General features: G+C 47.3%; 10 protein-coding genes across 16 annotated transcripts in view; 3 read left to right on the top strand and 7 right to left on the bottom strand.

The window, feature by feature from the left end:
• Window positions 1–2,345, top strand: part of map3k3 (mitogen-activated protein kinase kinase kinase 3) — a 37,208-nt gene extending 34,863 nt beyond the window's left edge. The window contains exon 17 of the mRNA XM_041231541.1: window positions 1–2,345. This exon is cut by the window's left edge and continues 904 nt beyond it. The gene's annotated coding sequence lies outside the window, so the exon portion shown is untranslated.
• A 3,798-nt stretch (window positions 2,346–6,143) lies between these two features.
• LOC121301952 (LIM domain-containing protein 2-like) lies at window positions 6,144–19,313 on the bottom strand. Its single transcript, XM_041231689.1, has 3 exons — window positions 19,142–19,313; window positions 10,673–10,812; window positions 6,144–9,287 (listed from the first exon to the last, which is right to left on the bottom strand). Exons 1-3 carry the CDS (start codon window positions 19,142–19,144, stop codon window positions 9,128–9,130), a joined length of 303 nt encoding a protein of 100 aa, XP_041087623.1. The 5' UTR covers window positions 19,145–19,313; the 3' UTR covers window positions 6,144–9,127.
• An 11,697-nt stretch (window positions 19,314–31,010) lies between these two features.
• Window positions 31,011–33,698, bottom strand: LOC121301769 (repetin-like). The gene is made up of 3 exons (XM_041231367.1): window positions 33,573–33,698; window positions 32,331–32,434; window positions 31,011–32,219 (listed from the first exon to the last, which is right to left on the bottom strand). The coding sequence occupies exons 1-3, from the start codon at window positions 33,696–33,698 to the stop codon at window positions 31,100–31,102; spliced, it is 1,350 nt and encodes a 449-aa protein (XP_041087301.1). The 3' UTR covers window positions 31,011–31,099.
• A 694-nt stretch (window positions 33,699–34,392) lies between these two features.
• LOC121301801 (parathyroid hormone/parathyroid hormone-related peptide receptor-like) lies at window positions 34,393–60,101 on the top strand. Its single transcript, XM_041231408.1, has 13 exons — window positions 34,393–35,100; window positions 42,807–42,912; window positions 46,555–46,665; window positions 48,092–48,216; window positions 51,548–51,642; window positions 54,000–54,186; window positions 54,697–54,850; window positions 55,476–55,536; window positions 56,142–56,208; window positions 56,703–56,797; window positions 56,899–57,040; window positions 58,118–58,159; window positions 58,319–60,101. The coding sequence occupies exons 1-13, from the start codon at window positions 35,026–35,028 to the stop codon at window positions 58,724–58,726; spliced, it is 1,668 nt and encodes a 555-aa protein (XP_041087342.1). The 5' UTR covers window positions 34,393–35,025; the 3' UTR covers window positions 58,727–60,101.
• Window positions 60,102–60,181: 80 nt separating this feature from the next.
• Window positions 60,182–86,162, bottom strand: ddx42 (DEAD (Asp-Glu-Ala-Asp) box helicase 42). The gene is made up of 20 exons (XM_041231366.1): window positions 86,074–86,162; window positions 83,765–83,999; window positions 83,425–83,575; window positions 82,871–82,932; window positions 81,491–81,527; window positions 79,118–79,267; window positions 78,860–78,964; window positions 78,343–78,462; window positions 77,620–77,796; window positions 77,239–77,367; window positions 75,613–75,712; window positions 74,768–74,815; window positions 73,938–74,035; window positions 72,732–73,008; window positions 68,856–69,082; window positions 68,196–68,306; window positions 67,609–67,707; window positions 65,827–66,536; window positions 60,556–60,640; window positions 60,182–60,346 (listed from the first exon to the last, which is right to left on the bottom strand). The coding sequence occupies exons 1-20, from the start codon at window positions 86,075–86,077 to the stop codon at window positions 60,182–60,184; spliced, it is 3,090 nt and encodes a 1,029-aa protein (XP_041087300.1). The 5' UTR covers window positions 86,078–86,162.
• Window positions 86,105–101,441, top strand: strada (STE20 related adaptor alpha). Of its 6 annotated transcripts, none has more exons than XM_041231578.1 (14): window positions 86,105–86,190; window positions 88,831–88,879; window positions 89,461–89,517; window positions 90,352–90,409; window positions 92,948–93,024; window positions 96,393–96,495; window positions 96,629–96,750; window positions 97,007–97,115; window positions 97,912–98,035; window positions 98,876–99,047; window positions 99,209–99,313; window positions 99,468–99,658; window positions 100,100–100,142; window positions 100,342–101,441. In XM_041231578.1, the coding sequence occupies exons 3-14, from the start codon at window positions 89,506–89,508 to the stop codon at window positions 100,495–100,497; spliced, it is 1,272 nt and encodes a 423-aa protein (XP_041087512.1). In that variant the 5' UTR covers window positions 86,105–86,190; window positions 88,831–88,879; window positions 89,461–89,505; the 3' UTR covers window positions 100,498–101,441. The 6 variants fall into 6 exon arrangements, with proteins under 6 accessions (XP_041087512.1, XP_041087511.1, XP_041087515.1 ...); XM_041231577.1 differs by lacking the exon at window positions 86,105–86,190 and adding an exon at window positions 86,252–86,338; XM_041231581.1 differs by lacking the exons at window positions 86,105–86,190; window positions 92,948–93,024 and adding exons at window positions 86,252–86,338; window positions 91,912–91,981.
• A 740-nt stretch (window positions 101,442–102,181) lies between these two features.
• Window positions 102,182–108,797, bottom strand: rnf113a (ring finger protein 113A). Its single transcript, XM_041231584.1, has 10 exons — window positions 108,656–108,797; window positions 107,174–107,253; window positions 106,032–106,139; window positions 105,577–105,684; window positions 104,675–104,784; window positions 103,730–103,836; window positions 103,295–103,384; window positions 102,811–102,904; window positions 102,627–102,733; window positions 102,182–102,348 (listed from the first exon to the last, which is right to left on the bottom strand). Exons 1-10 carry the CDS (start codon window positions 108,756–108,758, stop codon window positions 102,260–102,262), a joined length of 996 nt encoding a protein of 331 aa, XP_041087518.1. The 5' UTR covers window positions 108,759–108,797; the 3' UTR covers window positions 102,182–102,259.
• Window positions 108,798–111,165: 2,368 nt separating this feature from the next.
• Window positions 111,166–119,571, bottom strand: LOC121301970 (uncharacterized protein C2orf16-like). Its single transcript, XM_041231717.1, has 2 exons — window positions 119,445–119,571; window positions 111,166–111,906 (listed from the first exon to the last, which is right to left on the bottom strand). Exons 1-2 carry the CDS (start codon window positions 119,445–119,447, stop codon window positions 111,382–111,384), a joined length of 528 nt encoding a protein of 175 aa, XP_041087651.1. The 5' UTR covers window positions 119,448–119,571; the 3' UTR covers window positions 111,166–111,381.
• Window positions 119,572–119,660: 89 nt separating this feature from the next.
• On the bottom strand, window positions 119,661–121,983 carry LOC121301968 (protein HEXIM1-like). The gene has a single exon (XM_041231716.1). It carries the CDS (start codon window positions 121,498–121,500, stop codon window positions 120,415–120,417), a length of 1,086 nt encoding a protein of 361 aa, XP_041087650.1. The 5' UTR covers window positions 121,501–121,983; the 3' UTR covers window positions 119,661–120,414.
• A 3,246-nt stretch (window positions 121,984–125,229) lies between these two features.
• acbd4 (acyl-CoA binding domain containing 4) lies at window positions 125,230–138,393 on the bottom strand. 2 transcript variants are annotated; one of them, XM_041231328.1, is made up of 9 exons: window positions 138,179–138,393; window positions 136,826–136,920; window positions 135,682–135,803; window positions 134,782–134,865; window positions 134,321–134,441; window positions 132,563–132,660; window positions 131,868–132,048; window positions 131,375–131,565; window positions 125,230–125,447 (listed from the first exon to the last, which is right to left on the bottom strand). In XM_041231328.1, exons 2-9 carry the CDS (start codon window positions 136,899–136,901, stop codon window positions 125,319–125,321), a joined length of 1,002 nt encoding a protein of 333 aa, XP_041087262.1. In that variant the 5' UTR covers window positions 136,902–136,920; window positions 138,179–138,393; the 3' UTR covers window positions 125,230–125,318. The 2 variants fall into 2 exon arrangements, with proteins under 2 accessions (XP_041087262.1, XP_041087263.1); XM_041231329.1 differs by having other exon boundaries at window positions 134,782–134,868; window positions 135,685–135,803.
• Window positions 138,394–140,676: the final 2,283 nt, after the last annotated feature.

Here is a 140,676-nt window from a genome sequence, read left to right as displayed (position 1 = left end):
CTTTTAGCTCTTCTCATATAATGTGATGCCTCTCTCACTTTATTTATATCCTCAAGTTCATTAATTGATGTTTTTTTTATATATACCGACTCTAGACTGTTTGAAATCTAATGATGCCTTTAAAAAGAGAAAAAGCAGCTGGTTTTGCAGAGATTATGCGGCAGGTTTATTTGTAGTGAAGAGCTGGGAGAATTGATCAGTCGCCTCGTTTCCTGTCAGATCTCATCAATCTGCAGAAGAACTATAGAACTGTAGTGTAGAATCGGAGGATTCATTTAGTTTGACATGTTTTCTAGCTAAACTTACCAATGTGTAAGCCCATCAATGTGCAGTGTTACCTGTCTATCTCCAAATGAATGGGCTATTCCTGCGGTTATGTAGTCTTGCTGAATGCTCCCTCATTAAGACTAATCTGTCAGGGCATCGTTCCTCTCACTAGCTCTCTCTTTAGACCTTTATCTAGGACTCAAGTAACTGCAGGCAGAGCTGCTTTACAAGAGCACCTGCTTCTTATTATTGAAGGGCTGCTGCCAGGATCTTCCAACCAACAAAACACGCTAAACGAACCCTGTGGTTCTCACAATGAGGGATTTAGTAAATAACTATGCCGAGCTGCACAAGAGCTTGAAAAGAACAATGATTTAAAACCATCGGTGGCACCTTCATCAGAAAAGATGCTAATTCATCTCCACAAGAGCAAGCCCTCATTGTCATGGCAGCCTCTCGTTGTGAACCATTCCCTTCAGGGGGTGAGTATAGTGGCGAGGGTGCAGGAGTGCTGCAGGCAGTGATTCTGCAGTGCGTGTCTCAGCTCTACAGTGCCACCTGACAGGGTGTGAGTACAGTGGAGAGGAGCTCTCCAGACAGTGATTCTGCAGTGCTTGTCTCAGCTCTACAGTGCCATCTGACAGGGTGCGAGTACAGTGGAGAGGAGCTCTCCAGACAGTGACTCTGCAGTGCGTGTCTCAGCTCTACAGTGCAGTCTGACAGGGTGCGAGTACAGTGGAGAGGAGCTCTCCAGACAGTGATTCTGCAGTGCGTGTCTCAGCTCTACAGTGCAGTCTGACAGGGTGCGAGTACAGTGGAGAGGAGCTCTCCAGACAGTGATTCTGCAGTGCGTGTCTCAGCTCTACAGTGCAGTCTGACAGGGTGCGAGTACAGTGGAGAGGAGCTCTCCAGACAGTGATTCTGCAGTGCGTGTCTCAGCTCTACAGTGCAGTCTGACAGGGTGTGAGTACAGTGGAGAGGAGCTCTCCAGACAGTGATTCTGCAGTGCGTGTCTCAGCTCTACAGTGCAATCTGACAGGGTGCGAGTACAGTGGAGAGGAGCTCTCCAGACAGTGATTCTGCAGTGCGTGTCTCAGCTCTACAGTGCAATCTGACAGGGTGCGAGTACAGTGGAGAGGAGCTCTCCAGACAGTGATTCTGCAGTGCGTGTCTCAGCTCTACAGTGCCATCTGACAGGGTGCGAGTACAGTGGAGAGGAGCTCTCCAGACAGTGAGTCTGCAGTGCGTGTCTCAGCTCTACAGTGCAATCTGACAGGGTGCGATAGCCTGGCATTTCTCCCAGCCTGACGATTCTGTTTAGCCCAGGGTACATTTGCCTCAATGCCCAGTCTTTTAAAGATGTTTTATATACTGCAATGTAGTGACCTTTCCAAAAAGGACAGGTCATGAACACCCTTCATCTACATGAGAAATGATCTTTTTGGGGGGGGGGGGGGGAGCAGGTAGCAATCTATGCTGTAGCTTTATACAGGTTCTTACAGCTGGAACATGTTTGTATTAGCTCTCCTGACAGTGCATCTATCTCATGTATACAGTAATTCCACACAAGGATATTAACTGCATTATTTAAGATTGCACCATAATAATGAGCTATTTTAACAAAGCTGTACAGACGAGGTAGAACAGCTCCAGTGCAACACAGTAACCTCGACACTGCGGATTCTTTGTTGCCACAGTAGAAGCTTTTCGACAGTTTTGTGTTGCCATGTTTGGTCTGCCTGAATATGTCAATAAAAGGAGAGAAAAAGCAGGTATTGTCCTGTATTGTGTACTATACAGTGCAAATACCAATATGCCTGTCTTTACACCCCATGTAGAATACAAACTTTTCAGTTTGCTATTGCAGGTAAATGTTACTCTCATACAAGCAGCTCCACAATATGCAGCACCAAGGCAGGCTGCTGTTAAGAGGACTATAAATGGCTCAGGCTGCTGTTTCATCTGTAACTGCGTAGAGTCACGGGGTGTCCTCTGCTCTATCAAGCATTGGGATGCATTTCTTGCTGTGGGTTCATGGTCACTCATGAGCACTGGGTGGGTGGGACCCTGGGGTAAACAGAAGATCCTGGGGTAAACATATAAATATATATATATATATATATATATATATATATATATGATTTTTATTTTTATTTATTAGCTGTCCCCCGAAAATATAAAAGTGTATCAAAATGTATTTACAATAACATGATCGTCAACGGGGCTTGCAGTGCAAACCAGCCCAGTGTATCAAATGTATTTACAATAAAATGATCAATATACCTATTGATACTGGGAGGTGTTTGTGGTTATTGCAGTTCAAATTATGTTGATATGATTGAAACAGTCCTGTTTGACTTTATTCCTTTCTCTTTTACCCCCCCAACTTTACCTCAGTCACATACCAGCTCTATCCTAATGAGCCCCTCTGCTTCACCTTGCCGGAGCTGCAGAGGTAAGCCCAGAGCCCCTCTGCTTCACCTTGCCGGAGCTGCAGAGGTAAGCCCAGAGCCCCTCTGCTTTTTGTAACTGTTCATCACTTTGAGAGGTCTTTCCCTTTACAGGCATGTCCTGTGTTCTTGTGAACTGGAGAAGCGAAGAAGAGGCCAGGGTTCGCTTCCAAACAACCTGGCCCTTAAACCAGACTTCGGCCGTCAGATATCCACGCCACACCCGTACCAGCGCCCAGTCAAACTAGTTCACAGAAGCCAGGACTCGTTCGGACTTTGTGCAAATTAATCCCATACTGAGTTTCAAATAGAAAAAGTGTTTAGAAAATAACTAAACTGTCGAGTTGCACCCTGGGCCGCTGTTACTGAACATTGTGTTCATGCTGGTCAGTCCACTGAAGAGAGGCTTGTTAGTCCTTGAATGCAGGCGTGATCCTGTGCAGTATGTGGCTGGAGATTGTGTCTGAGGTTTAAGTTAAAGTTTTAAGTTAGTAAATTTCATGAGGGCACAGACAGAGAGACAGACGCATACACACACACTGTATGTAAAAAGAACCGAGAACATAATGTAAAATCGTGTTTATTTTACATTGTGAATAACACTAACAAAAAATTTATTTTTTTTTGTTCCTGGGTAGTAAGTGTTATTTCCTAATTGCTTATGCCTCAAAAATATAGAACATGGCTATTATTCCCCACAAACTTTGCTTTTGTGACCAGGACAGTGATATTTCAAAATATCACTATTTCCAATGGGAAAATGGGCAAATGTGTGTCTTTTCGTTCACATAAAGTCAGAAAAAAACAACATATGAATCCAAATGAACATGTATTTATACTAAAGTAATACAAAGATGACTACAAAAGATTTAGAAGTGAGTAGTTTTTTGAGATTTACAATTATACTGTAAATACAGTATAATTGTAAATTATTAGCTATCAGGTGACACAGGCAGTACCCTGGGGCTACACTCATACAGCTGTGAGCATTGCATTGCCAGGTGCAGGGTCAGTGGTGTGCATTCACAGAAATACGATTCCTCACTTCGATAACAGATATCTCCAAACACAGCTGTAATGCATACTTTGCATATACCTTTAGAAAGATCAACCATTCAGAAACCCTTAAATTAGCTCTGTCGCTGTAGACAGTACAGTATAGATATTTGTATTTCCATCGCATAGTATTCTCTGTACGAGCCAGGCTACAGTCACTGCACAAGGAAACACTTGCTTTCCTTTGCAGTGCGAAAGCAGCAAGTATCAAAATGGTATTATAATAAAGTATTGTAAAGAACAAACCGTGAGAGAATGTGAATTCTCAACTGGGAACCGACGATCGCGCTGGAGCTGTGCATCAGGGGACTCTGTCAATCACAGTAGTACTAAAAAAGAAACTTGGAAGAATGAAATGAGGTCAACATCCCAAGAAGACGATGCGTTCCTTGTGCGTTTCATTGAATGCGCAGCTCTGTGCTGAACCAATTGCATCTGCAGTAAGGCACACATATGTACTGAATCAAAATGCAGAGCTCTAAAGTGGAGATTACAGAACCTGATTGTGAGGGGCTGGCAGAGGGAGGGAACAGTATACAAGCTCAGGGCTCTATCAAACAACACTTCCACTTAGGAATTAAAAACAGGCAAAATATTGATTCTCATTAATAATGCCTCTGGCAGCTAGACTCAATTGCACAGTGTGTTCAATTCCCACCTGCTGGCAAGAGAATGCTTCAACGCTAAATCAGCCAGGTCTCCACGCACTCCCCACTGACACTGAAGTGATACCAACACCTTTCTAAATGATCTGGTGCACGACGGTCTGCGGCAGGACTCTCAGCCTTCAGGAACAGAACAATTAACAAGAGCCTGCCCTTCCATTCAGTAATAAATGGCCTTTAAGCTGTTGCAACACCCCTGAAACCCCACAGCCCAGCAGCAACCCCTGCTGGTGGGGAGAGCAGCAACAGAGGCTCATCTATTGACACCATCGGACACTGGGGCAGAGATAAAAAGCGATTTGAAATCAACGCTGTTGACACAATTTCACCCGACAGCATGAGTTTAAAATACTATCAGTAGTAGGTTAATTCATTTATTTAATGACAACTCTACGAGACGTGACAGAATCTTTTCAGACTGCAGCTGAAGCCAGAGGCAGGCAGCCCCAGTTTGACACTGGGAACGAGAACAGAGCAAGTTTCAGACTGGTTTTATAGTGCAGGTGGAAATGTGATCTGCCTTCTCTCCGTGTGCTGAATTAAAATAACCGATGTAGGAGATCTCAAGGTCTGGTTCTCCTGCTGTCGTGCGCCAGAGATATCAAACACGTGACACAGATAGAAAACAAATGGGTTCTTGTGGTGATAACAGGAGGGGTGCAGACCGTCCCTCTCACAGTTCAGACTGCCTTCAGTGTCTCAAATGAGGACCAGCACGGCTTTGCCAGCTTTCTCCAGAAACCCACTCCAGTGCAACAAAACACATTTCAGGAAAATAAAGAACCTCCAGTTCACCCAATCGATCACACCCTGTGCATTGCTTTCCCACCGCCTCAACATAATCTAAATCTGAATGCGATTGTAGCAAAATAAAAACACACAGTAAATCAAGCAGCCCCATGACGCAGTCCTGTCCCCTTCGCTTGTTTAGAGAAAGTGGGATTTTGTGAATGGAAACTGGGAGCTGCTCCACTGGAAACGTATTTAATTAAAGCCAGACAAAGAATCTGTTTTTCGATGCAGACGAACCCCCTGGTCGAGTAATCAAGGGAGCTTAGCAAACCTGATCCAGAGCACAGTCCAGACCGAGAGGGTTCAAACAGGGACACACTGGAAAGAAATTCTACAGACCCACAAACGGGAAGCTCCTTGCGACTTCTCCTCTTCTCGCAGTTATAGCAGCGAATGTGTCTCTCTATCTCTGCTCAACTGGCCATCGTTCTTCTATCCAGCAGCACAGCACACACGGAGAAACATCTGCAGTCCATGGGCCTGCACAGGCAGTGTCTTACTGCACTGAAACTGCATTGTACCTGCAGTTTAACAGACAGCTAGAGTACACCAAAAAAACCAGCTGCAGTGGCAGAGACCACCTCTAGGGGTCACTGTGCACCACACACACACCCCCCTCTCTACTGCTGAATTCCATTCCTAACCACATGCTGCTATGAAACAGGCATTCATTACAAGGAAACAGAGCACAGCCCAAGAGCTATTCACAGCAGCTGTGCTACAGCAGTGAAACCTCTTCTAGGCCTGCAGTGAATAACTGAGTCGGCACATCCCCAAAATATCCTGGCGTTACTGGGGTGGATTCTATTCAACTCCCTGGTAATGTTGTTGAAGCCGACACCCTGGGATCCTTCAAGAAACCGCTTGATGAGATTCTGGGATCAATAAGCTATTAACAAACCAAACGAGCAAGATGGGCCGAATGGCCTCCTCTCGTTTGTAAACTTTCTTATGTTCTTAATTACAATGGGGGGGGAGGACTCCAGATCCACTAAACATCCTCTATACCACATTGATTCAGATACAGGGGTTAAGGAGAGCCCCCCAGCTAAGGGAGCTGAAACAATATTATAGGACCACTGAGAGTTTGTGGAGGAACTATGAGGAGCATTCGAGCATACAAGAAACTGCAGTTACAATATCGGTGTGGGATAATCTTACTGTTATTTAAATAAAACAGGGCGCAAATAACAGACCGAATCTTCCTTCTCCAGATCCTCAATTAAATCCGAATCGTTCAGAAAAAGGACCGTCTACTTGAGGAAAGAGACACTAAACACATCGGGAAGATTCACAGGATTCTCCAAACAAACACGCTACAATACAAAATATAATGCAATATAGGCTCTTGGGCTACACACTGATCCAATTCAAGGAACTGACATTTTAACTGCGTCTTCGGCAGATCAAAGAGAGCACTCAGCCTAACAGAGGGGTCGTCTTGTATGAAAGAAACCTCATACTTCACGCTTCTCTGATCTACATGCAGATTTTCTAGGCATTTAAAATGACCCACATTCGAGGGATTTGAAAGACTGACCCAAACCAGAGCCTGTGGGTTCGGCTCCAGATCTCCACTGCTGTGATATCAATCACGTTTATACAAAATCAAACAGCGAACAGTTCAGAGAACGCGTCCCACCCTCCTTATCTTTACATTTCTTAGTAAACCAACCAGCAAAACAAAAAAGTTACATTTGTTCTCTGTGACCGCGTTTCCAACAGTTCATTTTTTACTTTGGTGCTGAAAACCCTGTTATGGAGAACAATTTCACTTCTGGGTTTATCGCACCCAAAACATGAACATCCTCTTTCGGCTTTGTTCTTTTTTTGCTTTAGGTTTGCTGCACCTGATACAGTTTTTGATACACCTTTGCAGTACAACAGATCTTCCTGCCTCAATGCCACTAAAACAGCTGCTGCATTCCCCCATACTAATGCTCACAATGATAGAAAGCCACACACACCTAACATTGCCTATACCCCCCTCTCCACAGCACCTGCCTCTCAATTACTTCACAATTAAGAAGCATCCGATGACCCAATCAACAATAGAGAAACTTACTCCAAATACTACTACAAAAAATAAACAAACAAACAAACAAATATATAAAAAAACTGAAACAGCAAAGTTAATCTCTGCGGGGCCCCTTCATCTCGGAGGATGCACAGTCCAGTTAGACACACAGCCATTACACAATCAACCCGCAGGTCTAATGAATGCATCCTCCTCTGTATTGAAACATCTAGATATACTGTGCCTTCAGACTCGCCAATGAAAGACAGGCCGTGCATTCGTTCTTTACAGGCTATCTGTGGTTCTTTACAGGTTCATTTGTGTCTACTGGTTACACGGTAAGAAACCAAGGGAAGAACACAAATACTGTAGCTGACACTCTCACCAGCGCTGTGCAACGGCACAGATCAGCAGCTCTGACCAGCGCATTGGCTTGGCTTCTTGGTTTCATAACGCAGTGGCTGGAAGTGTACGGACAGTTTAACCCCTTCAGTGCCCGATGACACACACGCACTTCACTTGTGTGGCTAAAGGAAGGGAATACATTTTTTTTTTTTTTTTTTTTTTTTTTTTTTTTTTAATGGAAACCAAAGCACCAAGTAAAACAATAGAATTTTATTTTACTAATAAAGAGACAAGGCATTAAAAAGGTTCAAAATGTTTTCTAATATGCTTCAGCAGTAAAAGGGTTCATTCGATTTGTTTTCTTTCGGAAACTAGGAAGCAACCCAGCATTGGAAACCCAGTTTAATACCTCTCTGGAGACGAGTGCCACAGACCTGCCCCCGACTCGTTCCTAGAGATGCTGAAATAAAAACGTACCTGAAGTGACAAGCATTCTCTCACCTATTGCAGCCAGTTATAAAAGCAAGCAAAGGTATCTGCAGATACCTCAACATTTCAATTAACATTAAAAACAATTCTCTAAAATTCAAATTGATAGATCATATAAAAAACAAATGCATTCTCCTTTACAAAGATTGAGATTCAGTGACTTAAGGCAGGAGCCCTGCTGAAGAGATCTGAGTCTCAAACATGATACCCTGGGTTGGTCCACATGAGGTAGGGGAGAGGAGGAGAAAGAAAGAAAGAAAGACAGGACCCAGCAGTGAAGCATCCGTTCTCCCAGAATCACGACTCCTGAGATTCCACAAACTCAGCCACGCTGGGATCGTGCGCAACACCTTGGAGAGATTCTGGTGTGTGTTCCGGTTCTGTTAGACAGATTGGTACCAAGAAGACTGTGGTGCTTAACTATGAAAACTAGGTTCTGCCCAGATTTTAACCCATTACAGCCTAGTGACCAATGAGCAGCTAGGCTTGCAGTTCTTGCCAGTCCCAGGTGGCAGGCTTGTTCTCGGAGGGGCTCGGGTGACGAGGACAACGTGGCCCAGAGCAGTCGTGGAGCCTGGAGATCGCCAAGCATTGAGCCGGGTCTGAATCCAGCCCCTCCCCCCCCGGCTGGAGAGAGGGACTGTGCCTTCTAGACCAGACCAATCAGCAGCCAGGAGCACCATCCAATCACAAGGGCACGGCATCTCTGAAAAAGAACACCATGCAAACAAGGGAAAACCTGCACACAATTAAATTAACAAGATCCTGTCAATGCAATGCAGACTTGTTCTGGTGACTCTGTGGAAGGGCTTCCAGAGACAGCCTCCTCCGAGTGCTTTTCTGGGTCACATATTCCTTCTTTGAAGATGCAGGGAATGCTCGTTTGTGGCAGCACTTTCCTGAGAGCATGCTGTTAAGATACAAGGTTTTTAAAAAGAGTTTGCTTTAAAAGAAGAAGAAGAAGAAGAAGAAGGAGGAGGAGGAGGAGCTCTGGCAGGACGCTAAGCGCAAGGCTATAGGGGCAGGTCTCGGAGCCGCGGGGCTGGTCAGGCGCTCTTGGTGCCGCTCTCTGCCTCCTTCACGCTCCACAGCTCCTTGTGCTGCTTGCGGCCAAAGCCCTCGTCGTAGTTGCCTTTGCTCTTGAAGAGCTGCTGGAAGTGCGGTTTGCAGTAGAACTGCCCGTGGAGCGCCGCATAGCTGCCCAGGCTGCAGGGAGACAGAACAGGAGGGGTGAGCCGCCGAGCAGCAGGGACAGCGAGGGCTGTGTACTGGGATTGAACACCGTGAGGACTGTATACTGGGAGTGAACGGTGGAACTGGGAAAGGAGGGATTGACACGCCAGCTTGGTCTGCAGTGTGGAGGAGTGGAGAGGGGGAGGAGGGATGCAGTGGACTAGCCTCAGCTTGGTGTTGCAGTGTGGAGGAGCAGAGAGAGGGAGAGGGGATGCAGTTTGGAGGAGTGGAGAGGGGGAGAGGGTGTGGAGGGCTGCAACTTGAAGGGCTGCAGTATGGAGGAGTGGCGAGGGGGTAGAGGGATGCAGGACTCACCTCAGCTTGGTGTTGCAGTGTGGAGAGGGGGAGAGGGTTGCAGTGTGGAGGAGTGGAGAGGGGGAGAGGGATGCAGGACTCACCCCAGCTTGGTGTTGCAGTGTGGAGAGGGGGAGAGGGGTTGCAGTGTGGAGGAGTGGAGAGGGGGAGAGGGATGCAGGACTCACCTCAGCTTGGTGTTGCAGTGTGGAGAGGGGGAAAGGGTTGCAGTGTGGAGGAGTGGAGAGGGAGAGAGGGATGCAGAACTCACCTCAGCTTGGTGCTGCAGTGTGGAGAGGGGGAGAGGGTTGCAGTGTGGAGGAGTGGCGAGGGGGGAGAGGGGATGCAGTGTGGAGGAGTGGAGAGGGGGAGAGGGGATGCAGTGTGGAGGAGTGGAGAGGGGGAGAGGGGATGCAGTGTGGAGGAGTGGCGAGGGGGGAGAGGGGATGCAGTGTGGAGGAGTGGCGAGGGGGGAGAGGGATGCAGTGTAGAGGAGTGGCGAGGGGGAGAGGGATGCAGGACTCACCTCAGCTTGGTGCTGCAGTGTGGAGAGGGGGAGAGGGTTGCAGTGTGGAGGAGTGGAGGGGATGCAGTGTGGAAGAGTGGAGAGGGGGAGAGGGGATGCAGTGTGGAAGAGTGGCGAGGGGGAGAGGGGACGCAGTGTGGAGGAGTGGCGAGGGGGAGAGGGGACGCAGTGTGGAGGAGTGGAGAGGGGGAGAGGGGATGCATTGTGGAAGAGTGGAGAGGGTTGCAGTGTGGAGGAGTGGCGAGGGGGAGAAGGTTGCAGTGTGGAGGAGTGGAGAGGGGGAGAGGGGACGCAGTGTGGAGGAGTGGAGAGGGGGAGAGGGGATGCATTGTGGAAGAGTGGAGAGGGGGAGAGGGTTGCAGTGTGGAGGAGTGGTGAGGGGGAGAAGGTTGCAGTGTGGAGGAGTGGAGAGGGGGAGAGGGAATGCAGTGTGGAGGAGTGGAGAGGGGGAGAGGGAATGCAGTGTGGAGGAGTGGAGAGGGGGAGAGGGGATGCATTGTGGAGGAGTGGTGAGGGGGGAGAGGGTTGCAGGACTCACCTCAGCTTGGTGTTGCAGTGCTTGCAGCAGAAGCAGGACGAGTGGAAGACGTTCTTGTCAGCGACGAGGCGCTCCATGGGGTACACCGTCTTCTCACAGGAGGCACACAGCTCCTTTGCCTGGGGCTTCAGGCTGAATGACTGCAAACACACACACGAGTCAATACTCACACCACCACTGAGAGCCATTACTCTAACTCAGTCACACATCCTCACTCCCTTCAATGTAACTTTTACATTTCTGAAATATTTTGCAGCAGTCCCAACACTGCCGAGCAGTCCCCCTCAGTCCTGACTCCCCTCACACACCCATAATATATGCTGAAGTGCAAATACATATTACACTAGATTAGCTTAGAAGTCCATTCACCAAATATTAAAGGATTAATGAGAGAGAGAGAGTTCTTGGAGAGCTGCACTGATGTCTCACTGGAGGTTGTACTCTTGTCCTGCAAGGAGAGACAAGGTTAACAGAAGCGTTCGCTGAACAGAGTCTCACTCACAGCCAGCATCACAATCACTGGACAGCCAGCGAGAAAGGTGTGAGAGATCCAGAGTCCTATGCTGAATTTAACAGGACAGCTGACAGGTCTGGGACCAGAATCCCCGGGAACTGGAGAGGATGAAACCCGAGCGATCAGCCCATGACAACGAACAGCAGGGCGGTGACAGATCTGCATGTGGGTCAGGCTTCTGCCCTGGTAACCGGAGTGGAAAAGCTTCGACAGGGCGGATGTCAGGTTATGACGTGCAACGAAGGTTCGGCAACGCCCTGTTATGGCTCACTGCTAAATCCTGGGGAGGAAGTGGTTAAAGACAGCACTTCCTCACAGATCAAATGTCAAACTGCGTTTCAGCACTGTGTACAGGGGATGAAGAGCTTTGAAATGAAACAGCGCCTCCCCAGGGAGTATAAACTCGTGGAGCCCGTCTGATCACTCTGGCTTTCAATTCATCATCTCAAGTGATCTATTCAGTTCTACCGAGTCTGTCAAGTGTACGAGATCAAGCGTGACCCCGACTCCACGCAAATATCCTGCCCTCTGGGCTCCTGCACACCGACTGCTCCAGCTCACTTAGTGCTGAATTTACTGGTTCCTGTAAATGCTGGTTTCTGCTGATCAGCTGCCTAGAAGTGTGACCACCATGAAGCTTGCAGTTCTTGAGCACACCACAAGTTCCTGTACAGAGATAGCTGTGTGTGTGTATTGAAGGTTCAGTAAACCACACCAGCACTGCTCTGAGCTCTGACCTCTGACCTGCACGCCGTTACCTGAAAGCTCTCGCTACAGACTGAAAATGAGGCAGAGGTCTCGAGAGGTCAAAATCCAAAACAGTAACCAACACCCTCAACTCCAATGGAAACAGAATGTTTGTGTTGATGTGTTGACTGCCCCCTGCTGGTGAAGCAGTGCACAGCATTCCTCTCCAGTCACCAGACTCAGGCTCTGCCCCCACAGTTCCACATTCTGTTTGTGAATGTAGCCAACGTGCTCCTGTTTGTTTTTACTGGTAGTGTCAAGTTATTAACATTCAAATCACTTCAGTGGTTTCCTGAAGCCCCGTGGTTTCGGGCAATGAGAGTGTGGCAAGATTAATAATAGAAGTGTTTTTGAAGTTTAGAAGTGAGCCCGTCTCAATGCAGGGTTAGACGCAGAAACCCATCCCTCACCGCAATGAACACCCCTGGTCTGCAGAAATGAGTCGATTGTCCACACGACAGTTCAGCTGTGGTGGCTTTCCAGCGAGCAGAAGACATTCAAAACAATCTGATGCAATTCAAATAAAAATCAAATAAACTTGCAAAGGGGCTGGTTTATGTAAACAGGGAGAGCCGTGTTAGTGTGGTGCTGTACACCGTGATTCAAGAACACAACACGCCCGTGCGTTTCAAACAGGGGTATCATTACCAGCACAGTACAGCCTGGATTCTGCAAAGGTATTACCGACTCCCACTCTGCTACAGAACCTTTCACTTTGCAACTGAAAACAAGTGTGGCAGGAAAACAAACACACACACACAGACTTATTACAATTGCACAGAATGGTTTGCAATCTCTACTGTGAGGCAATGTAAAGAGTTACAAAAAGAAATAAGAAAGACGCAGCACGCAACATTTCAGTTTACACAAACAAAACCTCAACGACGCTCCTTGCCTTATAAGTACATCCCTCAGCAAAGTCTACTCTGGGCTGACAGTTGAGATTACAGATCAGACTTCCTCTGCGGTTCCCACAACCCCACAGGAAGAGCAACTTTATCTTGCTCAATCCGCTGCAACTTTACAGGGACACCAAGCAAGACCCTACACACCGCCATCGTGCAGTTACACACAGCCAGGGAACAGCACAGAGCTGCCGTCATGCAGTTACACACAGCCAGGGAACAGCACAGAGCTGCCGTCATGCAGTTACACACAGCCAGGGAACAGCACAGAGCTGCCGTCGTGCAGTTACACACAGCCAGGGATCAGCACAGAGCTGCCGTCGTGCAGTTACACACAGCCAGGGATCAGCACAGAGCTGCCGTCGTGCAGTTACACACAGCCAGGGATCAGCACAGAGCTGCCGTCGTGCAGTTACACACAGCCAGGGATCAGCACAGAGCTGCCGTCGTGCAGTTACACACAGCCAGGGAACAGCACAGAGCTGCCGTCGTGCAGTTACACACAGCCAGGGATCAGCACAGAGCTGCCGTCGTGCAGTTACACACAGCCAGGGAACAGCACAGAGCTGCCGTCGTGCAGTTACACACAGCCAAGGAACAGCACAGAGCTGCCGTCATGCAGTTACACACAGCCAGGGAACAGCACAGAGCTGCCGTCATGCAGTTACACACAGCCAGGGAACAGCACAGAGCTGCCGTCGTGCAGTTACACACAGCCAGGGAACAGCACAGAGCTGCCGTCGTGCAGTTACACACAGCCAGGGATCAGCACAGAGCTGCCGTCGTGCAGTTACACACAGCCAGGGAACAGCACAGAGCTGCCGTCGTGCAGTTACACACAGCCAGGGATCAGCACAGAGCTGCCGTCGTGCAGTTACACACAGCCAGGGATCAGCACAGAGCTGCCGTCGTGCAGTTACACACAGCCAGGGAACAGCACAGAGCTGCCGTCATGCAGTTACACACAGCCAGGGAACAGCACAGAGCTGCCGTCATGCAGTTACACACAGCCAGGGATCAGCACAGAGCTGCCGTCGTGCAGTTACACACAGCCAAGGAACAGCACAGAGCTGCCGTCATGCAGTTACACACAGCCAGGGAACAGCACAGAGCTGCCGTCATGCAGTTACACACAGCCAGGGATCAGCACAGAGCTGCCGTCGTGCAGTTACACACAGCCAGGGATCAGCACAGAGCTGCCGTCGTGCAGTTACACACAGCCAGGGATCAGCACAGAGCTGCCGTCGTGCAGTTACACACAGCCTGGAGACACGCTGATTAGTTTCACAACTAAAGGTATCATTGATTATCCTGAATCAAACAAATCAGTAATAAAATAACATTCAAAATAAATTTAAAAGTAACTAAATGAAAGCCCTGATCCATCCGCAGTGAACCCTGACATGTTCTCTACCAAAAGAAAGGATGCCAACTGCACATGGGAAAAGCACGCCAGAGTTAACACTTATTAAGAGTTACCGAACAGGATAGGAGAATCAGCATACAGAGTTGAAATCTCTGCATTTATAGATAACAAATATCTTACCGGATAAACATTTAAAAAGCTGTTCTGAAATAATTCAGGTGCTTTTTTTTTTTTTTTAACCCGGCTGTATTCGGAGTCCAATTTGATTGGTCCTTGGGGAAACTACGAAAGAGTTCCCATTGTAACGTATTGCAACAGCCAGTATTCACTGCAATCTTTTTCAGAGAATGTCTTCGATGAAATACCCTAGCAGTTGCTTTATCACATACTAGTGTACATACATACTAGTGGAAAATATCTTCGATACAAAACCGTGTATTTCAGGAAGGACGTGCAGGAAGGAAGACTTTTAAGACCCACAACTTGATGTTTGTTTCTTTATGGGGAACTTGCAGTTTTATTGCCAAGTGATTGAGAGAATCTCTTCTGTTGGATACTTGAGAATTGTTTTGATCAATTACTTGAATGCTATTATTGGTTTGTCATGTTGTACAAATAAATCATTACTGTTGCACACATTATATATACAAATAGTAAACCTCAGGCTGAGAACTTGAATCAAGGGGGAATTAAATGCCTTGTGTTGTTACAGCGTGTAAATCTGATGTTATTTTCAGAGGATGACACCACGAAGGAGTTATAAACCATAATGAATACTAATTGTTAAGTCCCTTAACGATTGGAATCCAGATGTAGCCACTGCGCCCGGGCTCAGGCTGGTTTGCAGGTTTAAAACCAGCAGAAGCAGAACTGCACATTCAGCGCTGCCGTGCACTTTTACAAAACAAAACCTAACTAGAGAGCCGGCCGGCTGATCCTTTCACTGGTTTCAAAACACACCCTACTGCTCTTTCGAACACACTGGTCTCAGCCTTCACACAGAATGTTTGGCTGATCTTTTACACCTGCCTGCTTAATCACAGGCAGGTGTCCCTCATTTCATTAGAGCCAGCTGTAGCCCCGAGGCATTCTGGGGGATGTAGTTTTTTAGGCCTACGGCCATGACACAGTGAACTACAAAATGGATCACACACACCGGGAATACCGAGCTCTCATCCTGCTACGCTATATACCCCCAACATGGCACAGTCCTGCCTGCCTGCCTGCCTGCCCCCCCCCCGCATTCAGTAATAAGACCACATCAGCAGTCAAGCCTCTGTTCAATTACCTCTCTAATGAGACCAAACATGCTGGAAAACTACCAGACCCTTGGGAAACATGGATGCACAGAAGAAACTAACATGCAGCCAGTTAAAAAAAACTGGCAAATATTCCCCGAGCAGCAATGCCTTATTAAGGCAATACTTTGTTGGTCCCTTTTTAGCCAATAGCGAGGTTTCATTGTAGCACATTCTGATTTTTATGTGATTTCACTGAAGCCCCAACAGCGGAGAAGTAGACGCTGAAAAAAGCTCGGATAGTAAACTGTACAGAGGGGCCTCCTCGCAGGTCCTCTAACAGGCAGCTCTGTGTGTGTGTGTGCGTGTGTGTGGGGGGGGGGGGAGTGGGGTTGAGATAATGACAAGTTCTGTTTTAGCATCTTGTAAAGGCAGTCCTATTCACCAATTCAGACGCGTCAGACCTACAAGAGTCAGACACTGGTATAAGCACGGCTTCCCGCAGCAAGAAACAAAGCTTCAGGTTTCTTTGTTGTTGTTCAGAAGTTCCTAACGAAGGGGGTGCAGTACACCAAAACAGAAAAGCAGCTGGTGTGCCAAGCCTCCCACCCACCACGACACCATCTCAGAAACACACTGTAGCACTGGAGGGAACTAAGAGAGTGGGAGACAAGGCACACCCTTTAACCCCGGATATAGATTCAGAGACGCCTAGCCAGTGTGCGGCACCCTGCCCTGGGTGTGTCTCTAAAAGGGACAGACAGGACAGGAGGGTCATGCAGAAGGTGTAGCAGCACTGAAACGGCCTCCCCTGTGCTGTAGCTCCTGTGAATTCGTTCCAGTCATGCTAAATGAATCTGCACTGGGCTGAGTAGATATCAGCGAGGTCAGAGGATACTGGGAGTATTAGTCTCATGAAAGGTAGCCAGCTTGATGCTCACAGCTGCCAGCTGTGCTCTCCACTGAGCTGAACATCGTCATCACCCCCCAGCCTGTTCTAAAATCAGGCACATTTTAGGATTACAAGCTCTGTTCAGATTCATGGAGGCTAATTGTTCCACAAGCTCAAAGATGATGAGATTCGGAGCTCCATGGAATCTTGTGTTCCACATCAGAGTCCCCGTCATGGGTCTGTCCAATCCGCTGCCTGCCTGATCCCGAGTTACAGGCGAACAGACCAGACAGCTCCCAATCCAACACACCACTATCCTGTCCTCTGCTCCCGGGGCTTTCCTGTCAGATCATCAGCGGTAGAGCTGGCAGGAACATCCAGACAAGGAACCACCGTGCGTCAGGTCAAAAAAATAAACAAAACTCCCTTGGACTCGGCAGGCAGTCACATGATTAGAGACACTTGGAATCCCCCTCTGCGACGGTCACATGGGTGCGAGCCGCAAAGCAATGTAATATACAATAGAACAATGAATCTGCCAAACCTGTCCTCTTTAAAACAGTCAAGAACCAACTCAACTACTGTGGGCATCACGAGCAAGCAATCTCACTAAACCAGCCAACATCACGACAGCCAACAGCCACACAACACAAAGCTCAGTGTGCAGCCTTTCAGAAGTGACTTAGTTAACCATTAGCGTCCTCTATTACACAGCAGTGCACAGACTGGCGTTTAATTCTACAAACTTGCAGCAGTAAACAAGATCGTTGATGCAGCGCCACACCTCACCCACTTGACTTTGCTCAACAAAAAACAACCAGAGTATTTGCCTTCCAGCAGTATTATTCATCCAGGAAACACACATCAAATCTCGCTACTGCAAACATGGGAGTGCTGGCAATCAAGCCTCAATCTATGGGAGCCAAAGAAGAGATGTGATTTCACAGTTCTGCAACTTTCTGCAGCTCTGCATACCGTTCCTGCAATTCTAATTGATCATGTCAGTTTATGAATTCTATGCAATTGTAACGTTATATTTTATTTGTGATGCCCAGCCCTGCAGCGTGAGAATATATGCCTGGTGCCCCTGGAGAAAGTCCCTGGAAAACATGGTGCTAGTGTGCAATGAAGCTATCCTGCTTGGGAAACGTAAATATGTATCCCAGCCTTCATTATCCTCAACAAGCACAAGAACAGGCTGCAAGATTGCTGCCGGTGCAACACTTATGAAAAGTTACGTCACTTAAGAAGCTGCTCTGTGCAGGAAGGGGGGGGGGGGGTTGGGGGGGAAGCTAGCAAACCCACAGACCCTGGGCTCCAAAAACAAGAACTGTACCATCAAACTAAAAAGCGAAACTGCACTAACTGTCAACAGAGTCTGCTGGACTCAAGAATACGATTCAGATACATAATGGAGTGCTTTCTGGAGTCACACCACCTTATTCTGCACACCGCCTGGGTGAAAGAGGCGAAACACACACTGCATTGCTTAGCCTCTGCTGCTCACAAAGATCCAGACAGCCCAGCACTTTAATCCGACTCCTTCAGGAGTCTCTGAACCTGCAGCTTGAAGGGGGATCCGCCAGCCAGACGCCCAGGGTGTGCGTTTCAGAGAGAGGCAGGTAGGTTTTAAACAGCCAGTCAAATCCAAATCAGTGAATTGATTCTCCACATATGGCGTTCGAACGCAAGTTTATAAACCAGCAGAAACCCTCCACAGCTTAAAGGAAATCCTGTCCACCCTCACCCACTGTCTCCTATTCAGTGCCACCCCAGCCAGCCACCCGCCCACCTCAAACCTCACTCTACCTGATGAGAACCACGGACACTAGTGGGGTCAAACAGGGGGGTCACCATGGCTCTACTCTGTTAAAAATGACCTTCCACTCTGAAGCTATCCCGACCCACTGGACCCACACAAATCATTTCAGATGAAGGTGTTCCCTAAACACACAGCACAACACAGACCTGAGCTCTGATATCACTGCCTGAATCATTGTGGTCAGCCATAGGGCTTATGCAAGGTGTTTTTCAGCCAATGGCAACTGATTTGATTAACTCGTACAACAGGCTTTGGGGCGGGGTGGTAATGTTATCTGTTATACCAATAATAATAACTAAGAAGAAACAAAGCATTCTCTGAGGAAGTCAGTTCCCTTTGTTGCTGCATCTATTACAGCACAGCGCTGTGGATGACCCCCCCCCCCCCCTTTAAATGGTAAATGTGAAGCGTTTACGTCAGGCGGTTCCAGGTCATGTTGCTGATGATGGGCCCGCAGCACTTCGGTCCACCTCATCACGCTGACTGATAACGCAGCAGCACCGGCTCCGTCCTAGCCCTCTGTGGGGTTTGAATTACTGATCAACCCAGAACCTAATTGCACGCTTTTGCAGGAATATTACAGCCCTCCTCCTGAGTTCGGTGGCGTAAGATCGTTTACACACGTGTTTCATGGTACGCACTGCCTAGTGGGTGGGGGCAATCTAATATATAATATATTATCCTATATATATATATATATATATATATATATAAGATATATATATATATATTTAGCGGCATTACAAATTTTAAAATGAAAAAAATTTTAATTACCAGCACGTAAAAAAATTTTGTTAATAAAACTTTTTTGAAAAGGCTTAAAACAAACAGAACCCCCCCCCCCCCCCCGTTTCTTTTTGAAAAGCCCCATGCAATACAATGCTCCCTAGCTGATGAACCACCCCACCCGTCCCCTCAAAACAAAGGACACACGGGTTCTTGCACGACTTTGTGTTGTCCACCGCGAGCATGAAAAGCCACTCACCATGCTTCTTATCGCTGAGAAATAAACACCGAGAATAGCGCTTCTTGACGCGGTGTGGGCTTAGGGTTTTTTTTTTTTGTCTTCTTTTTCTCTGCAGCAGTGCTCTGACAGCGCGTACCGGCTTCCTGTGCGTGAGCTATCTGCCTCTTATTCTTTCTCTCATGAGCTGGAAGCCGCTTTTTGATTAGCAGGATGTTGCCTGTGATTGGCTCGCTAGAACACCCCCCTCCTCGACTTTACCGCAGACTTCTGCTTTTGTGCGCCTCTTGGAGCGGGCGATTGAGTGAAACCGCGCAGCTGACACGTCCTGATTGCCGAGCGAACCCTGTTTCAGTCACAATGCGGTGTCCCGCTGCACAGCGCAAATTAACACTTGCATTTCAATTTCAGCGCCAGTGAGCGATCACGGTATCAAGTCGGAACCCCATTTAGAATCCAACAGAGTTTTGAACTGGTTTCAAATTGTTTCACCTGTTTGCAGGCAAGTATGATGGTGAATGGTACCCAGTAACTGGTACAAGTTTACCTCACTGGTAAATGTGCTTGGGGCTGTTGCTTATACTGGTGCACCTGTGCCATGCTGCTTTACCACCTGCATTAATCTATAGAAGTCCACTCAACATGCAGCATATTGACACATCATGTTTAATGAGCAGAAAAGTCCTATTTCTATAAGAACTTCCTGTATGGTTATTTTATCCCAAAAATGCCAGACTGCTCTGTTTTACCACATAGTGCACAGTGTGTGATATTTATCCAGCTTGCTGGTGCTGTATCCTTCTCTCACTACCCTGTTAGCCCCTGTGATGGACAGAGTCATTTTGAAAATCTGCAACAAAATGACACTTTTTCTAGTCCTTTCTAGTTCTCATTCTGCAAGAAACAACTGAGCATAGTGCGATGACCTAACCCAGAGTTTTAATTGCAGTGATACACAAGCACTGCGTGTACTGGGCAGAGAGATCTTTAACAAACGTATTTCCGATTCTCCATGCAGATGGTGTCCTTTTCATGCAGCTCTGTGTTCAATCATTTATCGGGAGCAAACTAAACAGGCAGTCAGGTTTCTAAATGCAGAGAACCAGCTAGTGCGTCAATAAGGCTTTGCTGAATTTATTTTTAAATGATAAAACAATATGCATATTTACACTATTCTTTCAGAAATGTGATGTTTCACAGGAAACTACATATTAGACGGCAATGGGTACATTTCACGAAAAAATGCAGCCCTAAATATGATCGTTCAATTGACAGGAAAATCTTTACAACCATCCCCAAAACACGTGTAAGGATTGAAACCACATTCTCCATTGGTACTGACTGAGCCCTGCGTCCCAGCCTTCATTGCAAACAGATGTGAGCGGGCTTCCATTACAGAGCCTGTCTGGGATGTCGGAAAGCTGCTCTGCACAGTCCAGCCCAGATTCTTGGGAATCCTGAGCACTGGGAAAACAGGCTCCTGGGAATCCTGAGCACTGGGAAAACAGGCTCCTGGGAATCCTGAGCACTGGGAAAACATTCCTGCCACCCAGACATTGTAACATTGTATCCAGTAACCAGCAGAAGAAAGAGCCATCTTTAAACAGCTTCACTCTTCAGCATTATGAGATTGGAGGAACATTACGAGATAATGTGCTTTAGAGATAGCAGTCGCATAACAACATGAATGCAAAGTAGGAAACATGATCTTAAACTGAAACAGAGAATGTGGCATACAGGTACACACAATGATAGCTTTTATAATATTTCATTAACCTAACCCTAACCCTAACGCTATCCCTGGTCCTATAGGGCTAAAGGGGGTCTGATTAAATTAGAAATTATCTTAATTAACAACATTTATACAAAGATCTGGTTTAACGTGGCTAGATAGAGACAAGGATTCTAAACATTGAGATACAAATCTGTAAGCAAAAACATCTTTATGAATCAGATACAGATGTGATCAAAGTCTATAAAAACACAGTAACAGCACACAATAGGCCAGACTGGGAATGCTTTTCCTTTAACCCAGTGAGAAATAGCTGGCAGATTTTTACCAGATCTTCAAAGCTCTCAGATTTGGGCTAACAGTGTCCTCCCAGTAATTACAGCTGTTGCCGTGGCAGCTGAATGCTGTTCAGAGTCTGGGGGATGAGATACAGCTTCCCTAATATCTGACAATAATGAAACTGACAGCAAAGATGTTTCTCTTCAGTTTCCTACACGTAAAGGAGCAAACTCTCCCTGCTTCAGTCCCTTACATTGGCTCTAGCCATGATCAAACCTCTAGCGCTGGTCCCCCTGAGGGTGCTGTTCATGTATTTACTTACTTCAGCAACAGAGCCCTTATCAAAGGGAAGGTAGACCATCCAGACAGTCAGCTACCAACTGCTAATCATCGCCTCGAATCAGGGTTTCTCTATAATTACAAACAGTGCCTTTATTATCAGTATTTTAAACTTCCTTCATTCACAGATTAATTTACCTTTTCAATGTTTTGCTTTTCCTTCCATTTTGTTTTTTTAAAAGCTGGATGTCTGACAGTTCTGTGGACATCTACCATGTGGCAGTGCCCTGCGATGTAGTGTCCTGATTGAAGCGGTGGGCAAGGGGCTGTGGTGCAGTGGAGGAGTGTCCTGATTGAACAACATTGGAAAAGACAGACCAAAATCCCTGCAAAACAAATTCAGAGAGCTAGGAAGGAAATTAAAAGAGAAAACCAAAACTGTGGTATTTTCTGGTATACTACCGGCACCTTGCAAAGGACGATATGGACAGCTGGAAATAATTAATCAAAACGCATGGCTGAAGATGTGATGCACACGGGAAGGCTTCACCTATCTTGATCATTGGACCACATTCTACAACGAGGACTATCTGTATAGACGGGATGGACTGCACTTAAATAACAAGGGAACAAGTCTACTTGGAGAAAAGATCCTCGAGCAGGTTCAGAAGCATTTAAACTAGAAAGGAAGGGGGGAGAAATCAACAAAAAAACAGAAGGGAGACCGCATCAATACAAGAACAACAACTCAGGTAAGACAACCATTAAATGTATTTATCTAAATGCTAGAAGTATCAGAAACAAAATTCGACAGCTTGAAGCTACTGCACTAACAGGTAACTATGATGTGATAGGTGTTACTGAAACTTGGTTGTCTGAGAGTGATGGGGACGAATATAATATTTGTGGGTATACACTGTATAGGAAAGACAGGCAGGACAGAAGAGGAGGAGGGGTAGCGCTATACATAAGAAACAACCTTGAAGCCCAGGTGTTAAACCTGGACAAAGAAAATAAAGCCGAATCAATATGGGTCAGAATAACGGACAAAAATTCAAAGGGCATAATAATAGGAGCATGCTATAGACCGCCAGATTCAGACGGTGAGCACAATAATCTGTTATACAATGACATTAGAAATACGTGTAGCAAAGGAGAAGCCATACTAATGGGGGATTTCAACTTCCCCCAAATAAAATGGGAAAACCCGGTGGGTAGCACGAAGGATGAAATAGAAATGGTGGAAATGACAAATGACTGCTTCCTAACACAATTTGTGAAGGCACCCACTAGAGGGGAGGCATGCCTTGATTTAGTCTTTTCAAATAACGAAGATAGAATAACTAAAACAGAGGTCAGAGAACCACTGGCAAACTCAGACCACAACATGGTCTCATTTGAAGTGTTTTTTAAAACCCCAAAAGTAATGACTAAGGCTAAGGTTTACAATTTTAGAAAAGCAAACTATGAAGGTATGAAACAGAGACTAACAGAAGTAGATTGGAGTAAAATAGAGAAAACACCCACAGAGAAGGATGGTTGTTCTTCAAAAATGTAGTACTAGAGGCGCAAAACAATTATATCCCTAAAGTAGACAAATCTAAATGTAAAACTAAATTGCCAAAATGGTTTAATAGATCAATTAAAAAAAATATTCTGCGAAAAAAGGCACTTTACAGAGCATTAAAAAAGGACCAAAAAGAAAGTACGCAGAAAGAGTACACAGAACTGCAAACGCAAGTCAAAAAGGAAGTTAGAAAGGCCAAGAGAGAAATAGAAATGAACATTGCTAAGGGAGCTAAAACCAATTCCAAAATGTTTTTCCAATATTACAACAGCAAGAGAACATTCAAAGAGGAGATTAAATGTTTAAGAGATACAAATGGCAAAATCGTAGATGAAGAAAAAAAAATAGCAAATATATTAAATGATTACTTTTCACAAGTTTTTACAAAGGAAGATACTGACAACATGCCCCACATGTCATCCAGTTCCTATCCAGTTTTAAATAACTTTAGCATAACTGAGGCAGAAGTGTTAAAGGGACTAGGAGCTCTTAAAATAAACAAATCCCCTGGGCCGGATGAGATCCTCCCAGTAGTACTCAAAGAAATGAAAGAAGTAATTTACAAACCGCTAACCAAGATCATGCAGCAGTCTCTTGACACAGGGGTGGTACCGACAGACTGGAAAATTGCAAACGTAATACCGATCCACAAAAAGGGAAACAAAACTGAACCAGGTAACTACAGACCAGTAAGCCTGACTTCTATTATATGCAAACTTATGGAAACTATAATAAGATCCAAAATGGAAAATTACCTATATGGTAACAGGGTCCTGGGAGACAGTCAACATGGTTTTAGGAAAGGGAGATCGTGTCTAACTAACTTGCTTGATTTTTTTGAGGATGCAACATCGATAATGGATAATTGCAAAGCATATGACATGGTTTATTTAGATTTCCAGAAAGCTTTTGACAAAGTCCCGCACAAAAGATTAATTCTCAAACTGAACGCAGTTGGGATTCAAGGAAACACATGTACATGGATTAGGGAGTGGTTAACATGTAGAAAACAGAAAGTACTGATTAGAGGAAAAACCTCAGAATGGAGTGTGGTAACCAGTGGTGTACCACAGGGATCAGTATTAGGTCCTCTGCTATTCCTAATCTACATTAATGATTTAGATTCTGGTAAAGTAAGCAAACTTGTTAAATTTGCAGACGACACAAAAGTAGAAGGAGTGGCAAACACTGTTGTAGCAGCAAAGGTCATTCAAAATGATCTAGACAAGATTCAGAACTGGGCAGACACATGGCAAATGACATTTAATAGAGAAAAGTGTAAGGTACTGCACGCAGGAAATAAAAATGTACATTATAAATATCATATGGGAGATACTGAAATTGGAGAAGGAATCTATGAAAAAGACCTAGGAGTTTTTGTTGACTCAGAAATGTCTTCATCTAGACAATGTGGGGAAGCTATAAAAAAGGCTAACAAGATGCTCGGATACATTGTGAAAAGTGTTGAATTTAAATCAAGGGAAGTAATGTTAAAAATGTACAATGCACTAGTAAGACCTCATCTTGAATATTGTGTTCAGTTCTGGTCACCTCGCTATAAAAAAGATATTGCTGCTCTAGAAAGAGTGCAAAGAAGAGCGACCAGAATTATTCCGGGCTTAAAAGGCATGTCATATGCAGACAGGCTAAAATAATTGAATCTGTTCAGTCTTGAACAAAGAAGATTATGTGGCGACCTAATTCAAGCATTCAAAATTCTAAAAGGTATTGACAGTGTCGACCCAAGGGACTTTTTCAGCCTGAAAAAAGAAAAAAGAACCAGGGGTCACAAATGGAGTTTAGACAAAGGGGCATTCAGAACAGAAAATAGGAGGCACTTTTTTACACAGAGAATTGTGAGGGTCTGGAATCAACTCCCCAGTAATGTTGTTGAAGCTGACACCCTGGGATCCTTGATGAGATTTTGGGATCAATGATTGAAGCTACTAACAACCTGATTGAAGCGGTGGACAAGGCTGTTGTGAGCAAGATGGGCAGAATGGCCTCCTCTCAGTGGAGGAGTTTGTAAACTTTCTTATGTTCTTATGTTCTTGAATGAAGTGGTGGACAGCGGGCTATGGTGCAGTGGAGGAGTGTCCTGATTGAAACGGTGGACAGGAGGCTGTGGTGCAGTGGAGGAGTGGAGGAGTGTCGTGATTGAAGCGGTGGACGGGGGCGGTGGACAGGGGGCTGTGGTGCAGTGGAGGAGTGTCGTGATTGAAGCGGTGGACAGGGGGCTGTGGTGCAGTGGAGGAGTGTCCTGATTGAAGCGGTGGACAGGGGGCTGTGGTGCGGGCTGTGGTGCAGGGCTGTGGTGCAGTGGAGGAGTGTCCTGATTGAAACGGTGGACAGGGGGCTGTGGTGCAGTGGAGGAGTGTCGTGATTGAAGCGGTGGACAGCGGGCTGTGGTGCAGTGGAGGAGTGTCGTGATTGAAGCGGTGGACAGCGGGCTGTGGTGCAGTGGAGGAGTGTCGTGATTGAAGCGGTGGACAGCGGGCTGTGGTGCAGTGGAGGAGTGTCGTGATTGAAGCGGTGGACAGCGGGCTGTGGTGCAGTGGAGGAGTGTCCTGATTGAAGCGGTGGACAGCGGGCTGTGGTGCAGTGGAGGAGTGTCCTGATTGAAGCGGTGGACAGGAGGCTGTGGTGCAGTGGAGGAGTGTCCTGATTGAAGCGGTGGACAGGGGGCTGTGGTGCAGTGGAGGAGTGTCCTGATTGAAGCGGTGGACAGGGGGCTGTGGTGCAGTGGAGGAGTGTCCTGATTGAAGCGGTGGACAGGGGGCTGTGGTGCAGTGGAGGAGTGTCGTGATTGAAACGGTGGACAGGGGGCTGTGGTGCAGTGGAGGAGTGTCCTGATTGAAGCGGTGGACAGGGGGCTGTGGTGCAGTGGAGGAGTGTCCTGATTGAAGCGGTGGACAGGGGGCTGTGGTGCAGTGGAGGAGTGTCCTGATTGAAGCGGTGGACAGGGGGCTGTGGTGCAGTGGAGGAGTGTCCTGATTGAAGCGGTGGACAGGGGGCTGTGGTGCAGTGGAGGAGTGTCCTGATTGAAGCGGTGGACAGGGGGCTGTGGTGCAGTGGAGGAGTGTCGTGATTGAAGCGGTGGACAGGGGGCTGTGGTGCAGTGGAGGAGTGTCCTGATTGAAGCGGTGGACAGGAGGCTGTGGTGCAGTGGAGGAGTGTCCTGATTGAAGCGGTGGACAGCGGGCTGTGGTGCAGTGGAGGAGTGTCCTGATTGAAGCGGTGGACAGGGGGCTGTGGTGCAGTGGAGGAGTGTCATGATTGAAGCGGTGGACAGGGGGCTGTGGTGCAGTGGAGGAGTGTCCTGATTGAAGCGGTGGACAGGGGGCTGTGGTGCAGTGGAGGAGTGTCCTGATTGAAGCGGTGGACAGGGGGCTGTGGTGCAGTGGAGGAGTGTCGTGATTGAAGCGGTGGACAGGGGGCTGTGGTGCAGTGGAGGAGTGTCCTGATTGAAGCGGTGGACAGGAGGCTGTGTGCTGCAGTGGAGGAGTGGAGGAGTGTCCTGATTGAAGCGGTGGACAGGGGGCTGTGGTGCAGTGGAGGAGTGTCCTGATTGAAGCGGTGGACAGGGGGCTGTGGTGCAGTGGAGGAGTGGAGGAGTGTCCTGATTGAAGCGGTGGACAGGGGGCTGTGGTGCAGTGGAGGAGTGTCCTGATTGAAGCGGTGGACAGGGGGCTGTGGTGCAGTGGAGGAGTGTCCTGATTGAAGCGGTGGACAGGGGGCTGTGGTGCAGTGGAGGAGTGTCGTGATTGAAGCGGTGGACAGCGGGCTGTGGTGCAGTGGAGGAGTGTCCTGATTGAAGCGGTGGACAGGGGGCTGTGGTGCAGTGGAGGAGTGTCCTGATTGAAGCGGTGGACAGGGGGCTGTGGTGCAGTGGAGGAGTGTCCTGATTGAAGCGGTGGACAGCGGGCTGTGGTGCAGTGGAGGAGTGTCGTGATTGAAGCGGTGGACAGGGGGCTGTGGTGCAGTGGAGGAGTGTCCTGATTGAAGCGGTGGACAGGAGGCTGTGCTGCAGTGGAGGAGTGGAGGAGTGTCCTGATTGAAGCGGTGGACAGGGGGCTGTGGTGCAGTGGAGGAGTGTCCTGATTGAAGCGGTGGACAGGGGGCTGTGGTGCAGTGGAGGAGTGTCCTGATTGAAGCGGTGGACAGGGGGCTGTGGTGCAGTGGAGGAGTGGTCGTGATTGAAACGGTGGACAGGAGGCTGTGCAGTGCAGTGGAGGAGTGTCCTGATTGAAGCGGTGGACAGGGGGCTGTGGTGCAGTGGAGGAGTGTCCTGATTGAAGCGGTGGACAGGGGGCTGTGGTGCAGTGGAGGAGTGTCCTGATTGAAGCGGTGGACAGGAGGCTGTGGTGCAGTGGAGGAGTGTCCTGATTGAAGCGGTGGACAGGGGGCTGTGGTGCAGTGGAGGAGTGTCGTGATTGAAGCGGTGGACAGGGGGCTGTGGTGCAGTGGAGGAGTGTCCTGATTGAAGCGGTGGACAGGGGGCTGTGGTGCAGTGGAGGAGTGTCGTGATTGAAGCGGTGGACAGCGGGCTGTGGTGCAGTGGAGGAGTGGAGGAGTGTCCTGATTGAAGCGGTGGACAGGAGGCTGTGGTGCAGTGGAGGAGTGTCCTGATTGAAGCGGTGGACAGGAGGCTGTGGTGCAGTGGAGGAGTGTCCTGATTGAAGCGGTGGACAGGAGGCTGTGGTGCAGTGGAGGAGTGTCCTGATTGAAGCGGTGGAGGCTGTGGTGCAGTGGAGGAGTGTCCTGATTGAAGCGGTGGACAGGAGGCTGTGGTGCAGTGGAGGAGTGTCCTGATTGAAGCGGTGGACAGGAGGCTGTGGTGCAGTGGAGGAGTGTCCTGATTGAAGCGGTGGTCAGCGGGCTGTGGTGCAGTGGAGGAGTGTCCTGATTGAAGCGGTGGACAGGAGGCTGTGGTGCAGTGGAGGAGTGTCCTGATTGAAGCGGTGGACAGGAGGCTGTGGTGCAGTGGAGGAGTGTCCTGATTGAAGCGGTGGACAGGAGGCTGTGGTGCAGTGGAGGAGTGTCCTGATTGAAGCGGTGGACAGGAGGCTGTGGTGCAGTGGAGGAGTGTCCTGATTGAAGCGGTGGACAGGAGGCTGTGGTGCAGTGGAGGAGTGTCCTGATTGAAGCGGTGGACAGGAGGCTGTGGTGCAGTGGAGGAGTGTCCTGATTGAAGCGGTGGACAGGAGGCTGTGGTGCAGGCTGTGGTGGAGGAGTGTCCTGATTGAAGCGGTGGACAGGAGGCTGTGGTGCAGTGGAGGAGTGTCCTGATTGAAGCGGTGGACAGGAGGCTGTTGTGCAGTGGAGGAGTGTCCTGATTGAAGCGGTGGACAGGAGGTTGTGGTGCAGTGGAGGAGTGTCCTGATTGAAGCGGTGGACAGGAGGCTGTGGTGCAGTGGACTCATTCACTTGCTTTGAAACCTATCACCTCTGTTGTCCTGCAGCCTGGCCAGCACAAAGCCTGCACCCAATTCAGCACTGCAAGACATTCTCTAGAGAAAGGAACACAACTGTGCCACCAGCATGTTGGATGTCTGCTCAAAGAGTACATTACTGCTGTACTGAAACAGAGTAATATTATTCAGCAGGTTTCCTTCCACTGTATGAAGCAGAATGTGGTAATTATACGGGAGGATGTTACATTTTTTGGCCATCACTGTAGTTCTGGGAGAAAACAAAAGTGTTTGTGCATGTCTTTGTAACACTGCACCCCCTAGTGGCTGAAGAGACCCACTGTAAAGGGAGACTGCTCCGTCTTGATTCAGGGGTACGGTCATGTGACTCCACATTGCACAAGCTCAGTTCATAGAGATTCCTCTGCTTTAAAACACCTCCAGTCAGGTACATCTGGGACCTGTTTACACTTCACAGCATGTGATCTGCTGGCTTTATTTTTACACACACACTGCGTCACTCTATAGCATTCAGACACAAGCCCTTGACAGTATCACAATCCTCAGGTTGTGTGGAGTCACTGGCCAAACCTGCCTTTAGGGGCGGAAGTGACAGTGATGGGCTTCGTGTCACTGCCAGGCTGGAGCAATGGTGCAGTGTTGTGTGATGCACTGCTAGTCCTGTTGGTGAGGTTCCCTGAGATGAGAGGAGGTTAAAAGCTCTAAAACCACTAATGCAGATGAGCCCGGCTCTTTTGTATAGTGGTTGATATGCTCGCACCCAGCCTCCTGTACATTCAACTACAATTAGCAGCCTGCAATACAGAATTTGCAATATTATACTGGGCTCCCTCTATATTTCACGTTTGATAATTAATGCCAAGGTGACAGTGCACAAGAACTAGATTCTGTTATATACGGGCCCTGGACTAATTTACTGTTTTCAACATCTCAACTTGATTGACAGAAATAGACACACACTATAATATTACTCAGGAAACCAAAAACTTTTCTGCACATAATACTTGAGAATCTGACCATATGAAATAAATTGAACCCGCACATTTCATTATATTTCCAGTGCTTATTTCCAGTAAATATAACAAAATGTAATACATTGATATCCTTAACCCTATAAGGTACAAGAGAACCCATGTGGTCCACAAATACAAATTGTGAGGTGTTGCATGAAACAGGGTTAAAATGTACGGACAGGTCAGATCTGGTCAGCTGCCTTGTGATCCTCGAGTTGCTTGCAAATGTATTTTAAGAAAAACAGGTTTGTACAGGCACCCACCTCCTTGTGTTGCTTCAGGGGTGAATGAGCGCTCTCCTGATGTGTTCAGAGCTGAGATACTGGCACAGCGCTCTCCTGATGTGTTCAGAGCTGAGATACTGGCACAGCGCTCTCCTGATGTGTTCAGAGCTGAGATACTGGCACAGCGCTCTCCTGATGTGTTCAGAGCTGAGATACTGGCACAGCGCTCTCCTGATGTGTTCAGAGCTGAGATACTGGCACAGCGCTCTCCTGATGTGTTCAGAGCTGAGATACTGGCACAGCGCTCTCCTGATGTGTTCAGAGCTGAGATACTGGCACAGCGCTCTCCTGATGTGTTCAGAGCTGAGATACTGGCACAGCACTCTCCTGATGGGTTTAGACTCCTCCTCCTCCCCCTGATCTCGAGGATACAAGAGCTGAGGGAAGCCACCCGCCTTTTATCTCTCCAGCCAGTCCTGGAAGAAGAGGTCCTCGCTGGCCTCGCAGATGTTGTGCAGAACGCAGCAGGCTGGACAGGATGTGGAGCTGGCAGTCGTTCCCTCAGGAGACACTTTCACCTCCCCTTCAGCCTCCTGAAAGCCCCTTTCCGCCATCGCGTGCGTCCTGCCCAGCTTGGTCTGTCAGGGCTTGAGAGAGTACCCAGAGTCTCCAGCAATCACGTAGCTCAACATGCACCCACACAGCTCCTCGATGGACATGCACAGAACCTGCCCATGCTCCTATGAAAGGAGCTATATACAATAATAATTTGATTGATCGCTTTTCTGAATGGGTACAAACATATTCAGTAAAATGGTAAATCATGTTTAATCCTTAAGTGTAATCATTTAGGAAATTAAACAAAGCCACAGCTCCAGTAGAGACATGGATAACGATTGCTGTAAGGGCTCCCTACTGAGTCCTGTTCTGGTAGCTGGCATGGAGTGCTGAGGCTCAATGTGTTGCTCTTCCTCATCGATTCCACTGGGGGGCAGTAAGGCACCATATAAATAAAAGTCATCACTTAAAAGTCCTTCTATTCTTGTCATGCAACTGCGAGGTTCAAACCTTGAATTAATTTATATACAAATCCGCCACTTTGTAACTGAGAGGAAGGTTCCAGTGTACAGCTCTGGCCAAAAGTTTTTCATCACCTAGAATTTTAGGATTGAGACAGAATTAAAATATATTTGAATATAAAATAATAATAATAATAATAATAATAATAATAATAATAGTAATAATAAACAATATAAACATAGTTTAAATATTTTATTTAACATCATGTAATCAAAGAAACTACAAAATGGCATCGCAAAAGTTTACTGGAAGCCACGATAGTATTTCATGTTAGATTTCGAAATGTCACATTTTTTCGTTTTGTCAGCTTTTTGGTAAACATATGGAAAACTACAAAGCGGTATGTGATTCAATATGTTAGCACTACACTAAATTAGCAACGGACCCTCTCGCCCTCCTCCGCGCTGTGTGAGCTCCGGTCCCTCTCGCCCTCCTCCGCGCTGTGTGAGCTCCGGACCCTCTCGCCCTCCTCCGCGCTGTGTGAGCTCCGGACCCTCTCGCCCTCCTCCGCGCTGTGTGAGCTCCGGTCCCTCTCGCCCTCCTCCGCGCTGTGTGAGCTCCGGACCCTCTCGCCCTCCTCCGCGCTGTGTGAGCTCCGGACCCTCTCGCCCTCCTCCGCGCTGTGTGAGCTCCGGACCCTCTCGCCCTCCTCCGCGCTGTGTGAGCTCCGGACCCTCTCGCCCTCCTCCGCGCTGTGTGAGCTCCGGACCCTCTCGCCCTCCTCCGCGCTGTGTGAGCTCCGGACCCTCTCGTCCTCCTCCGCGCTGTGTGAGCTCCGGACCCTCTCGCCCTCCTCCGCGCTGTGTGAGCTCCGGTCCCTCTCGCCCTCCTCCGCGCTGTGTGAGCTCCGGACCCTCTCGTCCTCCTCCGCGCTGTGTGAGCTCCGGACCCTCTCGCCCTCCTCCGCGCTGTGTGAGCTCCGGACCCTCTCGCCCTCCTCCGCGCTGTGTGAGCTCCGGACCCTCTCGCCCTCCTCCGCGCTGTGTGAGCTCCGGACCCTCTCGTCCTCCTCCGCGCTGTGTGAGCTCCGGACCCTCTCGCCCTCCTCCGCGCTGTGTGAGCTCCGGACCCTCTCGCCCTCCTCCGCGCTGTGTGAGCTCCGGACCCTCTCGCCCTCCTCCGCGCTGTGTGAGCTCCGGACCCTCTCGCCCTCCTCCGCGCTGTGTGAGCTCCGGACCCTCTCGCCCTCCTCCGCGCTGTGTGAGCTCCGGACCCTCTCGCCCTCCTCCGCGCTGTGTGAGCTCCGGACCCTCTCGCCCTCCTCCGCGCTGTGTGAGCTCCGGACCCTCTCGCCCTCCTCCGCGCTGTGTGAGCTCCGGACCCTCTCGCCCTCCTCCGCGCTGTGTGAGCTCCGGACCCTCTCGCCCTCCTCCGCGCTGTGTGAGCTCCGGACCCTCTCGCCCTCCTCCGCGCTGTGTGAGCTCTGGACCCTCTCGCCCTCCTCCGTGCTGTGTGAGCTCCGGACCCTCTCGTCCTCCTCTGCGCATTGAGCTCTGTAGAGAAACTTTGACGTTGTTTTCCGTTTCCAAGTTGTGGTTAATTACATTTAATAACTTGTGGTACTGTTTTCTATAATAATGTAGGTAATCAAGGACGGGGGATACCCAGAAGCACCCTCCTCTCCAGGGATGTTGCCATGTGGTGTTGTGGGTGTGCAATCCTGCTGATTTACCCATGTCTGTACATCATGGGAGGCAGAGTTGGAGTGCTGGAATAGAAACGGAAGTGAAAAAGAGTCAAATAGGGTTTATTTTTTATGTAGTTCATTTGATAATTATGAAAAGAAGGGGGGGGGGGGGGGGGGGGGGGGGGGCAGGGTTGGAGGGTTTGATCTGTAAATCTATGTTTTGCAGCTGAGCAGTCCTGTCTCCCATGCTGTGATATTGAAGAGAGCAGTCCTGTCCCCCTGTGATATTGAAGAGAGCAGTCCTGTCCCCCTGTGATATTGAAGAGAGCAGTCCTGTCCCCCTGTGATATTGAAGAGAGCAGTCCTGTCCCCCTGTGATATTGAAGAGAGCAGTCCTGTCCCCCTGTGATATTGAAGAGAGCAGTCCTGTATCCCTGTGATATTGAAGAGAGCAGTCCTGTCCCCCTGTGATATTGAAGAGAGCAGTCCTGTCTCTCATGCTGTAATATTGAAGAAAGCAGACGCTGGACGCTGGCTGGTCAATCCATAGAAAGTGGAAGACAGAAAGGGTTAGCACAGGGGGTCCCAAACTTTCAAGACCCCCCCCATGGCTGAGGCATACTAACAGGGAGAGGTTGTCTGTTTCCAGTGCAGTTGTGCCTCTATAAAGATGTTGTCCTCTCTATTTGCTCCCCCTCACAGCTCTGCTAGCCAGACCTCCACACCCATTACCGATGATGTTTTACACAAACCATTCTCAAAGTGGAGACTTCCACCCCAGTTACTTAAAGGAATTATTGAGTTGTGCCTCCATACCCCTCTGCCCATGTTACAGCAGGTACTTCTATCACAGAGCTTGCCAGGACCCTTGATGCTGCGCGCAGTGTAACACACCCACCCAAAGGCAGCAAGTGCAACATGTCCAGACAGCATTTACGTAAAACTGCAATCTGAGGCACGACGTCTGACAACTGAGGAAAAGAATGCTGCTTTTTTAAAAAAAATACAGAATATGGCAAGACCCACATAGTCATCTTTTAAATGCATTTCAATGAATGTTCATTTTAGAAATACTTAAGAACAATACTGCTGACCTCAATACAAACACTGGTCCTCCCGCAGGCAGTCCGTTACTGCTCTTGGGAAAAGGCTTTCAGGTCCACCCCCTAGATGGGGAGCTGTTTACCCTGAAAGAAACAACCCCAGCTGGGATACTTACAATGGGTGGGAGCTGGTGAGGGCAGGGCAAAGGGAGACCAGCAGAGCGAGGCACAGGGCAGCCACCCTCATGATGCACGACCCCTTGCAAGTGCAGGGCACAGAGCCACTGCAAATACAGTCTCATTGTGTGCATAGCTCCTCCCAGAATCCAGCAGCCTGTGCCAATGTCATCAGATTCTGAGATTCAAAAATAAACACCGGACTTTGATCAACACATAAAACAAGCTCCAGTTGATTGATGACTAGAAACTCAATAACGCAAAATCTAGAAATGCTAAAAGATGTTTATTTCATTGACAAAGTCTTTATCAGTGTTTTCTAGAATATTTTTCGTTCAATGCATTTGATTCTAAACTGAAGGTACTTTTGCAACACTTTCTCAGATTGAAAAACCGAGGTCCTATTGTAAGTGACTCTGCAGCAGCAACTGTGATGCATAGTTCACCCCCTAGTCTCTGTAAGTCGCTTTGGCTAAATGACTAAGTAATAATATTAATAATCCCAGCCTAGTCACGGTTTCCCGCATCTATGTAGAAACGTCAGTCTGACATACCTCTTACTGTGTCTGTATCTGGAACGCCCCTGAGCAACCCCACCTGCCCCACTTTGCTCAGGGCACCATGTCTACACACACAGCACGGACATCATGGGGAGTCATCAGCTGGTGAAAAGGGGAAAACAAAGCCCACTAACGCTTCGCTCACATGAGTGTATAAATCTGTAGACAAAGATCAACCAGAATCTAGAGTAACCAGCCTTGATAAGTGACGATAACAAGAATCAGCCGACAGGAAAGGGTTAAGTTAGCAAGTGCCTGAGAGCACATCCCTCCGCAAACAGGCAGAGCAGAGCAGCGTCTGAAAGCAGCTCTGCAGAGTTCTGTACAAGAGGAGACCGCTCTCTCAGCACAGGCACAGAAGACGGGAGAGTTGAGCTGCTGCAAGGACTGGCAAGCCACAGGAGACACGAGGAGACACTCCTGCAACACAAAAGAGAGAATCTGCTGAACCACCTCGAGGGAGCATCACAGAAACTAGAATTCACAGCAAACTGCAGCAGCTCCTCGTTCCTTTACAGAGACACACTTCAACGTGCGTTATGTTCAAAACATACTCTGGATTCTACACCCAGTCAGAAGGGAGAAGAGCTTTACAAGTCAGGAATGGGGAAAACTTTTAACACGAGCCGAGGTCACTGTTAAGCAACTGGCTTTCTTCCGATACTCTTTGCACAGGTCTTTCAACGCGTTTCCATTTCTTTCATCACTAGAAATGTTTCTCTTTGACGGTAAGCGCTGCCGAAGATTTCTTTAGTGGCACCGGATCAGACGATGCTGAGTCTTCAACTGGAAGGAATAAGACGCCTGTCTCAGGAGAGAGTGGTTCAGTGACAGCAGCAGCAGGCAGAAAAGAGCGTAGGTTGGAGGAGTTAGAGCTGGAGCTGGGGAGACGATGGAGGACTGGCTCAGTGTGTGCACCGCTGTGCTCATGTTCTGGAGCTCAGCTCTCAGCACGGTCTATGCACTGGTAAGTCTTGACTTTCTCTAAGGGAGAATTGCACTGCTGTGTTTGTAATCAAGAAAGCTGTTGGGAATGCCTGCATCAAAACTGTCTGTTAACTGGAGCCACAACACAGATAGCTCTTGTAAATAAGATAAATAAATAAGAACTGAATTTCCCTTTGTGAAAGACTAGGGTACCTGCCAGAGATGTTAAACAATTGTATGACCCCACATGTTGTTTAAGTAATGTACCTGTAGTTTTTCTTTTCTGTTAACATCCTGACAATATTTTATTTTTATAACTTTAAAGTCTGTTTCAGAGCTCTTTTCAAAATGTCCACTCTAGTGCACCGCTAGCGTCAGGATTATCGCCCACGTTCTCAAACAGGTAACACAGTGGTAACGATCCGTGATGTGGTAATCGCTCTTCCTGTAGTGATTTAGAGGACAGATCTCAAACCCCAGAGCACTAGAGCGGACATTTTGAAAAGAGCTTTGAAACAGACTTAAAGGTCTAAGTGTAAAGATTTGTCAGGATGTTAACAATGAAAAGAAAAATGACAGGTCCGTTATTTAAACAGTTGTAACAACACATAGGGATGTGGAACGCTAAATTTTTCAAACCCCACTATATGCTGTTTAAGCTTGTAACTTATACACTTAATCAGAGTGTACACTGAAGCGGGTTGGGATAAGAGATCCCAGTTCTTATTATAAAATATTACTGCCATGCTACAGTCCTAAGCATTTACTGTTTTTTGAGGCTTCACTTAATTCAACAGTTAATTATTTGACTTAAATAAGGAAACACAGAACCATCAGTTTATGATTTATTGTATTTAAATGTATAGTAAATGCACAGCCACACCCATTTCCAATAAAAAAAAAACCTTTTCACTGTTCAATAATGAAATGGAAATAACTGTTACTTGCTGTATGTACATCAGAGACAGTTTACCAGATTCATTCTGAAAACGATTCCTTCACAGCCTCTTCACACACATCTACGTGTCATTCTAGCCTAGCTGAAAACTGCACAGAAATCATTATCGATGTACCGCTAACAAAAGCTGTGTTCATTTCAGCACAGCACAGTCCTTTCGAGTCGAACGAAAAGTCTTTCTGTTGGCTTTTTTGCAGCCATTTTAGGGGGGAGTGTATTGAATTGATTTCAGTGAACTATAGAGAAAGTATCATTGCTACACAGTAAAACAGGAGGCTCAATTGAACGATGCAGCACTGCCATTGGTAATGGTGCAGCAGCTTTTACAAAATAACAACAAAACTAATCTTGTGACAAAGAGAGCTGGAGCTCCCAGGAGTTGAGTTTAATCACGGCACACAATTGTGTTATTTCATACTTTTTAAAAGCCGCTGAAAGGATAACTGCGCCAGTTCTAACCCTAGGGCTAGAAGACACTGAGCTGAAATGATGTACAGTACATAGTTTACTGTCTAGTTTAGTTTCAGAAGTGTCCATGCTGGTGAAGTCTCTAAGTGCAATATGTATCACATAAGCTAGAAATGCTGTGGCAGACAACAGACAAAAGGGTTGAGCACATGGCCAGAGTCCTGGTGAAACGTCGGAGATTGTGGGGGGCAGCAGGGTCTTTGAAACAAAGCAGTGATTTCATTTTTTAAGAATACAGTTCAGTGTTTGGTATTTAGTGGAGTATTGTATCATGATGTGACTAATTTACCTATGTTTTACAGTCATATGCATGTTTATTAGAACACCTTGAGATTGGTAATTTATATCATTTATATACCTACCTGCAGAAAAACCTCAGGGCGTGAGAATTTCAATTTTTGATCAGTAATCAGTGATATAGAAACAATAGGCACTCGTGTGTGAAAGTATTAGACCACTTTATGCTTTAATTAGGCATCTTAAACAACTTCTAAAATGTCTCACTCTTACTATTTGTGGCTCTGTGTTCCTTTTCTCTTATTATTTATTAATTACACATGTGGTTTATTAAAGTCATCAATTAAATTAGACCATCACTAATTTGCCTGTTTTGATAATTTTCCAAGATTTTCAGTTACAGTGGGTTGATTGCATACGCACAACAAATCAACGCTACAGAAGCAATGGGGTGTTCTGATACAGAAGCAATGGGGTGTTTTGATACAGAAGCAATGGGGTGTTCAAATACAGAAGCAATGGGGTGTTCTGATACAGAAGCAATGGGGTGTTCTGATACAGAAGCAATGGGGTGTTCTGATACAGAAGCAATGGGGTGTTCAAATACAGAAGCAATGGGGTGTTCTGATACAGAAGCAATGGGGTGTTCTGATACAGAAGCAATGGGGTGTTCTGATACAGAAGCAATGGGGTGTTCTGATACAGAAGCAATGGGGTGTTCTGATACAGAAGCAATGGGGTGTTCTGATACAGAAGCAATGGGGTGTTCTGATACAGAAGCAATGGGGTGTTCTAATCCACCACAGCTAAAAATACAACAACAAAAAAAAAACATTTTAAAATATGCACGTAAAAATGTGAGCTTGACATTTAGACATGCAGGGCATCTCCTCACACATCCGGTCCTGATCCTGTCTGTAGCGTGCATTTCAGAATACCCCGTCCACGTTTCAGCATGACTGGACAAGCATTTCTCTTGACATGTGTAAACATGCAGGTGTGACGTACAGACCGCTCTTCCACTGAATTCACAGCTTCCTCACACTTATCAGGCACAGTTATTGGATTGGTCTCCAGTTTTGAAATACCCCGCTAGTTACTTTAGACAGCCCTGCTTTTAAACAAGTGGCAGCTCATGAACTATTAATGGAGACTTAGGGTCTTGATTTGAAGAAGTGTGGCATGGTGCATTTCAACCAGGGTTACTGTTCCAATACTGTGACAGTGCTCCCTGATTAGGATTTGCAGGATTTGCAGCCCTGTGCTTAAATAATATAGTATCGTTATTTTTATATAGCGCCTTTCATAATGGACCACCATCCCAAAGCACTTTACAGAAGTAGGCTGTGAACTGTGCATTATATGCAGAGTCACTTACAATAGGACATTGATTTAACATCTCATCCGCACTATGGAGCACAAGGAGGTGAAGTGACTTGCTCAGGGTCACATGATGGCAGAGGTGGGATTTGAACCGGTGCCCTGGACTTTAACCACTGGACCACACTGCCTCCAGAGAGCTCTAAATCTGCCAATTCGGGACACAATTCCAGATGTCCGTTCATGCCTGCAGAGTAGCCTCCAGGTAAAACTGCAAGAACACTCGAATGGGAATACATGAGGACATCATGATGAAAGAAACATTGGTCTACTTTGAGTTGTGCAAAAGATGGAGGCAGAGCTATTGAGGTAGACATTTTAGACACAGAGAGGTTGTCTCGATGAATTTGTACAGCTGGATTTTACTAGCGGAGTCCCCAGCACTGGAATCATCGTGGATTGCATTGAATCTGTCGCCGTGGTTTAGGTCTTAACTCTGAAAACAACAGAGCAGGGGGATTCCCCAGTGCTGGTAAACGCTTTTATAAAACCCAGCTGTGATCTGTCCTGGAGGGGTTTTGCTGATCAAATCAACTCCTTAGCTTCATTTAGTTTGACCATCTTATTACATCACACTTCCTTACACAGTTCTGTACTTACTGTTCATTATGTCATGGTCATCAAGTTCTTATTGGTTGTAATTTCGGATTTGCAGTCCCTGCAGTGGAGGGGTGGGTATGTTACTTGTTTAGATATGTGTTGCTGAAGTTATACATTAACTACTGGACACACCGTGCATCTTTTGCACAAACTGCAATCTACAGCAGGCTCACAGGAAAGAAAGAAAGAAAGAAAGAAAGAAAGAAAGAAAGAAAGAAAGAAAGAAAGAAAGAAAGAAAGAGAGCTGGACTCTGTTCTGTAACTGGAGTCTGTAACTCTGGCCTTGCAGCCTGAGCTTATGAAATGCTTCAGGGCTGTCTCTCTGTGAGGAGGGTGTGTTGCAGGGCTGTGTCTCTGTAGGGAGGGTGTGTTGCAGGGCTGTGTCTCTGTGGGAAGGGTATGTTGCAGGGCTGTGTCTCTGTGGGGAGGGTGTGTTGCAGGGCTGTGTCTCTGTGGGGAGGGTGTGTTGCAGGGCTGTGTCTCTGTGGGGAGGGTGTGTTGCAGGGCTGTGTCTCTGTGGGGAGGGTGTGTTGCAGGGCTGTGTCTCTGTGGGGAGGGTATGTTGCAGGGCTGTGTCTCTGTGGGGAGGGTGTGTTGCAGGGCTGTGTCTCTGTGGGGAGGGTGTGTTGCAGGGCTGTGTCTCTGTGGGGAGGGTGTGTTGCAGGGCTGTGTCTCTGTGGGGAGGGTGTGTTGCAGGGCTGTGTCTCTGTGGGGAGGGTGTGTTGCAGGGCTGTGTCTCTGTGGGGAGGGTGTGTTGCAGGGCTGTGTCTCTGTGGGGAGGGTGTGTTGCAGGGCTGTGTCTCTGTGGGGAGGGTGTGTTGCAGGGCTGTGTCTCTGTGGGGAGGGTGTGTTGCAGGGCTGTGTCTCTGTGGGGAGGGTGTGTTGCAGGGCTGTGTCTCTGTGGGGAGGTTGTGTTGCAGGGCTGTGTCTCTGTGGGGAGGTTGTGTTGCAGGGCTGTGTCTCTGTGGGGAGGGTGTGTTGCAGGGCTGTGTCTCTGTGGGGAGGGTGTGTTGCAGGGCTGTGTCTCTGTGGGGAGGGTGTGTTGCAGGGCTGTGTCTCTGTGGGGAGGGTGTGTTGCAGGGCTGTGTCTCTGTGGGGAGGGTGTGTTGCAGGGCTGTGTCTCTGTGGGGAGGTTGTGTTGCAGGGCTGTGTCTCTGTGGGGAGGTTGTGTTGCAGGGCTGTGTCTCTGTGGGGAGGGTGTGTTGCAGGGCTGTGTCTCTGTGGGGAGGGTGTGTTGCAGGGCTGTGTCTCTGTGGGGAGGGTGTGTTGCAGGGCTGTGTCTCTGTGGGGAGGGTGTGTTGCAGGGCTGTGTCTCTGTGGGGAGGGTGTGTTGCAGGGCTGTGTCTCTGTGGGGAGGGTGTGTTGCAGGGCTGTGTCTCTGTGGGGAGGGTGTGTTGCAGGGCTGTGTCTCTGTGGGGAGGGTGTGTTGCAGGGCTGTGTCTCTGTGGGGAGGGTGTGTTGCAGGGCTGTGTCTCTGTGGGGAGGGTGTGTTGCAGGGCTGTGTCTCTGTGGGGAGGTTGTGTTGCAGGGCTGTGTCTCTGTGGGGAGGGTGTGTTGCAGGGCTGTGTCTCTGTGGGGAGGGTGTGTTGCAGGGCTGTGTCTCTGTGGGGAGGGTGTGTTGCAGGGCTGTGTCTCTGTGGGGAGGGTGTGTTGCAGGGCTGTGTCTCTGTGGGGAGGGTGTGTTGCAGGGCTGTGTCTCTGTGGGGAGGGTGTGTTGCAGGGCTGTGTCTCTGTGGGGAGGTTGTGTTGCAGGGCTGTGTCTCTGTGGGGAGGTTGTGTTGCAGGACTGTGTCTCTGTGGGGAGGGTGTGTTGCAGGGCTGTGTCTCTGTGGGGAGGGTATGTGTGGCTGCAGGGTTGATCTGCCATCGTGTCAGCTGCTCTGCGTGAGAACCGACGTCTGCTAGTTTTGAAGGGGTCCTGTGAAATTTTCACTCCACAAGCAGTCACCCCGCCCCCCCCCCCCCCGTAGTCTCTGAAACAACATCCTGAATTCACAGCGAGGAAGCAGCATTGCTCACCCACCACATACCGCAGTGAGCTGGAGGAATGTCACAACAGCCAGGCTGAGCCCATTAAGCACACAGTGTCTGTAAATTTAGACATGGCAGCAACTGTCTAATGTGCATCGATAAGATGGGACACTGATGTTAAACTGTAATATTCGTTGACAGTGAAAATATTTTCTGGATAACCAGAGAAGTGAGTAAGAGACCCTGCCAAGGGTATAAATAACTTTCAATACCTGATGCAGTTTGGACAAACTCAGGAGTGTTCAGGTGACGATGAAGCCTTCATTGTACCAGACAATCAGACTAGGACTCAATAAGATCCATTTCACTGTGCAAAGAAATATCCTTACCAGGGTTCCTCCCATAAGCACATGCAAGCTTCTCAAGATTTAACCAGAAATATAATTGCACTGGTGACACCCCTCATTCAAGGGAGATCAGGTACGCTGGGCTGCAGCTGCAGAATGTCCAGGCAGAAGGAGCCGCCGCATCTCTGCCTGCAGTAACTGGCATTGGCAAAAATCACGCAGATGCAGCTTTTACCCTTAAAGATAAAGAAATGTTCTTCACATAACCCATCCTGGACAAATAATGTTTTGTCAACCAGTATCTACAACACTTTATGTCCTATTGTTGTATATATCCATATATTGTATATATTATTGTATGTAATGCATATGCTTTTTTTTTTTTTTTTACTATGCATGAAATTCATTTTTCAATTCAACACTTTGCTCAAGCTTCATTAATTCCCTCCTCCCAACATTAAGGCACAATGCACTTGTGGATTCTGTTTAATGAAATGGTTGTTATAACATTCTGATGCAATGAGGCATATCTTTTCATTTATTAAAATGGTATTGATTCGAGGCTGTTTCAATTTGTTTGCCATTTTCTCATGAAAGGATTGCTATTTGTTTATCTTCCTTTTAAAATATCATTTCTGTTTTATTGCTGCTTTACCAGGCATGTTCATAATGTGTTTGAATGTGTTTTCCTTTATCATGATGACACATGTTAGCATGCAGTGCTGTGCTGCCTCATTGCATGATTCCCAGTGATTTTGAAACCCTGAACGGGCTCAGAGGGTGAGATGATTGAGATCATTGCCCTTTTATACAAGGTAGAGTTTGAATGGCTTCCAATTTGACAGTCGAATGGTAAAAACAGTCCAACAGTTCGACTGGTTGCCACTTCATAAAAGAAGCAGCAGCTGTGTATTAGATAACATCTTTGCGAGCGTACTGTTTCATAAGACTTTGCTGTATTTTTAAACTGCTTGTTTTTTTTTGTAATTGTTTTATTAATGTTAATGGCTTGCAAGCTTGACTGCACTTCTGTCCATGTGAACCTATGCGCTGCACACTACACAGCACAAGAGTCGTGCTCTCCTTTCCACTGCACAGCACAAGAGTCATGCTCTCCTCTCCACTACACAGCACGAGAGTCGTGCTCTCCTCTCCACTACACAGCACGAGAGTCGTGCTCTCCTCTCCACTGCACAGCACGAGAGTCGTGCTCTCCTCTCCACTACACAGCACGAGAGTCGTGCTCTCCTCTCCACTGCACAGCACGAGAGTCGTGCTCTCCTCTCCACTGCACAGCACGAGAGTCGTGCTCTCCTCTCCACTACACAGCACGAGAGTCGTGCTCTCCTCTCCACTACACAGCACGAGTCGTGCTCTCCTCTCCACTGCACAGCTTACTCTTCAGTTGAATGGTTCCTCTTTCAACCGTGAGGATTGTCGTTTGCGTCCGGCCCTCGCCTCTCCATTCAGTTCACTGAGTGATCTCTGTCTGAGTGCTGCCTGTCTGAGTGCTCTTTGTCTGAGTGCTGCCTGTCTGAGTGCTCTTTGTCTGAGTGCTGCCTGTCTGAGTGCTCTTTGTCTGAGTGCTGCCTGTCTGAGTGCTCTTTGTCTGAGTGCTGCCTGTCTGAGTGCTCTTTGTCTGAGTGCTGCCTGTCTGAGTGCTCTTTGTCTGAGTGCTGCCTGTCTGAGTGCTCTTTGTCTGAGTGCTGCCTGTCTGAGTGCTCTCTGTCTGAGTGCTGCCTGTCTGAGTGCTCTTTGTCTGAGTGCCCTCTGTCTGTGTTTCAGGTTGATGCAGATGACGTCATTACGAAAGAAGAGCAGATCTACTTGTTGGTTGAAGCCAAACTTAGATGTGAAAGAAAGATCAAAACTCAGCTGGAGAAAATCAAAGGTAAGAACACACTGAGTAGGCACTCTGAACCCCCTGAGCTGCACTGTGAGACTTAGTAACTTTATATTTCTTACTGGAAACCAGTAGCGTACTGGAAACAACGTAGTGGGAGTGTAAACTTTCAGATGGGCCACTGCTACCCCACTCTCAGACCCTCTGCTTGTCTCTGTACCCCTGAGCAGATCAAATATGCAAGAGGTTTTTATCACAGTCCTGCTCTTTATTATAAAATGGTTCTGTACCAGGGACTGGCTGTGAAGATTGCTTTCACACAGCACTGTGCACACTGAAGAGGGGGCAGTGACACATTCAGGGACATCAAGGGATCCAGTGAGGAAGCAAGAGCTGCACAAGCAGGGGTAACTTTGGTTTCAAAAGTGTGTGTGTGTGGGGGGGGGGGCGGGGGGGGGCAATATCTGTAGCTGGGGCATGTAGTAATAACATTACATCACTTCATTGAGATTGCTGATGTGAACGCGTTCTTCGCAGGACAGGAGGGTGTTGTACAGCGACTCAAAGACAATAAGATCCCACTGCTCAAATAGAAATACTTTCATAGTATTGAGATCACAGACATCAGAAATGGTATCACGATTAAGAAATTTCACAAAGAAAAGGAAAGAAAAACAACTTGTAGAAGCAGCTTTCCTTTCAAAAGTGCTCATTTTAGAGCAGGGCTACATTTTCAAAGCGTTTACTCCAGCCTTGAATCGACTTTGATTTTTGAAAGATGTGAAACGCCCAGGTGATCAAATACAAGTTTCTCTTCAGCGCTCTCAATGGGTTTGCATATCATTTTGTAACATTAAGATACATTTTTCACCTTTCAAAAAAACAGGAGTCAATTAAAAACTGGAGAATGTGCTTTGAAAATCAGGAGAATGGAAGTGATGCAGCAGGTGGGGTTCGTGGAGTTTGTTTTTCAGCTTGTGCTGGAACTGAGTCATAAAAAAACACCGCGAGGACCCAGCGCTCTTAAAGCAGGACGCAGATTGTGGAGAGAGACCATTTAACCATTTCAGTCAGGCTGAAGAATACACTCCTTTATTGAGTAGGCATGAAAACAGGACAAAAAAATATATATATTTGTACATATATAAATTCCTAAAATGTTCACAGGTATCAGGTGTGTGAAAGAAACACATGTGACGGCAAAGAGTGTAGTTTTATTTTAACACACGAGATCAGAGGCATCACTAGGTTTACCATCCATGCTTCCAACTTCAACGGCTTCTTTCCTGCCATTAAGCAACCAGCTGCTTCCCTGGAAGACACAGCTGAGGAGAAATGACCTGGGAAGTGTAAGTGTAGCAGATTTCCTGAGAGCAAGGCATACAAACTGAGATCTTCCTTTAACCCAGTGCAGTACCAGATCCCGTGTTTTACTATAATGTGTGCTTCTTTGAAAACTGCACTGTTGAGAACTAAGTATCTGATGGAGGTGAAGCCAGGTGAGACTGTTGCCATTGTTTTGTGAGCTGCCATCACCTTACCCTCTCCTTGGCCGGACCCCTGTGTGGCCCCTTTGTCCGGATTCTCCTGGAGCGCTCCCCCTCTCTGGAGCTCTTGCGAGGGCTGTCAGGATCATTTCTACTTCCTCTCATTTCAAAGCCAAGATAAAGACTTTTCTTTTCTCTTGGACTGATTGAGTCCTTGCTCAGTGTGCTGCTGTGAATCATCGCTGAACGCCTGTGTCTGTTAAGAAGCTGAATAGCAGGGATCTTAGTGTCCAGCAGATAAGATGGTGAGATATATCGCTTAGCAGCCCTGCAGCCTGCGTGCACCCCTTATCTTGAGGCCCTGTCTTTTTAATTTCCTCAGAGCAGGCATTGCCATGGCAACAAGCACTAGCTCTTAGCGGTGTGCATATGGAGGTGACCGTAATGCATTCTGCAGTTGGAAGTAAAGCAAGGCTGTTGCTGTTTTTTTATAAATGGAAGACATGACTCTGCATGGCCAAGACGTTGAATGTCTGTTATATCTTTGTAAGTGGAACACAGATCAGCCCCTCTGGTGCTGAACTGCCCTTGCTCGTATTATTACAGGACAATACTAGTCAAGGTCCTTGTGTATCGTGTGTCTCTGACAAAGGATTGTGCTTGAGGCTCAGCATTCAGACTCACTGCCCCCACGGCACGGGAAACAAGTCTAGGGCTCCTAGGCTAAAACAAATTGGTCGCCAGCTTGCTCAGACTAAAACAGTAACTTAATGTCAGTACTCACTTGTTTGTTGCTTCATTCTGCTTAATGGTTAGTCTATGCACCTGATGCCTGCAACAATAATAATATCTTTATATAGTACCTTTCATTTTGGACCACCATCACAAAGTGCTTACAGAGGTAGGCTGTGAACTGTGCATTATACGCAGAGTCACTTAAAATAGGACATTGATTTAACAACTCATCTGCAGGATGGAGCACAAGGAGGTCAAGTGACTTGCTCAAGGTCACACAGTGAGTTAGTCAGGGACAGCAGTGGGATTTGAACCGTTGACCTTCTGGTTACAAGCACGTGCTTTTTCTCAAGTGTTTTGTATGGAATTGGTGACCGTGTCCAGTTGTGTACACTAATATGGGAATAGCATGCTGCAGCTCGCATGATCGGAGAGCATGTAACACACACAGCTCTTTGTTTTAAAAAGTCCTACATAGGAGATACGTTTTTTTTTTTGTTTTTTTTAAATTGGCACTAGGATGCTTCAGTAGGATACAATATCACTGCAACAGACACACAATATGAACTGGTTAATATTATAGTAGTAATATTATCAATGGTGGAGAAAGACACTTTGTGGAAATACTTGTAGGAATTAGATATATGCATTGCCTAGTATTATATGTGTACAAATAAAATTAGAATTTGTAAAATAAGAAAATCAGTATTTTAGTGGCATTCTGGTCCTGCAGATTTAGGACCGCCCCACTGCCCTTAGTGCCCTGACATGGACGCTATGCGCTGCATTACACACAGCCCTGCAGTGCAAGTGAAGCAGCAGCACACGTGTTAGCGTTCTGTTTACCACGGGCATGCCCAGAGCTTGCAGGGGACCGTGTTCTTGTGTTTATGCAAATTGGAGAGATGTTAAATAGATTTCTGTACTCATCCCATGTGTTTAAACAACATCTCCCACTTTCATCTGTGAGTCAGATTGCTGCTGCTGATGTGGGGCATGCATATGGAAATGCAACCACACACATGGACATCAAAGTACTCAAATAAATAAATAAATAAATAAAAACCTGCGCTGGTTTGTGCTGCTGGGGGTGACAGTTCAACGCCACTCTGAACACTTGCCTACTGAATGTCAAGGCATATCTGAACAGATTGTTGGTTTCCTCTTCAGAAATAGGCAAAAAAGGTTTTTACGAAGAACAGTGTCCCTGAATTGAAGTGGCATCCATTTACTACCAATGCATTAAGGACAGGCAGGGTCTGTACTGTCCAGTCTCAGTGACAGGAAGGATCTGTACTGTCCAGTCTCAGTGACAGGAAGGGTCTGTACTGTCCAGTCTCAGTGACAAGGGTCTGTACTGTCCAGTCTCAGTGACAGGCAGGGTCTGTACTGTCCAGTCTCAGTGACAGGCAGGGTCTGTACTGCTCAGTCTCAGTGACACTGATGCTCAGTTTCTTTCTGCTTCTAGAGGGATTGTGTCTGCCAGAGTGGGATGGGATCACCTGCTGGCCGGAGGGAGGCTGTAACAAGCTGGTGTCCATCCCCTGTCCAGAGTACATCTACGACTTCAACCACAGAGGTGAGCCTCATAACCAGAGACACAGTCACACACAGCTCACCCAGCCTTGCTGCACCCTCCTCACCAGAGACACAGTCACACACAGCTCACCCAGCCTTGCTGCACCCTCCTCACCAGAGACACAGTCACACACAGCTCACCCAGCCCTGCTGCACCCTCCTCAAACAGAGACACAGTCACACACAGCTCACCCAGTCCTGCTGCACCCTCCTCAAACAGAGACACAGTCACACACAGCTCACCCAGCCCTGCTGCACCCTCCTCAAACAGAGACACAGTCACACACAGCTCACCCAGCCCTGCTGCACCCTCTTCAAACAGAGACACAGTCACACACAGCTCACCCAGCCCTGCTGCACCCTCCTCACCAGAGACACAGTCACACACAGCTCACCCAGCCCTGCTGCACCCTCCTCACCAGAGACACAGTCACACACAGCTCACCCAGCCCTGCTGCACCCTCCTCAAACAGAGACACAGTCACACACAGCTCACCCAGCCCTGCTGCACCCTCCTCACCAGAGACACAGTCACACACAGCTCACCCAGCCCTGCTGCACCCTCCTCACCAGAGACACAGTCACACACAGCTCACCCAGCCCTGCTGCACCCTCCTCACCAGAGACACAGTCACACACAGCTCACCCAGCCCGCCTCACCAGAGACACAGTCACACACAGCTCACCCAGCCCTCCTCACCAGAGACACAGTCACAGTCATCTTATTCATGATTTGAAGAGACAGTAGAATAAAGGTTGGAGGAGAGGTAGCAGGACTCCCTACACAGGACTGAACTTCATGGAAAATTCAGGGTATTGACACAGCTAGCCCAGTCACTTCAGAGACATTGAAATTGTGATTCTGGACAGCTCTGACCACTCTAATATTGCTCTATACAGTATAGTACAATACGAACCAGTACAATACACCACAGTACAGTACAGTATGATACAATACAGTACAGTACCATACAATACAATACACTACAGTACAGTACAATACAGTACAATACACTACAGTACAGTACAATACAGTACAATACACTATAGTACAGTACAGTACAATTACAGTACAATACAGTACAGTACAATATAATACAATACAGTACAATACAATACAGTACAGTAGAATACCATACAGTGCAGTGCAGTACAATACAGTACAGGACAATACATACACTTTCTATAGAGCCTTTCATCACAAGGATTCCAAAGCACAGAATGAATTGTTTAATGCAAATTGATATTTGAGAAGTAGATGTCATGAAGTAAGTAAATGAGGTGTCAGTAACACTGTTCACTGATCAATTCATCCCCTGTGCTGGCTCTCCAGATCCACTGTTCACTGTTCATTGCATCCCTTGCTGGCTCTTCAGTGCCACAAGATTGCCATGTCAACCCTGCCATCTTGTCTTGCCTCTATCCAGGACATGCCTACCGCAAGTGTGACCAGTCTGGGAACTGGGAGCTGGTTCCCGGTCTAAACCGAACATGGGCCAACTACACGGAGTGCACTGACTTCTTGCTGTCTGAGCAGAGGAACAAAGAGGAGGTAAGAAGAGAGAGACCGAAGAAAAAAACAGGAGTCTGGTACTGTGTGAGTGATATAACCAGGAGTCTGGTACTGTGTGAGTGATATAACCAGGAGTCTGGTACTGTGTGAATGATATAACCAGGAGTCTGGTACTGTGTGAGCAGTATAACCAGGAGTCTGGTACTGTGTGAGTGATATAACCAGGAGTCTGGTACTGTGTGAGTCATATAACCAGGAGTCTGGTACTGTGTGAGTGATATAACCAGGAGTCTGGTACTGTGTGAATGATATAACCAGGAGTCTGGTACTGTGTGAGTGATATAACCAGGAGTCTGGTACTGTGTGAGTGATATAACCAGGAGTCTGGTACTGTGTGAGTGATATAACCAGGAGTCTGGTACTGTGTGAATGATATAACCAGGAGTCTGGTACTGTGTGAGTGATATAACCAGGAGTCTGGTACTGTGTGAGTGATATAACCAGGAGTCTGGTACTGTGTGAATGATATAACCAGGAGTCTGGTACTGTGTGAGTGATATAACCAGGAGTCTGGTACTGTGTGAGTGATATAACCAGGAGTCTGGTACTGTGTGAGTGATATAACCAGGAGTCTGGTACTGTGTGAATGATATAACCAGGAGTCTGGTACTGTGTGAATGATATAACCAGGAGTCTGGTACTGTGTGAGTGATATAACCAGGAGTCTGGTACTGTGTGAGTGATATAACCAGGAGTCTGGTACTGTGTGAGTGATATAACCAGGAGTCTGGTACTGTGTGAGTGATATAACCAGGAGTCTGGTACTGTGTGAATGATATAACCAGGAGTCTGGTACTGTGTGAATGATATAACCAGGAGTCTGGTACTGTGTGAGTGATATAACCAGGAGTCTGGTACTGTGTGAGTGATATAACCAGGAGTCTGGTACTGTGTGAGTGATATAACCAGGAGTCTGGTACTGTGTGAGTGATATAACCAGGAGTCTGGTACTGTGTGAGTGATATAACCAGGAGTCTGGTACTGTGTGAGTGATATAACCAGGAGTCTGGTACTGTGTGAGTGATATAACTAGGGGTCTGGTACTGTGTGAGTGATATAACCAGGAGTCTGGTACTGTGTGAGTGATATAACCAGGAGTCTGGTACTGTGTGAGTGATATAACCAGGAGTCTTGTAATGTGACATTTCAAAATCTGACATGACATGCTGTAGTACTATTTATGCTTCCAGTAGACTTTTGCGATACAATTTCTTTTGTTTCTTTGATCACATGATGTTATATAAAACATCTAAAATTATGTTTATAGTTTTCAATCCTAAAATTCTTGGTGATGCAGAACTTTTGGCCACAGCTGTAGTTGTCGTCACTAGCACATGAACGGCTGACATCAGAGCCCACTAGCAGTAGTCTTGGGCAGTCCAAGGGTGGGGTAGTCCAGGACTAGTGCAGCTGTAGGAGACACTGGCACTGGCACTGAAAGAGTTCGTTCTCTCAACAGCATTGATTAAGCAGAGTTAAACATGCAGCTATTCGATCAGCTATTCAAAACCCCAATGCGTGGAAGAATGCCCGTGTGTAATTGAAGTCCAGCGCTGATGTGTGGAAGAATGCCTGTGTGTAATTGAAGTCCAGGCCTGCCACCCCCACAGTGATGAGTAGTATTCATTAAGCACTTGGACGACGTCAGAGGCGGTGACCTACAGACAAGATAATTAGGTTCTGAAGACCTGTGGGAGTTTGAAAGGTAGATATTGCATTCTGATTCATGTCCTCTTCAGGCGAGGTTGTCTGTTCATCACCTGGGCGTCTCATTAAAGTCCTTAACATACCGTTGCTTCCCAGGCTCAGACCATCTGCATTTTTAATGGTGTTTTGTCTGGTCATATACTTTGATTAATGACCAGGCTTGTATCAGGATTTCTATATACATCCTGTAGACATCTCCTTGTAATGACTGCCCTGATCAACAGCTGAGAGAGTCTGTGGCTTCATCACATTAGTGAGGCTGTCTGGCCCGCAGTCTTTCTGTTGCAAAGCTGCTGGAGACACGATCATTTTGACTGCCAGTGTGTATAAATAATAAAACTAAAATGTGACAGAAATATACAGATCTAATAGTCCTGGAAATACTCCTGGCAAATTTCTCCCCGGAAACACTTTGCAACCCAGCTTGATCAGTTTCTTGGAAAATGAAGCTGTTGATTCTGCAAACTGCACTTCCGAGCCTTCAGATCAGTCTCCAGCACTGCTTGTTATAGGCTCTGTAACGTATGCAGGTTTACTGTACTTTCACATTGCACTGGAGATCAGGACTAATGAAGCCAGGGCCTGTTAGAAAGGAGGTACTATGAGATCATGCTGCTGCTCAGAGGAGCATTTCTGCACCTGTCAGGACTGAAAGACTATGCCTGGATTAGTGCTGAGAGGCGTCTTCAATAGACACGCTCCATTAAAAAGTAATTGCAGTTCATACTGACTAATGCACATAATGGAAATGTCAAATCACCTGCTTAATGCACACCAAATTGCAACACTTTCCTGCTCAACAAGAGAAGGGTGCTGATTGCAGCTCCTGCCCATTAGCAGCTGTGTGATACACGTCACAGTGAGAAAATGTAAGCACTTGAGAAGCTCAGTATGTTTGTTTTTGCTTAACTGCTGACTAGTGATGTGCCGAGGTATCCGTGTTCAGATTTGTGATCAAAGAGATCAAAATGTGCACTTTGTTATGCAGTTCTCCTAAACCCAGCGCAAATTCTGATATATCATCTAAAGCATGGGGCTTATTTGTTACGAATTCCAATACAAATTCAGGTTGAGGCTCACCAGACTGCCTGACAATCTGATTCCCTTTGCAAATTAACTTTATTGTCACAACTGGCCTAAGTTAACTCGTATTAAAAGTACTTTTGTGTTCTAGCATGATTTGCTTTACCATGCTTTTACTTTACATTTAGCACGGAGTCCTGCATTAAACTTCTTTAGTGTTGAGCCAGCAGCACTGGCTCCCTGTAGTGATGGGTTTGCTCACAGCTGTGTGTGTGTGTGTGTGTGTGTGTGTATGTGCGCGTGTTGCAAGGTCCTTGTAAAGTGATGGCTTTGCTCACCGCTGTGTGTGTGTGCTTGTGTGTGTGTGTGTGTGTGTGTGCGTGTGCGTGTGTGTGTGTGTGTGTGTGTGCGCGTGTTGCAAGTCCGTTCCAAGGAACATTTCACTACCGAAACGAGCGTTTGGCGTGTGTGTGTGTGTGTGTGTGTGTGTGTGTGTGTGTGTGTGTGTGTGTGCGTGTTACAAGGTCCTTGTAAAGTGATGGCTTTGCTCACCGCTGTGTGTGTGTGTGTGTTGTTGCAGGAGGTGTTTGACAGGCTGCACGTTATGTACACGGTGGGATACTCGGCCTCCCTGGTGTCGCTCATCGCAGCCGTGGCGATTCTCTGCTACTTCAAGTAAGAGACCCGAACCAGCAGCCCTCTATGTGCTGCTAGGAAAGAAGATCTTTTCAGTTCAAGCCATTGCATTGCAAACAGTAATGGCAGAGATTCTGTCTGCAATTCAAATCCTGTGACATGAAATAACCCTTTAACGTTTCTGTACAACAAAAAAACGACAACTTTGTGTTTAAAAAGCGCACAGTGTAATCAGGCTTGAAGCGCCTGAAGCTCTCACAAGAATTCCCTAGTTCTGTTCATCGATTCACAACATCACTCTCAAATGTGCATTTTTGAATGAAACACATGATAAAAGAAACCCGTGTTTGGTCCTGAGCTTGATAAAATCTATTACTTGTATGACGCTTAATAACTAAATGGTTATTTAAGGGTGGGCTGTTTTGTTGAAAGACAATAAATAACCAAGATAGGGAGAGTATGTATCCACACCTACTATAAAACACTCTTCTCTTTCTGCTCCTGAGTGGCGCATTCAGTAAAGGCACACCATGCACTGGTTCGAGTCCAGGCTATTCCACTGCCGGCAGTCGATGGGAGTTCCCAGGGGACAGCGCACTGTGCACCAGTGACCCCTGTAGTCTGGCCGGGTGCCTGCGGGATGGCCTATAAGCTGCCCAGAGCTGCATTTTCCTCTGAAACTGGATGGCCGCATGACAGGCCTGCAGAGTGAAAGTGGTCAGCACGCGCTTCGGAGGACAGCGTGTGTTCATCTTCACCGCTCTCGAGTCAGCGCAGAGGTGGTAGCAGTGAGCTGAGCCTAAAATACAATTGGACATTTCAAATTGGGAGAAAAACTGTAAAAAAAAACCCCAAAAAAACCACACCTCTTCTGTGAACTGCATCCCTCTTGACTGATTGCTTCACAGCCAGCCGGACAATGCTGAGGTGAGGGGATCTCGGAAGGGACCAACTTCCTAAGAGTAAGGCAGGCAAGCACGCATGTTTTCAAATAAAAGTATACATTTGCTATGAAGCGTGTTTCTTTCAAAACTGTACATGTCAGAGCTGCAGAGTTGAGCCACAGATCATTTTTATGGAATTGTTTTGTGAGCTACAGACCTTTAAACCTGTTTGTCCAATCCTGCCCTCTGACCGCTGCCCCCTTTGGGCACCGCCACCCATGTCTTTGCCCACTCTGACTCCACCCCTGTATTTACCCACCTCTATCTCCGTCCCCTCTGACTCCACCCCTGTATCTACCCACCTCTATCTCTGTCCCCTCTGTCTCTGCCCCTCTGACTCCACCCATGTATCTACCCACCTCTATCTCTGGCCCCTCTGACTCCACCCCTGTATCTACCCACCTCTATCTCTGCCCCCTCTGACTCCACCCCTGTATCTACCCACCTCTATCTCTGCCCCCTCTGACTCCACCCCTGTATCTACCCACCTCTCTCTCTGCCCCCTCTGACTCCACCCCTGTATCTACCCACCTCTATCTCCATCCCCTCTGACTCCACCCCTGTATCTACCCACCTCTATCTCTGTCCCCTCTGTCTCTGCCCCTCTGACTCCACCCCTGTATCTACCCACCTCTATCTCCGCCCCCTCTGACTCCACCCCTGTATCTACCCACCTCTATCTCTGCCCCCTTTGACTCCACCCCTGTATCTACCCACCTCTATCTCCGCCCCCTCTGACTCCACCCCTGTATCTACCCACCTCTATCTCTGCCCCCTCTGACTCCACTCCTGTATCTGCCCACCCTGTCTCTGCCCCCTCTGACTCCACCCCTGTATCTACCCACCTCTATCTCTGCCCCCTCTGACTCCACCCCTGTATCTACCCACCTCTATCTCTGCCCCCTCTGACTCCACCCCTGTATCTACCCACCTCTATCTCTGCCCCCTCTGACTCCACCCCTGTATCTACCCACCTCTATCTCTGCCCCCTCTGACTCCACCCCTGTATCTTCTCACCTCTATCTCCATCCCCACTGACTCCACCCCTGTATCTACCCACCTCTATCTCCGCCCCCTCTGACTCCACCCCTGTATCTACCCACCTCTATCTCTGCCCCCTCTGACTCCACCCCTGTATCTACCCACCTCTATCTCTGCCCCCTCTGACTCCACCCCTGTATCTTCTCACCTCTATCTCCATCCCCTCTGACTCCACCCCTGTATCTACCCACCTCTATCTCCATCCCCTCTGACTCCACCCCTGTATCTACCCACCTCTATCTCTGCCCCCTCTGACTCCACCCCTGTATCTACCCACCTCTATCTCCGCCCCCTCTGACTCCACCCCTGTATCTACTCACCTCTATCTCTGCCCCCTCTGACTCCACCCCTGTATCTTCTCACCTCTGTCTCCGCCCCCTCTGACCCCGCCCCCTCTGTCTCCGCCCGCAGACGGCTGCACTGCACTCGGAACTGCATCCACATCCACCTGTTCACCTCGTTCATGTGTCGCGCGCTCAGCATCTTCGTGAAGGACGCTGTGCTGTACTCTGTGAGCGTGCCCGAAGATCTGCACAGGACCCAGGGCCCCGAGCTGAGGGGTGAGCTGGGCTCTGAGCCGGGACAGCGACCGCAGCTCGTGAGTACAGCCAGGAGGAAGGCACTGGCACAGGCACAGGGGGCAGGTTATAGTGGTGCACTCCCACACTGCCACAGGCACAGGGGGCAGGTTATAGTGGTGCACTCCCAGTTTAGGAGTATACACCATCCATGCTAATGTAGCGCAGAATACAGACATAAGCACAAACTGATTATTTCTGAGTTACCTACGAGGAACCACTGTGTTTCCTGTTTACACCACGCGTAATTAACCATGGACTTCCATGAAGTCATTTCATTTTGTTTAGGGTTAAACACGGGAACTCTGAATTCAAAGTTTTTGTGATGTCACACTGCCACAAGCTGGCCTTGAAATATGAAACGTGAAAAACAATGACATCTGGTATAAAATCCTCTGGTGCTAGCTCAACTCAGCATGCTTCAGCGAACCCCGAATCAGGTGCCTGATGAGTTCAGGCAGAGTCTAGTCAGGCTGGGTCCTGCCTCTATCTCTGCCTGAGCCCTTGTCTGTCTGTCTGTATGTCTGCAGGTGGGCTGCAAGGTAGTGGTAACTCTCTTCCTCTACTTTCTGGCTACCAATCACTACTGGATCCTGGTGGAGGGGCTCTACCTGCACAGTCTCATCTTCATGGCCTTCCTGTCCGACAAGAACTACCTGTGGGCCCTCACGGTCATCGGCTGGGGTGAGACCCTCCCTCCCTCTCAAATTCAAATGCTCTTAACTGCATGACCACCACCTTTCATTCTCACTGCCGCAGCACACTCTCCTATATTATGTAGGGCTGTATCGTACTCTGCTGTGGGACTCCTAGTAGAACTAGGAATCCATAGTTATTGTAACAGGGGAGTACATCCCTTTAAAAGGTTAGCGTAGTAAAAAGGCAGCAAAGTGTAAGAAAGCACAATGAAAGCATGGTAAAGCATTGTAAAGACCAGCGAGGTACGGTAAGGCATATTAATAAATATGGCAAACTACGGTAAATGCACACTAAAGCCATGGGAAAACATGTAAAAATACAATCTAAAAACACCTCGCACAGAGATCCTCATGCATGTGAGACTGTGATGTGGTCTCTCCCCTCACACAGAGATCTTCATGCATGTGAGATTGTGGTGTGGTCTCTCCCCTCACACAGAGATCCTCATGCATGTAAGACTGTGGTGTGGTCTCTCCCCTCGCACAGAGATCCTCATGCATGTGAGATTGTGGTGTGGTCTCTCCCCTCACACAGAGATCCTCATGCATGTGAGATTGTGGTGTGGTCTCTTCCCTCACTCAGAGCTCCTGTCTTCTTGTTTTTGCTGCAGGAGTCCCGATGGTGTTCGTGTCGGTGTGGGCGAGTGCTCGAGCCTCCCTGGCAGACACACAGTAAGAGATCACTGTCATTGAGGGCACTGCTCCCCTCGTCCGAGTCTTTACACAGATAACTACACTTTAGATATTTAGAGACATTTCATATTGCTCCTTGCACAGATTCTCAATGTTCTTTACTCCAAATTGTCCTTTGCACAATTTCTTCAGGAAGGACAAAAAGTGTTACCAAACCAGAAATCAAAAATTAAAAAACACTGACAGTTCAAGGTTTCTTTACTTGCTCTCGAATTGTATTTGGTGTTTCTTCCTTCCAGAAAAAAAAAAAAAAGCCTGCATGGTTTTGATCCAATCCGATTTGACATTTTAAAACTACCAGCTCTCGATGCTTTCTAAGTCATGCTCAATGTGTGAAAAGTTTGAACAATTCAACCCTGCGATGCCCACGCGCTTCTGAAATGAGAAAATACCACTGTATTTATGTAACTAGATTCCGTTTCTTGTGCAAAACACGTAATGTTATGCATATCAAATTGTGTCTTGTGAGACTTCATATAAAAAAAGAATAATAATATCGAGGGCTGGCCGAGCACTGAACTGTCTGGGATACAGATAGGGTTAAAGATAGTGATGAAGGTTCCACTTGTTCATTTTGTTTTCAGGTGCTGGGACCTCAGTGCTGGGAATCTGAAGTGGATCTACCAAGTACCCATTCTAGCCGCTGTCATGGTGAGAATCATACCCCATCGGTTCATTTAGTGTTAAAAGCTTGCAAGTACAATCAACTGCACAGTCCGTCGGGTACAAGGCGATGTCTAACCTGATTCCACAGAGAGAGAGAAGGCAGCTCTAGAGCTCCATTGCTCTGGAATGATCTGCCAGGATTTGTAAGAAAGGTTTCATCTCTCTTTTTTATCATTTCACATTTGACGATTTTATAGAGAAAACGTCATCTTGTTTTATGCTATTTTCTTGTCACTGCTTTTAAAAAGTAAGATTACAAATATATATTTTTTTATTATTTTATGTAATTTAAATGGGTATTTTTTATCATCTTATCTTTTACTATTTCTCAAAATTTCTGCATCTTGCTGACTTCATACCCACTCTATACACACACACTGACACCCACGAACACGCACACACACATACACACACACACAGGCTGTTGTTCATTTTGAGTTTGTGGTTTCCAAAAATCTGCTATCTCTCTTTGTTTCCAGGTGAATTTCTTCCTGTTTCTCAATATTGTGCGAGTGCTGGCCTCTAAACTGTGGGAGACCAAAACTGGCAAGCTGGACCCCAGGCAGCAGTACAGGTGTGAGTCTGGACTGTGCTGTCATGTAATTACACTCACATTGCAGTATAGATGTGAGTCTGGGCCGCAATGTCATGTCCTGTCTCTCCCCCTCCCTACAGGAAGCTGCTCAAGTCCACGCTGGTCCTGATGCCCCTGTTTGGGGTGCACTATGTGGTGTTCATGGCTCTGCCCTACACAGATGTGTCAGGGGTGCTGTGGCAGGTACAGATGCACTACGAGATGCTCTTCAACTCCTCTCAGGTAAGGACGGAGGGAGGGGATCAGTAACACAGTGTAAATCTGCACGCTCATTTAGCAGTTTCCCCCACATGCGTTTCCCTTGGTTATAGTGTACTGTGGTTTCCTGGGCACTGAGCTGTTTTGCTGCGCGTCTTTGATTTGAGTTCCCGTTGGCAAGGCAGAGAGGAGCAGAGTACCCAGTCAAGGAATTTGAGATCCCACTGGCAAGGCAGAGAGGAGCAGAGGACCCAGTCAAGGGATTTGAGATCCCACTGGCAAGGCAGAGAGGAGCAGAGGACCCAGTCAAGGGATTTGAGATCCCACTGGCAAGGCAGAGAGGAGCAGAGGACCCAGTCAAGGGATTTGAGATCCCACTGGCAAGGCAGAGAGGAGCAGAGGACCCAGTCAAGGGATTTGAGATCCCACTGGCAAGGCAGAGAGGAGCAGAGGACCAAGTCAAGGGATTTGAGATCCCGCTGGCAAGGTAGAGAGGAGCAGAGGACCCAGTCAAGGGATTTGAGATCCCGCTGGCAAGGCAGAGAGGAGCAGAGAACCAAGTCAAGGGATTTGAGATCCCACTGGCAAGGCAGAGAGAGGAGCAGAGGACCCAGACAAGGCCTGTGCTGGGCGGGTCTCTGTCGGGGGTCTTTACTTTGTACAGCAGCCAAGCAGCCATGAGGAATATTCCACAGCCCTCGTCCCGGCAGCTTCACACAGGCATCCTGACAGCATGAAACACAAACCTCTTGCTGCAGGGGCTAAGAGTTCAGAGTCCCCACCACAGCGGCAATCCTTAAAGATATGACGTCATGAAATCCACCAGCATGAGAAAATGGGTATTTCAGAGAAAGGGAAAATAATTCAAACCGGTTTGTGGATGCTGTTCTCCCTCTCTTCACAGTGCAGCCAGCAGCTTCTCTGTGCCTCTGCTCTGGCTGCTTTGTAAAGCACTCTGCACTGAAGGGTGCTGTGCAGTTCCAATATTAATTGACTAACTGGATTGTATTGTACTGCACTGCACTGTATTCTAATGTATTGTACTGTACTGTATTGTATTGTATTTAATGGGGATGCTTGTAATTCTCTTGTGTCTGACAGGGCTTCTTTGTGGCATTCATTTTCTGCTTCTGCAATGGAGAGGTAAGTGAGGCTCTGTGTTTTAATTGCTGCATTTTCAGGCTATTAAAAGGATTCAACTACTGACAGCTAACTTGGAAAGAAAACTGATTGAAGATTAAAAAAACAGAATCCTGCAGTGCTATTGAAAGAGAGAGTTTGTGTCTGTTCTTCTCTCCTCAGGTGCAGGCGGAGATCAGGAAGGCCTGGCTGCGCCGGAGCCTGGCCCAGGATTTGAAGCAGAAGGCTCGAGTGACCAGCAGCTGGGGAGGAAGCTGCTACTATGGAGGGATGATCTCGCACGCCACCAACAGCGTGAGCATGAGCATCGCGGGCGCCGCGGCCAAGGGGGTCCCTGGAGGTCTGTCCCTGAGTGCCCGACTCCGCGCCCCCTCTCCGCATGCCCTCGTCAGCCTGCCTGGCTACATCCCCAGCAGCCCTGAGCCCAGCCTCAGCCCCGTCCTGGAGCCGGGCCGCAGGAGGTGGAGAGAGAGGGAGGGATCCAAGGAGAGCAACGCGGCCCTGAAGACCCCCCAGGACAGATCCCCCAGCCCCACTTCCTCGCACAGGGAGTTTGAGACAGTACTGTGAGCTCGGCAACAACACTGCCAGGCTGTCCTTCCCCTATGAACAGAGACTGCTGTATTAAACCCTCTTTCTTATTCTGCTCACGCTTACTCGGTCTTACTGCTCGTTCGGTAATATATATATTTTTGTCAGCATGGTGTGATTCTTCTTCGCTAATAGAGTCATGCCCTCTATGGAACAAACTCATTTTGCTTCATAAAGTTCAATGAAATCCGTTGAAAAATGTTACGTTAACATATTGAATTACACACCGCTTTGTAGTTTTCCCATATACTTAACGCAAAACTGACAAACAGAAAAATTTGACATTTCGAGAGCTAACCTGAAATACTGTGCTTCTGTTATGGCTGCTGGTAGACTTTTGTGACGTCATTTTGTAGTGTCTTTGATTTCATGATGTGAGCAGGGCTGAACTGTTCTGCCTCCCAGCGTGCTCACAAAAGGACATTCTTCGACCAGAAGAGATGGGGTCAGCTGTACGTGTTAACTGATTGTAAATCGTGTTAGAAAAAAGAGCACAACACATAACTAATGTCATTCTCCGTTTTCTTGCCCACCGTTCTTACAGCATTTCCTTTTTCAGTCTGTATATTGATAAAACTGAAGCACAGCAGCTCCTGTACCCTGAGTGAGTGAGAGCAGGAGCTGCTCCTGTACTCTGAGTGAGTGAGATCAGGAGCAGCTCCTGTACTCTGAGTGAGTGAGTGAGATCAGGAGCAGCTCCTGTGCTCTGAGTGAGATCAGGAGCAGCTCCTGTACTCTGAGTGAGTGAGTGAGATCAGGAGCAGCTCCTGTACTCTGAGTGAGTGAGATCAGGAGCAGCTCCTGTGCTCTGAGTGAGATCAGGAGCAGCTCCTGTACTCTGAGTGAGTGAGATCAGGAGCTGCTCCTGTACTCTGAGTGAGTGAGATCAGGAGCAGCTCCTGTGCTCTGAGTGAGATCAGGAGCAGCTCCTGTACTCTGAGTGAGTGAGATCAGGAGCAGCTCCTGTGCTCTGAATGAGATCAGGAGCAGCTCCTGTGCTCTGAGTGAGATCAGGAGCAGCCCCTGTACTCTGAGTGAGTGAGATCAGGAGCAGCTCCTGTACTCTGAGTGAGTGAGACCAGGAGCTGCTCTTTAGTTCCAGCTGCCTTGCGCAGACATGCGTACTGCAGGCATTGTGTCTATAAGAGTGAGCGCTGGAATTGTTATCAGAAACGTTAAGCATTACTGAATACAAAAGGTAAAGAAAATGCATCTACTTGCTGTTTGATTTATTACCCCACACTGGGGGGCTTGGCATCCCTGTCTATTCCCTGGAGCGTTCTGTCTTGAAATGCACACTGGTGCTTGTCTTTCTATTTCAGGATGTCTTTGTGTTTGTTTATATATATATATATACACACACACACACACTTTTTCTGTTAAAAAAGAAGTTATTTCATTAAGTTGTGACTTCATTAAAAGTCTGTAATTCGTCTACAATGCCTGTTGATTCTCTTGCACTGGGGGTTCACTGCAGCCGGGGGGTGGTAGCTCACACAAGCCACGGAGTTCCTTTGATGTAAAGGATGTGACTGGCTTGGGGACAGGAGGAGGGCTGCAGACCTTCAGTTCCAGCTGAAGGAGCTGTGTGGGGGATTGCTGAGGTGAGGAAGGGGGAATTAGACATTCTGAACTGGGGAGAAATCAGGGGTACTATATTATTATTATTATTATTATTATTATTATTATTATTAATAGTGCAAGTGGAGAGCGTTGCTTCTAAGGGTGTGGCTCATGGAGAACACATCTGAGCTCTGCAGGGCCGTGGAGAGCCAATGCCTACACCAGCCAGTCTGAGTTTTTCAAACCATCTCCGTGGAATTTCCTGCTCGCAAAGCAAGCAGCCAGTCTGGGACAGTCAGCAGGGCAGACAGGAAGGGAGGGAGCAGGGGGCTGTGCGAGGGACAGACATACACTGAGAGGGGGCCAGTGTCCCCTGAACCCAGGCTCCAGGTAGAGCAGAATGGATCACACACTGAGAGGGAGCCAGTGTCCCCTGAACCCAGGCTCCAGGTAGAGCAGAATGAAACACATGTTGAGAGGATGACTTGAGCTCTGGTCAACAAGTGTGGACATAAAATGAAATATTAAATATTTAAAATGACCCTTGTGTATAACATTGAAAATAACTTTTAAATATTTAGCCTATATATTATTTATGTTTAGCCTATATAAATAATCACTAAAAAAAAAAAAAAAGTGCCAGATTCATTTTGATTGTAATTGTGGTAAATTTCAGTTTAGAAATACTAAAAGAAACAAAGAAAATTTGAAAATGACTAACACGTCTCAGACATTGAAAAAGACCATCGAAATGTTCGTCTTTGAATTTCTTTGATGTTTATTATTTAGCACTATTTACAGTAAATATGAACAAATACGTTTTCAGTTTACTACGCAGTTCTTGTACCTTCTGCAGTGTGTGTAGTGCAGAACACCAGGGCACAGTATGTTCTGTGTGAATAACTTAATTAAAGCTCCGTGCCATCCTGTCTGACGGAGAATCGCTTCCCTTGCTGAGTGTTTGTCTGAATCCTCACCACATCTAACGCTCCTCTGTCCATCTCCAAACAATCCCGAGATGTTTCAGAGCGGCTGTGTTTGCTCAAAGAGGCCAGCCAACGTCTGTTGAGGAGCTGCCCTCAAAAGAGAAAGCACCATGTTTTCCTTACCCAGCACCCTCCACCCTCCACCCTCCACCCTGCACCCTCCACCCTGCTTTCCTTACCCTGGACCCTGCACCCTCCACCCTGCTTTCCTTACCCTGGACCCTGCACCCTCCACCATGCTTTCCTTACCCTGCACCCTCCACCCTGCTTTCCTTACCCTGGACCCTGCACCCTGCACCCTCCACCAGTCTTTCCTTACCCTGGACTCTGCACCCTCCTCCCTGCTTTCCTTACCCTAGACCCTGCACCCTGCTTTCCTTACCCTGGACCCTGCACCTTCCACCCTGCTTTCCTTACCCTGCAACCTCCACCCTGCTTTCCTTACCCTGGACCCTGCACCCTGCAACCTCCACCCTGCTTTCCTTACCCTGGACCCTGCACCCTCCACCCTGCTTTCCTTACCCTAGACCCTGCACCCTGCTTTCCTTACCCTGCACCCTTCACCCTCCACCCTGCTTTCCTTACAATGGACCCTTCACCCTGCTCCCTATTCTCTCCTTGTAATAAAAACCACTTCAAATGATTGCAAACATCATTAATGGGTGCCACAAAAAAAGCTAATTTGAAACAATAAAAACAGTACCTGAATTTCAGCAGAGATTGTGTGAAGCTTGACTTTTTTACAATGGTTTTGTCAGCACTGTGTTTGTTCCGTTCCGTGAGATTGCCCGCGAGTTGCTTCGCACAGAACACATCTAAACTTAAAAGGGCTGTACTGAGCATGCTCAGAACCCTGAATTTCAAATCACAACTCAAGTACGGACTCGTATTTTTTCACCAAACCAGCAAAAGGCCAGCCCCTCAATTCCTGGCAGGATGCTGGCTCATGATCATCACTGCAGGGTTACTGGGTTGGGCTCTTGATGTCTGGGGTCTGGGCTCTCAGGCCTGCATCATCAACACTGCTGTTCTCTTTCACTCACAAGGGCAGTAGGCTGGAGGTCTGTGCTGGACGCTACTGACCCCTTACTGGACCACGACACAGAGCAGACTCAGTCTAAAAGCCAGCACGTACTTTACAGCGCCCCCTGCTGTGACAATGCAGGGGAGCACAGCACATAGCAACTCCAATGAACGATGTTAGCCCCCCCCCCCCCTCTCCCATAGCTCTGTGACTCAGGCTTTCTCCACTGTCTCATCCCATCTGCTGTGCCTGTGTGGGCTGCGCTCCGGCAGGCAGCCCCCGTGTGTGGAGAGGGGTGAAGGCTGGCTGCTGGTCTCAGGCTGTGGGCGTCTCCAGATGGCAAACCGTCTGCTGCACGCTTTACTGACTGCACAAGTAAAGAGTGAACAAACCCAAGCTTTAAAAACCTCCCTCACTTCAGAATGACTCATTCCTTCAGCAGATCAGTTTAGTTTTGTAGATGTCTTGAATTTCACTTTGAATCCCAACAGCAACACTTAGTTGGAACCCCCTTTTTAAGAGAGCACAGTAAAGCAGGAAGGACTGTAAACTTTAGGGACTTTGAACCCTGATGGACTTTCATGCGAATGCATGCACTTCAGGAGGATAGAGAGGCTATTTAGACTTCAAAATGATCGTCTAACCTAAGATGATAATTAGCTTCAGTCAAGAATCACGTACCAGATGAGAATCTCCTCATGTAAGTTTGCTTGCTTACAGCTGAGACATTTTTATAAAGAATTGAATTCCTGGAAAAAAAAAAAAAGAATGATTGAAAAATGAAGACCCAAGTCAACATGCTGGGCTTGATGTTTGCTGTCAGATATCACACAATGAGATCACGCTGTCCCTGGCTCAGTGGGGACTGGTCATCCTGACAGCACAGTGAGGAATTTCACACCAGTGAAGGAAGAAGCCTGGCTGCCAGCCAGCCAGACAGACAGACAGACTACTCCTGTGTGCACAAGTTGGAGGCTCTGAACGCTGCTCAAATAAGGGACTGAGGTTTTTTTGGGGGGGGGAGGGAAAGAGTTGTGTTGTTTAGTGCTTTCAAATAATTCTCCCTGACAAACCCTACTTTTGAAGTACAGAGACCGTGTCCCTGTAATGTTTTAACATGTACAGCTATGGCCAGAAGTTTTGCCTCACCTAGAATTTTAGGATTTAGATATATTTAACATCATGTCATCAAATAAGCTACAAAATTATACTGTGTCTGTGGGAAGCCATAACAGTAGTACAGTATTTAATGTTAGAATTCGAAATGTCACATTTGGCAGTTTTTCTTTCAATATGTTAACATAGCATTATTGAGCAGGTTTCATTCGACTTTATGAAGCACAATCTGTTAATTCTATAAGGGGGATGAAAAACCTTTCACCAGAGCTGTACATCTCAAAAAAAATTTTTAAAAAAATTTCTTAATACCGAATAAAATAATGAAATCAGAGGTGCCCAACATATGTCAGATCACTCTAATTATGGAACACATGAAGACTAATATTATAAGTCTATGAGGACAAGGAGCAGTTTTACTGTCCATTCATTTTTGCTCATTTCTCCTACTTTGCATCCATTTAACCCCTTCTGGTACACAAGGAACTGAGCGGCTGTGCAAACAGTTAATTGCAAAAATTAGAAAGCTAGCAGTTTGATTTGTGGGGCATTTAACACGATCCAAGAATGAAAATAAATAAACCCCAGGCACCTTTTAGTAGTTTTCTAAGAATTTAATTTCACAGAAACAGAGACAGCAATTATTTTTCAAGCAGAAACGGATTTCTCCTCTTCAACCTGAGAGAAACCAAATCAAAACTATGAATAGACAGTTTCTCTGTACAATTCCGTGTTGTTTGTTTGGCTCAATGTTCACTTTGCTGTTCCAGACAGGAGTGTGAGAGAGTGTCTGCTGAAGGAGTGAGCGGCTGGAGGTACAGGGGTGTCATCTAGGGGGACACGGGACACTTGAACCCGAGTCTCTGGGAGGAGACGAGCGCTGCCTATCTACAGCAGACTCACAGGCTTCTCTATACCAGTGCTGGTGGGCACAGCACTTGGGAACAAAGCTACCAAAACAGCACAGCCCTCTGGAACGGAGCTAACAGCAACCGAAGAAGAGTTTTGATAATCTTAGCCCTCGTGTGTCCATCAGGGCAGTGCTGTTTTCAAAAGCTTGCACTTCCAAGCTCTGCAGGTAGATCAGGTTTTACTTCATTTTTTTTTTTTTTTTTTTTTTTTTTAGTTAAAGGCATTTACCAGCGCTGCCCCTACAACTGGTTTACTGCAGTTTAATTTTTATAAACCGGTACAAATGTAATTAACACACCAGGTAACTAGAAACAAAGAGAACCATTCAGCACCCTTTCAGAAAAAGAAAAAAAATATATTAAAAATGGTCTTAGAAATGTTTATTATGGGAATGCTGGAGATTGGCTTTCCTATAGACAGCAATACAGCTCTGTAGTGCTGAGGGGAGTTCTGCTTCTTTACATAGTAATACAAATTAAACAGGAGGCAGCTATAGACGGGAAACCCACTGATCACACAACGATACTATCTGTAATTATTGTGTGCAGGAGAGAGAGGACACAGCCTCTCATCAGCTTCACTCTCCACACTGAAACAAACCTTTGTGAAAACAGACCAAACAAAGCAACACAGCAGAGCAAAAACACCCCGAACCTGCCCCAAGAACAACAACAACATCATTAACAAGAAAGAAGCTCTGCGGCCACGGCAACAGTTTGTAAATAAGCCCTGAAAAACTACCAGACAGACACACTTAAAATTTCAGCAAAACGATTTCTCTCAGTAACCCCCCCCTCTTTTATAAGAGTTTGCTGAACATATTCACAATGGAACATACACCCTCACAGAGTATCAAAAAAACCTTTATTTTTCCTAAATAACACCCCTCCTTCTACACATACTCCCCTGGTCACAGTATCAGGGATATCCGGGGGTGAATATGCCCCCCCCCCCACACCTCGTCCCTTAGGGTAAGTGAGAGCACTGCTGTAGGACAGGCAGGGCTGAGCACCAATGCAACTCCTGCTCCCCCACATTGATATCAGCCCCAGCATCGGGTGGCCAATTGAGGCTCAAACCAAACATCTTGAGCCATGGCCTCCTGCTCCCCTGTGATACCCAACTGCAGATTCACATGTGCAAGATGTATTCAGAGTACTCTGTAGAGCAGTGAAGCTGCTGCAGCTCCCTGCAGAGTATCACTGACCTACCACACCCAGATAGGCTTGTGTGAATTGAGCTGCACCTCTTAAGAGAAAATCTTGTGTTAAAAAAACCCAAATCCAAACAAAAACAATATATATATATAAATATTTATATATTACCCATTATATTATATATATTATATATATACTAATAATATATATATATATAAAATTAGGGCGGCTCATTCCAACAACATGGGGATGGGTTCCCTAATAAAGTGACCAGCCCAGCAATGTGTTCGTTCGTTCTTTCTTTCTTCTCAATTGTCCCACCTGCTCTTCTTGCGCTTCGGGGCATCTGGGATGGCGAAACTATCTTCCCTGCCGGTGTCACCCCTCTCGTTCTCGTTCTCCCTGTCACACCACCTCTCCCCTCCCCTCTCACTACCCCTTTCGTTTCCCCTCTCTCCCCCCCTCTCCCCTCCCCTGTCCTCGGGAGAGAGGAGGGACACTGAGGCCCTTTCTCCCCCCCTCTCTCCTCCCCTGTTGCTGCTCCCTCTCTCCCCCCGGCCCTCCCTGTCTCTCCGGCTGCTCTCCCCGTTGCGACTTTCTCCGTGGCGGCTGCTGCTGCCGTATCCCGCTCCCTGTCGGCTGGAGTCTGCGTACCGCTCCCTGTCTCCATGGCGATCCCTGTCTGTGTGGCGGTCCCTGTCTCCGTGTCGCCCCCTGCTGTCTCCGTGGCGCTCCTTGATGGCCTCTCGCGGGGCAGGGGGAGGGGGTTCTGGTGTGGAGTAGCTGTCGCGGAGGGAGCGGAGAGTCCCGCCGCTGGAGAAGCCTGCCATCCTGTCCCCCAGTGCCAAGGAGCCTGGAGCAACCCCAGAGGGCGTGGCCTGCAGCCTCTCCTGGCTGGGCCCCCCCTGGGGCGCCCCCGTGGGCACGGAGCTCAGGCTGCCCGCGCTGGTCCAGCCCTCGGAGCTGCTGTTAGCAGGAGTCAGCTTTGGAGGGAAACCCGAGGCCGCCACAAACTGGTTCTTGAACTGAGACTGTCGACAGAAACAAGAAAACAAAATCAGAACCAAAACAAAATCAGAACCGAAACAAAATCAGAGCCAAAACAAAATCAGAGCCGAAGCAGGCCCAGCTCTAGGACAAAGGCGGAGGTCTGATTAGGACTTCATTCAATCTGTTATTCTGTGGGCTGCAATGTAGAATTGCAGTTCTGAAACAAAGTATGTTTAAAATCACCCACCACTATCAAACACTCAAAACTTTTCTAAACTTAGGGGAAAAAAAAAACTTTTAGCGACAAAACATTGATGAGACACTGCAAAATACTGCTAGTCCTTTAATGTGTTACGTTTCTTCTGTAGCAGTAAAATGTGGCACTTGGTGCTGAACAGCGCCTCCTAGTGTCTAGTGGGGTTCTTTACATTGTTTCTTTTGAAGTGTTTTTTCAAAGCAGTTCTCAATTGGGGAAAGGGCAAAACACACAGAACAAGGAAACAACTGCACTGCTGTGAAAGGAAGATGCCATCTGACTGGAAAGTAACCTTTAAAACACAGTCTCTTTCAAACTAGTCTGGAGGTCACCTCTTAGTGGCAGAAACTCATCAGAACTTTACATTCAACCTGCAGCGTTGCACAGCCATCCCTAATACAGGGTTTACAACTGAATGCAACCTTTTTTAATAAAACGTGTAATAACAGAGAGCTCTATATAACTGTGTACAGTTGGGCCGAAGCGAATCAGTGTCCAGCTGTGCTCTTATTGATCAATCCACAGAAACAGATATTATGCCTGTTTCCTAGTGTTCAGTTGCTGCCTCTAATCAAGTGGAGAGTGGGTTTCATTCTCACAGACTCTTTGCTTTGTCATATAAAGAGTGCTGGAGAAAGTACACTCTCAGCTTGACTAGGAGGCAGCCACCCAAAACAGACACATCACAAGGCATGACCTGTAAATAAAAAGCAGATGAAAGCCTGACTTTAATGCACTTCATCTGCCGAGCCTGCTAACAAGCTGAACGCTTTGTCATCGACACAGTGCAGATATAGTCTCAGCGATGTTCTCAGTGTAGCTGCAGCCGACAGGTTCCAGTGTGGCGTGTGCTTCACCTGGAAAGCAGCCTTCATTGCAGACATGCGGTCCCCCATGGCTCCGGAAGCAGGCCTGTACGCTTCATAGTTGCTCATCACAGCACTGCCGCTGCACTCCTGTGAAGAAACGACTCAGTAATGAATGGAGACGGAGGAAACGCACATCGCATTCCAGTGAATTGAGCAGCTCCAGGAGTCTCTGACATCTTGTTAGACCTAGCATCACTATCACTGTCTCCTTTAGTACCAAGCAAAGCGTTAAAATGATGCCTGCTTACCTCTTATTAGACGAGCAATGCGATCACTGCTCTCCCTTTTAACAGGAGTACGAAGAACCGCTTTATAAATGGTGTGATTTGAGTGAATGCATCTCCAGGGTGTGTGTGTGTGTGTGTGTGTGTGTGTGTGTGTGTGTGTATGCATGCATCTTCAGTGTGTGTGTGCATGCATCTCCAGTGTGTATGTGTGAATGCATCTCTGGAGGTGTGTGTTTGTGTGTGTGCACGTGCATCTCCAGTGTGTGTATGTGTGTGTGCATCTCCCGGAGGGTGTGTGTGTGTGTGTGCGTGTGTGAGAATGCTGCAGTGTTTGTGAAGGGCTCTTACCGAGGTGTCTGCTCCCAGGCCAGGTCTCTCCCTGTACCCCAGCCCCCCGCCGCCGATGTTCAGCTTCTTCCCTTTCCCTCCTTTGAATCGAGACTTCCGGAACCAGGGGTTCTGCAGAGAGACAGGAGAGTATGAACCCCAGAGGGGGCACCGGGCTTCAGCAGAGATGCAGAGAGACAGGAGAGCGTGAACCCCAGAGGGGGCACCAGGCTTCAGCAGTGTTTATTATGAACCTTCAGGACTGCTGGCGAGCATGCGGACAGCTAGGCTTACATGGCCAGATCCTGGTACCTTACATCTTAGTCTCTAGATTTATCTTATTTGAATGAATCCAGTGCATCAGAAAAAGCCTGTTTCCACAGCACCCATGTTTTACCAGTATTCACCAGTCAAGCAGACTGCCACATCGAACAGTCAATCTGTATTCTTGGAAATAATGCAAAAAATGTGCTGGAATGTTGGATTACACAGCTGTGCTTGCAGAACTGTCCCCAGTCCCATCAGTTGTGTAGACAGGACTGCCTGCACAGTGTGCACCCTGGGGATCACAGCCTGATTGAAGACAGGAGGGAGCTGGGAGCTCTAGGAACTTCTTATAGGAAAACAACACCCCTCCCCATCCCTTCCCCTCCACCACCCCGACTCCTGTCCCCTCCCTACCTGCATGGCCAGGTCCATCAGCTCCTTGCTCACGCTCTGATTGGCTCCCTCCAGGTTGCGGACCAGGTCTCCTGCGAAGGTGGTGTCCTTGTGTGTAAGCAGGGTATGCGCCACGCCCTTCACCCCTGCTCGCCCCGTACGCCCGATTCGGTGGGTGTGAGTGTCGATGTCCCGGGCCACGTCGTAATTCACCACGGTCTTGATGGAGGGGATGTCCAGACCACGGGCTGAGAGACAGGCAGAGAATACACAGCATCACACACACTACCAGCAAGGACCAGCCCAGCCTGACGCAGAATCAGACACACTGCCAGCAAAGACCAGCCCAGCCCGAGGCAGCATCACACACACTGCCAGCAAGGACCAGCCCAGCCTGAGGCAGCATCACACACACTGCCAGCAAAGACCAGCCCAGCCTGAGGCAGCATCACACACACTGCCAGCAACGACCAGCCCAGCCTGATACAGAATCAGACACACTGCCAGCAAAGACCAGCCCAGCCTGAGGCAGCATCACACACACTGCCAGCAAGGACCAGCCCAGCCTGAGGCAGCATCACACACACTGCCAGCAAAGACCAGCCCAGCCTGAGGCAGCATCACACACACTGCCAGCAACGACCAGCCCAGCCTGACGCAGCAGAACACAGACTGCCAGCAATGACCAGCCCAGCCTGACACAGCATCACACACACTGCCAGCAACGACCAGCCCAGCCTGACACAGCATCACACACACTGCCAGCAAGGACCAACCCAGCCTGATACAGAATCACACACAATGCCAGCAAGGACCAGCCCAGCCTGATACAGAATCACACACACTGCCAGCAAGGACCAGCCCAGCCTGACACAGAATGAGACACACTGCCAGCAAAGCCCAGCCCAGCCTGAGGCAGCATCACACACACTGCCAGCAAGGACCAGCCCAGCCTGAGGCAGCATCACACACACTGCCAGCAAAGACCAGCCCAGCCTGAGGCAGCATCACACACACTGCCAGCAAGGACCAGCCCAGCCTGAGGCAGCATCACACACACTGCCAGCAAAGACCAGCCCAGCCCGAGGCAGCATCACACACACTGCCAGCAAAGACCAGCCCAGCCTGAGGCAGCATCACACACACTGCCAGCAAAGACCAGCCCAGCCTGAGGCAGCATCACACACACTGCCAGCAAGGACCAGCCCAGCCTGAGGCAGCATCACACACACTGCCAGCAAGGACCAGCCCAGCCTGAGGCAGCATCACACACACTGCCAGCAACGACCAGCCCAGCCTGACACAGAATCACACACACTGCCAGCAAGGACCAGCCCAGCCTGATACAGAATCACCCACAATGCCAGCAAGGATCAGCCCAGCCTGATACAGAATCACACACAATGCCAGCAAGGACCAGCCCAGCCTGACACAGAATCAGACACACTGCCAGCAAAGACCAGCCCAGCCTGAGGCAGCATCACACACACTGCCAGCAAGGACCAGCCCAGCCTGAGGCAGCATCACACACACTGCCAGCAAAGACCAGCCCAGCCTGACACAGAATCACACACACTGCCAGCAAGGACCAGCCCAGCCTGACGCAGCATCACACACACTGCCAGCAAGGACCAGCCCAGCCTGACGCAGCTGAACACAGACTGCCAGCAACGACCAGCCCAGCCTGACGCAGCATCACACAGACTGCCAGCAACGACCAGCCCAGCCTGACGCAGCTGAACACAGACTGCCAGCAAGGACCAGCCCAGCCTGACGCAGCATCACACACACTGCCAGCAAGGACCAGCCCAGCCTGACGCAGCATCACACACACTGCCAGCAAGGACCAGCCCAGCCTGAGGCAGCATCACACACACTGCCAGCAAGGACCAGCCCAGCCTGAGGCAGCATCACACACACTGCCAGCAAGGACCAGCCCAGCCTGAGGCAGCATCACACACACTGCCAGCAACGACCAGCCCAGCCTGACGCAGCATCACACACACTGCCAGCAACGACCAGCCCAGCCTGACGCAGCATCACACACACTGCCAGCAACGACCAGCCCAGCCTGACGCAGCATCACACACACTGCCAGCAAGGACCAGCCCAGCCTGAGGCAGCATCACACACACTGCCAGCAAGGACCAGCCCAGCCTGAGGCAGCATCACACACACTGCCAGCAAGGACCAGCCCAGCCTGACGCAGCATCACACACACTGCCAGCAAGGACCAGCCCAGCCTGAAGCAGCATCACACACACTGCCAGCAAGGACCAGCCCAGCCTGACGCAGCATCACACACACTGCCAGCAAGGACCAGCCCAGCCTGACGCAGCAGCACACACACTGCCAGCAACGACCAGCCCAGCCTGAGGCAGCATCACACACACTGCCAGCAAAGACCAGCCCAGCCTGAGGCAGCATCACACACACTGCCAGCAAAGACCAGCCCAGCCTGACGCAGCATCACACACACTGCCAGCAAGGACCAGCCCAGCCTGACGCAGCATCACACACACTGCCAGCAAGGACCAGCCCAGCCTGACGCAGCATCACACACACTGCCAGCAAGGACCAGCCCAGCCTGACGCAGCATCACACACACTGCCAGCAAGGACCAGCCCAGCCTGACGCAGCATCACACACACTGCCAGCAAGGACCAGCCCAGCCTGACGCAGCATCACACACACTGCCAGCAACGACCAGCCCAGCCTGACGCAGCATCACACACACTGCCAGCAAGGACCAGCCCAGCCTGACGCAGCATCACACACACTGCCAGCAACGACCAGCCCAGCCTGACGCAGCACTGTGTCGTGTCGGACGCGTGACGTGTGGCTCATCACGGGCTTTCCGTCGGTACAGGTTGTCGGGACCCGTACCAGCCTGTCGACAAGCTCCCTGGTCGGCGTAACTGCCACTTTGACATGCCCAGCCTGACCGTGGTCTCACACAGACTGCCAGCACGGACAGCCCAGCCTGTACGCACGCATCACAAACACTGCTGAGCAAGCACCAGCCCGGCCTGGTCCAGCCGAATGATGGGGCTTCATCAGTCTGTGTCATATCGGGGGGGGGGGGGGGGGGGGGGGGGGTGTTCCACTTCACAGCAAAATAATCTGGCACACTAGCAAGCTAAACAGGTACAAAACTATTACATTTGAAAGAAACACCGTTGTCTTAATCATGTCATGTCAAGGATACATATATATCAGTATCTATATATACAACTCATTATTAACCTAACAAAGATAAATAACTTTAAATATGGGATTTATATTGGGTTCAATCTGTCTATTTTCACAGATACACAGAATACAGATTCTGACTGTTTACACTCTGCTGAGGGTCTATTCTTGTTAGTGGATGGGGCATTCCTATAGTCTTCCCTCATTGGGGGAGAGGAACTGCATGCAGGTAGGAATGCTGTGTGTGTGTGTGCGTGTGTGTAAACAACAAAGGAGTTTGTTTTATTTACTTGAAGAACCAATCATAATGGAAATGGTAACTTTGTTTATAAAACTGAATAATATTATTTTAGAACAGATGGTAGGAAGATCTATTTAAACAAAGGCAGAAATGCATGGACTCCCACTGCATAGCAGTTTCACCCGTTCCATGTTTTACTACAAGCTTGGTAGCCCCACTGTGTTGGCAACAAACTCATTTGTGTCTTATTAAAAACTCACAGTAAAACCAGGAATAGATCAAACTGCTTTGCAATAGGAGTCAATATTTCCATCTGCAGTCTCAAACTGTTCTTCTGTTTTGCTGTACAGTAATGACAAACAGATAAAGGCAGACAGACAGAGAGAGAGAGAGAGAGAGAGAGAGAGAGAGAGAGAGAGAGAGAGGACAGGCTGGCAGACAGACGGACCCCAGCAGTCTCTTACCCGCCACGTCGGTGGCTACCAGCACAGGCAGGCTCTTGTTCTTGAAGTCTGAGATGACCCTGTTCCTCTCGCTCTGGTCCAAGTCCCCGTGCAGCATCCCGATGGTCCAGCCCTCCTGGTTCAGGTTGGTGGCCAGCTCTTCACAGTTCGCCTTCTTGGTGACGAAGATGAGCACCGAGCCGGCGGAGGTGAACTCCACCAAGCGCCGGGTCAGCCAGCCCCACTTCTCCAGCCCGCTGGGCATGACCTCCACCAGCTGGGTCACGTCCTCGTTGGCCTGCAGGGGCAGAGCAACACGCTGCTGAGATCCACTCTGCCTTTAGGTTCAAGTTCATGTCAACTACTGAACTGACAGCTCCAGCTCTTCTGTCCCATAAATGTATTTTATCTTTTGCAAACCACAGGATCAGGGTCGATTCCTGTTTTTCAATTCCAATTCCATTTTCATTTTCAATTCCTTTTTAAAATCAATTCCAAACACAAAACTTCAATTTGCAGGATTCTGTTAAAATGATCTCCTCACAGTGGCAACAAATCACTTCTCTCCTTCATTCATTGTTAAATCAATTAAAACTGTCTTTAAATGAAAGACGTTGAACGATCCCAACAATTGTGATGTCTTGAAAATATCAATACTAATTCCTTCGATGGCATTGGAATTGATATTAAAAAGGAATTGGAATTGGAAAACAGGAATGGACACCAACCCTGGTCTTGAAATAGCGTCTCAATGGACCAAAAACACCTCCAGGGATCAGACATAATGCACATGCCTCTCCCCCACCACACCATCTTCCCTGCCCCCCCGGCAGTACCACCCAATGTCTCCCCCGCCCCACCAGCCTCCCTACCTCCCTGCCCTCCCCAGCAGTACTTCCTGATGTTTCCCCCACCCGACAAGCCTCCCCACCTCCCTGTTGTACCTTCCGATGTCACCCTCGCCCAACCAACCTCCGCACCTCCCTGCCCTCCTGATGTCTCCTCCTGCCCCACCAGCTTCCCCTCCTTCCTGCCCTCCTGGCTGTACCGCCCGCTGTCTCCCCCGCCCCACCAGCATCCCCTCCCCTCCATGGAGGGTGAGCCTGCCCCCCGGCTGTACCTCCCACTGTCTCCCCGGCCCCACTAGCCTCCCCTCCTCCCTGCCCTCCCTGCTGTACATCCCAATGTATCCCCCGCCTCATGAGCCTCCCCTCCTCCTTGCCGTACCTCCCCGATGTCTCCCTGCACCACGCGGACGGGGTCCACCAGGATGTCTCGGGCCAGCCTCTCAATCTTCTTGCGGAAGGTGGCGCTGAACAGAAGGGCTGAGAGAAACACAGAGGCAGTAAATCAGTAAACTGTGACTCTGCTGTTTGCACCTCAACAGTTTCACATTCACAGCAGGGGGGTTATTTACCTAGTGCCTCGTTTCCACAGCACTGTGACCCCCTGCATTTCCAGCCCCCTCTGGTATCCGATAACGGCAGTGAGGGGTGAGAGCCAGACCAGCTTGATGTCACAGCAGGGAGGCAAGACGACTCCAATTGAATAGCAGGTTAACCCATTCCAGGTTTTACTACACACTCGATTAGCCACAGTGTAACAAGCTCAGGGGGGGGGGATCTCATTAAGACGCACAGTAAAACCAGGATTGGATCAAAGTGCCATGCAAAGGGAGTCTTATTCCCAGCCCTGTGCAGTGTTGTTGAAACAAAGTGTAGGAAATTTAAACCCTGCTAGCAATCTCTGCTGGAGGAAATCTCCGACCTGTCTGTGCAAGTCTGCTGTGATTCAGAGCAATCATTCTTTACAGGAGAGGACTGTAGAATCTGTGTTTGTTCACAAGCTGTCTCTGGATTCCTAGTGTTACAGAGATTAACAATGCACTGAAGCACTGAGAACCTCAGTGCAAGAGAACCCATCCCTTCCCTGCACAATTAAATAAATTTTTATGAAGCCTGTTGTCAAGTTTCAAAACGATTTCAAACCTCAGAACAAGAAAACAGATCTTTAACAGTACTTCAAGAAAGTTCAGCAATGTAACTCGCAAGACTCACTCTGTCTGTCCGGTCGAACGTGACTGGCAATCGATCTGACCTGGTATTCTGCAAAACAAAAGAATGACATCCATGCTGTTGGTCACAGTCCAGGGGAGCACACACAGGGAGACACGGGGTTCCCTGGTACCAGAATAAACCCTTCCCAAATAAGCAGTATAACGTAAAAGGTTTCAGAATGCAGATCAAATCTGCTGAAAAATTTACAACGCCTGACGTTTACTCCATTCAACACTGAAGACCTGTACAGGGGTCTAGAACAGAGAACTCAAAACTCGTCTTTCCTAAACTATACAGAAATGGATCGCTTTTATATCTTTTAAATCCAAAAGATGCACAATGTAAGGAACTGAGAAAACAAACCGAAGCGTTTACCTGTTTAACCTCGACACTCCAACAGTGACAAAGTGATCGGATTAGACAAAGTTTACTGCATTAATGATCAATAATGAACATGCTTGAGGTGTTACGAGAGGAGACAGGCCAGCTCTAAACAGGTAACACAAATATAAATCGAAAGCGAGGGCCGACAAACACAAGAGGGACAAAGTCTTTATTCACTCATTGATTATTTCTGAGTTAGCCGCAGAGAACTGCTGTGTTTATACCACATGTAATTAACTATTTACTTATGAAGAAAGCTTGAATTTAGCCATTTATTTTTGTTTGATCGATTAGACACTGCCGTTGCTGTGGGAAGCTCTGAACTCACAGCTTGGTGAAGCTGTTATTGTGATGTCGCAGAGCTACAAGTGGGACACAAATAAATGAATAATAAACCTGCTTTGGCGCCCCCGGCAGGCATGGTATAAAGGTGAATGCTAGGAATCGGACAGCCTGCTCACCAAAGCCCATATCAAACATGCGGTCAGCCTCGTCAAACACCAGGTAGGTGACCCTCTGCAGAGACGTGGCCTTCTTCTTCACGTGGTCAATGAGGCGCCCCTGTGGAGGAGAGCCACGCAGTGAGACACGCACTCACTGACACACAAACACACACACACAGCAGGTACCCAAACAGAAAGATTAAAAGTACTGCATTGGTCATTCCAAAACAGAAACACACACAGAATCAGAGCAGAATGACCGCCCTTAAAAAAGCAGCTTGAGCCGCTGCAGAGTTCAGGGTGAGTTCAGGCAGTCACACCTGCACTGCCACCATTAAAACCAGTCTGTAAAACTCTGGTCTCATCTATTTCCCAGTATCAACCTGGGGATTCAGTCAGTTCCAGCAGCAGTCGACAATGTGGAACACGCTGTCATTCAACTGCTATGCACCCACTGATCTGCGCATGTACTTTTTTCCCGCAGTCTAAGATTTAAAACCTGCCTCTCCCTCCAGCGTCTTTCCCATTGGAAGCTCATTGAAGTGATCGAGTTCTGCCAGTCTGCAATCCTAAACAGGGCTAACAGACAGACAGACAGGCAGGCAGGCAGGCAGGCAGGCAGGCAGGCAAATCTGCTGCTGATGGAACGGAACGAATCCAATGTCATCTCTTTCAAGACAGTCCCAGTCAGAGCAAATGGAAAGTTGGCATTAGTGAGCTCAAAATAAAAGCTGAAATGGATCCAACTGCTGTTCAATGTGACTGCCACACACAGAGACTCACACCAGCCCTGCACACAATCCCAGGTTTCACAGCACCTTTAGGTAAATTATTGACGTGACCAAGTAGGTGCCAGGAGTTTGAACAATCAGGTCCCTGGTGAATCTGCTCTGAACGGATTCTCATTTCAGCATGAATACGGCTCAGCTGTGAGTCTGCAGGGTTACTATCGGTTCTACATGCAGAATAAGGGAGACACAACTTAGTGTCGACTCCTGACCATGAAATATTATAAACAGAAGGTGTAAGGAAACTAATTTGATGTCTGCAAATAAGTGCATGCAATATTAATATGTTAGTAAGTGTCCATTTATTGATTCCAATATACCAAAGCACCACATCTACAGCTAAAACATTTATTGTTTGACACAAGAAATGTGGCAGCTAGCTTTAAACGGAAATCAGATACCGTCAGATCAGTTACCTAATTCTGTGGGACACTGCTCAGGTCGGGAGATGGTCTGTCATCCGGAGAGGATTCAGGTAGCTTGTCTCACTCACCTGTCTTATATGCCCTACCTAACCGCATGTGTGTGAAGCTGAACCTGTGAACTCTGCTTCCACTATGTTTACAAAGGTATTGGGTGCAGCTGGGCTAGTGTGAGTTTCAAGCCCTGGTGGCATCCCCCTATTGGCCTGCAGGCAGCAGTGTATTGACCACGAGGATAGTTCTTTGCTCCTGCAGGCAGCAGTGTATTGACCACGAGGATTGCTCTTTGCTCCTTCAGGCAGTGGTGCATTGAGCAGGTTTGCTCCTTGCTCCTGCAGGCAGTGGTGTATTGACCAGGTGGTTTGCTCTTTGCTCCTACAGGCAGTGGCATATAGAGCAGGAGTTTTTTGCTCCTGGACAGCAGGGATACTCACCGGGGTGCAGACCACGATCTCGGCCCCCTCCTGGAGAGCCTTGGCCTGCTCCCACATGCTGCCGCCTCCGTACACGGCCACAGAGCGCAGGTTATAGGCCTTCCCGAAGCGCTTGCACTCTGCGTGGATCTAGGGAGGAGGAGAGACAGACATGCAGCCTCCATCAGCACTTCCAAAACGCACACATGCAAAAATGTGAAGTGTGGCACACAGACAGACATACAACAGCCTTCACTATACCACCTGCTGAAGTGCCTACAGTAAACAGGGCAATTACTGCAGTAAATGGAAGTACCTCAAGAACATCTGCCTAGTCCTCTAGGTGTATGTAAAGCTCCCGCTCCCCATAACCCCATACCCCCCAGTACCGGCTGCCCTTACCTGCTGGCATAGCTCTCTGGTGGGGCACACAATGACGGCGATGGGCCCATCTCCTGGCTGCAGCTCCTTCTGGTCCATGATGTGCACCAGCATGGGCCAGATGAAGGCAGCAGTCTTCCCGCTGCCAGTTTTGGCGATGCCGATCATGTCCCTGCCATTCAGCGCGATGGGAACGCCCTGCACACAGGACAAAACTCCCTTTGAAGCTTCCTCCGACGGGATTACAGTGCCAGCAGCTCGACGATTTACCAAGAGCCACAGTTACTGCTTCAGCAGGGCTTGATGCACACAGCTTTAGAATACAGGGGGTTCTAAGGAAAACCTCCCCGGTGATATTGCAGTGCGGCGCGGGCTACCGGTCAGTTGGCGTGGAACCTTTTTTTAATAAATGCGTCAATTACATTTTTGAAAAAATCCCCTGAAGAACCACCAACTTAAAACACCCAGGCTGTACACCAGAGGGTGTCGTTTCAAATAATGAGGCACATTTTAAACAGTAACTGAAGCTCACTCTTTGATCAGAAAAAAAGAAAAAATATATATATTGATAGGGAGAAAAAAAATGGTGACAGTTACATAAAAACCTGAACTGTAACATAAAAGCAACATCAGATTCAGTTTTACTTTGGCTAGAAAACAGAATTCATATTTTCCTGGCCATGACTTTGACTCTTATTTTCTGTTAGGATACAATGTAGTAAATCAGTCACTGCTTGTGCTCACCTGGCACTGGATGGGGGTGGGCTTGGTGTACTCCGACTTGCGGATCTGGTGCATGAGCTGCTCGTCGAAGCCGAAGTGTGCAAAGCTGGTGCAGGGCTTAGGAGGGGCTGCACCGGAGACCTGCAAGTACACAGCACAACACATGCCTTAGAGTTGCCCTCCCACACAGCACAATACACACCTTAGATCCCACACAGCACAACACACACCTTATACAGGCAAAGTGATTCACTCGTACCCATGAACAGAAAAATATTTTATTACATTTTATATCCCCACAAATGTAAACAATCACATGATTTTCTTCTTAAATTTCAGGATTACACAATAGTTTGTAAATCGTTAGATGTTAATGTGAACACATTCTGCATTTATCTCCGATACACTCACAACTATATTGTATTTGCATCTGCTCCCATCAACCGAGTTTCTAAATTAGCAATCTGTGCAGTTTATCCATCGCACAGAGGCAGGGGGTGAGAGAGAGGCAGGCAGGCAGGGAGGCAGGCACACATACCCGCAGGTTCAGCTTATTCCTCAGCTCCGCCACCTGGTCGGGGGCGAGGCTGGCCAGCTCCTCGTGCTCCTCGAAGAAGTTCTTCTCGAAGGGGGGGTAATCGATCTGGAGGGAGAAACACAGACACGCTGCCTGTCAGAAACACCATCACTGGGGACAGCGTGACTCTGTGCAGTACAAAAAAAATCAAGACTTAAAAACCACCGGACAGAACGACAATCCATTAGCGAGTGCGATGGCAGCACCAGGCTGCAGTACCTCGGAGTGGTCGATAGGGGGCAGCGGGCAGATGATCCTCTTGGCGGGGGCGATGGGGTTCCCGTCGCTGTCGTACTCGATGGAATCCTCCTCCTCGTCCGCAATCGCCCCCGCCATTGGGTTCTCAGACATGTAGCGGAAATAGGCCTCCTGCAGGGGGAGACAGAGAGGCAGAGCTTGCAGTCAAAGCAGCACACACACAGGGCCATCGCTGCACTGTGCAGAATAAAATGAACAGTACTGTTGGTTCTGTGCAAAAGAGAGAAAGGGAAAAACCGTTAGAAAACATGATTGTGACCAACTGGTCTGTATAAGAGTGTCTGTATAACTATAAAACAGCTGTTGCAAAATCTCTGCAGAATATACGTGGGAAATGCATCCTGTATCAGTGGAAATATGTAGACTCACCTGCTAGAATGTGAACGCAAATTAGGAATGAAACTGAACTGTGTGCTACACGCTTTCAAAGTGAAATGGATTATCTGTACTGCTTCTAAACTTACCAGTTTTTAATGTACTATTTAGTCCTCTGTATTGAGGGGCATGTTATCACTCACTGCATCAGGTCAACAGATCTTAATCTTCCTACTGAACACTTAAACCTCAAAACCAGGGTCTACACAGCGCCCTGCCTGGAAGAACACTCTCTGTTAATCAGGTTTGCTGATCCGCACGGATACTCTCTGTTAATGAGATCAGGTTTGCTGATCCGCACGGATACTCTCTGTTAATGAGATCAGGTTTGCTGATGCACACGGATACTCTCTGTTATGAGATCAGGTTTGCTGATCCACACGGATACTCTCTGTTAATGAGATCAGGTTTGCTGATCCGCACGGATACTCTCTGTTAATGAGATCAGGTTTGCTGATCCACACGGATACTCTCTGTTAATGAGATCAGGTTTGCTGATCCGCACGGATACTCTCTGTTAATGAGATCAGGTTTGCTGATCCGCACGGATACTCTCTGTTAATGAGATCAGGTTTGCTGATGCACACGGATACTCTCTGTTAATGAGATCAGGTTTGCTGATGCTCATGGATACTCTCTGTTAATGAGATCAGGTTTGCTGATGCACACGGATACTCTCTGTTAATGAGATCAGGTTTGCTGATGCACACGGATACTCTCTGTTAATGAGATCAGGTTTGCTGATGCACACGGATACTCTCTGTTAATGAGATCAGGTTTGCTGATGCACACGGATACTCTCTGTTAATGAGATCAGGTTTGCTGATGCACACGGATACTCTCTGTTAATGAGATCAGGTTTGCTGATGCTCATGGATACTCTCTGTTAATGAGATCAGGTTTGCTGATCCACACGGATACTCTCTGTTAATGAGATCAGGTTTGCTGATGCACACGGATACTCTCTGTTAATGAGATCAGGTTTGCTGATGCACACGGATACTCTCTGTTAATGAGATCAGGTTTGCTGATGCACATGGATACTCTCTGTTAATGAGATCAGGTTTGCTGATGCACACGGATACTCTCTGTTAATGAGATCAGGTTTGCTGATCCACACGGATACTCTCCCGCTCACCACATGGATCTGTTTCATAGATTTTATAAAAATCTAACATTAGCAGGATTCAGAAAAATCCAGCGTTCCACGTCCCCACGCACTGCTACAACTGTTTAAATAACGTAGCTGTCCATTTTTCTTTTCACTGTTAACATCCTGACAACTTTTTACACTTAGGACTTTAAAGTCTGTTTCAAAGCTCTTTTCAAAATGTCTGCTCTAGTGCTCTGGGGCTTGAGATCTGTCCTCTAAAGCACAGCAGGAAGAGCGATTACCACATTATGGATCGTTACCACTGCGTTACCTCTTTGACAGCATGGACAATAATCTTGACACTAGCAGTGCACTAGAGCAGACATTTTGAAACAGACAGCATGTGAACAACGAAAAAAAATGACAGGTATGTTATTTAAACAGTTGTAGCAGCGTGTGGGGACGGGTAACGCTATATTTTAATCCTGCTACTTACTCTAAGGATGGAGAGCATGCAAGTCCACTAAAATGTGACAATCTACCAAGACACATTTGAGAGCACAATTCAAGATGAGAAGCTGCTGTTTTCAATTATTTTGTTTGCAGATACAGAAGAGTTTTCAAGATTAAACTGAAAACATTTTACCAATTTATTTTCATTATATTTTGCGTAATTTAATATGTACATTCTTACTAGTGGGCAACAATAATTAGAAAATTATGTTTTTAAAAAATATATAATAATAACAATAATAATAATAATAATAATAAAATATAGAATAAGCAGAATAATACCCTAACAATGCAAATGCTTTTGAAATCTTTCTGTTTGAGAATATAGTAGAAATTCTGCGTGTCAAACTCACATGGTCATCTTCCTCCTCAATGTCATCACGAATACCCCTGGAAAAAACAAGCAGAGAAACAAGCTTCCCTGCAACTCGGCCCTCAATCAACTGCTCCCCGTCCCCCCCCCCCGTCCCCCGTCCCCCGTCCCCCGTCCCCACCACAACACGGACCCGGCACAGCGCCTCACACTGGGGAGGTCGGGAAGTGCAGCACACAAACATGGGATATCACTGCCTGCCGCTTTAACCTGTAGCTCACTCTCGCAGGTTGCCCCTCCTTCCCTCCCCACAGTGACGAGGCACAGCTACACAGCTGCTGTGAGATCAGTGTCAGAGCCTGGTAATCTACAGAATTAAATGAACTCCCAAAAAGCACCGAGACTGGATGATGAAGAGGCCTTGCTGCTGCTGCTGCTGCTGTGTGAAAGAGTGCACATCAGAGACAGACATGCAGTTCCCTTTGCAAACTTCACCAACATGCTTCCAGCTTAATTCTGCTCCTGATGACATTTAGAAGGTGTGACAATATCTAAAAGGTGAAGGTATTTCCTTTAGCAGGTGTTGGATCTTTTTTCACACGTACATAATAATAATAATAACAACAATAATAATAATAACAACAACAACAACAACAACAAGCAGCACCCCAGTGTTCTCTGTGCTAAACTGAGTGCTGCTGGGTTAGGCAACACAGAGTCATTTTTTCAGAATCAGTGGCTTGAAACCTGGTTCCAGGAGACCTAGTTTGAAGCAACTTTGCTGCATCAAACCCCAAGTCTCCCCTGGTGTGCCGTGCAGTGGCCTGAAACCTTGTCTCCTGAAAAAAAAATTACAAGCCACAAAGTGGCTTTGTCTTCCCGCAGCTTAACTGTGCCCAGCAAATAGAGTGAGGTACTCCAATAGGAGCAAGGTGAGAGGTGAGAATGGTACTTAGTTAATACAGGGTAGAAAAATAACCTACAAGATCTCTGAGACCTGAGAGGCTTGAGGGACCTCAGAGACTACACCTTCAAGCTAACCGCAAAACCAGGAATGCAGCTCGAGGAAAGGCCTGCATGTACAAAGGCCTGGACACTCCCATGGCATTGACTGTGTAGCTGGACTCGCTCAGGAAGCAGTACAAGTATGTCATCTTACTGCTCAATAAACTGAACCCCTGAGCTGCACAACACTGACCAATCTACACAATCCTGAATATAACACAGACCTCATTCAGCAGGTCCTACTGACACCGAGCAGAGAACAGAGCAGTGCTTAAAAAGCACCTCTCCCAAACCTCTCCTCCCCCCAGGCACATCGAACAATCAGGCCTGCCCAAAAAAATGTACAATAAAAATAATAATAATAATACTGTGGCCCTGTTGTTAACATGCACAATCTGTTACTCTGAAGACTTACTTTGTATTTTTCTTTTCTTTGTCTTTTTCTTCAAGTCTTCTCATATCTTTGGCAGCCTGGTCCTGGACTCAACAACAGGGAGAGAAAACAATCAGCCCACAGCCATAGAGAAAAGGAGGGGGGCACTGAACTACAAAATCTTTCAGGGGGGGCCACATGGCAATACTGTAATCACCGTAATTCCCTATGCATTAGCGAATAAAGCATTGTAAAACCAACGCTGTCTGAACTGTCAATGAAAAATTACATTTACAATAATACCAATGTAAAACCTATAAACACTAAATGAAGTCTGCTTTTATGTAGGCAAGTAACAGTAGGTTTAAACCTTGAATCTATTAAATGCAGACGGACAGCCCTAGCCAGTGCTGACTGTACAGTTCAGCATCCTGCAGTGAGCGTACCTGTTTACAAATCTCTTTTAAATGTGGAATCAGGACGTATACCATGTGCCTGCATTAACAAGCAGGGTGGCACACAGGCGCCTCCACTGTACCCTGTTGCGTGGCATGGCGATTAAGGAGCCCCTGTGGGGGAATGCTGCTCTACTGTACCTCCACTTCAGCCATGAAGGCATCAAGGGGGTCTTCCTCACTATCCGAGCCCCCGGTTCTGTTCTGGAACTGCTGCCGAGTCGGGGAGTTCTCAGCAGGGATGTAGGGCAGGTCCATACTGCTGGAGTCCTCCTCATCATCCTCAAAGTAGCTGTAGCGAGCACACAGAGATAGACACAAGGTCACACACTGAGCATGTATATCTGCATTAGCCATGCCAGTGTAAGGGTTATGTATTTGATAATCAATATCCAATGCAGTCTCATTCACATTGTTCTCTGCTATTCCCCGTACTGCAGTGCTTATCTCCCGATGGAGGAGGTGTGAAACAGATACTCACGCATTCTCCTCGTCCAGGTTGGCTCTCTTCGACCCAATCTTATAGAACGCTGGGAGCTGCTGCCCCTTCCCATAGACCCCTGTCGCCGGGGGTGGGAAAGCAGAGTGGGACCCCTTCTGTGCTTTGGGCTCCTCCTTCTTCCCCGAGGCCAGGGCAAACCCCCCAAAACCAAACCCACGCTTGCCACCCGTCCCGCCTTTATTCCAGTTCATAGTGCCTGTGCAGTTGCGTGAAGCTGAAAGAGGGAGACAGAGTTAACAACTCAACCGTGAGCTTCACTGAATTCTTGAGCTCTTTCAGCACTAGGTACCCTTAGCAGATAGCCCTTCATAAAAAATAATAACTATACACCTAGAGCAGGCCTGGTTAACTGCTCTTGCAGTTTTGAGTCCATTGTCAGCTTTCTTGTATTCTGTAAAGCTCCTTTATACAAATCCAGCCATGAAAGAAGCTAGTGACCCCTTCTGTGATCTCAGTACATGACATGCTCCGATGTGTACAGTGGGACAGGCATAGTACTAACGGGGCGCGTGCAATTTGCCAAATTTAAACCAATTACAAATTTGAAACCCTGGTAACATAGCGGTAGTTCACTTTGCATCTCTGTGGGACCCCGCACGGGTTTTATTATGATCCAATCCAGACACGTTTATTCTTAAACACTGTAGGTGCAACGCTGCTTTTCTAGTCATCTGTGTGAAGAGTTTGTGTGTCACAGCCTCTCTGATACTAGAATACGCCAAGAGTAAGAGCAACACCACAACGCTGTCCATAGGCAGCCCGCCTGGAATACTTAGCAAGCAGCTCTATTCCTGAGTGGCATGGATCTCAAATTAGAAAACAAAACAGGTGGTGTGTGGAGTTACCAGGCGTCCCGGGGAAAAGGGGATTGCCCCACTATTTCCAGCCTTCATTTTCTTTTGTCCCGGTCAAAAACAGTAAGCTTGTTAAATCGTCCTGGGTTTGGAATTTTGGATTCACTTTTTTTTTTTTTTTTTTTAATCAGTACAAAACTGTAGCAACAAAGAAATGTAAAATATCTGACTATTTACACATATTCCCAACAATATTAATTAAAATATTTTAAATCAATATCTATCCCAGATCTGATACACACACAATGTTTCATTTTTTTTAAATTTCCCCACAGGCGCCTAATAGATAAGATAATGTGTGGATTATCAGAAGGGTGTGTTTGTCAATGAATTACCGATCAACACCAAGGACGGGCAACCGCTGAAAAGAAGCGGTGGTTTGCTGAGTGACCCCCAGTTCAACGATTGGGACTGAGAAATCTATTTATAAGATGCAGTTTTTTGTTTTTGTTTTTTTTAATAAAAGTCATCCGTTTACAGTACTGCCCACGGCTTGGCAGTATTCTGTTATATTTTGCATTCTATGAAAACAGACTATGGACCTTTTATAAAATGAGTAGTTTGTAGACCAGCTTTACCCAACCCCCCCGTCCCCCATTCAAATGCGTGTTGAGCCACACAACCAGAACCAGGGCCTAGTTGAAGAAATAGAAAACACGCAGCCGAGGAAGTGAACGCGACTTGAGGCTTTCTGGTTATAGCTGGCTGAATTAAACCCTGTTAGTATCTCAGCGTTTTTTTGTTTTAAATTTCACGCACACACAGCCTGCATGTTATTTATTTGTTATTTATTTTTTATGACCGTGTCGCCAGCTATGTGCTTTTATCCGCCGTGTAATATCTGTTTGCATTTCAGTCGTTAATAAATACACATCGGTCACTAGCATCTCTTCTAGTTCCGAGCAATCGCCACAACATGCAATCTAACCCCCCGGAATTAAACATGCATTACCTGTTTGCCAAAGTGCGACTCTTGTTTATATCAAAACCCACAATCCGTCCTCAAGCTGAGCCCAACATCACAGAAAGCTTGTGCACAACATCACGGTTTAACATTTGCGTCACATAGGAGCGACACTAGGCAATCCATTATTATTATTATTATTATTATTATTACTATTATTGCTATTATTATTATTATGCAGGGCGCCTTCCAATTATTATACATTAAACATGTATATGAGATGTATTACGCGATTATATATTATTTGCATATATTTAGGCAATATTGAAATCATGCATTCAGAATAGATCAGGTTTTATAATTTATAATATATTCGTCCCACAGTTTAGGTCGTGTGGACTGTGTTATTCACTCAGCCAATGCGCTGCATATCTTGTGCAGACTGTGGTTGCTTTCTCGGGGATCAATGTGCGCAGATGCTGGGCCCAAGCTGACCGCTTTAGCCAATTATATTCTAAGTGTGATCGCACCCATTTTGTGCAGTTCAGGCTCAGCGACAGTGCCCGTGTTAGCCGCACAGGGAGATTGCAGCTGCCGAAGACGAGAAGCCTAGATGCTTCCATCCCGCCTCAGAGTACGATTTACCGGTAAGCGATCCAATAAGAGCCGGGACCCGTCACTGACAACATAGGTGACGCCTCCGCTTCCCTTTCTGAGCGGCAGGCCGGTTTACGGCTTTGCGTTAAAATAAATAAATAAAAACACAGGAGACAGGCTTAAAGGGAGACGAGAGCGGTGAGTTTGGGATACTGCGACGGGGTTTTAAATGTCATTTTTGTAGACTTGTTTTAATGGATTTATTTTTAAATTACAATTAGGAAGCAGTTTCACGCTGCGTTCAGAGCGCCGCGAAGGTATCTGTCCTGTATTATTTAAACGCAACGTCATTATTTCTGCATAATCATCACAGTTCGAGATTAATTCGGGGTTTCTGCGATTTGTGGTCCACAGGTCCGGCCTGGCTAGTCGGCTTCAGCCTTAGTTTAATAAGGGGCCAAAAAAATACCTCAAGTGCTGTTTTGGTTTTAATTTAATACAACTCGACACAGGACTGCCACCTCTGAGATCCCAAAAAAAAACATACAACTCGACACAGGACTGCCACCTCTGAGATACCAAAAAAAACATACAACTCGACACAGGACTGCCACCTCTGAGATACCAAAAAAAAAAACATACAACTCGACACAGGACTGCCACCTCTGAGATACCAAAAAAAAAAACATACAACTCGACACAGGACTGCCACCTCTGAGATACCAAAAAAAAAAACATACAACTCGACACAGGACTGCCACCTCTGAGATACCAAAAAAAAAAACATACAACTCGACACAGGACTGCCACCTCTGAGATACCAAAAAACACCAAAAAAAAACATACAACTCGACACAGGACTGCCACCTCTGAGATACCAAAAAAAAAAACATACAACTCGACACAGGACTGCCACCTCTGAGATCGACACAGGACTGCCACCTCTGAGAAAAAAAACATACAACTCGACACAGGACTGCCACCTCTGAGAAAAAAAAACATACAACTCGACACAGGACTGCCACCTCTGAGATACCAAAAAAACATACAACTCGACACAGGACTGCCACCTCTGAGATACCCAAAAAAAAAACATACAACTCGACACAGGACTGCCACCTCTGAGATACCAAAAAAAAAACAACTCGACACAGGACTGCCACCTCTGAGATACCAAAAAAAAAAACATACAACTCGACACAGGACTGCCACCTCTGAGATACCAAGAAAAAAAAACATACAACTCGACACAGGACTGCCACCTCTGAGATACCAAAAAAAAAAACATACAACTCGACACAGGACTGCCACCTCTGAGATACCAAAAAAAAAAACATACAACTCGACACAGGACTGCCACCTCTGAGATACCAAAAAAAAAAACATACAACTCGACACAGGACTGCCACCTCTGAGATACCAAAAAAAAAACATACAACTCGACACAGGACTGCCACCTCTGAGATACCAAAAAAAAAACATACAACTCGACACAGGACTGCCACCTCTGAGATACCAAAAAAAAAAACATACAACTCGACACAGGACTGCCACCTCTGAGATACCAAAAAAAAAAACATACAACTCGACACAGGACTGCCACCTCTGAGATACCAAAAAAAAAAACATACAACTCGACACAGGACTGCCACCTCTGAGATACCAAAAAAAAACATACAACTCGACACAGGACTGCCACCTCTGAGATACCAAAAAAAAAAACATACAACTCGACACAGGACTGCCACCTCTGAGATACCAAAAAAAAAAACATACAACTCGACACAGGACTGCCACCTCTGAGATCCCCAAAAAAAAAAACCATACAACTCGACACAGGACTGCCACCTCTGAGATCCCAAAAAAAAAAACATACAACTCGACACAGGACTGCCACCTCTGAGATACCAAAAAAAAACATACAACTCGACACAGGACTGCCACCTCTGAGATCCCCAAAAAAAACCATACAACTCGACACAGGACTGCCACCTCTGAGATACCAAAAAAAAACATACAACTCGACACAGGACTGCCACCTCTGAGATACCAAAAAACAAAAAACCAGCCTGGTAAAAGTTTGAACCCTCTTTAGAAATTATCTATGCATCCAACACCTCGATAGTAGTACTGCTATAAAGTATTGACAACCGATTGCGCGTCAATTGCAGTAGGGTTGTGTCCTTATTGATGGATCTGACGTGTGCTCAGCTAGAGTCCCGGGAAGGCATAGTGAATTTTATTTTATTAGATATTTTGTCATAATAAGTAATACAGAGTAGTTGTGGTCTCAGTACAAATTGGCTTCCTTTTATTTATTGTATTTATTATTTATTTATATATTTTTTGCTGTAACATTGCCATTGCAACCTTATGCCGAGTTTTGCTTTCATCGTTAAAGGCAACTGAAGCCAGTAATGCAGCTGCTTGTGCCTCTGGTCTGGGATGGAATCGCATGTAGCGACACTTAAAAGATTAAAAGGACGTGGGGTTCGGATTAAAATAAAGTTTATAAAACTCGGCAGAAAGACACATTGCAAAAGCTAGACAGACAAGCTGCGTCCAAACGACAGGTTCAGATTGCAAGCGCTAGTCTCTAACGAGTCACTTAAGATAATTTTCTTGTGTGTATACAGATGTATATATGCATGTGATTTGTACAGTAAATACTTTTTTTTTGTAATCCATAGATTGACATTTTTTGTGCAAAACTAACAACACTCCCCTTGGTCATCGAGGGTAAGTATTGCCGTTTGCACTGGACCCTAACTGTGTTTTCAGCTTCAACATGTGCAGGACAGACTCTGCCATGCAACAGTATACCCTGGCAGGATATCTAGAATCGTCCCTGCCATGGATCTTGTAGTGCAGGGCTGTCCAATCACAGCCCTGGAATGGATCTGGTAGTGCAGGGCTGTCCAATCACAGTCCTGGAATGGATCTTGTAGTGCAGGGCTGTCCAATCACAGCCCCGGAGGGCCCTTCCGCTCCAGGTTTACCAGGTAAAATGATGTAATTAATTATTCAGGGTCTGGATGGAGATTCAGTTAACAGTAAAAAAAAAAAAAAATGAATAAGATGGAGTGACAAACCTGAAATAGCAATTTAGACAACAGCTAATAACATATATCAGGCTTAAAGAGCATTGAAAGCAAGAGAGAACAAGTGGGTCTTGAGGGTTGATTTGAAGCGAGCGACTGTGGGAGCTTCACCCACTACAGCTTGGAGAGAAACTTTTGCAAATAACTCCTGAATTCATTGAATTGCATGAATAAACTCTGAAGGAATGTATCCTAAGTTGTGGGTTTTCCTTGCTCCAGGTTTTTCATGGAGTTGCACAGCTGGTAACTTGCAATCCAGTGTCCATGTCTTTTCTGGTGAGTACTGTGTGTCAGTCATTACAAAGAGAAATGAGCTGCCCGTCCTTCAAACCTGTCAGCAGAAGAACAACGTCAAGCACTGTGCTGGTCTCTGGAATCGAAGCGCTGCTGTCTTGTATAATAAAACAGTGTACTACATGGTATTGTTAGAAACTTGCACTAGCCCTGCTGCGCCCAGCCCCGGGGCTCAGAACTGCTTTTAATGAAGTCGTCTATTATTGCAATGATCAGGAGCCAGGAGTTTAATGTTAAATACTTGTTTTTCATAGCTGCATGAACTGCTCTTATCAGTAACCCTGCAGACTTGCGCTGTGATGAGAAGTGTGGTCAGTGAATCCAGAGCAGATTTTTAAAAAATCAAACCAGTGGAACTGAAAATCAGAATAGGCAAACTACTGCTGGTCTAATTTAATTGAAGACTTTAATAAACCACACGTGTAATTAATAAAATAGTAAGAGAATGGAACACACAGCCACATGGTAAAATGCATGAGACTTTTTAGAAGTCGTTTTAAGATGTCTGATTAAAGCACAAAGTGGTCTAATCTATATGAATTGTTTCTGTATCACTGATTACTGAGCGGAAGTTGAAATTCTCACACTGTGAGGTGTTTTCATGCAGGTAGGTGCAGGATAGAAATGACACATCGTGAGGTGTTCTGATTACATTTGCACACTGCTGTACCTGAACAAGGGAGGTTCTGAAACCCAGGACTGGGTCAGCGGGACTGGTGCCAGTTTGAAGCGCTCAGATGGTGGGAATGACCAGTCCTGCCCCTGACCTCAGTACAGGACCCTGACCCCGACCCCCTGTCCTTCCTCTCTCCCCAGAGGTGGGTCTCGGAGAAACTGAGCGTCGAGAGCTTGAGGGATCTGGAGCTGTTTGGAGGTAAGAGCCCCACGTGAGTGATGTGAGTGCAGATTCTCTGCTAATGAAGCTACACCTGGAGCAGGAGTCGCAGCATTGGACAACAAGACGTGCTTCTCAAGGGTTCCGTCCCGGTTAAATACATTTAAGTTTGGCAACTGGAACAGGCCCGTATTGAGTTTTAAAAAACGAACACATAGCGGGTGGATTATTGAAGAGTCCTGTGTGGGTTAGTGCCAGCGCTGGGAGTTCTTCATGTACTAGTGTGCTTTTCTGCATGTGTTTCCCAAATGATTGACCAGTTAGACAGGGTGGGAAACTCTTCTGGACAGTGCAGTGTGTGTGTGTGTTCATTTCAGACAACATTCCTGCCATGGTATCATCCGTTGCATGATATCTTTCATACAGTCCTATATAAATTCTGTTGTAGGAACCAATAGAAAACTGGTCAGTTCCAGCAGTGTTTGCTGGGTTTTTTTTAATGTTTTTCCCAGCACTACTAATTGCCAGATACTCCCTTGTCAACGTGGGATTTTGGTCCAAATTTGGGAGTTTTTTTTATTTTTTTGACGAGCATGTAATACTAATGTAGTGAATATATCTGAAATTACTTCAGCCCCTTTCACACTGTCTCTCCTAACCGGGTCTGGACCTCGGTCACATTCCTGCGTAGTGTGAAACTATGTACCTGGGCTGACTCAACGACCAGGCCCGGGTTGAGCGAGACAAAATGCATGACGGCCGCTCGTAAGCCGACGAAATAAGAGAGCCATGCCTGCGTGAAGGTTTCACTTCTGCAAGAAACATTTCTGTTTATTCAGTTCAGCCGTATTTTTGTTGATTTGTGATACAGCGTGAGCCAGATTGCAGCCGGGATTAAGACCGTAACAAGCTGCTTCAAGGGCATTGATACACACATTGTGTACGTGCGTCTGTCACCCAGATCAACCCTGCTTTAACAAAAGCACTGTGAAATCTCATAGCCGACCCACATGACACCTGGTCCTGACCCGGGTAGGTTCCGACCCGGGTAGAGCAGACAGTGTGAAAAGGACGTTTGTGTCAAATGACTTGGTGTACTAGGAATAGGAAAGGCACACAGTTTCTAATGTAAACGGGGCTGGACCCCCCTGCCCTGGAGCCTGCATGCTCATGTCACGTGACCGGTCTCTGTCTGTACTGTGCTCAGTGCAGTACTGTGATGGCAGTGTATGTACTTGTTTAAAGACGAGCCCTCCCTTTCTTTTGGGTTTCTTCACCCCAGAGCAGGCTCAGGGGAGCTCGCACGGGAAAGTAAGTGTGCTTTTAATCCAGCTGTGTGGTGTGCATCAGTGCATGGGAAGGCATTGTGAATGTGCTTCGCAGTGGAACACATCTCATCTGCAAGCTGGGTTTCATACAGGAGAATGTAGCCCCAGTCAGACACAGCAGGTCCCACTTGTTACAGATTAAAGTAGCCCTAAATAGGGAATTGCACTAAAGTTTTGCATCAGCAATGTATTCAAACCTGCATTGACTTCTAGTGCCACTACTGGCTTCTTGTGACATTGGATCAGATGGACGAATCTTGAATTTGAAGCAAAGATCTCAAAGGTAAAGACTTGGACCCTTTTCTATGAATTTATTTTTTTTTTTTTTCGAAAGTCAACAACCTTTAACAATGTAACTTTTTTTTTTCCAACAATCTTTTATTTTTTTATTTTTTCCCAACAAAATCATTTTTGGATTTCTTGTGCCATTTCCAGATGCCTGACACAAGTCTCAAATACTTTGAGGAAATTATCAATTTAAAGGTTTGGGGGGGGGGGGGTTCAAAACCAACTAAATTTTTGACCCCCTTATAACTGGTGACCCCTTGACCCGATCAGACAGACAGCCTTTATGAAACCCTGTTTTGCCTTAACATTTTTTTTTTGTTTATTTTTTTGTTCTGTGATTCTAAAACACTTGTAAAGAATTTCACCGTGAGGACAGAATTAACACTGTGTTGTGACTCTGAGTAGTTTGGCTGTCTGTCTGTCTGTGTCTGTGTTGCTTTGGCTCCAGGTCTTCGTGGCTGTGGTGAATTGGATTACTCTTGGTTTGGATACTTGAGACTGGGCACAGCAGGGAGGGATTGCAAAGCAGTTTGAGCTATTCCAAGTTTTACTGGGAGAATAAACAAGATCAACCCGTCCTGAACTTATTGAACCAGGAGTTGTAAAACTGGGAGGAGGAGGAATGGGTCGGTCTCTTTATAGGGCGTCTCGTTCCCACTCCTTTTTTTAAGTGGCCTAATGAGGTCCCACACATTAGTGTGCAAGTAATTTATTATAGGAATGGGCTGCAAGGATAGCGTGGATCTTCATAGCCCCTGAATCGTGACTCGTTTCACTTGTGGTTTGAAAGCTGTTGACCAACCTACTGTTCCCCTTGCTCACAGGATTCTGGGTGGATTCTCCTCTCCCCCTGTGTATTTCTCACTCTCTCACTGGTGTTTGGACCCTGGCAGTGCAGCAGGGAGATTGCAGGATTGTGTTCATTGAAAGAATCTTATTTCTGTGCTTTTCTCCCCTTCAGATCTGCTGCGTGTGTTTGTGTTCTCCTCCATGCTGCCCCTGACAGTCCTGCTGTGGCACAGCCTAAAGAGACTGAAGGCATGTTAGGAAGAGCATCGTGCACCATATGACAGGCAGGCTGAGACAGAGACAGGCACAGACAGACAGCCACACACACAGGCACAGGCACAGGCACAGGCACAGACTACGAGTTAAGGGTTAGACACACAGACGGAGAAGGCTCACAGGCAGAGACAGGCACACACAGGCACAAGCAGAGACAGGCATTGGTATTATAGCACAGTGTCTGGTGGAAAGTAGACTCTGTTGAACCACCAGCTTCAGAATCAGCATGGGTGTGAGTGGACAGCAGGGGCAGACTCCTTATTGCTGCTGCCCCCGCAGAGCCATTATGTTTCCTGGGTATCCATCTTCAAAATCCCTAGATGCAGCACATGCAATACATTCACGTCTTGCTTAAGCTGCAGCGGTTACACCACAAATAGAATAGTTGATGCTATTCTAGCGCTGTGAACTGTGATTGAGTTCAGACTCCAGCAGTGTGAGGGCTGCATGGCTTCAGTAATTTACAGTAGAACCTGTCATAGCCCACCCTGGAAGAGACCGTCCCCTCTGATGGAACCTCTGGCATTTACACAGCTGAACGGTGCTGATGGAAACTGGTTTCATTACGGGTCTAAAACAGTCCATTCAGTTCTTAGCAGGACCGAAGGGATTCCGTTCAGATGAAAGGCGGTGTGTTTGGGAATGCAGTTGCACTTTTTACAGTCACTTCACGTAAAGCAAATGCCCAGTTTAACCATCGGTAAAAGAAAACAAGAAAGCGAGGGATTTCTAAAGTTTTTGAATGCGGTTTTATTACTTGCCAAATACTGTGCTGTGGTGCTTTAAAAGCATTGCTGTACCTGTGTTTTTAGTTTATAATGCCCTGATGTTAATGAAGTAACCGCAACACAGTGGATTGACTCTCGCACATATCCAACCCAGAACCAGTTCAATCCATGTGACAGGCTCTACTGTGATGCCAAGTTTTGAGTGAAAAGGCTCTTGTCTTGAGTACAGTGTTTGTGTTGCTCACCCCCTTGTGATTTTATTAAATTAATTCTGCATGCATTTGTTTATAAACTTTTAAATGCATTCTAAATCACGGCTTTGATCTCCCAGCGCGTTCTGGTTGAGGCGATCGCTGCTGCTTTGCCCCAAGGGATAGCACAGTGGGAGGGTTAAGAGAACAAGGACAAATAACAAAAGCAAGCTAGATGAATGCTAGTGGATGTTGTGTGTGTGTGTGTATAATTCCCAGTCCTTAGCTCCCGTGTGTGTGTTTGTGTGTGTGTGTGTGTGAGCAGTGCATTGGTACACTCCCTGTGTAAGCTGGGGTCTGGTGTCTGTAGCTAAATTGGTCTACAGTCATTTTTTGTCAGTGTCTCCTCACTGTAGGTCAGGCCTCAGGCAGTATCCTTTGTTATGCTGATTTAGGATGTTGTCTTGTTAAATCTGCACTACGCATCTAAATGAATTTGTTCGTCTTTTCCGAAAGAAATTGAGAGACACACAGTACTAACAGTGATGGTGCCTGGCTTCTGGGACACTCTGAATTTACACTGTACTGGAAAACTATAAGAAACTAAGTTAGGAAGAGCCCCTTTCAGCTGATACCGTGATTCACAGACCTAGGGAAACTGTGATAGAATTCCCGTGCTGCACTCTGCAGTGAGGCATGTACTCTCTCAATGTGTTTCTGTGTCTCTTGTTAAAGACAGAGCTTTGCTTACACATGGGTGATGTGGCACAGTCTGTGTTCCAGCTGGTCACGACCCTACCGTTTGTAACCTGCTTTCTACCATAAAAACTGTCATGATGTGAAGCTGGGGCTTTTCAATTCAAGGGGCTTCGCTTCGGGGCTACTGCATTAGGAGTCTCACGATTTTTATTCATCTTCATTTCCAAAAGAATCCGATTTTTATTTTAATCCAGATTTGTTTTTAAAAAAAATAAAAAGAAAGAAATCAATCAATCAAACATCCTCCTAGTGCAATATCTCCTTGTGTTTACAAGCGATCATTTTGCTCAAGATTTTCTTTTGAGGCCGCTGTGCTTTTTCATTGATGTGTAGTTAGGTGAAGTCTTGCCAAAGCCAGGACCAGCTTGTATAGCTGAAGTTGAGTGCTGATTGGAGGAAGTGTGTGTGTGATTGTTGTTGATTGGAGGCAGTGCCTGCGTGATTGTTGATTAGAGGAAGTGTGTGTGTGATTGATTGGAGGCAGTGTGTGTGATTGTTGATTGGAGACAGTGTGTGTGTGTGTGTGTGTGTGTGTGTGTTGATTGTTGATTGGAGGCAGTGCCTGCGTGATTGTTGATTGGAGGCAGTGTGATTGTGTGTGTGTGTGTGTGATTGTTGATTGGAGGCAGTGTGTGTGTGTAAGTGATTATTGATTAGAGGCAGTGTGTGTGTGTTGATTAGAGGCAGTGTGTGTGTGATTGATTGGAGGCAGTGTGTGTGATTGTTGATTGGAGGCAGTGTGTGTGTGTGTGATGTTGATTGGAGGCAGTGTGTGTGTTGGACTAACATTGAGTTGAGGCAGTGTGTTGTCACACAACAACTAGGGTGGTCTGCTGTCACACACGTGTGTGATTGTGATTGTGTGTGTGTGTGTGATTGTTGTTGATTGGAGGCAGTGCCTGCGTGATTGTTGATTAGAGGAAGTGTGTGTGTGATTGATTGGAGGCAATGTGTGTGATTGTTGATTGGAGGCAGTGTGTGTGTGTGTGTGTGATGTTGATTGCAGATTGGAACACACGCACTAACACTAACTCCGTCACTTGGACACACCATGTGATTGTGTGTGTGTGTGTTGATTGGAGGCAGTGTGTGTGTGATTGATTGGAGGCAGTGTGTGTGTGTGTGTGTGATGTTGATTGGAGGCAGTGTGATTGTGTGTGTGTGTGTGTGTGATGTGATTGGAGGCAGTGTGTGTGTGTAAGTGATTGTTGATTAGAGGCAGTGTGTGTGTGATTGATTGGAGGCAGTGTGTGTGTGTGTGTGTGTGTGTGATTGTTGATTGGAGGCAGTGTGTGTGTGTGTGTGTTGATTGTGTGATTGTTGATTGGATGTGTGTGTGTGTGTGTGTGTGATTGTTGATTGGAGGCAGTGTGTGTGTGTGTGATTGATTGTCGATTAGAGGCAGTGCCTGCGTGATTGCTGATTGGAGGCAGTGTGCGTGTGTGAGATTTGTTGATTTAAAGGAATTGTGTGTGTGATTAGAGGCAGTGCCTGCGTGATTGCTGATTGGAGGCAGTGTGCGTGTGTGAGATTTGTTGATTTAAAGGAAGCGTGTGTGTGATTTGTTGATTAGAGGCAGTGTGTGTGTGTGTGTCTGTGTGATTGTTGATTAGAAGAAGTGTGTGTACACTGCCTGTCCTGACAGTTTATTTCTGCTTCCCAGGCTAATGAAGAGAGCTGTGAATCTTTAGCCTCTCTCCCTCACCAGGAAGCCATGGGTAGCTTTCTGCCAGACAGTTGTTACTATGACCTTCTCACCATCATAGGTACTGGTGTCTGTGCCTGTGTGTCTGTCTGTCTATCTGTCTGTCTCTGTGTGTGTGTTTTGTGTTTCAGTGTGTGTGTGTGTCTCTGTGTGTGTGGGGGTCTGTTAGCAGTGATGCTTTTACTCCCTTGCAGGACGAGGTTTGGAGGAGCTGATGACTGTAAACCTGGGCAGGTACCGGCCCACAGGGGAGCCCGTGTGCATCCGCAGGATCCACCTGGAGTCCTGCACCAGCGAGAGGGTCAGCTTCCTGCAGGTGAAGGTCCCTCCCACAGCCAAGGGGCATCGAACCGGGGCCACCAGGGAATCCTGGAAACTTCGCTCCTCCTAAAGCAATATATTTATGTGCAGAAAAATGTTATTTGGATGTTGAGTGTTTTAATGATTTGTTCTGTAAAGAGCTCCACGGGAACGGTTCTGGCGGCTACAATCACTTTGAGTTGGAGATAAAATGATGCTTAATGCTTCTAACTGCATTCTGAAGTATGTATTTCTTTATTTTTCTCTTCTAGAGTGAACTTCGTGTTTCCAAACTATTTCACCATCCCAACATTCTGCCCTATAGAAGTATCTTTATAGCAGAAAATGAACTGTGGGTAATCACTCCCTTCATGGCGTATGGTAAGTGACTGGGGTACTGGGGTACTGTCCTCACTGTGGTTGATGCAAGTCTTTGTTTATAAATATGCAACTATAATGAACCGGGATAACCAAAGAAATGATTTGCAATCTTTTTTAATAAATCAGTCCAGGGGGAAAAAAAAACAAAGTCTGAAAACATATGAAATAAGGGTATTTCATTTGAAAAAAGGATTGTATGTATTCTGTATACACACAGTGTAGCAGTCCGTCTAACCCCCTGTGCAAGACAGGCATGTCCACTGTCCAATCACCCTGTCCAGTTGCCCTTTCAGAAGCCTGGAGTTTGTGCAATCAGTTTAGTACAGTGTGGCTCCCTTATTGCTGCAAGAACATCTTCACAGTAAACTGAAGCCTGAAAGCTTTGAGGGTGACACAGTGGGAGTGTCTCTCTCTGAGGCCGACACGGTGGGAGTGTCTCTCTTTGGGGGTGACACAGTGGGAGTGTCTCTCTGAGTCTGACGGTGGGAGTGTCTCTTTCTTTGAGGGTGACACAGTGTGAGTGTCTTTCTCTGAGGGTGACACGGTGGGAGTGTCTCTCTCTGAGGGTGACACGGTGGGAGTGTCTCTCTCTGAGGGTGACACGGTGGGAGTGTCTCTCTGAGGGTGACATGGTGGGAGTGTCTCTCTTTGGGGGTGACACGGTGGGAGTGTCTCTCTGACATGGTGGGAGTGTCTGTCTTTGGGGGTGACACGGTGGGAGTGTCTCTCTTTGGGGGTGACACGGTGGGAGTGTCTCTCTTTGCTGGTGACACAGTATGCTTCCCCCTCCCCCCAGGCTCTGCCAAGGATCTGATCAGCACCCACTTCACCGACGGCATAAGTGAGCTGGCCATCGCCTACATCCTGCAGGGGGCGCTCAAAGCCCTGGATTATATCCACCACATGGGCTACGTACACAGGTAAGGACCAGGCCCACAAGCAGAGTCACCGACACACAGCTGCCCTCCACACTTCACTGGGAGTGCTATTGACACAGCTGCCCTCCACACTTCACTGGGAGTGCTATTGACACAGCTGCCCTCCACACTTCACTGGGAGTGCTATTGACACTGCTGCCCTCCACACCTGTTGGGAACACAGTGGGCTGTAGAGTGGAAAGCGCATCTTGTTGTTTATGAAATGGAGCCTCGATCAGAACTGCACAAGCCTTTTTGTTTAACTGAGCTGTAACTATATAATATAATATCCACTGCTTTTTAATATCCATTTACAGGCAATTCTTATGAAGTTAAAACCCATCTTCTACAGAGTCCCGGCCAAACTGAACAGTTGCTTCTTGTAATAAGAATTCACTCAACACTGATTTCCTGTTTTGTGCAATTATCCCCAGGGAAGAAAAAATGGAATAAAACAAATTGTCTTAGTTCAAGCAGCTGTGTGTAAAGGATATGGGGGGGAAATGTATTGGCCTGCATCCAGACAAGCTCTGTACTGTGTTTTAGTGCTGTTTTGGGACTTCTGATCCTGTGATGCATTTTGAGTTGGCATAGACTGACAGTATGCATTTGGCTTAGACTCCTGATAATAAGAATTATGAATAGGAAACTTTTTTTTTTTTTTTTTTTTTTTGTTTGCCAGTCCCTTGAAATTAGTATTCATGAGTTGACTGTGTGTCTAGTATGTGTGTATATATATATATATATATATATAAATGAGAGAGATACAGATATAGAGAGAGATACAGATATAGATATCACTGTTTGAAAAAGAAACCTCACTGCCGCTCCTCTCCCCTGCAGGAGTGTGAAGGCGAGTCACTTGCTCCTGTCCTGCGACGGGCAACTCTACCTCTCTGGGCTACGGAGTATCTTCAGCCTGATTGGGCATGGGCAGCGAGCGCGCGTGGTGCACGACTTCCCCCAGTACAGCGTCAAGGAGCTGCCCTGGCTGAGCCCGGAGGTGCTACAGCAGGTAGAGCACTGTGCCCTCCTCCCTCCACTGTGTACTCTACCTCACCCTCCACTGCATCCTCCCTCCCTCCACTGTGTACTCCACTGCATCCTCCTGTACCCTCCGCTCTGTACACTCAACACTCTGCTCTAACACCCCTCTCTCTCTCCCCCACTTTGCAGACACTGCAGGGGTATGATGCCCGCTCTGATATATACAGCCTGGGTATCACTGCCTGCGAGCTGGCCAATGGACACGTCCCATTCAAAGACATGCCGGCGACACAGGTGAGTGAGAAGTGACCCCTCGCCCCTTGCATCCTCTCAACATTTTCATGGGGGGGGGGGGCATTTTCATATCAGAAATGTAGATTAATTATGTACTAGTCTATATCTGAGCTGTCAAAGGTTCAGTGATTGCAGTACGCTGTGCCCCCTGCAGATGCTGCTGGAGAAGCTGAACGGCACTGTTCCCTGCCTGCTGGACACCAGCACCATACCCCCTGAGGAGCTCCGCTTGGGGGCCGACCCCGGAGCAAACGGAGAGCCCAGCCCGCACCCCTACAACCGCACCTTCAGCACACACTTCCACAGCTTTGTGGAGCTGTGTCTGCAGAGGGACCCTGAGAGGAGGTGGGACCCCGAACCTGAGCAGAGTCCAAACCCTGAATGCTATATTGTACATTCCTCCCTTGTACACTATATTGCTCTGGGCAGTCGAGTGCATGCTCCACCCTCCCTTACGCACTGCTGCTGTGAACAGACAGCTCCCTGTAGCAAACCCTCCCTCCCTCAAAGTGTTGCACTGAGCAGTCTTGTGCATATTCTTATTTTAGGTATGTGTTTTGCTTTTTTAAAAACATTAGTATTGTAAGTGTGTTTTTAGAAACAGCAAGGTGGGTTAAAGGTTGGAGGGGTGAAAGCATGTTTTAACTTTAACAGCACGTACAGTAGAACCAAGTACAGAAGGAACTCAACCAGTAGTTTTTCTGTCAGACTTGTTACAGTTGTATCCCCACAGATTCTGAGAGTTTAACGTTTTGAATCTGCTTTTTTATTTCTGTCTTTTTTCAGACCGCCAGCCAGTGCTCTTCTCGGACATTCCTTCTTCAAGCAGGTAAGGATCTTAATTCATCTTTCAGACCCAATTCCCTTGAACTGCAAGTATGCCTGTGCTAGTAGTGAAACACATGCGTGAGGCACCGCACAGGGCAGCAGGGCCAGTGTTTAATTGAGACTGAGACAGCCAGACCGCTAGAGGTGCTCGAATGAAATCGCCAGTGTGCCCATGTGTCTTTTCCTTTGCGCTTTTGCAGATTAAGCGGCGTGCCTCGGATGCGCTCCCCGAGCTGCTCCGCCCTGTCTCCCCCATCACACACTTTGAGTGCGCCCAGCCTCACGACTCCCCCACGGGACCAGCCAGCCTGGAGACCAGCCTGAGCCAGCTGGAGGTGGAGGACTGGGACTTCTGAGAGAGGAGGAGGAGACTGAACAAGCTAGAGGTTATAGGACAGGGACTTCTAAGAGACGGGAGGGAGAGGAGATAGGGGAGGGACTGAGACAACTGGAGGAGGGAGTGAACACAGCCGAGCCCCCACCTGAAACTCTCGTCCACACTGAGCTCCTGAAGCCGGCCGCTGTGTGACTGAGAGGCGGTGAGAGCAGCGCAGGTTTGGAGGAGTGCAGCAGTGTTGACGAAACATTGCTCTGACTGTTCGTTTTCCCATCTTCTCTCTCTTAACGTAGTTCAGTCTCTGCACAGACAAAGCTTAGGGTACAGTAAACTCAAATTTTTCTGTCTCCCTTCATGATTTTGTCTTTTTTTTTTTTTCTCCTCCAGCAATTTTTATTAATTTTTTTTTTACATCCTGTTAAATGGTAATTTCTGACTCGACAGTCAGTTATATTGGCTATACACATTTTTTAGGAAGAGTCTTTAACAGTGATAAAATAAAACTGTTCTTTGTAATCACCCCAAAAACACAGCGACTGTCGGCCTGTGTCTCTTGACGGCGTTCAGGTCTTTGTTGTACACCTTTAGCCTCGGAAGTCCCTTCCAGTCCAGTTCTTTGTCCCAAGCAGGTGCATCTTGAGCCAAACTAATTGTGGCCCTGATTGGAATGGATCACCAGGGGCAGAGTTGTGCACCACAGGCTTGAAAATGTAACATCCACTTCCAGCATCAGAGCCTAACGGAGGAGTTCAGGACCCTGGCTGCTGGTTCAGTGGGGGATGAGACTGGAATGGCATGCCTCAGTCTCAGGGATGTTTGTCTGGGAGGGGGAGACTGAACTGTGGTGTTTGGTGCTGCTCTGAGCTCTTCAGGTCTTTTTTTTAATTTGAAATGCTCTGTGTGTTTCTTTTAAATCTACTACTGAGGTCAGCGAACCACAAATAAAACTTGACTATGGAGAAATGCTGCCAGGTCACCACTATTGGCTTTAATAATTAATGTTTATGTTTTTGTGTTCATTGTATACATTTTCTTTTTAATGGTTGAGGGTAGCTGTGAGATTCAGCACAGTCGCCCCCTCTGTTCCTGGTAATACAGTCCTCTGCTCCTATCCCCCTCCCGCTCACAGTCCTTCACCTGCTCCCAGTCACAAGTGAGAGTTTGGGTCAAATACCCGATTCCATATCGCCAGGGTCTGCTGCTGAACCAGCGCAAACCCTGAGTCTGTCAACAGGAAGCACAGCCTAACCATCTCCTATTCCTCTACACATGCCTGGGGTCCTCATACTGGGTACAAAAAAGACAAAGTGTAACAAATATTGCAAAACACACCTATTGAAAACTAAGGATTGGCAACTACTTGTAACAGCGCAGAGTTGAATTGCTGCATATTTGCCTCTTGATCTCACTACAGGTAAGATCTCACCAATGTGTTCACCTGTGAAGGGCATCTTTAGCAGACTTGGATTCAGATATTGTTTTTATTTATTAAACTGGAAGGATCAGGTCCACTGAATGCAGTTTTTTTTTTTCCAGTTAGTGCATCAGAAACAGCAATGCATTATACATTCTTTACATCCTGAGCACACTGCAGGCACCTCTCTAGCGAGACTATTGTGCTTGGTGGGATCTTACTGTAAATAAGATCAGACTGAGCATTGTGCCCTCTCTCTATTTCACACGCAGGGAAACATGACTAACTATTAATACAAAAGAAAAGTTTTATTGGCCCTATTACAGATGCACATCAACAAGAAAGAAAGGAAATTCCAGAAAGCAGATTACAAGTCCTCCCCCTGATCCTGCTGCTCGCCGCTGTCTGGCTGCTCACAGTTCTGAGCCTGCAGCTTCTGCATCTTAGTGATCAGCTCTGAAGGGAGAGAGGTGTGGAATTAAAACGTCTCCAATGTTTTCACCATGTCGCAGTAGGGTGAGAGTGTGCGTGTGCAGCGTTGCGCTGAGGGAACACGGAGCTACTTTGTGGCTCGTAACCTGGTTTCAGGCCGCTGCACGGCACACCAGGGGAGACTTGGGGTTTGACACAGTGACCTAAAACTAAGTCTCCCAGAACCAGGTTTCAAGCCACTGTTTCTGAAAAAGTGGCTTAGTGTTCCCTCAGCTGAAGGTACATTTTTTTCAAAGCAGTACCTTTAGCAGGATTGAAGACGCCGTTGGTCTGCTCGTTGCACACGTAGCATCGCTGGGACTTGCGGTAATGCTGCAGCGCACAGCTCTCACAGAAATAGTGACGACACCTGCAGACGCAGAGGAGAGGAAATCAGGGGCTCTGCATGGGGAGGGGGAAGGGAGGGGAGAGCGGAATGGAACGTACTTGGTGATAACAGGGTTTTTGAAGGACTCTCTGCAGATGAAGCACTTGAAGGGCAGGTCCTCTTCATCGCTGCTCACCTCATAGTTCTCATCGTCTGCTCAGGAGGGCAGAAAGGAGAGGAGACCCTGTTACAGCCAATGCCGTCAGCATCTTTATACATTACTGGACTTAAAACTGGCACATGAGAATCTGGGTCAACTATTTGGAATATTACAATACAGCTTTGCTTCGAGAACCTGTGAAATTCTGTGGTAGAAGTTTCTAAGACAATATATGCAGGGAGTACCTCTAACAGTTCATCTGATCAAATCTCTATGCGATGTGCTTACGTTGAAGCTATAACCTGCATTTATTTATTTCTGGTGACTTGACAGAAATTAGTAATTTGGCTAAATAAACAGCAAACCAGGAACTGCAACAATTAGCCCTTGAGGGCTCAGCGTTTGCACCCCAGCGCTCCTGCACAGTGGAAGCAGGGCCTCACCGTTGGCCCCATAGCGGCCCTCGTCCAGCTCCCTCTCGATCTGCCAGCCATGCTTGTAGTCGGAGCGGTCGTGCAGGAACTTGCAGCTGTCTGCGAGACACAGGATACAGTGAGCAAAGAACAGGAAATCAGAGGGGATGGAGAAACACGAAAGAGTCACTATGAAGAAGCGACAAGCTTTATCAAATAGGAGAAGTGGTCTTATTATTATCTAAAAAAGACAACAAAAAAGACTTTCAGTCTAGAAATGTTTCTCGTTGAATTTATTAACGTTTCTTTTAATATTTCTACATTCGGCACACACTAGTGTTTAATAGTTCTGGATGAGGAAGGAATCAAGTGAAGGCTGTGGGGGGGGGGGTGTTTGAGACGAGCAGGGGGGATTGTTTGAGAGGAGGGGGGTAGTGTTTGAGACGAGCAGGGCAGTAATTTTACCTCCAAAGCCACAGAAACCGGTCTCCTTATAGTCTTTGCAGATGTCAGGCTGGTAGTCCCACCTCACTGTCGCCCTCAAGTGGTCGGGGGCTCGAATCGGACCTTTCCTACAGAAAATAACTTGCTTTTATCAGAATGAGTCATAGAAAGATACTGCAATAAAATCCATTCACAGCAAACCCTGCCTCACAGACTCCCGTTCTATTAGAGTGTGAGCCAGCATCGATCAGAGGACAGCTGGAGAGGGTCGTGTATTTTATTACAGTAACAGAGAGCCCTCCATTCTGCTGTGTTTGTTTGTTTTTTCATGAGTTCTGCCAGTGAACTGCAATCTTGGGGGGGGTCTCAGTCCAGACCGGGCTGATCTCAGTCTGCTGCCGATGGAAGCGAACAGGACTGACTTCAACCCACCTTCAACTCTGTCCTTACCTGACCATCCCGGAGGAGGCATTGCCCATCGATGTGTCCCTACCTGACCATCTCGGAGGAGGCATTGCCCATCGATGTGTCCTTACCTGACCATCCCGGAGGAGGCATTGCCCATCGATGTGTCCTTACCTGACCATCCCGGAGGAGGCATTGCCCATCGATGTGTCCTTACCTGACCATCCCGGAGGAGGCATTGCCCATCGATGTGTCCTTACCTGACCATCCCGGAGGAGGCATTGCCCATCGATGTGTCCCTACCTGACCATCTCGGAGGAGGCATTGCCCATCGATGTGTCCCTACCTGACCATCTCGGAGGAGGCATTGCCCATCGATGTGTCCCTACCTGACCATCTCGGAGGAGGCATTGCCCATCGATGTGTCCTTACCTGACCATCCCGGAGGAGGCATTGCCCATCGATGTGTCCCTACCTGACCATCTCGGAGGAGGCATTGCCCATCGATGTGTCCTTACCTGACCATCCCGGAGGAGGCATTGCCCATCGATGTGTCCTTACCTGACCATCCCGGAGGAGGCATTGCCCATCGATGTGTCCTTGGGTTTGATAAACTTCTGGTAGTTATTGAGCCCCCGGTAGATTTTATCATCGTCCTTCCCAGTTATCTCCTGTTGAAGACGAAAGTAATGCATACAAGGCGAGAGGTTTTTTAAAAAGTACACTTCTACATAATTAATGAGACCATATCATTAATGAAGGACTACTACTAGCCAGAACTGCCTTTATCTTTAAAAGACACAATAAGTTACTGGAATAATGCAAATTGAGGTGTCTGTGTGTGTGAGGGGTCAGTAGTGTGTGTGTATGTGTGTGTGTGCGTGAGTGAGGGCAGTGAGAGGTCAGTATTCTCCAGCACAGGCAGGTCAGTCAGGGGGTCAGTATTCTCCAGCACAGGCAGTTCAGTCAGGGGGTCAGTATTCTCCAGCACAGGCAGGTCAGTGAGGGGTCAGTATTCTCCAGCACAGGCGGGTCAGTGAGGGGTCAGTATTCTCCAGCACAGGCGGTCAGTGAGGGGGTCAGTATTCTCCAGCACAGGTCAGTCAGGGGGTCAGTATTCTCCAGCACAGGCGGGTCAGTGAGGGGTCAGTATTCTCCAGCGCAGGCAGGTCAGTGAGGGGTCAGTATTCTCCAGCACAGGCGGTTCAGTGAGGGGGTCAGTATTCTCCAGCACAGGCAGGTCAGTGAGGGGTCAGTATTCTCCAGCACAGGCGGGTCAGTGAGGGGTCAGTATTCTCCAGCGCAGGCAGGTCAGTGAGGGGTCAGTATTCTCCAGCACAAGCAGGACTTTAGGGGCAGCGAAGGGTCAGTATTCTCCAGCACAGGCTGGTCTGTGTGGGTAGCGAAGGGTCAGTATTCTCCAGCACAGGCTGGTCTGTGTGGGTCAGGGGTATGAGGCTCACCTCCTGCACTCTCTGGCTGCGCTCAAAGATGGCCTGCGCATCCTTGTCCTTTTCTGTGTCCAGCTGGTACACCGCTGTGGCGCCCATGTCCTCAGGACCCTCCGCTTTCTACAGAGAGAGGGGGAGCGTCACCCACAACCACTACACAGTGAACAGCACTGCATGCAGAAATACTCAAAACGCTGTGCGTTCCACGACAAACACTTCAGCTCCACTGATTAACAGTGCTACAAAACTACACTTCAAAATCACATCCAAATTCTACAAAGATTCACAGTAGCTAACATCCACTCATACACAGGGTTATTTATTTATATATATACATATATACACACACACACACACACACAAATAACAACAGTGACTAAACTGTCCCTCTCTCAGCTCAGGTGTTAAAGCATTGCTGGGATGTGCACAAGCCCTCATTGCACCCAGATCCTTCAGGAGCTACGTACAGCAGATCTGGTGGATTTGTACTCGACAGTGATTTTATTTGACTTCGACTTCTCTTGCTCTCCGTCGCTGTCGCTGGAAGACACCTTTTCCTTTTCCAACTTCTTTGTCTGAGGAGCACAGAAGTGAACATTGCATTAATACAATACCACAGCGTACCACACCATACCATTTAAACAGCATCCCTCCAGCGCAAGCACCCCGGGGCACTTTACAAAAAAAAACACAGCAAGCCACTGAGAGCTTCAAACTGCTTGTTAGTGAAAGGCCAGATCAAAGATCTGTTTTAAGCTTAGTTTTAAATAAATGCTGCCAGACGCAGCACTGCAGATGCAACGTGGAAGTGAAGGAGCTGGAACAATAAGCCTTCGTTCTGCAGGATTGTAAAGGAGTTCTCGTACCACAGCAAACAAGAGGCCTCGTTGGCAGATCTTAAAGTACCAGCAGGCTTGTAGGGAATAAGAAACTCTCACAGACAGACAGAGCCTTGACTAGCCCTGGAAGAGAGGCCCAGCGTTTCAAAACACATGAACAGGTTTAGTTTAGTGAGGGAGTCATGCAGAGGAGTGACTGTGTGGTGTATGTGTCTAGCAGATTTTCCCCTGAGCCTTGAATCACAGCCGTGACACAGCGCTAGCACCGCTACCAATAAACCCTGCCGGACTCCCTCCCTGCAGACTGAAACTGCGTACTGGTATTTTCAGGTACATGTTAAAACGTGGTACGGAGAGGTACGCCACTTACTCGCGTTACCTAAACAACGTCGGCTAAGAAAGCAGAGAAACGTCCCTTCAGATCCGGTGCATGTTTGTTTTTTTGGTCTATTACTTTTTTAATGGAATTGATCATATTGTCCAGTCTTTTACATTGGTTTTAACTTATATTTTTCCACTATTAAGAAAAAAGTATGTGAATATTTATCATGCACAATACATTTGGTCTTGTAAATGTGTTTACCTGTGCGGCTTGCAAAAATAATTCTGTAGAATTAACTTTAGCATTTGCGTTACATTTTCTTACAAATCTTACAACCACAACAATTGATTGCACCTGTACCGAAATCTGGCAGCTTACCACTTTCTTACACTGCACAGGTCACGCTTTGGTAGGGGTACCACATTCTGACCCCACACCCTTCTCTTACCCTCTGGATCATGGGATTAGCCGGCCCTGCCTTCCTCTCCTTCCGCTTCACCGCATTCTTCTCCTCGTCGCTGTTGCTGCCTGTGTGAAAGTGCATCGAGTCTCTTCAATATAGCATCGCTTGGTATATCACCAGTACACACATTTCACTAAAGTCCTATCACTGCTACCACAAGCTGCTATAACCCTGTGATCTCAAAGATACAAACGCGGCTTTTTAAAACAGCATAGACAACTGGTATACCGCTACATGAAATACACTAGACTTGGTCGCGCTGGGTCGATTACAACATACCAAATGCAGTCCACTTGATGTGTCTAACTAGTGGATTAAGCAGGTTTAGGCCACTTGATTGTACGAAAGTTAATTCACCTTCAAATGCCGATTGTAGCGTACCAGAACTTAATCATCAAAGGCAGATCATCTGCTAAATGAGATTAAACAAGATCCCGATTGCAGCGTACCAAATCAGATTCGTGATGATCCTATTCAAGTGGACTGACTCAGTCCTGTGAAGGACAAGACTAACCACGCTTGCTCGTTTTAAGCATTTACTACTTAAATTTACAAAGACGGCTACTTTTTTTTCTCTGAAATGACGAGTCCCTCTGAAAACTATATTCAGTACATTTCTTTATTTCAGTCAGGTTCGGGCAGAGAGATTCGTGAGAATAAAGTCTTGCACACATTAATATTATATATATATATATATATATATATATATATATATATATATAAATATATATATTATAATGCTCTACATTTTAATAATTTCTACATTTTAAATAAGCATTTTAATCACTCGTGTATTTTTAATCTCGTTTTCAGTTTAAGGCAATGCAATTTCAGTTAATATGTTTTAACTATAAACTAATGGTTCATTATAACGCATTTAAACGTGTCTGTGCCTCTGCAGCCTCGATGCAAGTACAGTCAGATCCGCCAGTTTGAAATGCGCACGAAAAAGACATTGCATTTATTTGTATTTAAATATGTTTGTAATAAAAACGCGTCTTTCTTGCTGCAGAGGGGTCACTTTATAACATAACTTAGGTGTTTTAACATCATGTAAAATATAATCGCAGTATCTATCGGAAGCCATATAGTAGTGCAGGATTTCGTGTTAGACTTCGAAATGTCAAATTTGTCAGTTTTTCATTAAGCATATGGAAAACTACAAAGCGGTGTGTGATTCAGTATGTTAACGTGACTTTATTCAGCAGCTTTCATTCGACTTTATGAAGCAAAGCGAGTTCATTCTACAGGGTGATGCAAAGCGCTTGGCCGAGCTGCAGGTCAGTCCCCATTATCGGTCCGACTGGTTCCGATCAGTCGACCCCGTCCCGGATCGCGGGTTTGGTGGCTGCGCTCAGGGCTGAATTGGACGGATCTGCAGGATTTCAGTCCTCTTGATCAGCCCTGGCCCCGCTGCCACTGACCCGGGCTCTCTCGCAGCTCTCCCCGCAGCCGCACTCCACTCACCCGCGTCGCTGTCGCTTGCTTTCCGCTTCCGAGCTGTGAATTTTTTGTTCGTTTTTTTAAACAGAAATGTGCAGGTGGCTTTGGGCTCTTCGTTTTCAGCCATTTTAGTTCTTCAATAACAAACAAACAGCCCGGATGCTGAGACGCGGCCGCTTTTAGGTGCAGTTATATAACAGCGCCACCTAGCGCAGGAGACGGGGGTCCTCCCGAAGTGAATATAGCGATCAATGGGGTTTTCTTTTTTTTTTTTTTCTATTACTAGGACAGCCCCGCTCTATCCCGACCGCAGCGCCGCCTGGTGGCGAGTCTGTAGCTGCGCATCACTGTTCTGCACGGCTGTACAAGTCACCTGTTTTTTTTAACTTTCTTAACCCCACAGGTGAACTCACCTGGGTCGATTGCAGCGGATCAGTGCTGTAGTTCACAACACGTTTAATAATGGGCAGACTAGAAAATCCTGCAGACTCATCTAACCCTGATTGCAGCGACCAAACAGACGATCCCAGAACTAGTTTAAGTGATCGGAACAAGTCAGACCGATAATGGGGACTGACCTACATCTACGTCCAAACGCTTTGCATCACCCTGTACAAATTCTAGGTGATGGAAAAGCTTTGGTCATCGCTGTGTGAACCTTTCTTTACTGATCCGATAGGTGGAATTCAGCGTCAGATAAATGTATAAAATGATCCCTCTACAGCAAGAAAGACGCGTTTTTATTACAAACATATTTAAATACAAATAAATGCAATGTCTTTTGCGTGCGCATTTCAAACTGGCGGATCTGACTGTACTTGCATCGAGGCTGCAGAGGCACAGACACGTTTAATTGCGTGATAATGAACCATTAGCTGTTTATAGTTAAAACATTAACTGAAATTGCATTGCGTTAAACTGAAAACAAGATCAAAGATACATGATTAAAACGCTCATTTAAATTGTACAGCCTGGGAAACGATTAAAATAATTAATCGCGATTAATCGCATGGCTTTCTGTAGAAATCTCGATTAATAGCAATTTTTGGAAGTTCTCAAATTTGGCCCTAAATAAAGAATTTTCCATTTAAAAAGCAGTGTGTTATGTTAAAGGCGTACTGTGTGTTATTGTAAGGGAAAGGAACACAAAATAATCTGTATCATAAAGTTTTAAAGCAAAGAACCAAAGTTCACTGTAATTTACAGCTTTTCATGCCCCCAATGTTAGTAGGCCTACTTCCTGGGCGATGTTTTTGAAGTTAGAACACACGTGTGCTTGTTGTCATCTACACTTTAAATCCCCAACAAACTTTTGGCAACATCGTCTGTCTGCCTGTCTGTCTGTCTGTCTGTCCTCTCTCTCTCTCTCTCTCTCTCTCTCAATTCCAAATGAGGTATAGGAAAAATGGCTCTATGAATACCAAGAACAAAGAGCTTTTAAATATTCCAAAGAACCTATTCCTTTCCACTGAGCCAGTTACTAAGCCAAACAAGCCTGTTGACATTTTCACCTGATTAAGCTGATCTCTTCTTCTGGACAATATGCCCAGAGAGAGAAGACAACCTCTCACAAGGTACTGATGTGGCAGGCAGTCTGCGGGGGCGATTACTTTTTCACACAGGCCCATTGGGTGTTGTATAACTTTCTTTAATAAATAAATGAAATAAGTATCCAAATTGTGTGTTATTTATTCACTCAGGGTCCCTTTTATCTAATATTAGATTTTGGTTGAAGATCAGATAACATTCAGTGTCAAAAATATGCAAAAATGCAGAAAATCAGACAGGGGGCAAATACTTTTTCACGGCACTGTATATATATATATATATATATATATATATATATATATAATATTATATATATATATATAGATATATATATTATATATATACTACCTGAATATATGACGAATGACGGACATAAAGAAATGTACTGAATAAACTTTTCAGATGTACTCATCATTTCAGAGAAAAAATGCAGCTGTCCCTGTAAATTAATATTAAGAAGTAAATGCTTGGGACGGTTAGACTTGTCCTTCACAAGACTGAGTCAATCCACTTGAACAGGATCATCACGAGTCTGATTTGCCACGCTGCAATCAGGATCTTGTTTAGTCTCATTCAGAGCTGAACCCATGGACTGGGTGCAACAACAGCAGGGCTAGTGTGAGTTTCTAACCCTGCTAAAACTCCTGGCTCCTGATCATTTCAATATTAATAATAATACTAGACTTCACTGAGGGGAGTTCTGAATCCCAGGACTGGGTGCAGCAGCAGCAGGGCTAGTGTGAGTTTCTAACCCTGCTCAAACTCCTGGCTCCTGATCATTTCAATATTAATAATAATACTAGACTTCATTGAGGGGAGCTCTGAACCCCAGGACTGGGTGCAGCAGCAGCAGGGCTAGTGTGAGTTTCAATTGCGTGAACACGAAATAAACCCTCTTGTTTTTTTAGATGAATTCCCTCTCAAACAAATAATGCCAGGAATTAAATGTATTTTATTTTTTTATTGGTATTACATTTTTTTTTTTTGTAAATAAACAAAATGAAATATGAACTTTACTGCTTTCTTTCAGTGGGAGATAGTATATAATGCTCCTGCTTGCTCTTGTTCTGCAGGCTCTCGGCGTGGTACTTCTCATAGGTTTCGGAGAAGTCCCTCTGCAGGAACTCCCCGCCGCCGTCCCCGGCTCTGCAGTGGCTGGACTGTGACCTCGCTGCTCCTGCAGTGGCTGGACTGTGACCTCGCTACTCCTGCAGTGGCTGGACTGTGACCTCGCTGCTCCTGCAGTGGCTGGTCTGTGACCTCGCTGCTCCTGCAGTGGCTGGACTGTGACCTCGCTGCTCCTCCAGCAGTGGCTGGACTGTGACCTCGCTCCTCCAGCAGTGGCTGGACTGTGACCTCGCTGCTCCTGCAGTGGCTGGACTGTGACCTCGCTCCTCCAGCAGTGGCTGGACTGTGACCTCGATCCTCCAGCAGTGGCTGGACTGTGACCTCGCTGCTCCTCCAGTAGTGGCTGGACTATGATCTCGCTCCTCCAGCAGTGGCTGGACTGTGACCTCGCTCCTCCAGCAGTGGCTGGACTGTGACCTCGCTGCTCCTCCAGCAGTGGCTGGACTGTGACCTCGCTCCTCCAGCAGTGGCTGGACTGTGACCTCGCTGCTCCTGCAGTGGCTGGACTGTGACCTCGCTGCTCCTGCAGTGGCTGGACTGTGACCTCGCTGCTCCAGCAGTGGCTGGACTGTGACCTCGCTGCTGCAGATTTCTGATCCCTGTTCAAAACAAGAAGGAAAACGAGCTCCTTTAAATACCCAGCTGAGATCTAAACTTGTCACTCAAATAAGCATAGAACAGAAGCCATGCTTTCGGTCCGCATCAGTTTCTCCCCTAACCCTTGAAGCTACACAAGTTCAAACAGCTTCTTCTTCAAATATACTTGAGAGAGACTCGAGGATCACAAGGAGGAAACTGACCATTCGGACCGGATCCAAAACATCAGTCCATTTTAAACCCTGTTTCATGCACCACTGTGCAAAAACAAGAAAGTTAGCATTGTTATCATTTAAGGGACACATTAAGGGTTAAAAAAAATGTGCATCACACAGCATGGAAACTGTACAGATTCAAGGAATTTGTTGATCTGTCTTAGGAGATCAAATTTTGGCTATTATATATATATATATATATATATATATATATATATATATATATATATATATATCTATATATATATATATATATATATATATATATATATATTTATAAGTAAATGTATAATGCCATGAGAAAAGTGGTGCTTTTATATAGCCAGATAAATATTATTGCCGTATACAAACAGATCGATTAGACCCCGATGCTGTATTTTAAGGTTTTAAAATGATTCCGTTGTAAATTAAGTGACGTCACAACTGTGCGAAAACAGATATGCCGTCACAGCGACGTAAATAAGAGTCAGTACTAAGAGTCAGTATAATCGTAAATCTCGAAAAACTACTCACTTCTAAATCTTTTGTAGTCATTTTTGTATTACTTTAGTATACATACATGTTAATTTGGATTCATATGTTGTTTTTTTCTGACTTTATGTGAACGAAAAGACACACATTTTCCCATTTTCCCATTGAAAATAGTGATATTTTGAAATACAATGTCCTGGTCACAAAAGCAAAGTTTGTGGGGAATAATAGCCATTTTCTATACTTTTGAGGCATAAGCAATTAGGAAATAACACTTACTACCCAGGAACAAAAATTGTGTTGCATAGTGTAATATTACTGCTGTAGTAAATCATATTGGGAGTCTATTGCAGCAGTTTTGTGTCCTGATTGGTCTAACATGCTGTTGTAGTCATCTGCATAGGTGTGGAAATATAACATTAAAACAGGATAAGATTCAAAACCAGGATGTTTTAGTGTCCGGGGAAGGCATGTTGAAATCCCAGGATGCGTTCCTCAAAACCGGGACAATCCAGAGAAAACAGGGCCAGGCAGCACCACAAGTATAATCAGGTTATATGGGCAGTGTGTGAGCTTCCTCGATAGGGACAGGTTTGTTTCACAAACATTTACGTGATGTGTGCCAGGACTTCACAATCACCGGACTGTGTGTGCCAGGACTTCACAATCACAGGAGTGTGTGTGCCAGGATTTCACAATCACAGGGGTGTGTGTGCCAGGACTTCACAGTCACAGGGGTGTGTGTGCCAGGACTTTACATCGCAGGGGTGTGTGTGCCAGGACTTCACATCACAGGGTCTGGCTCAACAGTTTCATAAGAACCTTCTCCTCTACTTCCATCCCATTCACTTTTATACATATACCATAGATCATTACCCCCAGTATGCAATACTTCACATTTCTTAACATTGAGATTCTTGCAATGTGTATTTTGGTCCTTTTATATAAATGAGGGACAGCCAGGGTTCAAGTGCAGCCGACTGTGATACCTCACTAAGTACACCCCCAATCTGATTTTCCGCCTCTCACGATTACTCTCTGCTTTCAGTTTTCTAACAGGTTCTGTATCAAATTACATGTCCTCCTCTGTTTCCTGCTGATTTGAATTGATGTATAAGTCTTCCAAATGGGTTAAGAAAGTAAGAAAGGTTACAAATGACAGGAGGCCATTCGGCCCATCTTGCTCGTTTGGTTGTTAGTATCTCATCAAGCAGCTTCTTGAAGGATCCCAGGGTGTCAGCTTCAAGAACATTACTGGGGAGTTGGTTCCAGACCCTCACAATTCTCTGTGTAAAAAAGTGCCTCCTATTTTCTGTTCTGAATGCCCCTTTGTCTAATCTCCATTTGTGACCCCTGTTCCTTGTTTCTTTTTTCAGGTCGAAAAAGTCCCCTGGGTCGGCACTGTCAATACCTTTTAGGATTTTGAATGCTTGGTTGCCACGTAGTCTTCTTTGTTCAAGACTGAGTAGGTTCACTTCTTTAGCATGTCTGCAATGACATGCCTTTTAAATCTGGGATAATTCTGGTCGCTCTTCTTTGCACTCTTTCTAGAGCAGCAATATTCTTTTTCTAGTGCGGTGACCACAACTGAACCCAATATTCAAGACGAGGTCTTACTAATGCATTGTACAGTTTTAACATTACTTCCCTTGATTTAAATTCAGCACTTTTCACAATGTATCCAAGCATCTTCTTGTTCCCCACCTTGTCTAGATGAAGACAACATTATAACTCCTAGATCTTTTTCATATATTCTTTCTTCAATTTCAGTATCTCCCATATTATATTTATAATGCACATTTTTATTTCCTGCATGCAGTACCTTACACTTTTCTCTATTAAATGTCATTTGACATGTTTCTGCCCAGTTCTGAATGTTGTCTAGATCATTTTGGATGGTCTTTGCTGCTGCAACAGTGTTTGCCACTCCTACTTTTGTGTTGTCTGCAAATTTAACAAGTTTGCTTACTATACCAGAATCTAAGGCATTAATGTAGATTAGGAATAGCAGAGGACCTAATACTGATCCCTGTGGTACTCCACTGGTTGTAGTGTGGGTGTAGCTAGAATCACTACTATAAAAATATACTTCAGTGAAATGAAGATTTTAAACTACAGTATGGTATAAAAAAAAAAAAAAAAATCCTTGCTATAATAAATTACAAGTAGCTAGATTCCCTAGACACACACACACACACACACACTGGGATTGCATACATAAAGTGTACAATACAGATGCACACGTTGTATTATTATTATTATTATTATTATTATTATTATTATTATTATTATTATTATGATTTGTGATATTGTTTTAAATATGCTGCAGGCACATCTCTGCCTTTAAAACAGCCGACGGCAGGCTGGGGAATACAGTGACACGTCACAGAGAGGCATTGGGGTTGACTGCCAGGAAACTCCCAGGTTTTCGTTCGGGCCTTACGCATGCTACATGAAAGACTTGCTGCACATATCTGATGTGGAAACACCTACACTGTGGAGTAAATGACGAATTACGAAATTGTTATTTAAATCGGAGCTGCATTCTGCACGTTTTGCACTTCAACAAAGGGGGTTCGGGAGCTTCAGCTGTTCTCCTGGCGTAGACAGCGCCCCCTAGCGTTAATGAAACTCGCACAGTTCAGAAGTCCACAAGAGGGCTACAAGTCCTACCGCTCGGGAAGGCGAGAGTTATTGTTCTATATGTATTATTGCTTATTAATACGCAGAATATTAAGCAGACAGAACTTCTATCATTGCCAAAACGTTTCCCTGTTCGTGCGCTACAATTTAATAAACACTGCACAAGAGAGTTTAATGTACTATATGGTATATAAAATTGAAGACAGCTTCGCAATATCCTTCAGCACATACCCGCTTCATAAAATTGCAATGCGTGAATATTGCACCGCGGTAGGGTTCCTGTCTACCGCATCTATTTTACACTGTTGAGATATTGATAATATTACTGCTGTAGTATTGACAGCCGATCAATATCGCGCGTCTATTGCATAGTATTGTATCCTGGCTGATCTCACGTGTGCTCAGTTTATGGTCGTGGCATTTAATGTCCCGGGAAGGCACAGTGAATTCCCGCGTTACCGTCCTCAGGTTCCTGATAAACGAGTGTGAGTCAGTGCCATTCATCGCTTGCGGCGTCTAGAGCCGCAAAACAGTGCGCTGCACCCAGCCGCCGTAACAATGCAAGAGCGACAGGCAGACACAGCGTTCATCAGATCGGGCAAGACGGTGCAAACAGCCCCGGGTTAGCTCCACACTAACGGAGGGGTCTTTGTTGTTTTTTTCTGGTAATGCGGATGCAGATTCCCTTCACTATTTCAGAGTATTGTGATCGTTTTCCAAAACGATTTACTTTAAAATGAATGCAAGACATTTCAATGAAAGCAGTTGCTTGGTGTTTATTCTTTATTGTTTCTTTTGCCTTTGTTCTGTCACTATTGTAATTGTGTACACGGCTTGTATTATCTGCAGATACAAAACTCCAGTTTAAAATATTAAAGACGTTTACTAATCGTGTGTGGTCTGAATGGATTCCTGATGTGGAACGACGTGGCTCAGAAACATTTCTTTCTTACTGAACACTGATAATGGAAAATCATAGATTACAGCTGTGTATAAAATATGAAGCCCTTGCATTGAGACTGACCAGGAACACCACCTCCATGTGGCACCATTGCAAAGTCATATTTAGCCTGCATGTTTTATAGAAGCCTGCAGGTACAAAGTGCCACCCTCAAGTGGAGACATGGCAGCAGCTCTGTGAGATTACACACACACACACACACACACACACACACACACACACACACACACACACACACACACACACACACACACACACACACACACAACTGCACACACCACACACACACACCCTCCTGACACACACACACACACTGACACACACACACACAATGGTGGAGGACTGTGTGAGAAGTTGGTGTGGTGTGTTTAGGGCTCCTCAGACACACACCCTTGTGTGAGTGAGTGTGTGTAGTGTGGAGGACTTTCGAGGACCCTGTCGATAGTGTGTCACACACATGACACCTCCTGTGTGTATGTGACACCACACAGTGGGGTAGGTGTGTCCTCCACCACACACACAACACACACACACCCTCCTGACACACACTCACACACACACACACACACACACACACACACACACACACCCTCCTGACAGCTCCTCACACACACACACACACCCTCCTGACAGCTCCTCACACACACACACCCTCCACACACACACACACACACACACACACACACACATCCTCGAGGAGTGTGTGTGTGTGGTACGTAATGTGTGTGGTGTGTGGGAGGACTATCGAGAGTGTGTGTGTGTGTGGGAGGACTGTCGAGGTGTGTGTTGCGAGTGGACTGTCGAGGACACCTGTGGAGTGTGTGTGTTGGGAGGACACTTTGGAGGATTGTGTGTGTGTGTTTTGTGTGTGGGAGGACTGTCGAGTGTGTGTGTGGACAGTGACTCCTGACAGCTCCACACACACACACACACACACACCCCCTCCTGAGCCTTCACACTCTCACACACACACACACACACACCTCCTGACACTCCACACACACACACACACACACACACCCTCCTGACAGCTCCTCACACACACACACCCTCCTGACAGCTCCTCACACACACACACACACCCTCCTGACAGCTCCTCACACACACACACACACCAGGACTGTCGAGGAGTGTGTGTGTGTGTGGGAGTACTGTCGAGCGAGTGTGTGTGTGTGTGGGAGGACTGTCGAGGAGTGTGTGTGTGTGTGTGTGGTCACTTCCCTCTGACAGCTCCTCACACACACACACACACCCTCCTGACAGCTCCTCACACACACACACACCCTCCTGACAGCTCCTCACACACACACACACCCTCCTGACAGCTCCTCACACACACACACACAATGAAACAGGCACCCCAATGAGACACACCCCCAATGAAACACGCACCCCCAATGAGACACACCCCCAAATAAACACGCACCCCAATGAGACACGCACGCAATGAAACACACCCCCAATGAGACACGCACCACAATGAGACACGCACCACAATGAAACACGCACCCCAATGAAACACGCACCCCAATGAGACACTCCCCAATGAAACACGCACCCCAAAGAAACACACCCCCAATGAGACACGCACCACAATGAAACACGCACCCCAATGAGACACTCCCAAATGAAACACCCCCCCAATGAACACCAACTTCTGTATTTCCGTTCCTCTTACCGCTCTGCTGGGACTGGCTCTGCAGCTCCAGTGTGGAACGCTACTCCCGCTCCCAAAACGGGTTTCTGCGCTGTGCTTCACACCTGCAGGCTATTCTCTAAACACCCTCACATCCATTTCCAACAGTTTAACAGGATTGGAAGCAAATCACTTCTTTAGATTTCCAGCACCCTGCCCCATGCCATACCCAAATCCTTTTTGAAAAATTCCCAATTCCAGTTCCTTCGAAGGGATCGGAATTGATATTTTAGAGACATACCGGTTGCGATTCTTTTAACTGCTTTCATTTGAAGCCAGTTTCATTGCAAACCGCGACATGCATTGAAGTGATGGTTGCCTCTTTGAGAAGCTTTTTCTAACAGGACACAGCTAAGTGCATTTTTTGTTAATGACGTGTCGGAATTGATTAAAGGGAATTGGAATTGGGAATTGGTCAAACGTGAACCACTGTGCAGCCTTTACCCTCGCGTACACGTCACCCCTGTGTAATATTTACCCTCGCGTACACGTTACCCCTGTGTAATATTTACCCTCCCGTACACGTGTTATTGTGAAGTGTTTCGATGATTTCCATCGTGGCGTTTCTTTTAAACATGTTTTCTAGGTGTGACGCGTCAAGGGATTACTTGTAATGAAAGGCGTTCTTCCTGCTGTATCATAATCACTGGGGGAGAGAGGTATTATTATAAATAAAATGTCTCAACATTTGAAATAAATTATACAATTTCTCAACTATGATAAATTAGAAACCATCACATCGCTAAACTTGTGCATTTTTTAATAACGTAACTTCATAATAATAATAATAATAATAAAATCGCTGCACCCGCCCGATGCCGATTGGAAACCCTTACACAGCAGAAAGCAAAGCGAGTCTCTACGAGACAGAGGGGCTTCCCGTTGTAGGAGGCAGGCTGCGTGGCGACCCAGAGCGGACCCGGCGTGTGCTGCGGGTCGGGATCGAGCCTCTGCGCGCAAAGACCAATCCGACCCATTCGATACTGGATCGAACCGACACCTGGAGAATAGTCAGCATACAATCACCCAACGGCATGAATCTCTGTTGATACAGTTAACTAAAACCCAGCCGACTAAAGCCCGGGGGGCTATTACATACCCCCCTCACAGCAGGACTGAGACTCTAGTGTAAAAAGTTGAAAACAACCTTTGCCCGTTTCCGAGGCAGCTGACCCGTTCAGTGCGAGACAGGAGGACACTGTCAAAGCATTGTTAAACCAATCGGGCACCTTTGAATAGAAAAAGCATCGGTCTTTGTAAACATTGGCGCTGTATTTTTCCATTCCAAGAAACCACGCAAGCTGATAAAATCATCCTTTAACACTTCGTAATTATACAGAATAAAAGGCAGCCCGGTTCTCCCGAGACCGGAACACGAAGCTCCCTCGAATTCTCTGCGCTCTTGAACTCCGTCACTTTGAAGAACGGTTCAGATTTCAACAGTCTGACCCAAAACAACGTGGACAATGACAGCACCGTTTCTGCAATCGACAGCGATTACTGTTTATAAGAACAACAAATAGCATCGCATTATATAAAGAAAGATATATTTACCATCTGTTATATCGTCTTCAGTCGCTGCGTATATAATTATACCATGCCAAGTCTCCTATGTATTTAATATTGCTTCATTCTCTTTTTTTTTGTTTTGTTTTTGTGGTTCTGGTTCGGTGCGGTCGGTCTCTGTGGAAGCCGAACAGCGCAGTGAACTTGATCTGGTGTTGCACTGAGTTCAGCATCAAACGCGCTGTCAATAAGCGGAGACGTCAATTACACCTGGAAACTGCGCGCCCTTCTGCCAGCGCCGTCACCATTTTATTACAAAAAACAAACAAACAAACAAAAACAGCGCACAAACCCCCTCCGTGGTACACACACACATATATATATTATACATTTACAAAGTTACTCAAACGTATTTAACAGTAAACTTGCTGTATTCACCATGTTTTGAATGGTCTTGTCGTTATTATTTTCGATGCATTAAGCAACAAACCAAACGTGCATGTCGGGTTCAGCGCCACTCAATGTAAAAATACCACCGATCACAATCAGGGACCGGGGACCGGGGACCGGGGACCGGGGGAGGACCGGGGAGGACCGGGGAGGACCGGGGGAGGGGGAGCGTGACCTGGATTCACGTACAATTTGAAGTAAACACAAGACACTCATCCAACTCGTTTCTGGATTAATAAAAAGCTTCAGTTCATCTTTTTTCGCTTTAAAATATATACATTCCATATTGAAAGTGTAAAAAGTCTTTAACTTTTTTTTTTTTTGGGGGGGGGGGACAAAAAGTGTACACAAATATTGTAATTAACAGGACCAACACGTTAAAAAGTAGTTGTGTTTATAAATCCCTCAAAAAGAAGACGTCTTCGATTTAAAAAAAAATAAAATATTAATATTTATAACAATATTGATGACGTCGGATTTATAAAAGTAACTACCGTACTTCCACACACAGGCTCATTCAGAAATGCTATTCGTGCTTCTCTTCGAGAGTCTCGCTGTTTTTAAGAGTTCATTCCGCCGTGGAGCCAGCGGGTCCCCTCTCCCCGCGTCTCCAGCCCTCGTTCTCGGTGCTCAGCGCTGTGTTGAGCGCCCTCAGTCTCTCCAGCTCCCCCTCCAGCTCTCTCACCCTGGGGCTCTCTGCCGCGGGGCTGTCGCCGCTCTTGCCGAGCCGGAGCCTCAGCCGGTTGTTCTCGTCCTCCAGGCGGGAGAGGCACTTCTCCAGCTCCAGGTACTCCCGCACCAGCTCCTGCTTGCTCTTGTTCTGCAGGCTCTCGGCGTGGTACTTCTCGTAGGTTTCGGAGAAGTCCCTCTGCAGGAACTCCCCGCCGCCGTCCCCGGCTCTGCCCATGCCGTCACTGCCGCCGCTGCCGTCCTCGTCCTCCTCCGGCTCCATGAACTCCTCCTCGCTGGCCGTGTCCTCGGAGCGGCTGAGCCCCGCCGGCCTCCGCGCCCCCAGCTCGGTCTTGAGGTCGGGCTCCTCCCGGTCGTGCTCCTCCATCAGGAACTGCGTGGTGTTGTAGGGAGCGACCGGCAGGCCCTTGGCGAACATCTCCTCCCGCACCCGGGAGGCCCGCGCCGTCTCCCGCTCGTCCAGCTCCTTCTTCTCCTCCCAGGACAGCTTGAAATACGGCTTCCAGCGACGCTTCTTCTTGGAGGGCCGCCGCCGGTGTTTCTTTTTACCGGGCAAGCTCTGAACCCCGCCTCCCCCTCCGCCAGGGCAACCGTGGTTCAGCCGCCGAACAGCCACGCCGCTCTCGCCCCGGACTTGGCTCCGATTACCTTCCCCAGGCCGGTCACCGCTGCGGCCGTGCTCCACGGAAACATCCGTCCCACCCGCGTCCCCGCCGGGCGCCTGGCACGGCTGTGCCGCCGCTGGGTACCTAGGCAGGGCTCTACCGGGACTCGCCTCTCGGTCTCCCAGCTCCTGCGGTTGGGAGTTGCTGCGGTCTAACCGCTGGTCTTCTGCAGAGCGCCCCCTAGCGCCGCGGTCCTCACTGGCTCCGGGAGGCTCCCAGGCTGCGCCGCTCCCACCTGTCGGGGGACCCGGAGTTTTCGGGTGATGCCTGTTGTCCGGAGCAGAAGCAGGATCTGACATTTCTCTTTTTTGTTGTTGTAATGACGAGGCCAGCGATAAAACCCGACAGGCACGCCGTACTCTCTAATGCCAGTCTATGGTTAAAACAAAAAACAAAACAAAAATGTGGTATTTGTTAGTTTTTGTCAGTTGCTAGTAATCTTCACGCTTTGCAAACAATGTTCTTGTTGCTTCTTAATTAGCAACATTTGGTAATTTAAGTTAACTGCAGTTAAAAAAAAATAATAATAATCTTGTTCATAAAAAAAAAAAAATCGTCTTGTCTTTTTTGTTGTTGTTTTTTTTTTTTTTTTTTTTGGATGATTCCCCTTTAACAGTTCGGAAGTATGGCTGTGTGTTCACCCCCCGCCCCTCGTCTCCGCTCCGGTTAACTCTTCACACGCTGCCCAACACGCCGCGCCTGCCTGCCTGCCTCCCTTCCCTCCTTCACAACCCAACTCACCGCTACCCGACACCACCGCCAACCCCACACTACTGTTCAGCACAGGCGCTTCGCCCTTATATAGGAGATCCCGCCGTCCTCAGTGCGCATGCGGCAACCGAGCGTGGCCAATGGTGCTATGGGAGTTGTAGTGAGCAAATCCTATCTCTTTCATTTAAACCTCGGTATAGAAAACTCATTCTCCCAGTACCCCGCTGCGTAATGACGACCTGTTAGCCAATCACATGCCTCGTCCTGTAACCAAACGCGGGTCCGCTTGAGCATGCAGGGATTGGCCGTGTCGGCACGTGCACTGTTGCTAAGCCCACATCAAAAAACAATTGGACAGAAGGCCTGTCAATCATAGTCCATTCTGCCCTATCGAGCCAGAAAGCCTGGAACAACCTATCGGACAGTACCATTCCCATATATCAGGGGGGGAATCAGATAGCAGCTGTAGAAAACCTCTTTTTTTTCAAAATACACAGACGAAAGAATAGAATTAACGTAATATTACCTATTAAATATATATTTATATATATTATTAAAATATATTTATACAATATAAATCATGTATTATCGAATTATGTACCATTAATGAAAGGCTCCACCTTCATGAAAATACTGTCTGCTCCCGAGTTGTAATATAGTCCCTCAGGCAAAATGTATCTCAGTTGAGTAAACGTTTTATAAAATGCTGAAGTGTATCACAAATAATCCTTATTTGAATACTTGATATATTTCTGTGTGTTTAAAAGGGAAGTTTGTTCCAATATGAACCGTCTTTTTGTCGAAGCGGATGGATATTAAGGCGCACGCCCCTCTCCTGTTTGAGATTAGATTGAGCTCTGAGCAGAATCCCGTGTAAAAACAAACGCGATTGAAATATAAACTTCAGTCAAAAAAAACAAACAAACCCAGGTTTAGCTTGTGTTTTATTTGATGATGTCCTCACTACTAACATTGTGATTCGATTGGTACAGACGGAGGTTTTGTTGAAATGTTTCGATTTGAGTCACAATCAGTTAACAAATACAACGCGTTTAATATGAAATCCAGTCCCCCTCCCTCCCGCCCCCCTTTGGGTAAATATAACCCCTTTCCATCTTGTGCATTCACCTACACTTGTCAATGTTGTCAAGGCAATAAACACATACACTTCTGAAGTGCCACTTTCCACCTCTATTGTATAGAGGGACTGCGATGGCGGGCGTGACTTATCGTGTAAACACGTATTACGGTACAACGGCCTTCTCTAACAAGACACCTCGGGGTTTTATTGTTAATAATAACGCCGGTAAGAATGTGTGTACGTGCGTGCATTTTACACAGTTGTGTATTCCGCATCAGGATGACGGAAACAGTCGACAGCATTTGGTATTCGCGAACTTAAGTACGAGCTCTGTGGTTGTCGACACGAAAACAAACGAGTAGTTATATTTCAGATTCCTCATTGTGCTGCTGCGCTTTGGGTGTATCGTGTGTGTGTCCAAATCTATCCAATCAGAAAATGGAAAACACTAGCACAACTCCGAAGCCCGAGCAAAAACACCATTTTGTTACATTTTCATTGCACTGCACACCACCAAGCGTGCAACTGTGTAGCTTCTAATATCCCGTGTGCAGAAACGTCACATTCTTTGTTGTGTAACTCACGGGGGGGGGGGGGGGGGGGGGGGGGGGGTGGGGGGGGGGGTGTACGTGATGTGGGTTACCTCAGTATAAATTAGGCCATAGAGCAATTGCAAAACCATAACACACTTGTCCTGTTGCGTTTACCTCCAGCAGATTCACAGTAAGAGATTGCAAAGGTGAATTGTCATTACATTTCTCCCTAGTTAATCTGTCTGGGCACCAGACTGGACCCTACTTGAGCGTCCAGTTTGTTTACATTCCCTAAAAATCTGTTTTAAATCAAAACTGTAATCCAGAACATGCAAAATTCAAATTATATGTAAAATCACAGATTGTTTGGGTGAAGTAAAAAATAAAGCAACACTGGTCCTGATCAGCACATGGGTGCATATTCACTCCATTCAGTGATGGCTTCTATATCATTTCAAATCAATGTTGTTGTGTTCTTTGACTTTTATTGGATAGAAAAGTCATTTTAATCATTTAGGTCAGGTTAATCTTTGTCCAAAATGTTCCTGAGGAAGTCACCCCCCCACCACCCCCCTGCAGCAGGTAATCACATTCTCACCTGAGCCCCTCAAACTCAACCTGGGCTATAGGGGTCCCCCATTCCCACTGCAAAGGAAGTGTCACAAAGCCAGGAGCCCTGGGATATTTTAGGGTACATTTCTGATATTTAGAGGGCTGAATGCATTTTATAACTTGTGCTGAAGAAGGTTCTTCATGACCACTGGACAAGTGGATACGAGAGGGAGGGGAAGAGAGATACAAGGGAGGGGAAGAGAGATACGAGAGGGAGGGGAAGAGAGATAAGGGAGGGAGGGGATCTGTACTCCAGCCCCTAATATACAAGAACTAAATCAAACAGCTTTATGGGCTATTTCAGTGTAAACAGGCAGAAACAGCTGAAGATAGTCAGTACCAACTGGTTAGTGAGAGTCGAACTGCAGTAGGGGGCGGCAGGGAGGGCGGAGGGCAGGGCAGGCTGGAGGGCAGGGTGGAGGGGGGATGCAGGTTTTGGTCATTCCAGTAAGCCCTGGGGGGGTCGCTGGGTGCAGCTGCTGTGTGAGAGAAAGAACCCGCACCCTGCTTCTCTCTCTGCAACCTGCTGCTCCTCAGATTTAAACAAGCGCTGGGTGAGAGGGGAACTCCTTCTCGTAGAATCGGCTCTGATTTTCAATAATACACACTCTCACAAAAATTAAAGTTTGATCTTTTCTCTATTTTCACTTTGATTCAAGTGAACTCGTTTTATTCCCCTCCAGCTACAACACTACCAGTTCACTTCCTGTGTGAACACAGGAAGTGGAAAGATGAGCTGACGTGGAAAACTTTATATCTGTGCTGGGCTGGGCTGCGCTGAGCTGGGCTGGGCTGTGCTGCGCTGAGATAGACTAGGATGGGCTGGGCTGGGCTAGGCTGTGCTGAGGTGAGCTAGCCTGGGCTGAGCTGGGCTAGGCTGGGCTGGGCTGGGGGCTGGGCTGGGCTGGGCTGGGCTGGGCTGGGCTGGGCTGGGCTGCCGACCCCGCACCTGAGCTGGTTACTAGCTGGGCTGGGCTGGGCTGGGCTGGGCTGGGCTGGGCTGGGCTGAGCTGGGCTGAGCTAGGCTGGGCTGGGCTGGGCTAGGCTGGGCTGAGCTGGGCTGGGCTGGGCTGAGCTGGGCTGGGCTGGGCTGGGCTGGGCTGGGCTGGGCTGGGCTGGGCTGGGCTGGGCTGGGCTGGGCTGGGCTGCTGGCTGGGCTGGGCTGGGCTAGGTTCTCCTCTCATGCGGCTTGCTGCACCTTCTTGTACCCACGTCGGAGGAGGTGAGTCATCCACTGAGTCAGGAAAGGCCAGATCAGAAGGAAGAGGAGGGAGCGTCCAGAAAGAGCAGGCAGCCACCAGGAGGGGCCCTGAAGAGAGGGTGATGGGGACAGTGAGAGGGAGGAGAGAGGGGGAGAGGAGAGATCATTTAGAGTCTCAGAACTGTTTCCTTTCTGCACTAAGTCTCTTTGTTGTGTTCCCTCACCATAGCAACACCGCACACTCGGGACACCTGGGACTGCCCTTGGGTTTGGCAATCTTGCACTCTGAGCGTCTGTGTGTGTGTGTGAGAGTGAGCCTGTGTGTGAGTGTGTCAGTGTGTGAGAGTGAGTGTGTGTGTGTGTGTGTGGGTGTGTGTGTGCGTCTGTGTGTGTGTTTGTGTGAGAGTGAGCCTGTGTGTGTGCGTCTGTCTGTTTGTGTGAGTGTGAGCCTGTGTGTGTGCGTCTGTCTGTGTGTGTGTGTGAGAGTGAGCCTGTGTGTGTGCGTCTGTGTGTTTGTGTGAGAGTGTGTGTGTGCGTCTGTCTGTGTGTGTGTGTGTGTGTGAGCCTGTGTGTGTGCGTCTGTCTGTGTGTGTGTGAGTGAGCCTGTGTGTGTGTTCTGTGTGTGTGTGTGTGTGTGTGTGTGTGTGTGTGTGTGTGTGTGTGTGTGTGTGTGTGTGAGTGTGTGTGTGTGTGTGTGTGTGTGTGTGTGTGTGTGTGTGTGTGCGTCTGTGTATACACACACACCACACACTCTCACACACTCACTTCACACAGAACGAGTGACACTCACTCGGTACACAACCACAGACAACACACACACACTGGGGTGTCACTCCCTCGTACACACACACACACACCACTGTGTGTCCACCGACACACACACACACTGTGAGTGTGTGTCTGTGTGTGTGTGTGTGTGTGTGTGAGTGTGAGTTCTGTCTGTGTGTGTACACACTGACCAGACACACACACACACACTACAGACACATCACGTGCTGTGTGTGACACACACACACACTCACTCGGACACACAGGCAGCCACACCGCACACACTGTCTCACTCCGTGACAACACTCGTGCTGACACGTTGTGTGTGGGTCAGACTCGGCCGACACACACTCATTGCAGCTGTTCTGTGTGACACACAGTGAGCCACACACGTCAACTCTGGCACACTCTGTCTTACCACACAGACCGTGTGTGTGTGTGACGTGACTCAGCAGACACACACGACACTGTCTGTGTGTGTGAGTGAGCCTGTGTGTGCGCGTCTGTCTGTGTGTGTGTGTGAGTGAGCCTGTGTGTGTGCGTCTGTCTGTGTGTTTGTGTGAGAGTGAGCCTGTGTGTGCGTGTCTGTCTGTGTGTGTTGTGTGAGTGTCTGTTTGTGCGTCTGTGTGTGTGAGAGTGAGCCTGTGTGTGTGAGTCTGTCTGTGTGTGTGTGTGTCTGTCTGTGTGTGTGGGTGAGACTCACACACACACGTCTGGTTGACACAAACACAGTCACAAGTCTGTGTGACTGTGTGTGTCTGTGTGAGACACACTGTGTGTGCGCGTCACTGTGTTTTGTCACAGGTGGTGAGCGCATAGCCGACACAGCACTGTCATTTCGCCTGTGTGCGTCGTACTGTGTGTGTGTGTGTGTGTGTGTGTGTGTGTGTGTGTGTGTGTGAGTGAGCCTGTGTGTGCTGTCTGTCTGTGTGTGTGTGTGTGTGAGAGTGAGCCTGTGTGTGTGCGTCTGTCTGTGTGTGTGTGTGAGAGTGAGCCTGTGTGTGCGTCTGTCTGTGTTGTGTGAGAGTGAGCCTGTGTGTGCGCGTCTGTCTGTGTGTGTGTGTGTGAGTGAGCCTGTGTGTGTGTCTGTCTGTGTGTTTGTGTGAGAGTGAGCCTGTGTGTGTGCGCGTCTGTCTGTGTGTGTGTGTGAGAGTGAGCCTGTGTGTGTGTGTGTGTGTGCGTGAAGTGTGACCCGCGCAGACACACACAACACACTGTCTGGTGTGTGACGTGAGCCTGTGTGTGTGTCGTCTGTCCGACACTGTGAGTGTGTGTGTGACAACACTCTGTCTGTCGTGTGAGCCGTGTGTGGTGAGTGTGTGGTGTGTGTTGAGTCTGTGTGTGTGACAGACACTCCACACACACACTCTCACTGTGACCCACACGCAGACAGACAGTGAGCACTAGTTTGTGTGTGAGGATCTGTCTGTGTGTGACACACACACAGTTCTCCCTGTCGTGGTGTCAGTGTGAGTTGCTGTGTGTGTGTGTGTGTGTGTGTGTGTGTGTGTGTGTGTGTGTGTGTGTCTGTGTGTGAGTGTGAGCCTGTGTGTGTGAGCCTGTGTGTGCGTGTGTCTGTGTGTGTGTGTGTGTGTGTGTGTGAGCCTGTGTGTGTGCCTGTGTGTGTGTGTGTGTGAGCCTGTGTGTGTGTGTGTGTGTGTGTGTGAGTGTGTGTGTGCGTGTGTGTGTGTGTGTGTGTGAGTGTGTGTGTGTGTTTGTGTGTGTGAGTGAGCGTGTGTGTGTGCGTCTGTCTGTGTGTGTGTGAGAGTGAGCCTGTGTGTGTGCGCGTGTGTCTGTCTGTGTGTGTGTGTGTGTGTGTGTGTGTGAGCCTGTGTCACACGTGTGTGGCCACACACTCTCTGTGTGTGTGTGTTGTGTGAGTACACACTCTGTGTGTGTGTGGTGTGTGAGTGATCACTGTGACACGCACACTCTGTCTGTGTGTGTGTGTGTGATCCTGTGTGTGTTCGTCACACCCACACAGTGAGCACGTCTGTCAGTGTGTTTGTGTGTGTGTGTGTGTGTGTGTCTGTCTGTGTATGTGTGTGTGTGTTTGTGTCTGTGTGTGTGTCTGTGTGTGTGAGAGTGAGCCTGTGTGTGTGCGTCTGTGTGTGTGTGTGTGTGAGAGTGAGCCTGTGTGTGTGCGTCTGTCTGTGTGTGTGTGAGTGAGCCCTGTGTGTGTCTGTCTGTGTTTGTGTGTGTGAGTGTGTGTGTGTCTGTCTGTGTGAGCCTGTGTGTGCGCGTCTGTGTGTGTGTGTGTGTGTGTGCGCGTCTGTGTGTGTGTGTGTGTGAGCCTGTGTGTGTCTGTGTGTGTGTGTGATGTGTCTGTGCGAGAGCCACACACGCGACCTGTGTGCACTGTGACACCACGTGTCTCAGGTGAGCCTGTGTGGTGTGAGGGCAGTCGTGTCACACTCTGTGGGTGTGAGACTTGAGCCTGTGACAGCCTGTGTGTGCGTCTGTCTGTGTGTGTGTGAGGTGAGTGTGTGTGTGCGCGTCTGTCTGTGAGTGAGTGAGCCTGTGTGTGTGTGTGTGTGTGTGTGAGTGTCTTTGTGTTTGTGTGTTTGTGTGAGTGTGTGTGTGTGTGTGTGTCTGTGTGTGTGTGTGTGTGTCTGTGTGTGCGTGTCTGTGTGTGTGTGTGAGAGTGAGCCTGTGTGTGTGTGTCTGTCTGTGTGTTTGTGTGAGAGTGAGCCTGTGTGTGTGCGTCTGTCTGTGTGTGTGTGTGTGTGTGAGCCTGTGTGTGTGTGTCTGTCTGTGTGTGTGTGTGTGTGAGCCTGTGTGTGTGTGTGTGTGTGTGTGTGTGTGCACTCTGTCGTGTGTGCGCATCTGTCTGTGTGTTTTGTGTGAGAGTGAGCCTGTGTGGTGTCACACACACACTCTGTCTGCGCGTCTGACTGTGTGTGTGTGGGACAACACACTGTGGTGTGTGTGACTCACACTGTGTGTGTGTGTGTGAGAGCCTGTGTGTGTGCGTCTGTCTGTGTGTGTGTGTCGACACACAACGACACCTGTGAGTGTGGTGCGTGACTGTCCTGTGTGCAGACAGCACACTGGTGTGTGTGTCTGTGCAACACTGTGTGTGTGTGACACACACACAGTGAGCCTGTGTGTGCACTGTGTGTGCACACCCCTGTTCACACACTGTGTGAGACATCCTGTGTGTGCCCACACCACACTCTCACTGGTGTGTGAGAGTGACACCTGTGTGTGCGCAGCTGTCTGTGTGTGTGTGTGAGCACACTGAGCCTGTGTGTGACAGACCACCGCTGTCACACTGTTTTGTGTGAGAGTGAGCCTGTGTGTCCGCGTCTGTCGTGTGCCTGTGTGTGTGTGTGTGAGTCCTGTGTGTGTTGTGTGTGTTGTGTGTGAGTGACCTGTGTGTGCGTGTTTGCTGTCGTGTGTGTGTGGTGTGTGTCTGTGTGTGTGTGTGTGTGTGTGTGTGAGTGAGCCTGTGTGTGTGCGTCTGTCTGTGTGTGTGTGTGAGAGTGAGTGTGTGTGTGTGCGTCTGTGTGTGTGTGTGTGTGTGTGTGTGTGTGTGTGTGTGTGAGCCTGTGTGTGTGCGCGTCTGTCTGTGTGTGTGTGTGTGAGTGAGCCTGTGTGTGTGCGTCTGTGTGTGTGTGTGTGTGTGTGTGTGTGTGTGTGTGTGTGTCTGTGTGTGTGTGTGAGAGTGAGCCTGTGTGTGCGCGCGTCTGTCTGTGTGTGTGTGTGTGTGTGTGTGAGTGTGTGTGTGTGTGTGTGTGTGTGTGTGTGTGAGTGAGCCTGTGTGTGTGGCATTCTGTCTGTGTGTGTGTGTGTGTGTGAGCGTGAGCCTGTGTGTGCGTGTCTGTCTGTGTGTGTGGTGTGTGAGTGTGAGTGTGTGTGTGTGTGTGTGTGTGTGTGTGTGTGTGTGTGTGTGTGAGTGAGCCTGTGTGTGTGCGTCTGTCTGTGTGTTTGTGTGAGAGTGAGCCTGTGTGTGTGCGTCTGTCTGTGTGTGTGTGTGAGAGTGAGCCTGTGTGTGTGCGTCTGTCTGTTTGTGTGAGTGTGAGCCTGTGTGTGTGCGTCTGTCTGTGAGCCTGTGTGTGTGTGTGTGAGTGAGTGTGAGCCTGTGTGTGTGCTGTCTGTGTGTGTGCGTGTCTGTGAGTGTGTACACACACGCGTCTGTCTGTGTGACTTTTGTGACACACTGTGTGCGCAGTCGGACCTGTTTGTTTTGTGTGAGAGTGAGCCTGTGTGACACACAGTCTGTCAGAGTGTGTGTGTGGTGACTGTCCCTCTGGTGCCTGTGTGACAGAGTGAGCCTGGGTGTGCGCATCCCTGACACACGCTGTGTGTGTGTGTGTGTGTGTGTGAGTGTGTGCCTGTGTGTGTGCGTCTGTCTGTGTGTGTGTGTGTGTGTGAGTGAGCCTGTGTGTGTGTCTGTCTGTGTGTGTGTGAGAGTGTGTGTGTGTGTGTGTGTGTGAGTGAGCCTGTGTGTGCGCGTCTGTGTGTGTGTGTGTGTGAGAGTGAGCCTGTGTGTGTGTGTGTGTCTGCCTGTGTGTGTGCGTCTGTGTGTGTGTGTGTGTGTGTGAGACAGTGACCTGTGTGTCTGTGTTGTGTGTGTGACACACACCCTGTGTGTGACACACAACTGTCCACTGTGGTCACGCCAGACAGAAACAGCACACCACACACAACACTCGGACACACACTCGTGGTGACCAATTTGACACGCTGCACCTGTGGACAGACACACACCTCACTCGTGACACTCGGGGTCTGTGTGTGTGTCTGTGTGTGTGTGTGTGTGTGAGTGAGCCTGTGTGTGTGCGTCTGTCTGTGTGTGTGTGTGTGAGTGTGTGTGTGTGTGTGCGTGTGTGTGTGTGTGTGTGTGTGTGTGTGTCTGTGTGTGTGTGTGTGTGAGAGTGTGTGTGTGTGTGCGTGTGTGTGTGTGTGTGTGTGACCGTCTGTGTGGGAGTGAACGTGGTGTGTGTGAGCCTGTTGTGTGTTGTTACGGTGTGAGAGTGAGCCAGACACCCACACACTGTCTGTGTGTGTTGAGAGTCTGGCACTCTGTGTCTGTTGTGTGTGTGAGAGTGAGCCTGTGTGTGCGCGTCTCCTGTGTGTGTGTGTGTGAGAGTGAGCCTGTGTGTGTGCGTCTGTCTGTGTGTTTATGTGAGAGTGAGCCTGTGTGTGCGCGTCTGTCTGTGTGTGTGTGTGAGAGTGAGCCTGTGTGTGTGCGTCTGTCTGTGTGTGTGTGTGTGAGAGTGAGCCTGCAGCTGTCCTAGTCCACAGCCCCCCCTCTCTGATACCTGCTGCATGTCAGCTCTCTGCTCCAGTGCATGCAGCCTGTCCTTGGCGCAGTGCATGTCCTCCTGCAGCCTCCGCAGCGCCAGGGTGATCTGCTGCTCAAGAGCGCCGCAGTGTCCTCTCTCAGGTCCTCCTCCCCCTGCTCCTGCAATGCCCCTCTCATCCCTGGCCAAGCTCCCTGAGCTCAGTCGCTCTGTAGAGAGTGGGGGGTGGAAGAGTCCGGCATTAAAATCAATATTTCAATGTTTATTAATACACTGTCTAACACTTGTTATCCTGTGGAATTATACTATTCTAAATAAATATAATTATAAAAGAAATACTAATAAATGTAATCAATTCAGTGGCAAATATTTTGACTGGAAGCCTTTTTGACTACGTGACAAGTTCTAAAATGAGAACACACAACCCGACTCCCTCAAACTGCCTCAAACTCAACATTTTCAGCACCGAAATCCTACTGAAATATACTGAACAAGCTGGAGAATCTCTCACGTCTCTCACTCCAGTGACTCTGCCGTCCATCCCGCAAAGCGCCCTTCTTCCTCCCCAGCTCTCCCTCTCCTTGGCCCGTCCTCTCTCCGCCTTGGCCCGCCCCTGCCTGTGTTGCCACGGCGACAGGGTTGAGAGGGCTCTGGAGCTCTGATGCTGAAGAATTATTCCAGGGCTCCCCCTGCTGGAGATAGCAGTGCATGAGAGACAGGAGCCGGCCCTCATGGCATTTCGACTGGAGCGGTGGGGGAGTGGAAGTGGCCCTCACAACAGACACACTATTGTGAAACTACACCCACAGAATGTACATGTAAAAATAACACAGACTTATGATATTTTAGAACTTGCACTGTGCAAAATAATGAATGCCCTCATCAAGTTTCATCATAAGATATGATTACCAGTGCTGTAGTTGCACTGGGACTTTGTACAATAGACTCACATGACACACTTCTCCCCTCAACGGTCTGATTCAGCCAGCAGTTCTCTTGATGCAGTGAAAGAGCAAGTGGAACTTCTAGTACAAACTGCTTCTTCAAGAGGACGACAGCATGGATTGTAATAACCCACCATATTGCACCGTGAACGTTGCTGTTGGTCATTCCTTGAGCACCGCATCACCTTTGCACTGCAAGACACTACCACTGACATGCACCCCACACACAGCTGACCTCACATGACCCCTGACCCCTGCGCACCTTGTCGGGGTCGAGCTGCTCCATGGAGTCACAGAACACCTCGCTTTCCGAGTCGCTGGTCACATGGTTACTCTCCTGGTTAAACTCCGCCCCTCCGTCTGCAACAGCACAGAGAGAGATGAGCACAACACCGCTGAGCAAAACACCGTCACTGCGTTCACTATATACACCGCAGAGCAAAACACCGTCACTGCGTTCACTATATACACCGCTGAGCAAAACACCGTCACTGCGTTCACTATATACACTGCAGAGCAAAACACCGTCACTGCGTTCACTATATACACCGCAGAGCAAAACACCGTCACTGCGTTCACTATATACACTGCAGAGCAAAACACCCTCACTGCGTTCACTATATACACCGCAGAGCAAACAACCGTCACTGCGTTCACTATATACACGCGCACTGCGAGCAAAACACCGTCACTGCGTTCACTATATACACCGCAGAGCAAAACACCGTCACTGCGTTCACTATATACACCGCAGAGCAAAACACCGTCACTGCGTTCACTATATACACCGCAGAGCAAAACACCCTCACTGCGTTCACTATATACACCGCAGAGCAAACAACCGTCACTGCGTTCACTATATACACCGCTGAGCAAAACACCGTCACTGCGTTCACTATATACACCGCAGAGCAAAACACCGTCACTGCGTTCACTATATACACCGCAGAGCAAAACACCGTCACTGCGTTCACTATATACACCGCAGAGCAAAACACCGTCACTGCGTTCACTATATACACCGCAGAGCAAAACACCGTCACTGCGTTCACTATATACTGCGTTCACTATATACATCGCTGAGCAAAACACCGTCACTGCGTTCACTATATACACTGCAGAGCAAACAACCGTCACTGCGTTCACTATATACACTGCAGAGCAAACAACCGTCACTGCGTTCACTATATACACTGCAGAGCAAACAACCGTCACTGCGTTCACTATATACACGTATGCTTCAAATTCACTTTCTTATCTGCTTGTCGGTCCGGGGTTTCGTGCTTACTAATTGTTGTATAATCTTCAATTTTGAACAATACTTTTTTTATTTTAACTTCAGTTAAACGTTTTATGTTGTATGAAAAGATAAGACAGTTAAAATGTAAATGTGAATTTATTGCTAACAAATTTCAGGTAGAACCCGAGTTAATTTCATTTGGAATTTAAACTTGTACAGACAAGCTATTCAGAAAGACGTGACACTGCATTATCGCTGATTTCGTTTCGTTGTTGTTTTGGGGGGAAAATATCCACACAAATGTAAACGTAAAACTGTCAGACCAGCAGCACAGTGGCGCACAGCCTGCTTTTTTGAGATAAGTGTTGAAACGTGCTTTCAGTACTGGATTCAGTTTATCGTTTTTCCTTTTTTTACGTTTTAAAAAATTGTGAAAGCAATGAACTGATTATAAAAGAAATGCTAATAAATGTAATCAAATAATGTGCATACGAATAAAACAAACAAACACACACACACACACACACACACAGTGCTTCACTTGTCTGGATCAGTTTGAAGGCTTCTACTGTATGCTATTCTAACTGTTGTTGAAATGATACAGTGCGTTGCAGGGAGAGATCCTCGGGAGAGACGATGATGTCTCACTTTAAGTGCACTCTTCCACAGGAAAGCCCTGCAGTGTTTGCGTGTTGTTACAGGCTGCAGTTGTACAAATGCACACACAGTTTGACATTCACACTGTTTAAATAACTCCTCCCTCCCTCGCTCCCTCCTCACCCCCGATCTGCTGGAGGAGAGTGTCTGGAGGCCTGGGCATGTCGTGGATCACGCGGTAGAGAGGCTGGAAGTGATGGAACATGGAGGCTGTCTTCTCATTCATGGGCACAGTGTCGATGACCTGCAGGGCAAAAGAGTCTGATCAGCACCCTGCAGACTGCTCTGTCCACCCTACACCCTGCTCCCTGTAACCTGTACCCAATCCCTGCACCTTGCTCTGTGCACCCTGCTCGCTGCATCCTACACAATGCTCCCTGCACCCTGCAATCTGCTCCCTGCACCCTCCACCCTGCTCTCTGCACCCTGCATTCTACATCCTACTCCCAACAGGCAGACATAGAAACAGACAGGGAGGCAGGCAGGCAGGCAGACGCACAGACAGACGGGCAGAAAGGCAGGCAGGCAGACACACAGACTCACACAAGCACAGACTGGGGGTGGGGGGGGTGGGGGGGGGATACCTCCTGTGCCACTCTCTTCATCTCCTCCACGTACTCCCTCATCGCCCCCTCCCTGCTCGTGTCTCCCAGCCGCTTCCAGGCGTCCCTGCGCAAAAAACCACACCCGCCAATCAAACTGAGCTCCTGGGGTACTCTCCCGACACTGAATATTACAAGAGCAGCACTCACATTCCAGAACACTGAACAAGAAGAGCACTCACATTCCAGAACACTGAACAAGAAGAGCACTCACATTCCAGAACACTGAACAAGAAGAGCACTCACATTCCAGAACACTGAACAAGAAGAGCACTCACATTCCAGAACACTGAACAAGAAGAGCACTCACATTCCAGAACACTGAACAAGAAGAGCACTCACATTCCAGAACACTGAACAAGAAGATCACTCACATTCCAGAACACCGAACAAGAACAGCACTCACATTCCAGAACACCGAACAAGAACAGCACTCACATTCCAGCATATTGCACTTAGATCAACATTACAGCACAACAGGCATAGGAGAGTATTAGAACATCCTTCCAAGGGGAATAGAGATTGCACACAGCGAACGATCACTCGGTGCCCTGTTTATACCACAAGCACAGATTTCAAATAATGCATTCAGACATCCCGAAAAATACTTAGCAGAGGTAAGGAACAGCGAGGTGTGGTAAAGCACATTAATAAGCATGACAAAGCAGGGTGAACGAGGGGAAACAACATGGCAGAACAATGGGAAAAGCATGGAGACAAAACTGCAAAAATCCAGAACTAAACGTTTATTAGGGCAAAGACGTCTAGTGGAAGAGTTTGTCGTTGAACTTCTTTTAGTGTTGACTGAAAACTGACACTGATCACTATGGACTGTTTCACAGTTTTGGATGATCACAAGCCCCCCCCCCCCCCCCCCCCCCTCCTCTTGTAGCGGCCGATGGGGTCCCAGAACCCCGGCCGGGGGGCTGTGCAGGGGCCGCAGGTGGCCTGCTTATAGAAGCTGTAGAATCGCAGCATGACCTTGTGGGACGGCTGGTAGAGTCCTGCAGAGAAACACACACTTAGAAAGAGTGCCCTCACAATGAAGACCTTTAAAACAACATCCCATCAATCAACACCAATCACTGTGGAGACTAATAATGCTGCCCTTATACCAGCAGCACTGTGGAGAATGTATTATTAACTGTGCCCTTATACCAGCAGCACTGTGGAGAATGTATTATTAACTGTGCCCTTAAACAAGTTTGCTATGGTATCTTTGCACAGTATGTTTGCAGTTTTCCCCTATGCTTTTTCCCATGGTTTTACTGTGAATTTACTGTAGTTTACCCTGCTTTGCCATGTTTAGTGATATGCTTTACCACACCTCGCTGGTCTTTCACTGTGCTTTATTACACTTTGCTGTGCTTTTACCACAAGAAGCTTGTATAAGGGTACACACACAGTAATGTTGATAATTGTGACTCGTCTCTCTGCCGATCCAAGGGGGACTTTGTCACCAGAATTGAATTTTTCTCCAGCCCAGGTGCTGGTCGCTAGACAAGTAAGAACCAGCCTGTACCGGGCTATAGCAGATCTGAAATACAATGGGGATCGAGTCCTGGATGAGCGTCCTGGGTCCTTATTGGAGAAATGCTCCAGTCTGACAGGCTGTAACATGTCAGTGCCGACGCAGTTCAATACAGCTGGTCACAAACTCAGAGGAAACTCATCAGCACGCTGTTGCAAGGAGGAGCTGTTTGTGCTGTTCTCTGTGTAGCTCTGCTTGGTCTGGGTATTTTCTCTCACTCAATGTAAAGACAAGCTCGTGGACAGTTACTGACAAGAACACATTTCTTATTTGGCTATGATGTATGGAGGTTGTCTGTGTCTTGTGTAATCTCTTGTATTAATATATTTTGTTAGCAGGGTGCGTGTGTCAAATGTATGCATTGTGAGAATGTTTCTCTCAGAAACTCAAGGACCAAGAGAGAGAGCTGTTCCAAGAAGAAAGAATTGTTCAAGTGATGTAACCACAGGTTTGCTATAGAAAAGCGTGCTCCCAGCCTCTGCCCCTCTGACTCACCGTTCTTGGGCAGGCTGTGCACCACACTGACGGCAGCCTGGAAACGCCTCTCGCAGTCCTGGTCTGCAACAGCCATCGCTGCTCCTGTCAATCAGCTGAAAACACAGGGCGCAGGGGGGAGAGCACTGGATTAGAGACCCCCTCCCCTCCTCTCAATCATTTACACTGGGACTGGAGACCCCCTCCTCTCCTCTCAATCACTTACACTGGGACTGGAGACCCCCTCCCCCTCCTCTCAATCACTTACACTGGGACTGGAGACCCCCTCCCCTCCTCTCAATCACTTACACTGGGGCTGGAGACCACCCCCCTCCTCTCAATCAGTTACACTGGGACTGGAGACCCCCTCCCCCTCCTTTCAATCACTTACACTGGGACTGCAGACCCCCTCCCCCTCCTCTCAATCACTTACACTGGGACTGGAGACTGCCTCCCCTCCTCTCAATCACTTACACTGGGACTGCAGACCCCCTCCCCCTCCTCTAAATCTTGATATCGAGTCTACTGAGACACCACGTGTGAATGAAGACCCGATGTGTTCTATAACCTGATAAATGAACTTCACAAGGTGTCTGCAGTGCCGCATTCCCCCAGCACTGATGGAAATCCGCTTATATTATAAAACGCATGAATGTTTTGACGCTGCTGTTGTTGGTCAGTGGGAAGAATAATATAATTGTCTCCCTTACGATCTAACCCATCGGTCAACTGATGCAGAACAAAACCCTCCTGCATAAAATCCCAGTTTCATTAATACTGTATATTCATGTGCGCAGGTAATCCGTGGCTTCTGGTGTCAGGGTTTCCGACTCGTTTTTAAGTATCTCGCACAAATCTGATATTGCTGCACGGTTTAATTTGAAGCGGTGTGTGATGTCCTCGTCACGCAGATTCAATATATTTATATTTCTCGCAAACGTTGTGTGACATGCGGCTGTTGTTCGCGTAGTGCAGAAGGAGCATTACGCACAAACCCACAACACAATGCCAGGTCCTGTGTGCAAGACTGGGTTAACAAGCTTTTAGGGCAGACCTGTTGGTTAATTTTTACGGGGGAAAAAAAAAAGTTTCTCCTTAAACTTTTGTGTATCGTAACTCCCAAATGCCCAGTTAATGAGATACACACCAAGCCAAACCGCCGGACTTGTGTCAATACATTTCCTTAAATGTGCTTTGATTCCGACACCTTTTGAGTGTAGAGCCACTGTCGGTAAATATAAAATACATCGAATTGCGTTAATTAGAAATGCAATCAAGCGGACAGTGGTTAGACTGAAGGAATGTGCGGCGGCTGTTGTAATAACCCCACATTCACAATGCTGTCCGCCTTGAAGCGTGGCGCTTCTGCTTTACCTGCGGTGATCACACCTGCTCACCCTTCCGTGCGCAGACCCCAGACTGCCATTATAGCGGGTTCTGCAAGACCTCCTCGGGAACTGGGTTCATACACGGAGATAATAACAACACTACTACTACTACTAATAATAATAATATTAATATCAGTAAATATTGTAAGTGTGCGCTACCCAACACATCAGCAGACTTTGCCCTTTACCCTCTAGGCGAGGTTGTTTACCTCTGAGGCTCATTCTCAGCCAATCACAGTTTTCACTTTCCACACACCCCGCCCATAGAATCCGATCTACCAATCACATGCAGGAATTGCGACGCCCCCCCCCCAGTTTATATCCAATGAAAGAGTCGCTTCGTTTAGCCCCGGCTCTGAGACAGTGACGGCGTTGTGTGTTGATCTAACCAATCCGCGTTCAGTTTTACATTCGTACCTCTTCATTTCTTTATTCCTTTTCATCTATTAACGTGTATTGATCTTCGCAGTGATTGTCTTGTACTTTGGCAATAGCACGAATGTTGTCGTCAAGCCAGTAAAGCAATTTGAATGAAAAGACATGCTCGACTCCCACCGCTCCGGGGCGCCCTCCAGCGGGCGGCAGTGACACTGACGGCGCTAAACCCTTATTTATTTATTTTTTTTAAATATTTTTTAAAATGTTTTACTGGGATTCAGTTTCAATAGGGAAGCGCTTAATGCATTTTTAAAAAAAAAACTAAAGCGGGAGAATGTTGCTGTACAATATTGCGGTCTGTCTCGGGTGTTTAAACTAACGCAGTACAGTCCAGTAGCTTTACATAATTGTATACTGGCTGGAAATGCTCAGTACACCGCCGATCAGTACGTGGCTAATCCTGGATCCCGGGTTCATTAACCGAGCAGGAATGTTTCTCCGATCAGACGCTGCTTCTGCGATTCAGGTGCTAATGTAGAGATATGACCACTAGGTGGCAGAGTGACTTAATCCATACCACGTCTTTCCCAACCAGCTAACCCTCAAAAGAGTTTCATTTTTCTCCAGATCACAAGGAGGAGGGAATTCTTCCCACATCAGCTGGTCGATCTCTTGTCTGGTCTGTCCTAAGTCTCTCCACTTATTTTGCAGCTGAGTGAGTCCTCTGCTCCGGGTGTCTGTGCTGCAGTTTAAGTATTAGTTCGGGTTAACTTTATCAATGAAGCCCCCTGCTTCTTGTGTGTCAGGCTCTGGCGTCTTTGAAAGTAAAATTAAAAACACATTTTTCGCCTTTTCATTTATGCAATGTATCATCTTTTATTATTTTTCAAAATGGTTTTGTATAATATTAATGTTTTTATTGTTTTTATCTGTAAAGCGAGTTTGAGGCGAGAATTTGAGAAATAAAAATATAAACGCTATATAATAAATAAATAAATATTGATTAATTGGTTGATTGGTGGTTGTTTAGTTGATGATTGATGGATTGACTGATGGATGGATTGATTGATTGTGATTGGTTGATTGATTGATTGATGGATTGATTGATTGATTGGTTGATGGATTGATTGATTGGTGGTTGGTTGATTAATTGATTGATTAACTGGTGGTTGATTGACTGGTGGTTGGTTGGTTGGTTGGTTGATTGATTGATTGGTGGTTGGTTGGTCGGTTGATTGATTGATTGACTGATTCAATGCAGAGTCTCCTGGCTGGGCTGCCATTTCCTTGCAGTGCATATTTGTGTCAGGGACTGTGGGGTTGGTCAGCTGGAGATCCTGTCACGTGATCACCGTGATCAATAGCTTTAGAATCCAGTCAACTAAGCAAAATAAGATGTTCTGGAATGTTCTAAAAGCTGGCATTTTGATTGGCTGGTTTATAATGTATATCGGCCTGACTTCTCTAATAACATTTCCACATGACAATTCTGCAGGAATGTGAGTTCAGAGAGAGCGGGAGAGACTTTTAAAAAGCACTTTATTACAAAAAATAAATAACAATTGACATGATTAGTCACAGTACAAACCATACAACCCACTAAAACCCAGTGAACTTTGCACTGGCTCTCCAGATCAAGCCACAGAGCTGCAAGTGCATCAGCACACTATCACACAGACACTACTGACCTGAAACCTGTTCAAACACAAAGACACCACTGACCTGAAACCTGTTCAAACACAAAGACACCACTGACCTGAAACCTGTTCAAACACATACCTGAAACCTGATCAAACACATTGACCTGAAACCTGATCAAACACACAGACCTGAAACCTGATCAAATACACTGACCTGAAACCTGATCGAACACATTGACCTGAAACCTGATCAAACACACTGACCTGAAACCTGATCAAACACACAGACCTGAAACCTGATCAAACACATTGACCTGAAACCTGATCAAACACACTGACCTGAAACCTGATCAAACACACAGACCTGAAACCTGAATCAAACACACAGACCTGAAACCTGATCAAACACACTGACCTGAAACCTGATCAAACACACTGACCTGAAACCTGATCATACACATTGACC

The sequence above is a fragment of the Polyodon spathula genome, chromosome 28 (assembly GCF_017654505.1).
Source record: "Polyodon spathula isolate WHYD16114869_AA chromosome 28, ASM1765450v1, whole genome shotgun sequence".
NCBI classification, from domain to species: domain Eukaryota; kingdom Metazoa; phylum Chordata; class Actinopteri; order Acipenseriformes; family Polyodontidae; genus Polyodon; species Polyodon spathula.
This window is presented reverse-complemented; position numbering and strand designations above follow the sequence as displayed.

What these genes read in the sequence shown, in the direction of transcription:
- LOC121301769 (XM_041231367.1), bottom strand. Translation starts at nt 33,698, where the DNA reads ATGAGACTGTATTTGCAGTGGCTCTGTGCCCTGCACTTGCAAGGGGTC. An exon ending in CTCACCAGCTCCCACCCATT is followed by an intron (nt 32,435 to 33,572) that starts GTAAGTATCCCA and finishes TTTCTATTCCAG; the next exon opens with CACTCCAACTCTGCCTCCCA. An exon ending in GGAGAGGAGGGTGCTTCTGG is followed by an intron (nt 32,220 to 32,330) that starts GTATCCCCCGTC and finishes GTTTCTCTACAG; the next exon opens with AGCTCAATGCGCAGAGGAGG.
- LOC121301968 (XM_041231716.1), bottom strand. Translation starts at nt 121,500, where the DNA reads ATGTCAGATCCTGCTTCTGCTCCGGACAACAGGCATCACCCGAAAACT.
- ddx42 (XM_041231366.1), bottom strand. An exon ending in AGATCGTGGTCTGCACCCCG is followed by an intron (nt 75,713 to 77,238) that starts GTGAGTATCCCT and finishes TCTCCTCCACAG; the next exon opens with GGGCGCCTCATTGACCACGT. An exon ending in TGCAGGGAGACATCGGGGAG is followed by an intron (nt 73,009 to 73,937) that starts GTACGGCAAGGA and finishes CTGCCCCTGCAG; the next exon opens with GCCAACGAGGACGTGACCCA.
- LOC121301801 (XM_041231408.1), top strand. Translation starts at nt 35,026, where the DNA reads ATGGAGGACTGGCTCAGTGTGTGCACCGCTGTGCTCATGTTCTGGAGC. An exon ending in CGGGACAGCGACCGCAGCTC is followed by an intron (nt 54,187 to 54,696) that starts GTGAGTACAGCC and finishes GTATGTCTGCAG; the next exon opens with GTGGGCTGCAAGGTAGTGGT. An exon ending in CCTCACGGTCATCGGCTGGG is followed by an intron (nt 54,851 to 55,475) that starts GTGAGACCCTCC and finishes TTTTTGCTGCAG; the next exon opens with GAGTCCCGATGGTGTTCGTG.
- acbd4 (XM_041231328.1), bottom strand. Translation starts at nt 136,901, where the DNA reads ATGGCTGTTGCAGACCAGGACTGCGAGAGGCGTTTCCAGGCTGCCGTC. An exon ending in TGAAGAGAGTGGCACAGGAG is followed by an intron (nt 134,442 to 134,781) that starts GTATCCCCCCCC and finishes TTTGCCCTGCAG; the next exon opens with GTCATCGACACTGTGCCCAT. An exon ending in AGAGAGCTGACATGCAGCAG is followed by an intron (nt 125,448 to 131,374) that starts GTATCAGAGAGG and finishes CCCTCTCTTCAG; the next exon opens with GGCCCCTCCTGGTGGCTGCC.
- LOC121301952 (XM_041231689.1), bottom strand. An exon ending in CACTGCAACACCAAGCTGAG is followed by an intron (nt 9,288 to 10,672) that starts GTGAGTCCTGCA and finishes GTCTCCCTGCAG; the next exon opens with CCTGGGCAGCTATGCGGCGC.
- rnf113a (XM_041231584.1), bottom strand. Translation starts at nt 108,758, where the DNA reads ATGGCTGAAAACGAAGAGCCCAAAGCCACCTGCACATTTCTGTTTAAA. An exon ending in GGGCCGCTATGGGGCCAACG is followed by an intron (nt 102,905 to 103,294) that starts GTGAGGCCCTGC and finishes CCTCCTGAGCAG; the next exon opens with ACGATGAGAACTATGAGGTG. An exon ending in AAAAACCCTGTTATCACCAA is followed by an intron (nt 102,734 to 102,810) that starts GTACGTTCCATT and finishes CTGCGTCTGCAG; the next exon opens with GTGTCGTCACTATTTCTGTG.
- strada (XM_041231578.1), top strand. An exon ending in ACAGCCTAAAGAGACTGAAG is followed by an intron (nt 93,025 to 96,392) that starts GCATGTTAGGAA and finishes TCTGCTTCCCAG; the next exon opens with GCTAATGAAGAGAGCTGTGA. An exon ending in TGACCTTCTCACCATCATAG is followed by an intron (nt 96,496 to 96,628) that starts GTACTGGTGTCT and finishes ACTCCCTTGCAG; the next exon opens with GACGAGGTTTGGAGGAGCTG.